The sequence below is a fragment of the Tetrao urogallus genome (genome assembly GCF_951394365.1).
Source record: "Tetrao urogallus genome assembly, chromosome: 7".
NCBI lineage: Eukaryota > Metazoa > Chordata > Aves > Galliformes > Phasianidae > Tetrao > Tetrao urogallus.
Window position 1 is genome coordinate 23,129,859 of NC_136820.1, and position 144,179 is coordinate 23,274,037.

The 144,179-nt window shown below is 37.5% G+C and overlaps 1 protein-coding gene across 1 annotated transcript; it reads right to left on the reverse strand.

Moving 5' to 3' along the window:
- Positions 1-62,694: 62,694 nt before the first annotated feature.
- On the reverse strand, positions 62,695-121,215 carry AHR (aryl hydrocarbon receptor; the record flags this gene model as incomplete). Its single annotated transcript, XM_079538523.1, has 11 exons — positions 62,695-62,850; positions 66,636-67,902; positions 68,708-68,849; positions 69,711-69,820; positions 71,453-71,655; positions 72,566-72,696; positions 76,760-76,883; positions 79,053-79,142; positions 82,970-83,082; positions 114,747-114,934; positions 121,160-121,215. 11 exons carry the CDS (start codon positions 121,213-121,215, stop codon positions 62,695-62,697), a joined length of 2,580 nt encoding a protein of 859 aa, XP_079394649.1.
- Between the last annotated feature and the right edge of the window lie 22,964 nt (positions 121,216-144,179).

Genomic DNA, 144,179 nt, shown 5'->3' on the forward strand with positions numbered 1-144,179 from the left:
GTGCAGTTGGATTGTATATTTACATCAAGTTCAGTATCACAACCCATGGAATTGGGAAACATTGCATCAACATGCCAGCTCTCCATGGATATTTCCCTGACTCTGTGAAATCACAAACAGGCACGCAGCAGCAAAGGCTGAGTGCAAAAATGGGCATGTGAAAGACAGAATGTTTCTCTTCTGGTTTTGAACAAGTGACAATTAATTACGCTTGTGAAACACTACCTTGCTAATATTTTGCTAATTGCTAATTTCTTTGTAGGACGCTATTCTCTCAAGTTCCCGTTAACTGATTTTTGGGTGGTCCTGTGTAGTCAGGAGCTAGACTCAATGATCCTTATGGGTCCCTTCCAACTTGGAATATCCTATGATTCTATGATTTGTACAATAAATATACATAGAAGAGCAGTTTACCTTTTCCTTTTTATTATTATTATTATTCTCCCCCCCCCCCCTTTTTTTTTTTTTTTTTTTTTTTAAGATCCATTCCATCTAATCATCTGAAAAGTATTAGAGATTCTACAAATATAGTTTAAGGCAAACAGACTAATTAATGGCTTTATGTTACACTCACGTTTATTGTAATTCATCTATATAGTTTATTGTCGTGACTTGTTTTCTCTGATTTAATGTTTTCCTGTTATATTTTTGTGTATATAGCACTGGTTTAACCAAGATCAACATCAATCACTCAGATTCCAAAAAAAATGTTCACACCATTCTTCAGAAATTGGACTCCTGTAGCAATGCACTGGGATGCAAAAGTATTCTTTAACAAAAGAAATGGAAACTAGTTGCTCCAACAGTATTTATGTCTGCTCTATTTTAGGAGAGACTACTAATTTGTCATAGTCTTTGTTACCAGTCTGGAGACAGGAGCATCAGCTCTAAAGAAATCTTGGCATGACTTACTTGCTAGTGTCCATAAGAGTATTTTTATATTTGCTACTGACAAACTTACATGTTAGCTACCCCCCAGTGAAGATTATTCCTGCTGAGGTTCCATAAATGATATTGAGGGACCCATACAAAATGGTAGTCCAGGATCTACTCTGCAAAGCTTACTATTGTAGGCTCACACCACATGTGCAATGGAGGTATGTTACAAAGCACTAACAGAGACAGGAAAAGATTGGATGAGAAGGTTTATGATATAATGCACATGATTAAATAGAGCTGGCGATCATCCAGCTTTGTGTGTGACAATCAGTAGCAGACTAGAAAGGCTGAGTAACAGATGGCTTATATGGATGTTAGAAAGGTTTGTGTTTAGGCACCCAGTGCTAAGCCAGCTAATCTACTTCACAGATGTCCTTCATTTTGCAGCTGTTTTGGTCTTTAGGTGTCCTTGAAAATTCAAAGTCTGATCCCAGGCTACTCCTAGATACACCTGATATGAATTACATTTCATGTATCATTCACAGAGTGATAAATTCAGCCTTCAGTATAAGAACTGTGGAGATGTAGTTGGATGTTTGTATTTGTACAAAACTTGTCACTAGTCACAGCATAAGGCCAGGTTGCTAATATGAATAATCAGAGTTATATCCAAGACTTAACATTTCCATTTTGAATTGCATTTTTTTTTGCATAACTTGAAAAGATAACCTAGAGTCAGTGTTAGAATAGCAAACTTGTCAGCTAAGACAACTGTTTTTTAAGAAAACAAGCCATTGTGTTCTCAAGATGTCTCAGAGAAACCGAAGATCATAAGAAAAGAGACTGAAGTAACAAACAGTAACACATAACTGTGCTTTAGATATTGAGAGGGGATATTCTTTCTAAGAAGGCTAGAAGGGTTACTGCTCTAGATTTAGAAAAACATTTGCATAGCACTTATGCATCTAGCAAATTGCAGAAACCCTAAGAAAAGGGTCTTTGAGTAACCCAGAACAGTTAAATATTTATGAAGAGAATTTTTGATGGACAAACGCATGAGATTCTACTTTTGTGAACCAAAACACAATACAGGCAGTTTGTAAAATTATTACTTATCTGCTGGTCAAGATGAAACCATCACTGCTACTTGCCAAAGGAACCATCTGGATAATGGGACCTTGGCTATGCCCCTTCCTTTCAAGGACTTGTATTCTGAGGATTACAGAGTTTCTGATTTTAGTGCATCTTTTCTTGTCTCCCTCCTTATGGCCCTTAAGGTTCTGGTGAAAAGTTCTTCCTCAGAAGTTGCAAGAAGCCACAAGAAGTGCCTTCTGATGACTTAGCTGCCAGTAAGCACAGCACTGCACAGCTGTAAATGGGCCAAGTGACCCAATAGCAAAATGAAAATGCAAGAAATTCCTAAAGTTAAGAGTTACTAGAATTTCATCTTAAGGTCTCCACAGAAAAAGGGCAATGTCTTCAAGCCAAACCAGATAGATACAGACTTATGGAGTTACACTAAATAGTCCTCATCTGTACTTTCTGCAGACTGGCCATTATTCTCTTCTATTTTTCCTAGGAAACAACATAGGTAAGAAATGCGTTTGGGAAAGATTTCTTCAGAAGGAGATAAGAGCTGAAGCATGAGGATAAAAAAGCTTACATCTCCTTTAAGAGTTTGGATCAAGGATCCACAACAAATTGTGTGGCAATGTAGTGGAATGAATCCAAATTCCGCAATTTCAGCCTAGGCCTCCAGCACCAAACATCTATATGTTTTCTTTTTGTTTTGAAGATACGGCCATACCAGAGACTGATTAACATATAGAATTCACAGGCATTGGTGGTATGGCTAGTCTCAAGAAGCCTACGTAAGCAGCGTGGAGACCAGGGTGGAATGGGCTTAGTTTAAAATCTGTGGAATTTTACAGATTGAACAGTTTGCATGGTGTTACTGGGGCTTATTAGCATGCGATGTTGTTAACCTGCCAGACAAAAAAAACCCCTCACTTTATTGTTGGGAGATAATAATTCCACAAAATCCCCAACAACGTTTGGTTTTAAGATCTGAAGAAGCCTTGATGTTTACAGCATACATTTGTTCATGATCTACTGGGAAATTATCTCTCGCCCCCCTGCTCCCCTTGAGATATGTTACTGGTAGTTGTGATCTTTTTGGGGAAGCTGACAGTCCGACTTTGCTTATTTCTTCTTCAAAGCTGCAAAGTAAGTAGCAGAACACAGTCTGACTTCTATGATATAGTGAAGGTTGTTTGTATTCTTTGACATTGACATTTGCAACTATCACAATGTTTGTCCTACTAGCACAGGTTTTCAGAAACCAAGCTTTTATGCAGCATCTTATTTTTCTGATTGTGAGTGTCAAAATCAGTCTCTTGATTGTTCCTACTTGCTGTAATTTGACAAACAACATTTTTAGGTCTTCTGACACTGGATAACTTCTGTATGAAGCTAAAGCCTGACCTGCTCTAGGAGTGGAGAAGAACAGGTCCAGCCACCACCAGCCTTCAGACTGCCTGAAATAAAAAGCCCCGAAACATGTAACGTGGGCATCAGCACCCACTGAGCTGGTCAGCTATTCAACAGATCTATTCCTCTTGATCTCTAGTACCGATCTCCCGATGTTGGCATAGCCAATATAAGACTGGAATGTTACCTAAACCAATGTAGAAAAAAAAGTCATGGCTTTTACAGAGATAATGACTTCCATCTTAGTGTGCTAGCAACGTACATTTAGAGTGCAGAAAGCTGAGTTTTGCTCCAGCATTTCACATACAAGAAGAACAGATCTGGGTCATGATAAGTAATAAGCACCAGAATCTGACAAAAAACTGTACGTTATAGACAGAGGCTTAACAAAAGCAAGTGTAGAGTCTTGCATGTAGGAAGGAATAATTGCATGCACCGGTACAGGTTGGGGGATGAGCTACTGGAGAGGAGTTCTGTGGAGAGAGACCTGGGTGTCCTGGTGGACAACAGGTTGGCCATGAGCCAGCAGTGTGCCCTTGTGGCCAAGAGGGCCAATGGCATCCTGGGATGCATTAAAAAGAGCGTGTCCAGCAGGTCGAGGGAGGTGATCCTCCCCCTCTACTCTGCCATGGTAAGGCCTTATCTGGAGTACTGTGTCCAGTTCTGAGCTTCCCAGTACAAAAAAGACAGGGATCTCTTGGAAAGAGTCCAGCGGAGGGCCACAAAGATGGTGAAGGGCCTGGAGTATCTTCCCTATGAGGAAAGGCTGAGTGAACTGGGTCTGTTCAGCCTTGAGAAAAGAAGACTGAGAGGGAACCTGATCCAGGTCTATAAATATCTAAGGTGTGGGGGGCAGAGTAGCGAGGCAAGACACTTTGCAGCAGTGCATGGAGACAAGGGGAAATGGCCAGAAGCTGCAGCATTGGAAGTTCCTCACAGATGTGCATAAGAACTTCTTTATAGTGAGGGTGACGGAGCACTGGAACAGGCTGCCCAGGGAGATTGTGGAGTCTCCTTCTCTGGAGATGTTCAAGACCCACCTGGACACCTACCTGTGTGACCTCGTGTAGGGAACCTGCTTTGGCAGGGGGGTTGGACTTGATGATCTCTGGAGGTCCCTTCCAACCCCTACAATTCTGTGATTCTGTGACAGCCAGACTATAGCACAGTAGACTGGAACTGGAAACACACATTAAACAAATCTGAAATGAAAATAAAACCTCTCCTTTTCCCTGTGAGCATCATTATTTTTTTTTTTTAATTTATTCTGCAGAATGATAAACTCACCAAGTCTTCTTCCTGCAATACAGAACGGCACAGCTTTTTAAGGATTTAACATACTTCAAATATAATATACTTACTTAGAGTAATACAGTGTTAGGAACAATTACTGGATACAAATTGAGGAGGTGCGATATCAGAGATTATAGATTATCCAAATTATTTTGGACAATTGCAACTTTCCCTGCATGAAGGGTCTCCAGAGGGACTAACAAAGATACTTTTGAAAACAGTATGCTTTTAATGAAAGCAAGATGGTACAAAAATCCATCGCCTTTAATTTCAATTCAAAGGTACAGCTTTCCCCACGCCCAAACCCCAAAACCAAAATAATCAGAACTGAGTGCTACTGCTCATTGAAGACATATGTAAAGAAAGTTTTGACACTTGAGAGTTATGCCTTTTTTTTTCCTAGATCAGAGTTTTCCTTTGAACAGTATGAAAGCTACCAGCACAAAAGTGAAAACTTTTACGCTGATACTTTTGGATTGACTGGGAAAACTTCAAAAAACTCCAAGAAACTGTTTCTGCAAAGTAGTAGCTGGAAAGAAAGAAATACTTTCTCTGTAGATACAGTAACAGTAATCAACTGAACATGATTTCTGTTCAACACTTGTATCTCAGGCATGTCAGTCCAATGCCCCATCAACATCTGCCTTAAATCAATACTCTCTAGACATAAGAGCTGTTTTTAATTTTCTCTAGATCCAACTCCATACTCCTAGATTTTCTAGGTTAAGCAGGGTTGTTCTGTTTGTATACAAACATGAAATTATAATATTTGAGTTATATCAGTTGTATCAGTCATGATCAATAGTTGTTTGAACAGAAATGTAATTTCATAATTACTCTTTTACACTAAGCCTCCCATTCTACCTGTACCTACTTTACACACTCCTGTGTGTGTGCCACCTGGAATAAGTCTGCTGCCTCAATATCTCATGTCACACTTGTGTGGTATTTCTTTATGTATGAAATGTATATTTGTTGAAATTTCTTCCGGAAAGCAGTGATCACAGTCAATGATCTGTTGATCTACAACCTACATTTTTGCCGGTCATTTTCAATTCAGTTGGATACTGGTCCTTGATTAGAAACGCAGAGCACAAATGCATCACTTCCTTTTTCTGGAGAGCTGATAACGTAATCACATCACAGGTAAAAGCTTTAACAGTAGGCCCTTCTTTAGGAGAAACAGTTTGCAGGAACTGCCAGAAAGGCATAGGATTTTATGCCCAGGTAGTAACCTGCCTTTCAAAGCTCTGAAGGACACTGCAACAGTGTCAGGGCTGTTGTGAGAATTTCACAGCTCCACATGTTTGTTCAAGGTGATTCTATTTTTTCTCTCTACAAGACAGCTTAAAGCTACATTTTGCAGGGTAGTATCTTCTCTTTTTATTGACATACATAGGTCATGACATTGGTGCTTATATCTAATTCAAGCCTAGCCAACAATATCTGCAGAGCAATGAGCAAGCCATTACAGCGGGGAGAACTATTATTAGCAAGAATTGACTCAGCAAACATATTCTGGTGTTTTTTTGTTGTTTTTTGTTTGTTTGTTTGTTTGTTTGTTTTGTGAGTTACCTATTGGTCCCTCTGGATAGTTCCTAAACCCACAGAAGTGTTTCTAATGACTACTGCATGCCTCTGGCAAGAGCACTTCAGTGAGCACATGATCATGACAGCTTCTCATCCCATAAATAACTTTGCAGATAAGATGAAAAATAAGTTTCATAGGAAGTGAAAGAAAAGAAACTTTCTGTGCTAATGATTCAATTGCAGCCTCTATCCCATCAAATTTCTACAACTATTTATTTATGATATTTGCCATCTACAAGATACTAAAATAATGACTCAAGAATTAGACAGAATGTATTTTCTTCTACAGGAACTGGAATGTTATGAAGTTAAACACCTATGTCTACACACAGTACTGAAAAGCACATTGGCTGATGTTCCTTCATACTGAAGTAATGCAATTAAATGTCCTTATTGTGGTTAAATCTCACAAGGCATATTTTTAAAGCACATGTTAGTGTGGTTCTTTGACTTTTGAAATAGAAAAGCTTCTGTCAGTAACACTGCTTTTATCTTACAATATGGCATTGGATACAGTGGGCAAGTCTTCAATGAAACATTAATTCTTATTATACTGAGAAACTTATTATTTCTCAGTTAAACAAAATTTCTTCCTATACTCACTTCATACTGCAAAAAGTTGTTGCTCTGTTTTCAGTATATGTACCAGGTATCAGTCAGTTCAGAGCTAAAACTGTGACACTGGGGAACCAGAATTTCTTCACAGTAATATTCTCTCTCTCTCTCTCTCTGCAGAATCTGGAAAGAAATCTTTTATGGGAGAGCAAAGACAGTAAACATAAGCTATAGTAAATGGAAACATCTAACCACAAATGTAGATGATTGGGAAATTAGAGAAAAGCGTCCTGTTCTCAGGAGACTTCTGCTCTTGGAAAACAGAGGGGAAGCAGGAGACTTCAGTATATTGTTTACCCATTGTCTCCATTTATTACATTAAAATAACTATCACGTATTTTTGCCTTAAGTCCAAGTGGATAGCAGAATACAGCAAATGAAACATCCAACATAAAATCGAATATACAAGGCTAGTCAGCCATTAATAATGCACTCTTAAATTTCTGGATCCCGAACATACAGTTAATTAATATGTTTCTTTACTCACATTCTTCCAAAGTACTTTCAACCATCAGCACTTTTCAAGAATGGTACACACGGCCAGGCTGGAGTCTGCTAACCAGTTATGCTTGTGCAAAGCCCTAAACACTGGGAAAAACAATATAATAATAATAATAATAATAATAATAATAATAATAATAATAATAATAATAAAAATACAGTAGCATTTTTCTTTCCTTGCATGAAATCCAAGAATTGTGATCTAAGGTCTCTTTAACCTTGAGATATTTGTGTCTTATATATATACACATATATATGTATATTATGTATCGCAGAAGGTGTCTAATACAAGAATGGCTTAAGGCATTTTGATAGTCCTTCAGTTTTTTGCTCCACTGACTTCACTGAAAACAAGTATTCAAAACGTTAACTTGGTTTGGAAGCAAAACTGAAGACTAATTTTTTTGTTATTCTCTTTTCTCGTGATGCTTCAGCTTTTGAATACAAATCAGAAAATGTCAGTATTTCCCACAAGAATTCCAAATTTTGACCAGAAATATTTGGGAAACATGCGGACAGACATGTTGGACATGATGGAAAGGCAGCAAAGTGTCAGCTTCGGTTCACCACAGTAGGCAAGAGCAAATATGGACATGGAGGCAAAGGAATATCAACTTGCCATTAAGCAAATCAAGGCAACCATGCTATAACATTTAGGTTACATACTCTCTGAGAGAGTCCAGAAGAGTTCTTCTTGTGAGGATGTGGTTTAACCAGGGCAGAGAAACATGATGGTTTCAATATATAGAATTAATCTGAAGCAAAGGCTAACAGGCAACTTACTTCCGTATATCTGTGAAAATCATGTTTTAGAGTTTGGGGGTCTCAGATACAGCTGATGAAAGCTTAAATGATCCCATGGATGGAAGGAGAAGCTTGAGTAATTCAGTGATAAGGTGAAGAGTTTTGTAGGCTGGTTATTTCACTGGTACAATTTAGCTGTTATTGCAACCCCAGAAATCTTTAAAAAAAGATTTGGAAGCCTTCTTGAAAAAGATTCCATACCTTCTGTGTATGTTGCAAACATGCTCAGAGATATCTGAGAACCTTTGCTATTTTGACCAGATAATCCCCAAATTTATTTCAGACTAGTCAGAGGATACTGGAGTGAAAGAATTTTTCTACTTTTTTATAGCTTGCACTATAGTTGGCAACCACAGAAATATCATGTTCTCCCCCTGCTCTCCAATTTTCTCCTCTAATGGAGGGATATACTTTTTTCTCAAAGTTGTTCATTGGTTCCCTGGCTTCCTGTGGCATTTATTATGAAATTTGGTTTTCTTTTTCAGTCCTCCCCTTCACACTTCATATTTATTGAGATATCACACATTCCATCCCATCTTCTCTTTCCTCTTCTGCTTCTCTCTTTTTTCTCTATGTTTGCCTTTCTACAACCACAAAATTTAAAACATCTTGCTGTTTATAGCCACCTTCTTCAAAGTGAAGATCATGGCTAATTCTCCTCTCATGAATTATCTCAGCCCTACACAGAGTCACGTTATTTGTTACCTACCCCAGTTTCCTGAATAAAGACATCCAGTAATGTTGCTTTTTAGGTTACAAAGGAACATCATAATGACATTTCTTCCCACAGTGAGAGAGACAGAGGGAGAGCAGTTGAATTTTCTGTTTTCCTGCTTCCAGCTTTATCTACTTTGGGATCAACTATTCAATCCAAGCTTAATGAAGTAATTAGGTCAGTGCGAGTCAGTTTCCCAAGGGCAGAGCCTTTTGAAAATTTCTACTCTTTCTTAAATGCAGAGATGTTATCCAGTATAGCACAGTTCCTACAAATTGTGTTATATAATGCAAATTAATTTCTGGATATAACACATCACTGCAGCAGGTCATGATCAGTCAAATTAAAACTGGAGATATTTCAGTGTCTCCCATTTTCCTTTTTCCTTTTCTCTTTTTCTTCTTGGGAGCTGAAAACACCCACTCTTTTAAATATTCTGTTCTTATTGCAAACAACAATTTATGGAATTTTCTCAGTGATGAGTAATTATGTAATGCAGCTCAGTTAAATACTTTTCCAATGTTTTAATTAATAAATTATGGTAGAAGATAATCATTCTAATCAACATAGCAGTGTGCACAAATTTTTATCTACACAATATATATATGAAAAAACAATCTATATGTAACTAAGTAGCCCTACTATACATCTTATTAATTACATGATCAAAATTTCCTATGACATTCTGCATATCACATTTCTGTACAACTGTGTTACTGTTTTGTTGACGATGGTAACAGTCAGCTACAGTTTCCACACAAGCTAGAAATGTTAGAGTGAAAAAGATACTCTTACGTCAGTTTAGCAATAAAGATTAATTGCTGGAAAGCCATAAAATACTTCTGTGCTAATCAGTTTAAGTACAATAATCTCTTTCTGGAACTAGAAATTCATTAATTAATCATCTCAACTGTAAATGCAGTCTAGGCAGAAAAATCAATACAAATCCAACCATTCTTTTAAGGTCAGATATTGTCAACAAAACCTCTGCTGTTTTACTTATGCAAGGCTGCAAATCTAGTTGGAGATAAGGCAACTGCTATTGAAAAAGTCTCTCTTTATATGCAGTGCTGAATTTTCATAAAGGTCTGAAAAAATATTCATTTCAGTTTCACTGAACTGGCTCATGCCCGCATTCTTCACAGATCATTTTCTTATTTTGCACTCTTTGCCTGTATAAAGAGAAGTACAATTCTCATTTAGCATGAGGGAAAATTTTAGTCATTATTGAGTTGATAGTCTTAACCAGGGAAATATTCATAAGTATGTATATAACTTCTAGGCAGGGAAAATTTTCCAAGTGTCCTGGAGAATCATGAATATTGAGCAATCAGTAATTAACTGTTAGTCATAACAAAGGATGGAATGAGCTCTTTCAAAGAAAAGAGTAAATGTAAGAACAGGCAAAGGCTGTATTTCCCACACGCCCTGTGGTGCTAACACAAGGCATGCTTGATACCTAAATTGTCACTAGGTTTACCTAAATAAAAAAGCTTTATCTAACAGAAGAAGTCTGATAGAAAATCCATCCAAATCTATTAAACCTAGTGGTCTGGCACATTAAGTGCCTCAGCCAGATTGTGTGTAGATCTGTGAGACAAATGTTCATGCAGTTTTCGTGCGTTCTTTCCCTATATATCAGCCACAGACCTTTGACAGATGCAGGACCTTTGGCCTTTAGTCTGCCTTTAACATGAACATTTCTTATCTTTTGCCCTTGGTTTTCTATAGCATGACTCACTCGTCCATGTTTCTGTCAGCAGGTGGCATTTCTCCATATGACACGTGTGCAAACAGAACAAAAGGGAGTTAATTGTTTTAGAAAATGAGGTCTTCATCAGAGTACAATAACAAAGTTGTTTGATCCACTGTTCAGTTTTGAAATTTCACACTGAACGTTAGGCAAAATGAATAAAAACATGTCTCAAATACATCCCTTGAAATATTATGTATCATGAAACATGAAACTCATTCTCTAGAAAAAAATATGAATTGCAGGCAGTGGAGCCACTGTGGTATTTGATTCAAGATCCTTTCTTAAAGTGTAAAATGCAACTCTGTCCAATTTCCATTTCTTACACCTGTAGTAAAAGATTCTGCTGTTGAAATGAATATGCATTGACAAATAAAAACATATTACTATTTAAGGTATAACATTAAAGAATTCAGCTTACCAGACTGGTGACTAGAATCAAGTTTTGCCACCCTCACTCATGTTACCAATATCTTGCTATATGAATATACCTGATGAAATGTGTGTGCCTACTTGCCTTGACAATTATGTGGGTAAAGTTGGTTCTTCAGAAGTCTATGCAACCTTAATTATAAATGGTAAATGTGCATGTGAGATGGGAAGAGAGAATCTGTTTGTGGCTTCGGTTCTCTTCAGCAGCACTGGGAGATGCTTTATGAAAATGTCAGTTCCCAAAAAGACAATCAAAGAAAAGATCAGAAAGTGCATGTCACCTGAAAGAGAGACTGCTTGAGTCAGCGTTAAAACATTTTGGCTCACCATTGCCTACATTGGATAAACTGACTTGTGAACCTGAAAAATCAAGCCCTGCTGATGTAATCTAGTCCACAGATGAAATTTCTCTGTTTATCGTTCCCTGATCATCCTGATCTCTCCAGGAAAGTCAGGATTTCTCATGAAATACACAAGTTATCCACAAATTTCCAGGCCTTCAGAGACTGCTTTTTGTTCATCAAAATATTCTCTTAATAAGCATGAATTGATTTTCAGCCTGCGTTTTAATTTTTTTTAAGTCACACATTGTGGAACATTTAGAAATAAAGAGAATTGTCCTATGAAAGAAAAACCACTTCTGGGGGAATGCTTTCAAGAGGCTTTTATTTATTTATTACAAAAAGACCTCACTGAATTTCTGCTGAAAATCTTTTTAGAATACTGACAAGATATACTGGTTATTTTTTCCAATTGTTTTTATAATTGAGGATGTTCAAAGCATGGTGTCTATAAAGATAATTTAAAAATTGTGGGATAAAACTCTATATATCAAATGATTAACATACAGTCACATGTGAAGTAGAAAAAACTCTTACAAATCATCTTTTACCTGGAGAGCAGCAGTTGAAATACATTATGCTGCTCAGAATTTAATTTACATCACTGCTAAATTTCTGTTTGCAAAAATGAATGCATTTAAGAACATAATTGGGCAGCATGATTTCATGGTTCATTTTTTTCAAACCTCAAAAATGTTGAACTCATATTGTTACTTCAGTAATTTCTCCCTGAAAATCTTTTTCCTGTAGTTCTCATCTACCAATGAGATAGAATTTTTCATATATTACTATAATGGAGTGTTGTTATAATTGTATTTTCTAAGAAAAAAAAAAAAAAAAAAAAAAAAAGCAGTTTATTAAGACAATTCTTTTATGTTAGCTTTGCTGAAATTCAAAATACGTTGAAAAGTTACTCCTACTTCTGTACAGCTTTGGGGATCTAATTTTATGGAAATTTTCCTCATCAAGAAATACCCTAGAAAATGAATTCCATTCAAACATCTGCAGCGTTTCTGTTGATTCCTAATTTGGCAGATCTTACAGGGGTGATTTTCATAATGTGCTTAGCACCACCCTCAGGAAACCCTGAAGATATCCCCCCTGAAACCTGAACAAAAGTCATATTAGTAATTTTTTAAATGTTTATTTTTTTCTTTCAGGGACAGCTGATCACAAGTGACAGATGAATGAGCATGAGAAGTCGCACGCATTCCAAGTTAAAAGAAACATATAACTTGGAGAAAATACATATGCGTATTTCTACGATGAGCAGCAGGTGAGAAAAAGATGTATAGGGAGAAGTGCAGATTATAGCTACCCATAGCTAATTGATGTTTAGATGAAACATGTGCATCTGTTTTCAGCAATTAGTGTGGAGATCAATAGAAAACATATATATTTAATTAGACATATGGTACATTTTACTGTAATTGGAACCCCATGTCACTTCTGGCTCTCCACATTCAGTATGTTCTAAATTGTTTTCTGGGACGTATTTCCATCACATGGATGGTAAACGCAGACACCAGCTGATACTCAGATCTCAGTGTCTCGTGGCACTGTTTAAAGTAGGCATGTACAATGACTTAATCTGAGCAGAAGTCAATAAAATTTTGATTTTGAGGGTCATTTAACTCCTTCCCTGATGACTGGCCACTACATGGCTTGTAACAATAACAGCTGCTAGCACTAGATCTGTTCACTAGTGTTCAAGCTTAGCACTACTTTAGGGAAAACTATTTCCTGAGCCTCTACAAATAAAAGCAGCTCTGATTTCCACCCTTCAGAGAAAAAGACATTCTTCAGAATAAAGGTGGATCATAGTGGTATTATGTTACTTTACTCATTGAATGCCTCTTAATTATTTTATTTCTGTTTAAAGATAATACAGGAGAACTGAAACCAAAAACAACTTTCAGCAAAGTCTGCATAGATAATCTTATCCCATCTGCCCACACTTACCCAATTACATGACAGAACTCTAACTTTACAGAGCAAGAAAGCTCTGCTAGAGAAGGTGAGGGAAGTGATAGAGGAAAATTAGTGTTAACAGTAGCTGATTCATTAGACTTTCATGTTTAAGGTCCTGTGCTTTATCTAAGAAAGAATGAGGACACATAGAATTACCTTTCTTCTTTTGTGGTTGGGAAGGAACACTCAGACTGCAGGCTGAAAGAAGGACACGTCTCAAAGTCTGTCTCTTGCCCAAGCACAGATGCTTCCCTCATTTGGGCTCTAGGGTCTTCTTGCTCAGGTAATTACCAACCATCTGTACTATGTTGGGCTGTGTGATGATTAATGGGTAATGGGTACCTTTGACATCCTGTTAAATGAACCAGTAGCTAATGCTTACAGACAGGAACTAAGATCTGAAGAAAATCACATTTTCTGTCTGGAAGAAATGGTTCAAAACCACGAGTCATGAGAGCAATTTGGAAGCCACAATCACAGGGCATTCTAAGTGGGGGGAAAACTTTCCACTCCTTTCATTGTATGCTCTGGTGATGTCAGGAAAGGATTGAATTTCATGAAGGGAAAACAGCAAGAGCACTAAAGTACTGAAATGTACCTTTGTATCTGTTCAATGTAGCTGCATTTACAGTTCATAAGATGACACAGTCAGTGTGCATAAACAGCCCTTGTTTCCAAGATTATATATCAGGAATCGGAATCTTTGAACTGAATACTCTGAATCCTGGACTCACAACTGAATGCGAGTCCAGAAAATGTTTTCTCTCAATTTCCTGCATTAGAATTCTTGGTCCTAGGAATGTTACTCTCCCGCCTAACATGAGTGTAAATCAACCTTGCTATCACTTATGGTAACGTAATGGCCTAAAAACTCCTGAAGTTGCTGAAAAACTCTTTGTAAAAGACAGAAAGTAAAGATTTGTCATTAGGCAAGTTGAAAAAAATTTAACCTTTCTTCCCTCTTCAGGGGGAAATGTTCTAAACTGCCAGTAGGTACCATCACTGTTACTTTTTTAATGAAGTCTGGCCCTGACAGAGAAGGATATCTGCAAGATCATTATTCTCAGAACACTTGTATGGAAAACAGCATATATATTTTAGGAGAAATTAGGCAAAACAGTCTTCAGAATAGAGCTATGTTGGACTGTAAACATTCAATGAACATTAAAGGATTTGTAATTTTAGAGGCAAGTATACCAGGAATTTTCCAGATCACAACCTTTAATATAGGCCCTAAAATTCTCTCCATTCCTTCTTGAAGCCTAAAAGTCCTTTTCTTCTTGGAATCACTACTCCGCACAGTTGTTCAAGCACCCTAGTATGTCTGTCTCTGTCCTCCCGGTCTTTGTTCACTTCATATTGATCTTAGAAACCTTTGGTCTTAAGGTAACAGCTTCCAGTAGGCAGGTCAGCTGCATTGGTTTGTTTTGTTAGCAAACTGTTTTTTGTCTTAATTACGTAAATGGACTCAGGACAGAGCAGACAGAGGGCATGTGTTAGAAATACCAGGGAATATCCCATAGTTCTTTCCTCACGCACTGCTTCAGAGGACCAGCTTGTCCTGCCTAATATATTTTTCCTTCTTGACCCTGAAGATGAAACTGCCCGTTTCAGAAGTATTTCTTTTGGGCTGATGCCTATCAATTTTATCTTTAATTCCCCCAGTTAATTGGACTTCTCTAAATATTACTGCCATTACATAAATTGCCATGGCTATCTCTGTTTTCTAAGGGGTAAATTCTTTTACTGGTATTATCTGAATTCTTTTTTTACCTCATGCTGCAGCTTTGCAGTAGATTTCCATAGAATCTACTGGAAGTGAAGTTTTGTTTTCACAGCATTGATGGAAAGAAAACAGGTTTGGCCAGGGGACAGAATAAGCTTCATTGGAATCATGGGTGATGTCCTGTCCACACAGCAGGATAATATCCCCTTAATCCCTCTCCCTTCCACAGACTGGTCATTGAGCTCAGGGAAATGGGGCACACAGGGCTCAAAAAGGAGCACCAGGGCTGCACTATGGCTGTCAAAGGACCACTATTGCCCCTGTGCTAGACCAGTCCTGTAATCCCCTTCCCTGCAGCAGGCCCTATTACTGAAAAATAATATGCATGAGAAAGAAGCCTGTTCAGATCAAGCTATGTGCTGCTCCTAGCTGTCAGTCAGGCAGTGACTAGCTCGTCTGAGTGGATAAAAGAAAGCCGTGTGAACAGTGCTGCTGGCATCTGCCTTTTTACTTGCCAGCATCCCACACTCTTGAAACAGGGCAGGGCACAGGACTGATCCCATACCTTCTGCATGTTATCACCCACATGGAGATTATGCCTCTGTTCAGGCTGAAAGGATTACTGTTAACTCAGCTTCTGTCATGGAGTAAATGCAAACATTGACTTTTTCATGTCTAAGAATCAAAGAGAAAATAAATCCAATTAAAAAGCCATCACTCTGTCTTGCACTTGTTTATATGTGATTTCAAAGTTTTATGAGATGAGCCTATCTTCTTCTTTTCTTTAAAGAGATTGTAATGTCTATTTAGCAATGGGACAGGAGGTGCAGAACAGGTAAATGTTTGTGACCAAAACTGCATTGCCCGGAGATCAGATATCTGTTCTAGGAAATTTATAACTTCTATTTCCACCAGTGTTTGTAGCTATCTCACTAACAACTCCTCTACAGACTTAGTTGCTCTGGGGAAACTGGAAAATGTCATCTCCTCCCAGCCTGCAGTTACTTAAATGCTCCAGTGTCAACCAATATTATTCGGCTTTTATGTTTTTCTCCATTAGACAGCTGCTGGCTCTGCCTTTATGGGAAAGCCACCCTTGAAGTCACTTGACCTCTTGGTGCCTTAGTCAACACAGATGGAACATTGAATAAAACCAGGATGTTGCTAGAAATCATATGACTCATTTGAACAGGGAAGGGAAGGAATTTGGGGGAATTGTTTTTCTTTCTACTTGGTTAAATAAGAGTTTGCTTATCTAATTAAAAGTGTACAGATTCTGTTACGCAAGCTTGTACTTCTTCAGTTTGGCAGCAATCTCAAAAGGTTGGTAGGTTGGCAGTTCTTTAAGAAAAAAAGTGGCATTTATTTTGATGTGAAGCATCAAGTATCCTGTGTTTCTCATATTCATATTTGAGAATTACTTTAAGGTGAGCACTGACAGGTGCAATTTGTTTCATATATCAATAATATAATTTAATTTATAATTCTAGTTGAAAGTGTAACAAAATTCTTGTAACATACAAAAATTTAATAAACTGAATATGCATTTTTATACTGAGTATTCCACAACATATAGTATTTTTTCTTCTTTTTCATGACCCAAAGGGCTGCCTGGCAATTGCCTGGAGGCCATAAACTTGTTTCCTTCCCTTTTTTCTGGCCTTCTGCCAAAAAGATTTGTTTGAACATCAAAACCAGCTCAGCTTGCTCCTTCAATATATCAGCAATAGCATATTTTCCAGCTTCATCAAATCATGGAGCGGGTCTACTGAAGAACCAGGGGAAACAAATCTAAAGATGTTGCTTTAGAAATGGGCTGAATATAAAAAAAAAAACAGAGAGACATGAAATTAAGAATCAAGTGAGAACACATGCAGAAGCAGGAAAGCTTGAAACCTCAAACTGGAAAAAGTGTTCATGTTACCTATGAATCTGTCAAAAAGATGGTGTCTGTTTTTCTCATGCTTACTTGCTTGATAACAGTAACATTCCCCATTGTACTATATTACACTCTACTGAAGAGATGAAGCACTTAAATAGTAAAATGATTCAAGGCTGTCAAATGGTGACCCTTTCGTTTATGTTTGTAACGCAGAAAGGGATGTTCTAGAGAAATATTATAGGAATCCAAGTATGATCCCATTTTTATGTATCTAGACACAGGGAATCTCTGCTCACAAGCAAAGATCAAAGTGGCTTTGATTGGAATGTAGTGTTCTACCACTGTTCATTAATGCAATTCACTGTTACCCTGTGCATGGCCTGTATAGTCAATGAATATAAAGATGCTATAATTACAAAATAAACAAGAGAGTTTGAGAAAGCAGATTACAATAACAAAAAGAGAATAGATAGGACACCTACCTGCACCCCAGGTTTGCTGCAAAACTCCCAAGGAGAGATCTCCAGAAGACATAGTTCCCCCACTAGTAGTCAGCTTTTAAATGGGTTTTGGAGAGGTGCAGCCAGGCTCCACCCCTTCCGGCAGCACAGGTCAATTGCCTTCACCTGTGCTCCCATGGCTGGCTCATTGCTCACCTCAGGTGATCAGTCAGAGGTTCAGGCTGTGATTCAGCAGTTCCCATACATTGGTCAGAAGTTCATCTTTTATATCCCACAAAACCATTGTCTTCACTTTGGTGAAAAGAGTATCCACCTCATTATATTAGTATTTAATTTTCCCATTTGATTTCAAAATTGGAAAAGTTTACATTGAAAACAGGCAATATTTACAGCTTCATATGACTTTTAAGATCATCAATAAATTGTGAAACATTTGTGATTTTTTTTTGGGGGGGGAGGGGGGAAGGTTCAGTTGACAGCCCTGGTTTGCACTATCTTCTGAACAGGAACAAACTGAATCAGAATGATCTCAGAATCCTAAAATACTTCAGATGCTATGACCCTTTAAAACTTTGACATTCATTTATCGGGACAAATAAACTCTGTAATAATGGCAGCAAAATAAATGATGAGTGCACAATATGAGAAAACTGCATATACTGGATGACTTGAAAGTCTGTAAAAACAGCACAGAAGAAACAGATGCTTTGGTGAATCAGAGAACAAAGCACAACAGTTAATTCCAGAGGAAAGGATAGAGTTTAAAGAAAGACTGATCTATCTGGAAGTCAAATTTTTAAGAGAAAGCCTTTGAAGCAGAGGTGACACTGGTTAGCATGGCTTTAAAGTAAGGATTGCCTTCAGTGTTGGGGTCTGCTCATTTCTGCTCACAGAAGGTGTTCCTACTGAATAGGGAGTGGCTCAGCAAGAGGCCAAAGCACGGCCCTGAGTTGGTGCTCGTACCGCACTCACACCGCAGGCTTAGGAGTCCTGGAAAGCACCTCCATCCCACCAAAGTGCTCCAGGGAAGGTGTGGTTCAAACTGGAACTCTGCCTGATCAGCACAATTAATCTCAGTTTGAATATGACAGATGCTCTTCAAGTTCAATGTGCTCACAAAATGGATGGTGTGGATAAAGCTATTTGTTGTTTACTGTGTACTCCACCAAATCCCAGCTTGTCTCAGTTCGTGGTGCATCCTGTTGAATACCCCGTTCTTAAGGCAAAGAAAGTTACATTGACCACAGTCACAATCGCTTCTCAACCTTTTGCCTATTGTGGAGTGCTGTTGTATCTATGCATTTAGGGACCTCCCTCTTGACCTACTTCAGTGATAACTGCTTTTTGTTCTGTCCTTTGATAAACATTATTTCACATCTGGAAGACAGTCCCACATATTTGTGTATCTGTAACAGATGCTTTGCATATAATTTAAAAATAGTTTTTAAGTGAAAGTTTAAAGAGCTGCTGCATATTACTTTTATTGCTGTTCTTATTGAAAACAAATAATTTGTAAGTATGTTTCCTCCACCATCACATCAGTAGAAAAGCACAGCGAATTCTAGTTGAACATCATAGAGGTTTCTGCCCAGAAATCATTTTGACAGCACGTCATTGAATAACGTTGTTACTAACAATTAATGCAAAATCCTGATGCAGAACTGCCCCCCACAGCTTTATACTAGAAATATTTCATTTTGAATCTTGTTGTAAGGTATGGAAAAGATACAGATTCCACCTAGGTTTTGGGTAGCCAAAGATTATTGTTTATCAGGAAGTTTCATATGTAGTGCAAACTCTGATATTAATGTTCCAGCAAGGATTATTTTCTTTGCAGACATGCACTCTTTAAACATGAAACTTTCAGTAGACTTCACCCTTAGTTCTCTTTTATGAACACTGTCTTCCACTAACTTTAAAACCTCAGTTTTCATTATTTTTCTTCAATTTCTAGTGAGGCATAACAGAAATCAAAGCAGCAAAAGTCTGGCTTCATATTTGAAATTTCCAGGACAGGATAAGCATAGCAACAAAGGGCATTATCACAGACCCAATTGGTTCTCTGCAAATCACAGCTGAATCCCACCAGTCACTGGCTCTGTTACATTTGTGCTGTGCTTTTAAAAAAGGTTTCAGTCTTCAACGTGCTCTCAGTGGTACACATTGTGAGTATGAATACTTAAGAAAATCCATTTTCACTCAATGGTATAAAAGCAAAGAAAAAAAGCCTCTCCATTCTGTGTTAAAATTCTGTCACAGAAGGAAAAAATCCTACTTACCTTGAACTCTGCCACCACTCAAAATGATGTCAGCAGAAAATATTAGTTCATAAACTCGATGCATTTTTTTACTGAATTAGCCGAAGAGATTCAGATCTTTATTGCTAATGGGCTCAAAATAGTTATTCACAATCCAAATATTCACTTCGTCAAAACATTAAGAAAAAAAGACCATCATTTTGCAACAATAACAGCATGAGTACATACTGGAAAGTTTATTGAATTATAAATCACTGTTATGAAAGAGTTTCCTTTGGAAGAGTTATAAAATAAATTGATGAGAGAAGAGAAATATAATGATTCATATGTTCATTTGAACCCTACTATGCTACTTACAATGTGAAAAAGTCAGTGGTTTATAGGGAGTCACTGCTTTCTTAGCTATGAAGTTTTGGTGTTTGATGGAAAAGTCTGATTGAAAATAATGACCTCATCTACTGATTTACAATTGACCATTCTGCTACTAGGGATATAATGAGACTCTCTGCTAATTAGAGCTTATTGAGGCTCATTATCCAGAGACTGACATTTCCCATAAAACGGGAGGGTATGTTGGAGCCACGTATGTCTCAGCAATAGTCTGGTGTTCTGGTATCATTTGAAGACTGTAATTCTGAAAAATAACTGAAGAACTCATGGGCTGTGAAAAGGAGGAAACAGACAGTAGAAAGGCTGGGCACTGTGCCACTGTAAATACAGAAGTGTTTGCTATCCATCACATCACTGGTTTGGGCAATACCCACAGCAGTGCCTCCAGGCCAAACTCAAAATCGGGTTTTGTGGCTCTCAAAAACAATTACCCAAGTCTGGTATTTGTTTAACCCTTTAATGCTTATGGAGCTTATATGAAATGCATCCAAAGAGCAACCACATACATTGGCTGATGTTCAAGTAAACCTAAGGAAAATAGAATGCAGAAACCCTTCAGATTAAAGACTATAATGCTGAAAAATGTTTCTTCCTAAATGTGGGACCACCGAGAGTTAAGAAAGCAGCATTTGACCCTCAAGCATTTCAATGAACATTTGAGAATAATTATAAAAATTAATTATTTTCTGCTTTTTGCTTTCACAGGCTCCTGATGCATCACCAAATTCTGTTCCTGCTTAATAGTATGCAAGCTCAGTGAAGTCAGTGTTGTTTCTTATGTATAACTGAGGCAAAAACACATATTTCTGAGCTTTGTCTTCCTTTTTGAGGGTAAGCCCAGATACCTGCAATTATGAAAACTTCCTGTAAAACCATTTGCATTTTCAGAAGTTTTTCTAATATTTGGAAATGTCTCTCTGAAGTTTTGGCCCTTGCCCTGTACTGACGCATGAAGGGAGGTGTATACACGGGATACAATTGTATCTCTCATGGCCTCTTTCTGAGCAAAACAATGATTAACCATACATTCCTCTTCCTAACCATATAGAATATCTTGGCAGATTTCCCATCTTCAAGTGTTCGTATGTCTCAGTGGAGGCATGTGGTCTGACAGCACCTTTTAATATTAATACAAATCTTGCCATAGCAACATAAATGTTGCCACAAAAAGGTCACTCAAGTCATTTAGCAAAATAATTTGAATTACTATGGGGAAAATTTCAGATGAAGTCCAGCTTCCCAAAATTGTTATAAGACATATAATTATGTTCTTCCCAAAACGCAGCTCAGTTTTCCATTCCCTGTACATTTGTAAGGAAACACCTCTTCATTTTTCATTAGATCTTAAAATCAAAATTAACAATACCCAAGATTTTGCCTTAAAGGCAAAAAACAGTAATTTGTAACACTAATGGGTGATTTTTTGGTGAACACAGAGAACCAAGCCCCTTAACTAAGCCTTGTAAGCCTGGATCCTTAGTGGTTCTTTTGTTTCACTGCAGTCTCAGGAGGGGGTCTCCATAATGGTGGTAATTCTCTGCCAAATTCCAGGGCTCCAGTGAGGGGATGGAGAAAGGACTCAGCCCACAGAGTTGCATCAATCTATGGGGACCACCTGCCTGCAGCAGTCAATACTTCAGGTAGATCCACAGCGGAACACTGAGATACAGATGGGGGAATTATTACGAAATGGTAACCAAAATTGAGCTGACAAATCTATCAGTGCAGAGCTGGGATCTGGATCGAGCTACAGACTGATTTCATGCAAGTATACTTGACTTTCTCCTCATATAAAAGCAGAGGTCTAACTTTCTCCTATTAGTGTCCAACCAATGTCTTCAATACAAGAGCAACAATATTCTCTCAAGCAGCATCAACAGCTGTCACAGTCAAGGTACAGAGCAGCAGAGGAGAGCCCATGTACATAACAAACAGTTCACATGATATTTTTCTTAATCCATACCTTTAGTTATTCTCTGTTTTGTGAATCACCAGTACCTGATTTTCCTCAGGAAAAATGAATAGATAAAAAACTTGACCTAAGGAAAATAACACTGATAACAATTCTGATAGCTCCTACACAACTCTGTTCCCACGTTCAGGCCAGCAGACAGCCAGAAATCCCATGAGAAGTAGTCTACGTTTAGGATGTTCTCGCCCCTTTGACAAACTATATCATAACTCCATAGGCTAAGGTAAATTGTGAAACCATATTTGCTGTGCCCTTTTCTTAGAGAAGATACCAAAAACATAGGCAGAGAAAGCATCTCCAGTTATACTCTGAGCTCAGATACCCCAATGAGACAACCTTTTTTCATGCATTTTTTCATGGTTGTCTGAGAGAACACTGAAGAAGCAGAATGTTTCTGTTGTTAAAACCAGTTTAAACTTAAATTAAAACAATTCAATTGCTCTTTTTTCAAGCTTTCTAAAAACATATGCCTCCAGAAGGATTTTTGAAGACAAACTGTGGGCTCTTCAGAGAATCTCTACTTTGGATTGATGATAATGATGCATAATCTCTTAGCCTTTTAAAGTCTACTCATCATTTGTCAAGAGAAAATCTCTAGGGTGGATCTGGTACTTTGGGCAAACATGAGAAGATTTATCAGAAACAGAATAAACCATAGAATTTACTTTCATCGTGTGTTCTAATATCACTAAAAATATTTCACAAAAATCAAATAGATGAAAATGGTGTCAGTGATGTGAAACAAAATGAAGACAAGAAAAATTCATCTGTACTTGGATCTTTAAGTGGTGTTTAATGGATATTTAGTACAATGATTAAACATATTTTTCCAAAACACTAGAGAAGGTGTTACAAGTGGCAGCTATGAAATGACAATGTATAGAACCTGTCCCCATCACTTCTGGCAGCACTGCAGAAGAGCCAGCTATGAAAGCATTATTATGAAAAGATATGAGAACCATTTCATTGCAGGGACCTTGGAGTCAAAAGTTGTCCCCAAAGGATCCTCAGATTGCTAAAAGAAGGCACCATCCTGAACTCACTACCTCTCAAAGTTTGGTCCTCAAAAAAGAGAACAAGAAATCCAGAAAAATAACAGAGCTGTAATGAAATTATTAAAGCTGCCAACTCAAAAGTGCAAAGGGGTAATCTTAACAATTCCCTTCATGTTTATATGACAATAGGGATTTTAACTAGCTAGTTTAATTGCTCCCAAGACCTGCTGACTTGTTAATTGTATAGAGTGGCATTGAAACATCTCTGCTGAAGAAGTCCAGGCCCCATCAGAAGAGCATTCAGGTTGATATTTGCAGGCACTTGCTTCACGCTCCTGGATTCCCAACCAGAAAACATACAGATGCTGTCCCACATAAGCAGGATCCAGGATCACAGGAAAAAATCAAGGAGAAAAAAAATTGATTCTGTTTTTACTAGAGATTAAACTAGTGGTAGTATAAATATGGCTGATGACCAGACATTGAACACACAGGAAAAAAAAACAACCTACTTATTAGAAACACTATCCATGCTGAGAATTGCACAAGACAAGGGTGACCTGTAGCTCTACCTTAATATATTTGCACAAAACAGCAAGACTGTGGTCACAAACACAGTCCTTAATTCTACCATTTCCTAAACTTCTGAATTATGTGGCTTTTATGAATAGCTTTTTCTTTCCAGTTAGAGTGTACATATAATTATAACATACGGCTGCCACAGAATTCAAATGAGGAGATTCAGCCTTTCTATAAGCCTGCTGAAAATATTTCTCTTCCTTGAAAACCACAAGAGTTCTTGCCAGAGTTTAAATGGATTTTTGTTTCAGGGTAAACTTACAGCATATTTACAGCAAATGACTGCAAATCAAGACATCAGAGGGCTGAAGAACCTCCCCTGTGAGGGCAGGCTGAGGGAGTTGTGGCTCTTCAGCCTGGAGAAGACTCCAGTGGGACCTTATAGCTGACTTCCAGTACCTGAAGGGGCCTACAGAAAAGCTGAGGAGAGACTTTTTATAAAGGGCTTATCGTGACAGGACAAGGAGAAATGGTTTCAAACTGAAAGAGGCGGGTTTAGATGAGATATTAGGAAGGAATTCTTTACTGTGAGGGAGATGAGACACAGGGAACCGAGAACCGGTTGCCCAGCAAGGTTGTGTTTTCCCCCTCCCTGCAAACATTGAAGGCCAGGCTGGATGTGGCTTTGAGCAATTTTCTACTGGGAGGTATCTCTACCTATAGCAGGGGGGTTCTACCTAGATTATCTAAAGGGTTCCTTCCAACCCAAACCATTCTATGATTCTGTGAATCCATGATTTTTATTCTGTTATTTGTCCTTATATCTACTGTTCAGGTACCAACTTAAAAATACTTGTGCTTCTCCTTTCCTTGTTTTCCATGATGCCAGTAAGTTAAGGCATATCTAGTTAAGGATTATAACATTTCCAGTGTCTTAATCTCATGTGAATATAATCCTTTATAATCAACTGAAACAATGCATATTTCTTCAAAATTTCACTTATCAAACAAAAAGTTGGCTCTATTTTTTTCATTTTCTTCTCCAATTATAGGTAAGTGACTGTATGAGTAGCTCGTAAGTAGAACTACATCAGCAGTACAGTGCACACTTTCAAGTGTGAAATAGATACACGTTGACTTATCAGTTATCTGTCTCTTAGCTGATATCTGAAAGTGGGTAGAAGCTGAAAAGCTCATTGCCTCCAGAGGAGACTAACTGTAGAGAAAATGTGAAAATATTTCTCCAGAATTTTCTCACATTTCTAACAATGGGAAACCCAAAGATTCGCATAGTTAGAAGTTATTTTGTTGTTGTTGTTTTTTAATGCTGCTTTTAATACCATTTAAACATCCTGTAAAGAGGAAATCCACACCTTTGCTAAGGAAATGCAGAGACATTCATTTATTTGTTCTAGCTTGCTACCCACTAACTTTACTTGATGTTCTGTATTTCTTGAATTGGAGATACATAAACTTCCCCATGTTTCTTACAAATTTACATCCTGTATCACTCCTCAGCTGAAGAGTGCCCCCTTGAAAATACTTAAAGTCATTATCTGCATGCTTCTTTTGAAGGGCACAGATGACCTTTCTCATAAATCAGGTCCCTTAGCACCCGGTTACCGTTCTCCACAAGCTGTTAAGCTTGTCCTCTAAGCAATCACTCATGACACAACTTTTAAGTAGCCAGTTCAGATGTAAAGAGGAAGATGTAACCAGCTGGACGGAAGGAAACTTCTTTGACCAAGGATTTGGCTACAGAAAGTAGCCAAATTTTATTCACAGAAATACGTTAGTATGCCTTTCCTATTAACTCCTTTCTAGACAGATGCTTTACAAGCAAAAGCCATGCCTTTCCCTTATCCTTCATCACTGAAAAGTCAGTATTGAGAGGACGCAGGTAGAATGGGAGCATTCAAATTCAGATCTTTCCTTCACCTTCTCTGCATATGGGCTTTAAAGCCAGGTCTTCTAATAATAACAAAGCTAGAGGTGGCTCAGTTCTTATATCTTCTCAGTCTCTCTTGTTCCCTTGTGAAAAAAAATACTTAAATATTCATTGAACTGGGACAGGGTGTGAAACTTTCTATATTTAGATTCCAGCCTCTGCTCACACTGCTACTAATGTGTATGAAGAGGGACAGCTTCAAAGACTTTGCTCAGTTTATTCCACAGTCTAAGTGTAAGGGAGCTCTGTGGAGAGGAAAATTTATTTCAAAGGCTCATTCTAAATCAGATGCAATGAGGACATGAGCGTAAAGATTAGATGCTTTTATATCAGCTATGGTTACAGTTTTTGGGGGTCTGTTGTTTTGATTCTTTGTTTTTAAAATACTTTTGCATCTGCCCTACTGAAGATGATTCATAGCTATGAAATGTATTTTAAGGGAATCCTCTGTCCTTCTTCTCAAAAGAGGTGATGAAACACCTCTTATATAAAAGCTCGTGCCTGGAAGTTCAGCCTTTCAGCCAGCTTAAAATGTCTCACATGTATCTGTCTTTTTTAAAGAACTGAAACTTGAGGGGCTCAAGCGCACTCTATCAGCAGCTTGACAGAAATTTTGTTGTTGAGGATTGCCTATTTGTGCAACTGTTTGGCCCATACATTTTCAGGCCAGCCAGGAGGCAAAGTGGTGGCTCTAGTGGTTCACTGGAAGGTTACAAGCATCATATTATGCCCACAAAGGGATGGAGGAGTGACCAGATTTGCAGATCTCCCCTGGATAGATTAAGGGGGAATTGATACTCAAGGCATACATACAATCATCAGTTTTATTGAGAATCTCTATACTACAATGATATCTTTCTAAACTGTAAGGTTGAACAACACAACTTTATAAGAAATCAAAACAAGCCTCGTGTTACTTACCAACTTTATGTGAGAAAAGGAAAGAAAAAAGAAACAGAGAGGGACAACAGAGAGAGAAAGAGAGAGATCATTGGCCCAGGCTCCAGCATTGGTACAGCCAATGAAGAAGGTCCTCAGTCTTTGTGAGCATTCATCCAGAAGTTCTGTGGTATCAAGGTCTCAAAGCCCCATTTTCTGTCAGATATTCCTTATGTCTGCTAGACTTACAAAACGGGAATGCTTTGGACAGAGCAAGTCCATCCCATTATTCAGTCTGGTTATTCACGGGGCTTCCTCCTTCACCAAGTCTCCAGCCTTCAATTTGTAGTCATGAAAATGCTCTTGTAAGTGTTTGAAACAATTCCAGGCATACCACAGATAAGGTGTTTTTAACTGATCTGTGTCAATAGAGACAGCACCTGAAGAGGGGCAGCCCCAGGGCACCACCAGGTACTGTGCAGCTCAGTCCTCTGTGGCAGCACCTGGAACAGAACCTAACCCCTTCACATCAGGCAATTACAAAAAAGCTAAACTGAAAACATATGGGAAGACTCAAATCGGGGAACCTTATAAAGAGACTGCATTCAGATAGACGAAAATATGGAGAAGAATCTGAGAGGCTTAGCCTGATGCAAAAGGTAAGAGTTCTGCCAGTCTTTCTCTTTGCAAGAAGAAACTCTTGGCCAAGTTTTGAAGTATGAGGTGATTGATGGCAATACAATGGCTAACCAGTATCAATACATTTGCAATGTTTCATCTGTTGCATGACCGATTTCAAGAAGTAAGGGGAAATTAAACTTCTAGAATTTCTTGTACTTGATAAGTACTAAAAAAACTGTTTGGGACTGTTACCCACATTTTTGTATCTTGTTTCCATCCCTTCACATTTGCATAAAGTAGTATGGTCTCCTAGGCCATTTACCAAGCAGAAGCATCATCTCACTCCAGCTAAACTGCATATTGACATTGTGTTCTTTCTACATTTGCTACTACTTGTTCGCTGTGTTTGGAAAGGCAAAGTGTTTCGCCCCAGTGAATCTCCTCACTATAGTACTGCTGACTATCTGCTGAACTAATGCAGCTGAACTGCTCTCTTAATACTTGCCTAACCTATAACTTAAAGCACCACACCTTGCACTCCTTATGGCAATTACAAGCAAAACTTGGACAGGCAGAGGTATGATAATGGCACTGCTACAAGCACAACCACTACAAGATTCCCTCTTTTGTTTCACATGTGAACAGTAAATATGAGTTGTATAGCCAATGAATATAAAGACACAATAATTATGAAATAAACAAGAGAGTTTGACAAAGCAGATTGTAAAAACAAAAAGAGAACAGATAGAAAGCTTACCCTTGCCCTGGGCTCGCTGCAAACTCCCAAGAAGAGATCTCCAGAAGAGATCCTTCCCCCCTGGTAGCCTGCTCTTAAATGGGTATAGGAGAGGTGCAGCCAGGCTCCACCCCTTCTGGCAGCACAGGTGAATTGCCTTCACCTCAGGTGAATGTGTTCAGTGCTCACCTCAGGTGATCAATCAGAGGTTCACACCATGATTCAGCAGTTCCCACACAGAGTGAAGAAGTTTTTGCTTGGAAAACAATTGTCAGTCATCCTTCAAAGCACAAAGATATTTTAGGTTAAAGTAAATTGCAAACATGCAATTAATTTATTTTTTCGTAACTGAAGATCTTATTGCATATATTGCACAGCCTCTTTGTTCCTGTTGCATGTTTGCTCTAAGACATATAAATATATCACAGAAAGACTACTGCCGAGAGGTTCGTTAAACTGGCATTTCATAATTAATAAATTTGGAATAGATTGTGTGTTGTACTGACTCTTTCTTATAATTCAGTTTGCAAATGTCAAAATTGATAAGTGAATCAAAAGTGAATGAAGCTGAGTCATTCCCTCATTCCCCATAAGCAAATCATATTTTGCTAACATAAGAAAAATTGATAATTTTTCTTAAATAACCAGAAAAATTCAGATATTATTTATGCAAAAAATTAGTATTTGATAAAGTATTACACAAAAATTAAACAAATTAACAGATGAAAGAATATATGTTACAAAAAAACCCAACCAATTCTATTAAAATTGAAATACCTTTTCCAGGACAAAGTAGATTTCAACCTTATTCTATAATAGCCTTGAACAAGACTGTAAAATGTCAACATTAAACTTTCAGCCAGTGCACCTGAAACGCAGTAAATATGTTTTGCTATTATCTGTGCTTGTCTGGACTTGCTGCACTGCTCCGGGGTTGCTCTCCGCAGTAATGTCTGATGTCTTTACTTTGAAACAACCCGCCTGTATTATGGGAAATACACAGGTCCATGGCACACCTACTTAATTTTTTTTGTTATGCCTGTTATCAGAGAAGGAATGCACACTCTGCAACCTCTTCTGTTTTCTGTTAATGGAGAATGACTATGGAATTCTTTCTGGATTACTCTGCAATCTGCAAGAACAAGCAATTACAGTTAGTACAAGGTATTACCTATCAAATCCAGTGTATTTATCGTGTAAGCTTACATGATAACCATGCTCTGTAACTTAGTTATCTAAAACCCTGCTAACTGTTTTAAAGACTCTTTCACAGAGTTCCTCACCAGTATAAATAAAAAAAAAAAAGGAAAAGGAAAAGAAAAAGGAAAAGAAAAAGAAAAGGAAAAAGAAAAGGAAAAAGAAAAAGAAAAAGAAAAAGAAAAAGAAAAAGAAAAAGAAAAAGAAAAAGAAAAAGAAAAAGAAAAAGAAAAAGAAAAAGAAAAAGAAAAAGAAAAAGAAAAGAAGAAAAAAGAAAAAAGAATTAAAAAAGAAAAAAAAAAAAAAGGAAAAGAACCAGCATACGATATGTAGCAGCTGTGTTCTTAGCAGGTCTGGGCATTGAAAAGCACAAAAGATAGTGGTCTATGAGAGTCAGACTAATTCTTCAAATAAAGCACCATGGACATTGTATTACTCAATGCAGCTAAATTTTTTGCTTCAATAGCATAATTGAAAACACCAGAAAAATAAACAATTTAGTCATCTAAAGAGAATACAAGCCAGCTTTGATCCTCAGTGTGACAGTTCCAGGAGTACATGTTTCATTCTGATCTAAATTACATTGGGATATCTTTTTTTTACAATGCAGTGGTCTTTTTCAGCTCACTAAAAATAGATATTCCCAAGTTGAAAGCTTTTTCTATTTCTTCATACTTTATAGCCAAGTCCTTAGCCATGATAGAACTTTATCATTTCTGCTGTTGGCCTTTTTGCTGAATTATTATTACTTCATCACCTTAATAATAAGTTTATTTCTCAAATGGCATTTTATTCTTTATAGACAGTTCTAGGATTTCTTTTAGCTACTTATTCAGCAATCGTGTTTTTGTAAATTCACTGACATAATTCTAACAAATTGAGCTTAATTTTTCATGTGCAGAAGATATTAAAGAACAATCTAACCACAATGAACAGGCACAACAGGTGTGTATGAGTATTTGGGGCTCCTCTAAAATTACTTTTCAGCTCTCCTGAGAATTACTGGGGCCTCTTCCGGTGACATTCATGGCCTTTTAGAGCCAGGACCAAAATCTTTCAATAACAGTAAGTTTCTCCATGTAGGTGAGCTTGCTCCATGCCAAGCCACTTTTCATGCATGGGGTGGGCCCTCTTTTCCCTACTAACTAGACAAGGTCTGATCTTCCCTTCCATCCTAAGCCATTTCATGGTTCTATGATCCCTATTCCAGCTCCTCAGATGCATCCTGGGACTGATGGAGAATGGGGTGCAGGGAGCTAAAAGATGTTCAGAAAGTGAAAAAAGAGAGGGGATAGTTTATTACTCATTGGCAGCCAAAGGACAGCCTGTACTCTGTTTTCCTGATAAATTACAGGCTTATTACTGAATGTAGAGAAAACACATATAGTAATTTTGCAATGGCATATGATGCTTAAAGCACTTATTCATGAGCCTTCATTGCAAAAAATCTTCAGCTCAACATCTTCCATGAGATAACATCTGTCCTTCATTATCTTCAGATTCAGCATTCTCTCTGATGTGTGTTTGAATAGCTCCTTTTTTCCTGTGATAACCCTGACATGACAGAACTCACACTTGTACTGGAAAACAAGGGTTCTTTTTGTTGAATTATAAGTACCGAGTCTTTTGGAGTTATGTTTTTAATGAAAGTTTCCATAGACGGGGGATTTTATTTGGATGGCATTGCACTTCCATAAAAAACAGTAGATCTTTATTGTTTCCATACATACATCTTACAGTAGTTTTTTGAGCTGGTCACAGGAAAAGTTGATGCCATGCAAAACTACTATAAAGGGATTTTTGAAATTATTTTGGATCATTATCAAAGAAATACAATAGAGAGGAGATGTGATTAAAAGACCAGAGAAAATTTTACTAACCTACCTTTTTCATGTTCAGGTACAAAGCTCAGATTAGTTATGCCTACGTATACTTGTCCTCCCTCTGTTAAAGAAAAAACAATGAATGTGATGCTCTTACTATTCATGCTTAATTTTAGTGCTATTTTTAATTTTCACCTGCTCCCAAGGCAGATCTCCACATACAAAATTTCTAAACAAACAGTGAGTTCTATGATAGTATATAATACTAGCAAAAAAATTTCCCTTGATTAAACTGAGGCTGAATGTCATCTATAGTTCCAGCAATGTCAAGCCAGACATATCTCAAACTCCATGTATCAGGAGAAGATATGAAGGCCTTATTGCTTTCCAAACTTTCTGAAATAAATACGCAAAATAGTTTTGATGTTACTAGGCAAGAGTAGGAATTCTCCAGGGTGACATAGTGAGTTGGTCTGGATCCATCTATTAGGAATGTAAGTAATGGGCACTGAGTATAAGCTGGTAGTCTAGGCATCTTCTACAGTCACTAAGAGAGAGAGAAAAACATCTTTGAGACAATTCGTCTCACTTGGCGTAACAGCCCTCAGCAGCCTAATGTTTTTGGATCTAGATAGATGCCACAGTTTTGAGAATAACACTGTATTAAAACCATACCTGTATCACCTCTATTGCCACAAAGCAAGTCTGTGCTTAGATATATTTGAAAATTTATCCTTCTTGCTGGCATCAGTGGATGAATAACACGTATTGCATGACTCACAACATGATGAAATAGGCGACATGAATGAGGGAAGAAATGAAAGAAATGTTAAGCTTATCTTCTCCCTGTCCGTGAAGATATGTTACATACACTTCGGCAGAAGAGCATATAGTACTCTGCATGCATGAGAGAGCTCCTTGTGAATTTACCATCTAAGCTTATTTGTCAGTGTTTTAAATGAAACTATTACACTTGGCAGGATCCATACCCTTTTCCAATATTATGGTGAATAAAATAAGCAGTCAGGGATCCCATAGACTGAGTAATGCTAAAAGAAGGTATTTTATACTATAAATCTGGCACCCTCTACTTCTGTATCTTGAAAGTTGAGATGCATCTGGTCTCAAGATGGCCTGGAGTGGAAGTGGACATCATGGTCATATATAAAATTCCTCTATCTCAGCTCTAGGAACTTGGCTGTTCCCAAGCTGCAGGTGGTCCTCTGCTGGGGACACTGCATCTTGCCAGGAGCCTTTAGCTGATATGGGAGAAAGGAAAGCTCCAGAGTTTCCTGTTTTTTGAACTGAAGTGTCAATGTCCATTATTTATTAACTGACAGAGGGGCCTTTTTTTCTTCCCTTTTAATTAGAAACTACAACTTGCTTTTCAAAGCTCAAAATACTTGAAATGATCCCAAGTAATATTCCAAAACCACTAGTCTAAAGCTGGCAGTTAGAAACCCAATGAAATCTGATCGACTGGCTGAGTCCCCTCTTTCTATGCACATATTCACATGCACACACACACACTTCCTTCACCCCAGCACCATAAAAAAAAAAGACCCCAGCAAGGCAACAGCTTTCGTTTTAAACAACTATCTATATTTGTTACACAGCGGACAACTTTGGATCTATCCACAAGAGATTACAAGTGCTGCTTTAAGAAGCAAAAAGCTTTATGAAACTTCTTAAAGCAGACAAAGAAAAGCACATTCATTGCACAGGCTATTTTTAATTTCATTCCAGGCTCATCATGGGTTTTATAATCCTCTTCTGTGTGGAATATCTTCATGGCTTGAACTCCTCCTTAGCAGGATAGATTTAGCATTTGCTGCAAGAGGGGGAAAGGCTAAATGAAGCTGCACTGAGTTGCCACAGCTGCTCCATTAGAGCTCTCTCATTCCCATTTAGGAGCACTGCTATTTTCGAAGAGGCACACACACAAAATCACAAGATGTGAAGACTTTTAATGGCAGAGTTTGACAGAAACATTGCTGCTGATGTTCGGCCAGATCCAGCTGGTCAAAGTACTGCTGTTCATTTACATCTGCCTCCCATGCACTGAATTCTGTCAGATTTTATTTGTTGTGGATGGAGTTAATTTCAGAATGCTCAATGTTGAGAGAATATGGAAGAGACAACATGAAACAAGCATCTGTTCTATAAGAAAAGTGTAAGGCTGACACAAAGCTGGCCTAAAGCTGAAGTAGTTTAAATGGCTGCATAGGGGCCATGTGTTTGAGTACCCCAGGATAAGTCTGTCCCATCCAGCCAACCTCTTAGCAAGTTCCTCTGCCACTGCTTGCCCACAGTGCAAGCTTGAATTGAGGCATCACCAGAAGTTCTTGGAGACTGTGGTGGACACAGATGTTTAAGACTATGCCACAGGGGTATAAACAGCAATAAGGTTTGAGCAGGTGTACGGCTGGAGGTGTTTTAAGAAGAGCGATATGTGGGGATGGAGAGTGGGTTGGTTGGGATGAGTTGGTCACATGGGAAGAGATGATATAGAAAAACACTTTCCAAACATGAACCAGGGACACCCTTCTTGAATTTTGCTTGAGGCATGCTCTAATCACCTCAGGTTTATGTGGTGTGGATGGCCTATGCCTATCTGGTATCGATGGCCTATGCTCCCTCTGCACAGGAATGTCCATCTGCAATGCACTTCCTTAAATGGGTTCATTTCTCTGTATGTCCTCCATTTGCTTCTCTTCAGCAATAGTTACCTGGTCAAAGAGCCTTTATAATACATCTACCAAGTGGAAAATAATTTTAGAGAACCTTTTCAGAAAATGCTATGGTGCCTAGAATTTTCCAATGGGCATTATTTAATCTCCCTGAAAGTAAGGAAAAAATTCTTCTTTTCCAATTTTCAGTCAGTGCCTACTCCTAGAAAATCATAGGAATATGTAAAACTGGCACATGGTTCTTCTCACATGGCATAAAAACCTGTTCCAAAACACAGCATTTGTTAGAAATCTTGTTTCATTTCAGTCTGCTCAAAGTTTTATTGTTATATTTATGGTTCATAAGGAGGGCTGGAATAGATGACCTTTGAAGATCTCATCCAACCTAAAACATTCACAGAATCACACAAAGGTTGGAAAAGACCTAAAAGATCATCCAGTCCAACCATCCGCTTATCACCCATAGATCTCATGAAACCATGTCCTTCAACACAATGTCCAAACGTTCCTTGAACAGCTCCAGGGTTGGTGACTCCACCACCCCCTGGGCAGCCCATTCCACCGCCTGACCACTCTTTCAGAAAAGCAGTATTTCCTAAGGTCCAGCCTGAATCACCCCTGGCACAACTTGAAGCCATTCCCTCTCGTCCTGTCACCAGTTACACAAGAGGCCGACCCCCAGCTCACTACAGCCTCCATTCAGGTAGTTATAGTGAGCAATGAGGTCTCCCTTGAGCTTCCTCTTCTCCAGACTGAACAATCGCAGCTCCTTCAGCCACTCCTCATAGGCCTGTGCTCCAGACCTCTCACCAGCTTTGTTGCCCTTCTTTGAACACGTTCCAGGGCCTCAATGTCTTTCTTGCAGTGAGGGTGCAAAACCAGACTTGAGGTGTGACCTCACCAGAGCTGAGTACAGGGGGACAATCACTTCCCTGTTCCTACTGGCAACACTGCTTCTGATGCAAGCCAGGATGCCTTTGGCTTTCTTGGCCACCTGGACACACTGCTGGCTCATGTTCAGCCGGGCATCAATAAATACCCCCCGGTATTCTGTGATTGCATTATCTGAGGGCTCTGAAAATAATGCTTCTTATTTTATTATGCTGCCCACAACATCAGAGGTGGGTGTTAGTGGTATGGCAGGAGATCTGAACCTTTCTGCCAATATTCTGTTACATTTTGTTGCCGTGCAACAGACAGCAGCAGATAGCAGTCTGACACAATGACATCTGACATGGAAGTGCATATGAAACAAAGGTGTGGAAATTAATTCCTTCACATGAAAAAAATGGTACCCATTGACATTCATCACTGCTTGCTGAATATTTATGGAGACCAAACAGTGAATGTGAGCACAGTGGGGCAGTGGGTGTGCATTTCAGCAGTGGAGATTAAGACGTGAAAGAAACATGAAAGTCAATCCACACTCCAGACAGCCATGCATGAGCATGGCATGCAGGTTTCATTCATTACTGGTAAAAGTGCAAAGCTAATTGTGGTGATTATGTTGAAAAATAGAGTTTAGTAGCTGATAATTTGCTCTATCAAATAGTATTACTGTGCTCTTTGTATCTGTTACAATTTCCATGGAAATCACATTGCATTTCTTTCAGAGTAACCAATGTATTTTCTTCAATATCAATGTTGTTGAGAAAAAATCTCCAAACAAGAACTCTCAAGAGCACCCATATTATCCATACCCAGAGTACACTTTTTATTAGCCCTTCGACAAGTAGAACCAGCAATGTTTTCAAAATAATCATAGAATTCCTCAGAATATACACTCTAAAGCATATGCTTCATTCTATTGATCCAAGTGGAACAGCGGGACTTCGTCATTCTGAGTAAATCACACACAAATCAAAACAATGTTGCAAAACAGTACCTTAAATTCTTGCCTAAAGTCTACTCTTTCACAACAAAGGATCAAAATAGTTAGGAGTTAGTGGTGTCAACACTGATCTGTGCAGCAAACTCTTTGTCTGCTGCATATCTGTTTATCTCCTCACCTCAGCTGCACTCCATGAAAGTGTGTGGGCTCTCTGAAATCCTATTAATTTTGTATGGTACAGCAGAAATGTAGTCCTGACACATCAGAGAAGTCAAACATAGACATTCTTGAGTCAGAAATATGAAATTGTACTTGATATGAAGATGAATAGAATTTACCAGCTTTTCTGTATATCAGTCTCAAACCCAAATCTACAAAAATACATAAGTGAAGAAATAAGCAATGACTGTTACCTCCCTCTAAATTTCTTCTGATCTATATAGAAATGTGGTACACCCTGATGCTTGAGCAGAATTACCTGTAATTTTAATTCTTCTGCAACAAATGTTTCATTATCTTTGAACATTTTTTTTTAACATCGAGCTTGAGAATAAATTTAGCAATAGGGGAATATATTGTTTATATTTGTATGCACTGCTTTCAAGCTTTTTATGTCTGTTTTTGTTGTATGTATATAGTGTATCGCCCAGTACCAGTAAGAGAAGATGGAAGGAGTGTCTGGGGAGTCACAGTTGTCTGTGGTATATCATTAATTTGTGCTTCAGAAATTTGGAATTTTTCCAGTTCTGCAGATCACAATCCTCCCAAATAGAAAAGGCAACACTATTCTTACCTCAGCCAATGTTTCTCCTTTGGTCTTTGATGTGCCATCACAAGGAAGCATGTACAAACAATAGATATTTTCTTAACTTCCCGATCATTTTATGTCAGCAATTCTCCATCCTTTCTGTTCACATCATTTCTCTTACATCAGCAGTTCCAGGATAAGAAAACCTGCCTAATCTACTGAAGATATGAAACTCTGCCATATCCATAGAAGAGTAACTTTTTCACATCTTGACACATGGACAGTGTGTAGACAGTGTGAAAGGAGGTTGTCAGTTATACCCAAAGCCCACCAAAACTGTTCCTATTACAATTTTTGATGCATAGCATTTATAACTCCATTCCAAATGCAATAAAGAACTAGTTTTGGACATTTTGCCAGGTGATTTCCCAAGGAACTTATTGATTTGCCTAGACGAAGAGAACTGGATTGCCAAAATGTCAATTATATCACTCCGAAACACAATGTTTGGCTGTGCTGCAAGCATGTGCTTTGCTGGTTCCATTGTAAGGTAATGGAATGCCAGGTCTCAGCTTGTCCAGCTGGCAAATAATAACAATTACAATTACTTGACTGTGCTAGAAATTCTTAACACGTTAAATTTAGAGCACATTAACATAGGTACCCAATGTTCACTATTTTCGTGAGACTATCAAGACTTTCTTTTACTTCTAAGAAATCTGAGCAATTAAAGAAACAAGTGAATTAATAGACTTGGAATTTTCACATGCTTTAAAATTGAAGAAAAAGCTTTATATGAGTAGCTGTTTCTAGGACTTTTAATACCAAGTCGGAGATCAGGCAATTTAAAAGAACACAAAATTTATTGAAACCATGTTCATCTTGTTCTTAAAAACCAACAGTTTGGCTTACAAAACCAGATCATTTTCATGGGAAACTAATGGCTCCTGCTAGTAGTTGGATTCAATGTCAAAGATACAACACTAGAAGCAACCTTCTGGTAAACAGACACAAATTTGATCAAGCTCCCTAGTATTTTATAATTTACCAGGATTAACAGGCATAGTTGTGAACATTGTGACAGACAGAGATGATACCATTATCATATGAGCAAAGCCAAGGATTTTTGAAGAACTTAAGGGAATTAAAGATGCAGTTTGTTTTGCAATGTAGACACCTGAAGCTCTCTCATCTTACTTATTATGGCTAAAAGATGTTTTGTTACAGAAACATGACAACAGTTTGTTAAGTTTTGATCAGAATCATCTATTGTCAGGAGAAAAATGAGAAGCATGTGAATCATATGTAGCACCAACTCCTGGGCTCTGCAGACATATTTCACTAATAAAAATGCCAGATGTGATGGTACAAAGCAGTAACCTGTGCCAGGGAAGGACTCCTTGTTTCACATGCTGTCATCATGCTGTCTTGATAGACTGTGAATATGAGCAGACCAGAGACAGCTGAGAAGATACATTCTCTAAGTTTGAGTTGTTAGTGAGTGCATATGACAGCTTCACCACCATATTCAAAGTATAGTGGACCCAGCTATCAGAAAGTGTTCTCAGTACCCTTTCCATTCACCAAGCACTGCCTCAACAAAACCTCAGTAAGAGGTGGAAATGAGAAAAATATATCAGTTTCAGTTTGAGCACTCTCTCATATGACTGCTTTCAATTTTCTTTTTTTATTTGACAAGTCCCACACAGGGAAATCTTTAAGTTTCCCCTGCATGAGAGACTATTCTTTTACATCATTGTCTCAAAGTTTGCTGGGGACAACAAGAGACACACTGAAACTGTTACTTTCAGGTGAAAAATGTTTTGGTGGGAGAACAAGCCTGGTGATGGAAGATGGGAGTGTGAGATGAGTCTTCTCACTGCTGTATCACACAACAGTCATTTCAGAAGTGGATGCATTACATATTTTATTATTTTTATGGGTGAGATTTGTTAAGATGTCATATGTAAACTAATGGGACTATTTGATTCACATTTTCCTATAAAAAAAGGAAACTTGTTAGCCATAAATAACAATTACAAAGAATTAACTTGAAGTTTTGATCAGGATCACAAGGAGGTGATTAAAATAATGTTCACCAGATGAGGGCAAGCTGAGTGCCTGTCTCCATTCAAAGTTGGTACTCAAAAATTCTCAGACACATTGGTGTCTTTATGTCAAAGGAGCAAATACTGAACTGGGAATAAATGTCACAATCAAGTTGACCCTTTTTATATTCTACGTGTCAGCTTAGGCAGTGTTACTTGACAAACATTACAGTGCATATTCTCTTGACTCAGATTGCTAGCAATAGCATCTTATGAGTTCTGTTCTGTTTTACGACTGAAAGGACAAATAGGCAGAACTAATGCTTTGGACACGTTTTTAGATCATACTTTGCAAAACCTAAAATGATTAACATACATACTCTCACTTCAGATTATGTTTCAAATTGAACCAATATCTTTTTTTCATTCACTTTAAACACAAGTAATAAAATATTGACTTGCTACAGATGAAGCTGGCTGGCTCCATTGTTTTTCTTGGGATGGAAAAAAAACCCCACACAACCCAATATCTAATAGCCAAAATAAATCTAGTTCAGTTGCAATGAAATAATCAAAATTTGGCTATAAATCTCATTTGTGGTGCACTGCAGTATTAGTAATTCTTTCACCCTGAGGATAAGAAAAAATGAATATGTTTGTTCTAATGCATATACACTAAAAATTAGAGAAAAAAACAACACCAATTTATGCAATTTGGATGTGTTTGTGCTTATCTAATCGTAATGGTTAAGAATATTTTGGCAAAGGAGTGCTGTATTATTAGTTTATAGGTTTTTGTTTTGGAAAATGAAAGCTGCTAAGATATTGCGGTTTGGAAGCTGTCTGCAGAGAATGTGCAGTGTTTCTTGCAGGCATATACTTCCACTGAAGTTTTGTCTTGTTAGACTTAGTCTCAGTTAGACTTTCACGTACATTTTAAAACCCCGTAAAGATTATAGCTAGATTCTCAGCTGGTTTAATTTGACTCACTCTTACGACGTTTGGAGAGTTATGCATTATACATTAATAAAAATAATGCATTATACTACTGTAAGATTTGTTGCTTTTTATGCATTACTATTGCAGTTTTTGATTCCTTACCGAATAATTATATGTGTTCCTCTCAGCTTTCTTGAAATGTTTCCTTTCCTATAAAAAAAGAAATTCTTTCAGAGATCTATTGAAAAAATGAATGAGAATAACGTCCAGTGCCAGGATGGAGCTGTAGCCTACTTCTTTGGGGGTTAGTAAGTTCTGTTGCATAGTTTTACAAGAATGGATGCAGGAACCATCAGAGTTGTATCAGAGTGCTTTGCCTGAACACCTAAAATGTGTCTTGGGAGTACCACTGAGGTAGGTGATGATGGGTCATGTGTGCTGTTCTCACCAGTACTGCAAGCACGTTCTGATTTCCTCTTTTGTACTTAAAACACTATCTATTTATACTCATCATGCTGGATAGTGATGGATTCCTTGCCTATTTTGCTTAAAACAAATTCAGTTGTGGTGAAATTCCAAGGATCACTGGGGGAATGATAAAGTTTTTCAGACCAAAGTTTACTATGGAGGTGTGAATGTTGTCAGGCATTCACGGGCCTGACCTTTTCTACCTGCATTGTCCTGGTGGGTCATCCTGACCCAATTCAGGATACATAAATTTAATCTGAGAAATGTTACAAAGATTTTTTGTGTTTCTTTCCTTCGCAAATAAAATGGTGAGCTGTCATTTAAGCCCATCTCAGTGCCTTTTCCACCCTTTTCTCTTCCCACACATTTATCGCTATTGGTGGAACAGTAGCACGAGCAAGAAATAACTGGTAGTTTTTAAAAGACATAAAAAAGTTCTTTGTTCACTTTTATCTCGGGACAGAAAGACCGGTGAAAGTACAACAAGGAAATAAATGACTAACTTATTAAAGTTCTTGTCAAAGAGAATGGGTTTCCATCCCACACACTCTGATCTGCGAATTGAAAGGAAATGGGGAAATATTTCTCCAGTGGAAAAATACTGTCTCAAAGAGAGTCATCAGCAGGAACAGTGGCCAGCGGTGGCCAAGTGCCAATCTCCTCCTGCTACATCTTGAAGGCACTCTGTATCTGGTGGTGCTCTCCTCTCAGGGCCATGGAGAAAACCTGGTCTGAGTGCCAGAGAGGCAGAAGTTCAGAGATGTCATTATTTTGAGTGTGAATGTAGAGTTGAAAGACTGAGACATGTGGAGGTTGCAGAGTGACTTCTCTATGTGGCTAAGCATATATTTAATAAGAAAGTCAAGCAGCTACCATAGTGACTGTATGCACTGGTTGTGATAACACTGTTTCTTTGTTATTACTTTCTGTTACTGTAGCAATGGATTGACATATTACAAAGATATGTGGGTGTAATAAATCTCAGGATGTTCTCATCTACAGTATGCTACCAAGGGGAGTAATATCGATAAAGGAGAGATAAAAAAAGGAAAGGAGCCTTAGTAGGTGAAGTTATCAATCAACATCGTGTGAAGGGCCAATCAGGTTTATTTGGTGCTTTTTCTGAAAAATAAATAGCAACATGAACTGCCTTGCACAGAAAATAATCACTTCTCTCTTTGCACCTCTCTCTTTGCTGCCAGGGTCTGCATCTGCATTACAAGTGCACTCTGACACTTACGGAGGGTTTTTTTTTTCTGACTTTGTTGTGGCCACCACCACCCCAGGATCTGCGTTTTGTTCCCAACATGACCAAACACAATGTGCATTGCAAATGCCTGCCAGCTCATTTCCCCTAAGTGTTGATGGCCTTGGTACCCTCGGGACACTGTGTGGTTGAGGAACAAGCCCAGCACCCAGCAGCTTGATCTTGTCAGAAAAGGCTCCATTATGGGAATGTGCTGAGATGCGATGCTCAGCATCTCTAGCATATGAGTGTCTGCAGGATTATGTGACAGCTGTGCAATGGTATTAATGTCTTAATTTTGCATTTACCACCCACATTCTTCTAGGAACCCGTAGTTTGCATGCAGGGTCTAGTTGCTGTGACCCTTTTGAAATATGTTAGCTGGTGCACAGAATCATCCATGACCTCTCTAAATAGCAGTTCTCCTCTCCATTAGCTTATATTCCAATATTTCACTTTTTATGAACTCCATCCCTTTATTCCCTAGCCTCCTCTTCCCACTCCTCCAGGCCTGCATGGAAGGACTTGTATAGAATCATAGAATGTTTTAGGTTGGAAGGGACTTTAAAGATCATTTCCAGTCCCATTCTATGGGCAGGTTGCCACCCAACGTATCAGGCTGTTCAAGGTCCCATCCAATCTGGTCTTAAACACCTTCAGAGATGGGGCATCCACAGCTTCTCTGAACAGCGTGTGCCAAGGCCTCCCTACTCTCTGAGTAAAGAATTTTTTCCTAACATATGAACTGAATTTCCCTTCTTATAGTCCTGTCCTTTCCTTTCAGCCTTGTGTGTGCACCATACCTGTTGTTGATCTGCCTCAAATTATTACCCAAATATTTCTGCTTGTTTTCCAAGGCTTCAGTCAGGACCCCTCCATCATCTTCCAGGCATGACAGCATACACTGCTTTTCCCCGAAGTCCTAGTTTCCAGAGGAGAAGATTGATTTAATGTGGGAATTGCAGGGTTTAGATAGGTTTTTCTACAGGATGTTTCCTGCCTAAAAGTCTTTTTTTGTGAAAGGATCCCAGGTAATTCATCACGGTGTATTGTGTAACCTCATGCAATTACGTGCTTGTGCTGTAAACAGTGTAGAACGTAACCATTTCCCAGATTTCATACGTTCTCCAAATGTTCTCACATGAAAGAATTCACATTTCACTTCCTCTGTTGTTGTAAAGTTTCAAAGCATTAATTCTTAGCATATGGGCTTGTTTTATTTTCTTTTTTATTTTCTCTTGTATTCCCTGAATATAGAAGCTACCATAACTATGCTGTACTGTAATTCAAATACATGTTTAACTACATAGCATAGCAATGAAAAGCAATTTTAAACAAAAAGTAAATGAACTCAACCCTAAACCACAGCATATTTCTAAATGAAACCATTACTGACCAACAGAATCATTAAATTTCCTGCTTGGTGGGATAAGATGAAAATTGCCTCCACAAACATTTTTCTGCAAAATGACAAAGGATATTATATACATATATATAATATATATTCATAGGTATATATGCATACATATGGGCTAGTGTCACTTGAACTTTGCTCTAAAATATCCTTGATTACACATCCATTACCTTTTGTCTATTTCTATACAAGTGAAAGATGAATCATACTGTACCACTTACAGGCAATAACACCATCATGCTCTCAAATGTAACCTCTGTACTGAGTATGTCTCCTATAATTTCTGTTTCTTCATGTACTGGGAGCTGAATTTTTTGTTTATCTCTATTGTGATTTTTTCCTTTGGGGGGAAAAAAAAAAAAAAAAAAAAAAGTAGAAGAAAAGGGCTTCTTTGCAGGGCAGAACGTTGGATTAATTTAAACGGCTGTTGAAAGTTTCAAAATTAGAAAAAATATTTTCTATAATTTCCTAATATAGGTTTATATTAAACAGGTCATTTTGTCCAAAATTCGTATTTCTGAGTTGTTTGGAAGTGAACTGTATATGGCACAAAAGGCAAACAAGGTCAGAATACATAGTCCTAACATAACATTCCGCCTGATAGTCAAACAAAAGGCAATTCTGTTTCTGTGAAAAAGTGAATTTATAAGTTAGGAAGATAGTACTTTTCTAGCTAAAACAGCATTAGATGTGGGATTTATTATTGCAGGCAAACTCAGTCAGTTATTACCCTTTTGAAGCAAAGTCAGTGTAGGCTTGCAGAATTCCTGCCAGTCACAAAAACAAAAAACTGTTCCAACCAAAGAAGAAAACGTTGGCAAAAACATGGAGGAGTCATCGTTAATCTCACAGAGAACAATGAGATCTTCAATAAAAAAATTTAAAAAAAGCAACAGGGAGTTTCTGAAGTGCAGCAATTTTATATCCTCCATTTAAAATGAAATGATGATCAAATAACTTGCTGTGCAAATGCGTTCTCATTGCATTAATTGCGGTGGGATGAACAAGTTCTAACAATACAGAGGTTAAAAACGATCATATTTCTATCCAGACTGGAAGGTTTCAATAGATAAGTATTGCAAGACAATCTCTTTCGTCTGTGTACAGTTGGCATAAAGAAATCCAGGTCAGTAGTAACTATGAGATTTTATTGTTCTCGATAAGGATCTCCTGAAGGCTGTTTTCGAAGTGCAGCAAAGCAGTAGTTTCAATTCCACAAACTCATAAATCTCTCTGTCAGCTGGGGCTCTGTGTACCAGGAGTCTGGCACTCAGAACTGCATTCTTACTTTGCACCCCTAGAAATATTCCCCTGCAGGGCAAGTTTAGGGAACTTGTGGGAGTGTGAAGGACAGAAGGCATAGAAGTCATCCAGACTAAAGCAAATTGTAAAATATACAATTTTTTCCAAATATTTCTCCATATATTTTTTTAAATTTAACCTTAGCTAAAGACCTGCCACAGACCTGCTGAGCATCTGTAGACTGCAGGAGTCAGTCACATGCTGCGTGATCCTTCATGAAACTGGAGAGTGCAGGAAGACTTCACTTTGCCTTCGCCTGTTGGTTGTTCTTTCATAACTGGGTCATATTAATACTCTGTGAGAAACTTACAGTGCTTGTTTCTGAGTTTGAACCAGTCAAGAGGAAGTCAGCATTAAACTGAGAAAGAAAGCTTTGCCTTTTTTCCTTATTAGTACAGATGATTTTGCAATGAGTCAGTATAAACCCCAGAACTGCAAGACTTATGGGAAATGAGAAGTAGGTCTCAGCTTTGCAGGTGGGAGAAAAGGGTGGGAGGGCACTGCAAATTTATTTGTATGTATGAGAGTATTTTCTTTATAGCATGTTGCACAGAGCTTGAGGCAGTCCTGTTGAGGAGTTTATGTTCTGGTTGGAAAACTACATCTTATAATGAATCTAAGTAGATTTACAAAAAAGGTGGGAAAGGGTGGAATGGTAGGTGGCAAGGCAGGAGCAGTGCAGAGCCCCCAGAAAACAGGATTCTTGCCTAAATAAAATGTAGCCTTCAGCACAGCTGACTGACTGTCCAAAACCATTGTATCACCTTATCATAGAATCATAGAATCACTGAGGTTGGAAAAGACCTAAGAGATCATCCAGTCCAACCATTCACCTATTCCCAATAGCTCCCACTAAACCATGTCCCTCAACACAACATCCAGTCTTTCCTTGAACACCCCCAGGCTCGGTGACTCCACCACCTCCCTTGGCAGTCCATTCCAGTGCCTGACCACCCTTTCTGAAAAGTAATACTTCCTCATGTCCAGCCTGAATCTCCCCTGCCGTAGCTTGAAGCAAAACCAAAATATTCAACAATATTTTTCCCAAATATTTTCCCAAAATATTTGGGAAAACCAAAATATTCAACAGTAGACTGTCAAGGCAATGTATTTTTTAGCAGATGGAAAAAGAATAATTCCAGATTCAAGAAATCTTGGATTTTTTAGAATGCAAGCAAAGCGCAGGAAGTTTTGTAAAACAAAGAGGTTGAAGAAAGAAAGCCAAATAAAGATGCATAAACATTTTTGACAGTTGCTGCATGTGTTACCAAGAAAGATGAGAAAATCAGTCACTTTGCACACATGACAATGTTACTTCTTAGTTTGCATCTGCCATTGTATGAAGACTTGTTACTCTGAAGATGAATCAGAATATGCTTTCCCATTATGCCTTAAACTTGGGCAAGAATTAATTTGACTGTAAGAAAGACAGCTAGAAGGCAATCAGGTAAATGAAAAGGACACCCATTAGAAGCACTCATTCTGCAAATGAACCCCATTTTGAACTTTAATGGATTCTGTTTTGGCTGTAGTGTTGTGTGCAAGCTTCATTTGCAATGTTTTATGTACATGTAATGGTAGGTTAAAGTTACATGTTTATTAAAAGAAAAGCTAAAGGGCTTAGCCAATATATGATCATCCTAGATAAAAGCTGATTCATTTTAGCCCAAAGGCAGAATCACTGAAATAAATCCTACTAAGCGCTAAAATCAGAGAGAATCAAAGCTACAAGTCTGGCATGCAAGAGCTTTAATCTAGAAGCACTATATACATTGTATTATAGTTTGGATTTTAATGTACTCATTGCTTGAGGAGAAACCATCTGCTTTATATTATGCCTGCAGTGCAGAGTACACTGATTTCATCACATCACTGTACAGAATAACAATAAATGGACTGTGAACCATTCTTCAAATAACTTATTTAAGAATACAACAACCAGCATAATATTTCAAGGTATGAAAACACAAATAGAGTGAAATAGGATAATTCTAAAAATTTACTTTATTGTATGTCTCAGAACTGCCTCAGTCATCTTCCATTTATTTTATTCTAAAATTTGACAGTTGGCAGTCTACAGGAAGCACTGAAGAGATTCACTCAAAGCATTCACTTTGTTCCTATTTTGGTGATATTTTATTACAGCGAGAAGTTATTGATCTACAATGTGAAAGCTGCAGAATAAGTCCTGCAGTGCTTATTTTTGTCACTGTCTGTTTGACTCCATTTGGTTTCTTTTTTTTTTTTTTGTTTGATTATTTGATTTGCAAGAAAGTTATTGCCTACAATACAGAAGAAAAATGTAGTAAAATTTTAGATTTTTGAGAATAAAGGCAGAAAATATTTGCTGGTTTTGCAGACAGCTGTGTTTAGAAAAAGCAGATTACACTGTTTTCTGTAACAGGACTTCTGGCTTAAAACAAAAACAAAAGCACAGTGCTTGCCAATATTATTCAAGAAAAGTAATGTTTTGACACAGAAACAAATGCAGTTACCTGGAACCTTCAGAAAAGGCAGAATTGACATGATGGTGGAAATGATGTTGCACAATTCATATACTGCTTTGTTGTATCACTTGAAGCCTACAGTGACATTCATGGTTATTACTGTCCACAACCCGTAAAATAAGGTTCAAAGGATGAGGTAGAACAGTAAAAGAAAATACAGTCAACACAATTTTCCACTGATTAGATGACAAATCAATGGTTGTTCTATGCAGTGCAAGGCAATGATATTACAGGAGACAACTCATCCACAAAAAACTGTCAAATCATAGCCTGAAACTTCTATAGCAATCAAAATGTACAGAGTTGGATGTGCATAACTCAAGAGTAGCATGGCATGAGGGCTTTCAAATCTTTCTCTGTCTCTGTACAAAGTGAATACTACTCCTTTGGAGGATAAATAATCACTGAACAACAATACTTATGCTAGAAATTACAAAATTCTACCTATGCAGAGACACTGAATGTCTCTTTATGTGTGGATTATATGGTCAGATTGCTTTATCACTGGAGAGTTAGCTTTGGTGGCTCAGAAAGCCTCCTCAGATGAAGTTGCTGAGCTGTTTTGTGTAGGCCACAGCAAACTCCAATATCAGAATTACTCTCCAGGCTTTACTAACTGCAGACTGATGACAATAATTGCAGTATTGACACCATTCTCACATGTAGATATCTAAAGTTAGGTGCCTTTCTCTAGTGCAGACTCCCCACTCTTTCACTCTGCTGCTATTTCTGTTGTATTTTTGCATATTATGAGTTAAGACAACATTAAGTTATGACCACGCAGACTAGCTGGCATGGCTTATTCTGATTCATGCATGAATCTCTAAATCAAAAGAAGTTTCAAACACTTGGTAAAATAGTCTCAGATGCTGAGTTCTGCATACAGGGAATATGGAAACGTTTTCTGACTCAATCTTAATTAAAGTAAAATGCCTCATATTTGCATGGGGAGCAAGAGAGTAGTTATATTTTATCACCGGGGCAATCTCCAGTGCTTTAGGTCAGCCCCATTAAACAGGTCAGCATTTCACAGGAGTGCAACCAGGACTGCAGGTTCCTCACTTCCATCAAGATTTAGTCATAACTGTGGAGGGTGGGAAGGTGAAATATTTACTTTGGAATGAAATCTGATGGTGTAAAGGCAATAAAAGTAAAACAAACAACCTTCTCCATGAGAGCCCCTGCTCAGATTAGAAATATCCATGTCTTGAGTTGTTCAGTGCCTGCACCACTGCAGGTTGTGAATACTGGCACTTTCTCTTGTCTCATTTCACGAGATGGCATTAGCAACGTCTTCCTATGCAGTCTTGAAAAACAGAAAGTTTAGAAACAAACTGATGTCATTTTGACTCCAGTAATGACATGCTATAACTGATCTGCTCTGATTTCTTCACAAGAGAAAACAGAGTAGCCTGGAATGAGGAGATGATACACGCGCAAACACAGATAGGGATTTTTACCTGTTTCATCCAGTCCTCTCTAAGCAAAACTGGTCATCGAGGACCTAAGCACTACTTTTCCCAGTCCTGCAGTCCTTTCCCAGTCTTCACAACCATCATCTCTGGTGTTCAGCAACTCCTGCCTCCATTTTGGAAGTTCTGCTGCTGCCTCACGTGCCCTGACCTCAGGTGCACTGGCCTACAACAGTCCAGTGACTCAGCAGCTTCCCTGTCTGAGTCTCTGCCAGGAAAGGACTGGAGTACTTTTGGGAATGTATCAAAATGAGCTGAGTTCCTCTGAATCTATTCTGACATACTTGTGAAGATAAAGCAGAAACTGGAAATACTTAGTAAAAAAAGGAAATATAGAAAATAGGATACCAAACTAATCTGGTCCTGCTTTATATTTTACTTCTAGCTAGGGACTGAAAATGAGGTTGGTATAGGGGATGTTATGCTCTCCTTTATTTTTCCATTTTCTGGACAATGCACACTTTTTCCATTGCAGTAGGCAGAGGAAGTGGCCACACATTTTTAGTTCCCTTTTTGGTATGTAAAAAAAGACTGGAACTGAATGAAACTATGCTAAAACTCTGTCTGATGTGACATGATTTTTTCTTCCACAAGGTACATCAGTGCTCACTAACTGATAGTAGAATCCAGATAAATGTGATAAAACATGATAAACATGGATTTAAATAGAAGAAGGTTCTTTTGAAATTATAATTCAAGGGATAGGGAAGGACTACTACAGTGAGTCAAGGGGATGAAAGCAAAATATTATGTTATCATTACACTAACCACAAAGAAGGAGTCTGAAGGCTGATGCTATCTAGCATCTGTTGGGATCCAGATGTTGGAATAGATCAGCTATGTTGACAGTTGGGCACACGTGACAGTGGCTGCGTGACTTCAAAGGAAGTCATTCTCGTGTGTAGAACTGCAAGGAAAATGTGTCATACAAACGCCAAAGTAAGTGATCTTTCTGGAACGGATCATGTTGGTATTTTGGGTAAATCAGATTATAATAATAAAAAAAAAGTTATAAAACCTTAATGAATGCATTGGAATTTGGCACAAAGCCAAGGAAAAATGCTGTACCACTGCTTTTTTTGGGAAAGTGAAGTTATTATTGATGGGTGTGGGATAATTAGTATGTACTTCTTTGAAGCAGAAGTATTTTCAAAGGTAATTTAAAGCTTCAGGTAAATTGCATGTATTTGAAAAATGAAATGCCTGTATTGTCAGCACACACATTTGGCCAACAAGCCATCTAGGAAGGGAGAAGGCTTGTTGGATGAAGTAACAAGAGGGCATAAATCAGGACTCCGCAATACATTACACATTTCTTTTGTGACTCTTATTTACCTCTATTCCAACAAGCACTTGCAGCCCTGAAGGCCTACAGTATCCTGGGCTTCAGCAAGGGAGGGGATTGTCCCTCTCTGCTCTGCCCTTGCAAAGCCCCACCTGGAGTATTGTGCGTGGAGTCTCCAACACAGCAAAGACGTGGAGCTTTTGGAATGGGTCCAAAGGAGGGCCACAAGGATCATCAGAGGGCTGGAGCACCTCTCCTCTGAAGAAAGCCTGAAGGAGCTGAGCTTCTTCAACCTGCAGAAGAGAGGGCTCCGAGTAGTGTCACATTTCAGTACACTTCCTGGCGCCTCTGTGAACATATTTTTATTTTATTTAGAGTAAAATGTTCTCTTGGATAGACAGCCTGCATGATTTAATCACTTACAACAACTTATGAGTCCCAGGTGACCCTTTCCACACAATCCTCTGAGACTGAGTCAGTGATCAGCCAGCTTGTAAAAAGGTGCAGAACTGTTCACAGAATTTTTGGGCCTGCTCAGAAAGTTTGTCTTTGGCCCATTACCTCAGCTGCAAACAAAGACTTTTCAGAATGATAAATAGGAGATAAGAGAGGAGCAGTTATGGCAGGAGATCTACTAGAGGAGTAGATGCATCATCTGTGAAAAACAACCAGCACTGTTCCAGCGAGTTGATCCTACCCAGATACATGCAGAGCATATGCATCAGGGATCACAGTCAGGTTTAAAACAGCCCACTTCAGGAATACATCTTCAGAAATTGTCTAATTCCCTCGTCAGACCAGAGAACTAAAGTAAGAAGAATGAACATAAAAAACGAAGTTGGGTGCCAAGAAGTATCAGCAAAACTGAGGTGCCAGATTTGCTCTTATCTAGGTGTGCCCAAGGCAGCCTGGAATGATTGCTGCAGCTCCCACCCAGTGCCATGGGAACAGCTTTCTCGTCAACGCTCTCTTTCCCCATTGCACAGGGGGGAACAAACTCCCAAGAGAGAACTTTTGGTGACAGGATGTTTACAAGCAGTATGTAACTCAGCTAACCGTGTTAGGTAATTAATCAGAATGGTTTTATGTTGAAGGCTGTTGTGTGGTGACATTCATTTATATAGTTAACTTGGGCACACTAAGGCTTAAAAAAGTTTAAGTTCATTGCAAGCTCAATGCTAATCACATATGAGGAAAAAGGGACTATGATCTGCTGATTAACTAGAAAAATAAGATATTACTAAGGTCAGTTTGCCCTTCTAATTTCCACATCCATGAGATGGAAGGTGATTCAAACTGTTGGCCTTTTTACATGATAAGCATGCAGATCATGACAGAATGTAAAAGGGATGTACGTGTTTACTATATTTTCTGCTCCTAAGTGTGCCTCAGAAATGTGAGAATGCCACAACATGGCAGTGATTCATGTGCCTGGCTTAGGCTTAGACATCTGCTTGTTCTGGTCTACCAGCTGCTGCTCTAAAATGCTGTGAAATGCTTATGTAGATGCCTTGGATAGCCCAAAGCATCTAAAATGGCACTAGATGCCTGTGATTAGGTACCTGAATATCTCCCAGAGTGTCATTCATTGATGAGGGCAGGGAGATAAAATTTTCAAGTTCAGAATTTCAAGATTTATTTGTGTAACCACTAGCTATATATATCCTGAGTAATGAAATGACTGATCTCCATCTCATGCTCTAGTCACGTTCTTAATATTCCATAACATACAGAAGAAAGCTACTTCTAGCATTACATGCAGTAACAGATCCTTTCCCTTTGCAACCCTGAATTATTTCAAATAGTCACTCTCCATTCCTCAGAGTTAAGAGAAAAATGGATGATGACATTATCGCTGAGCTAGAAGGAAAAGATGCATACCAGCAAGGCTTGACAGTAGATTGCTAATACAGCAAAAGTTTCAATTTCTCAGTGAAGGGTAGGGATTATGTTCTGTGAAACCATACAGATGTTGAGAAGTTGCTGAGTGGCTGAGAAAGAAAAAAAAAAATAAAGGAAAAGGAAAACCACACAAGCTGTTTTCTCTATCTGTAGAAAAGATAAGCCTCCAAAGGTGTTTAGAAAATAACATACGTAATTCCTCCTATTTCATCAGCCACTCTAAGTGGTATATAGCCAGTTTAGAAAAATACCTAATGGACTAAGCAGGGGGAAGCCAGAAATGAGGAAAGAACTCTATTTTGCTCTATTCTGGTTCCAATGTAATATTTTTTATCTTTTTGCTTTGGTGACATAAAGGTTGTAGAAGAAGTCAGAAAAGTCTGTCAATATAAATAAATAAAAATGTTTTCCAATCTTACTGCATATTCATTTTTAAAACAGGCATAAGAACTTTTCTCTGTTTCATATGAATGATCATCATCTCCAGATTCAAAGCAATAACCATCACTGCTGGAACAGGAGCAAAATAGGAGACCCAAAAATGAGTCAGAGCCAGCAACTGCCAGGGCTCTTTTAGGTGCTTGTGGAGAGTGGAGTTATTTTTACAAGTATGGTCTGCGTTTTTCTACATGGATAGTCACAAGCAATCTCCTTCCTGAGGCATACTGTTCCTAAGTAAGGTAGGCCACTTCTAAACCCACCTGTCACCTTCAGACAAGTTAATTTTCTTACTTTGCAGGCTAAACTAAATCCACCATGACTGGGCCTCCAGGTAAGGAGGAACAGCTGGGGAGAGGACACTGGTGGGAGCACAGAGGAAGACAGAGGACCAGTGGGTTATATATAATACACTGTGTTTTGTTTTTGTTTTTTTTTTCTTCCCATAAACAAAAGGGATTCCACAAACAATGCCAGAAATATTTTAAAGCAGCTTTACACGGAATTTCTGTAAAGAATCTGAGAAAAACTTTATGCTGTAGTTTGTCAAGTTCTGTGAGATAAAACAATGTCAGGAGAAAGGAAGATGTATGCTCAGCTGCTCTGAGAGCATGCTGATGATAGCAGTGAACACCCACTGCAGGCCCAGATATGACACACTCAGGCTGTCAGCTGGGGAGTAAACACCTCCCCCTTCCAGTATCTCTGGATTCATTTTGAAACAATTTGGTGAGTTGCTTCCAAAGGTTTTGTATGACCTTCAGAAATACTTGAAACCAAAAAGAGAAAGCAATTTGGCAAGCAACAAGGAGCTGTTTGAAACACACACACAGGCAAGCATCTCCTCCTGGGGCTGTACACACACACTTTTCCCATAGAACGAAAGGCCTCAATCATGGACTAAGCAGAGTCATGAATTAAAGATGGGAGAAATCCATTAAGTCACATAGGCTGTTCCCGGAGTACAAGCCAGCTCAGCTGAGCTCTGAGTACCCAACACATTCGCACCTCCCACTGACACCCAAGGGGCCATCACTGGATTTCCTAACATTCCCCAAACATCACTTGATATTTTGGTCTATCTTCACAGTTTTATCCAAAAACTCCCTGCTGCATCCTCTTCTATCAGAACAGTTCTCACTTTTTATCTTTATCATCTAAGAAACGCAGGCTGTCACCTCTTTTAGTGATCACTGAGCTAAGTTTGCCATAGTATGCTTTTATCGCAAAGTATGAAGAAAACAAAGAATTCTCAGTGATTGACAGTGAGACACTAGAGAGAACATTTGACATAAGTTAGCAATGCAACATTCAGTAAAACCAAACCAATGCAAACCTGGCATGCATAAGAAATTTCCTTATATAAAGAAGAAGCAAGACTTTTTCCCATGTATGTATCTAATATGGTGAACAAATGATTCAAGTAAAGTTTCTTCATCCAGCACTGATGTAATGGACTATATTCAGTTTTGGCATGGGGGAAGGAAATCCTTGATATTGTTAAAATGCTTCAGAAGCACAATGATAAAAAAAAGACTTGAGGACTTTCTCGAGGAAGATGCTTTCTTTTGATGAAAAAATAGCAGCTGTTCACCTGCCCTTTCTGCTGGATTGGTCTATTTCATTAACTTGTCTTCTCATACTGGCTGTTTTATTGCATGTCATATGGAAATGCCAGTTACTGAATATGTTCTTCTCAACTACAGAATGAAAGAGTAATAGCCAATAAATATTTTGTTGCATGCCTGCCTGGGAGACAGTACACACAGACAATGACTTAAGGAGAGAGGAAGAAGTGAAGAGCAAGAAAAGAGATGATGAATGGAGGGAAAATGTTTTTTCGTGGAGAACTTGTATTAACTGATCTTTCTCATCACTGGAGAAGGTTTACCAGAGCTGCTGTAATCAGACTGATGAAGCTCTTGCATACCAGTGAGGTATCTTCCTCTGTCAGTGAGGGAGAAGAAACAGATGATGTAAGAGGCCTTTGTATCATTCTGTGATTCGTCTGCAGTATTCATGTTTACTGATACAGTTGGTTAAAGTCAGTCAGGTGATGTACTTTCACACAAGGCTGTAACATGAAATAGCAACTTTGAAGGTTCAGGACTGATAAGGACAGCTTCAACAATCTTATGACAAGCTTAGAAAGACACAGGTCCTAGCTTGTTTTATGCAGCTCACCAGGAAACACTCCAGCAGAATGATGACAAGAATATGTACTCAGGGTAATGAGCACAGTGTAGTTGCAATTCACAGTGCTTGATTATTTTTAGTTTCCACTGTGCCTGAAAAGCAGGCTTTGAGACATTAAGAATCAGTAAAATCAGAACAGGATACAATTTATCCTGCAAGGCCAAAAATGCTGGCCTTAAGATCTCTTTAATGTGATCTTAATGGCACCGTACTGACATTCATCAGATATGAATGATTTTATTTAGGTGAACTAACTAACAACAACAACAACAAACCTTGAAAGCCACAGGGCCCGCACTGTGGTTTCAAATGAGCATGATCCCAGGAACAGATAAGTGGCTGATTGGCTCCCAAATGTTCAGGATCTCAAAATACATGCACAGCGGGTGAGACTTTTTTAATCTTTGGCCAAGAGTTAATATTTTTCCTATTTCTGCTACTAGGTAAAATCTGCCTGGACATTTTACAGTGTGTCATAAATTAAAGAACACCAAAGGGACCTTTTCCCTTTATTACATCAATCTACACCAAAACCACAGTCTGATTTTATATTGTAAATAAAACAACATATCTGGTTTCTAATTCCAGTAAGCTGAGCAGCTAGCTGTTAATATGGCTCTGGAAAAGGACTTCATGCATGATTTCAGAAGCTGAGTGTAGGTAATTGTATCTGAAATTATACTACTAAAAATACAGTATGGTGAAGGAAAGGTCAAATACTGGCTCTTGAGGGATGGAAGGGGCCCTTCATCATTTGTTGCATGCTATTTTTAGAGTAGTGTTTCTCAAATTTTAGGTTACAACTAGGAAGTTATAAAAGGCTTCAAAGAGGCAACGGGTGGAAGCAGTCTGTAGAAGCTCCACTCCTCAAAGAGAACATGAGCGGGCTGCAAGACTTCTCTGGGTGTTTGCCTTACCAGGGAATTGATGCCTACCTCTCACTGCTGGCACTGTTTTCATTCCTCCTGGGCAGAATTAACTGCACAAAAACTGAAGTTGAGAAAGAGTGCTCCAGGGGAAGGTCTGACTCAGAAGCAGATGGAGTGCTCACCTATCACAGCCCTGAGTCTGGCACCAAGGTGAGGCCTCTGCACCCACCACAAAGGGGGAAGAGGGGAGGAGTGGTGGTGGCTCAGGAGAGTTGTCCCGTGTGCCATCTCTGCTGTAAGGCTGAGCCAAGCCCTAAAACAAGCAACCTACTAAAGTGAATATAGAAACTCCCTGAATGCCACAAAGTAGGAAAAGCTGTTGAAGCTAACACACAAATGTGTATGTTAGATGCCTTTTTTTTTGTCTCTGCCACCTTGGCCTTGCTACCTCTGAGCTGCAGTAGTGACAATCACTCAACAAAGTGCTAAAGTATAGTGGTATTAAAGTGTGGCAAAACTGGAAATAGTGGGTAGCACAAACCCAGCAGCTGTGCAAACTGGTCACATCCCCCAAGGGGCTTAAAGAACTGAAAGCTGAAAGTGGGCAAGAGCTGACCCAACAGTTGCTTCACCAAAGGAAAACAGACTCTAAAATAGATTGGTATTTGCTTTAGGCATTTGGTGTTATAAATCATCCTGTTTATCCAACTCATTGGAATCTTCTCCCTCCCCCTTTAAGAAACAAAAAAAAAAAAAAAAAAAAAAACACCACAAAAACCCAACCAAAAAACAACACTGTTAACTGATCTGTGTTTGCAAGGAAGGAAGTCAGCTCATTTTGAGCATTAACATGTATAGATCAATTATCCCTATTTCCTGGCCGGGGGTTCAACTGATGTGCTGGTTGTAATGCTCTGGATTTTGAGCACAGTGTGCAACCAACCCAGCCCTGGCAGGAGGAGCTGTATCACAGCTACAAGGCTGTTGTGTAAAAGGGAGCCACCACTTTCCCATGACTGTCTCAGACAAGCCCGGTCTGCACGGAGCTCAAGGCTCCATGGCGAGACACACATCATGATAGGGATCTTCCTTGCAGGGCCTGTTAAGGGATTAAGAACTTCAACAGCACTTTTGGGTACTGCCTGCCCTTATTCTTCCACCTTGTGAGCAGCACGGTGGCAGGAGACTGATCACCTTGTTCCCTGAGAAACAAAAAACTGCCCAGCCTGTGAAGCAGCTCCTGCTGTGCAGGCCCCAAAGGGTAACAAAACTGCTTGGCCATACAGGTGCTGTTTGCCAAGGTCACCTGAACAATTCTTAAAATGCTTTGTCCTTCCTGCAGAAGCATTCATCTCTCTTAACTAGGAAGCATCACAGACTACAAACTGCATTTACAGCATCTAAATGATGGGCTTCAGTTGTTATGTTAGCATCTTTTAGAGCAGATTCTAGGCAATGTTTACATGACTGCCAAGAGTAAGCAAACAGGCGTGATCATTACTACACAAATACCCCACTTCTAAAAATAAATAAAATGTTCCTAGGGCGCATCCACTCAGATCTGGGTCTTTTGCCACGTTTCATTTTGGTCCACATTTTATTACTAGAGAGAAACTGACATGCTGACTTCAAAGCACTTTGAATTTCCACAAGTTTTGAAGTCACAGCTGAATCTGAAATTCTGCATCTTTCCCATCTTTAGCAAAAAACACTAAGTGCTGGTTTTGGATGTTTCTAAAACAGGGAGGGAATCTAACCATCTTGATGAATGCGACTTCACTCAGTTATATTTAAGTGGAAAAGCTTGACTTTAGAAGCACGTTAATGAGGTTTACTCACATTCTTTTAACTGATTATTTCCATATTTTTCCTGCTTAACAATAATATTCTTGGCCTTAAGTTCCTGCCATTGTTATTTTACCTGGCAAGATTAAAATTATAGTGTTAAGTTAGCAACATTTCTCTTTGCCTCAGAATTTTCTTATTTATTTTCTTAAGAACTATTGAGGGACTGAAAGTAGACTAGAGCCATAAAGCTACATGCATGCAAGTTTATGTGCTAATTTTAAGCACAGATCTGAAACTTGGGGCAGATACTTCTTTACAATTGCATAAAGCAGCACAGGCTCTTGTTATCTTTCAAAGGCTTGATTAGATGCCAGTGTTATTAAAATATTCTTTGGCACATGTTCATGTGCCTTCCATGATCACAGCGTGCCCTTTGTGTGTGTGCATGTTACACAGCAACAGACCTGCCACCAACCACGGATGCATCAACGCTGCACCATTTTGTCCAGTAATTTTCGGGACTTCTGGAAGCAAAGGACAATTCTGCTTTTCATAATGATTAGTGCTAATGGGAAACCATGATTAGCTGTATTTGAAGATCTACCAGTAAGTAATCCTCTACAGTTCCATTTCTAGTCTGGAACAGCAATCTACAGCTTTTCTAGGAAAAAAAAAAAAGAAATCTAATTATAATACTGTTAATGAGAACTTGGAAAATATGTGCTTTAGAAACCATATACATAAGCATGGAGAGTTAAAGGGAATTCTCTCTCTGCTAAGATCATCTCTAACATGTTTCTTTCAGCCACAGAGACCTTTCATCTACTGTAGATGCATAAGCATGAAAATTGGGCACTTCTTAACTTTTTAAAAAATATATTATTTTACTTTAAAATCTCAATTGAGAATTGATGACACTTGACCCCACAAGAAGATAAGAAAGATGATGCTGTTGATGAGCACATAAGTACCCTAATTGCTGGTCCACAAACTGTCCTGGATATTCAGCACCTCCTTCTAAAGAACCCAGCTGTCCTAAGTGGATACTGTAGGTACTAGACTAACGGATACATCTCTTGACCCCTCTTCTCTTAGTTATTTGCAAACTATTTGTTTAAAAGTGGAAGATTTTTTTTTTAAAACAAGAGAGTTTGTTTCATTTCAGGATATTTTATGAACCACTTCAGAGATCTTGATTTTATTCCTATTGCCAAACAAGCTAGAGGAGGGAGCTGATTTGTATCTCTTGCTTGTCAACTAGTTCATTTTGACAGAAGACTTTATTTCTGGCTTCTTTTAGATACATTAGTTCAGTATGTTCTGAAACCACTTAACTGGTGGGCCCCACAGAGATGCAGGAAACACCTGGTTTGCAACCTCTCAAGGACTTGATAGCCAAGGAGTTCAGTATTGCCAGGATCTGAATAGCTATAGAAGAATTGAGGTAGTTGGCAGCTAAGCAGAGACTTTGAAGTTTTAAACTTTGCTATTACAAAAAATGTCGACCTTTCCACATGATTCAGAAACTAGAAATGGATATAAATACCCTCAGATATATTTCAAGTACATTACAGATGAGGTCATCCTCTCGCTTTCTGCTTTTCCCTATTTAACCTTCACTGACCAGTGACAAAAAAAAAAAAAAGAAAAAAAAATAAATAAATAGTTTCTTCTAATTTAGCTCTTACTTTTAATAGCAAGGGCCAAGCTCCTCTGGCTCATATACCACCTACCACAGAAAAGATGCTCACTGTTCTATGTTACGAGGGAAGCCTTTACCTCCATAACTAGTGAGTGGCAGAAAAGGAGAAAAATAATTTTTTTCTTCTGCTTTGTCTTTCCATAAATACAGGAGGAATTGTTATATTTAATATTGTTTTTATGCAGCACAAAACACTTCAATCGCTTCCAATATCTGTCAATTTTCCTGTTCTTATTCTTATAAGAATATTTATCTCATTGTTTTGCTTGAATGTATCTTAGACATCCAGACAGTCATGAGCACAAAGAACCTTTACATTGGTGTACAAAATCTGGTTTAGTTAGTAATTTCTGAATATTGCTTGTTTGGAGCCAAGCTGGTTTCAAGAGAAAATAAGACTCTTTAGGCCTCCGCATACATTATAACCACTACAGTGATTTTGTGTTGAGGAACACATCTTTCTCAGAGACTGGCTGCTTTAAATTTTGTATATAATTGTGTTCAATGTCAGCCAGCTGTTATTAAAAAAAAAAAAGTTATAATAGGAAAATGCTCTTCACGATCTCATAGACCTATTGCTTTGATTGCACACTGTAGGTTGAATCTTTGAATATTTTGCACTTAAATGTTGATGCCTCACTACTTATAATGGAAATCAACTTTATGAGATTAGGGAATTTATAAAATATAGGTTCACCACTAAAGTAAAGCAGCAATGCACCAGTACTTGCTTGAGAGTAAGAATGAATACTATCTTTTTCCTGGAGACCCGGTAAGCAGTCAAAGTGAATAGTGTTCACAGGAACAACAGTAATAGCAGTAAAAAGTGGACAGTGTCCCATGCTGGAAATTATTAAATGTTCAGATAAAGTGGATTATACAACAGGTAGAATTTAATAATTGAACATCAATTCCAACACGTATCCTGGATGAATAAAGCTGTTTTGGTTTATAATCGTTTAAACAGCACTAGCTTATACAGAAGGGCCTGCTAAGTAGGAAGAGAATCTGTCCATTTAATTGACCATCAGAATAAAAATATTTAAAAAACTGGAATCAGGCTTTTCTCATAGATAGTAATTTAATCTAATAAGCCAGCTGAGAGACCTTCCACAGATGAACAAAATATCAACAAATGAAGTTTGTTAATCTTAGTTTAAATGTGTGAGCAGGAAATGCAGTTCTTCACTAGGAAAAGCATTTCATCTACATAAGAACTACTTGGGAAAGCATTTCTCCTACAGAGCCTTGGATAAGGTAACGACTTCCACCAACAAACCACCTGTGCTTATGATGCAGTGAAATACTGACGGTTCTGAACGACCGTTATCTTACATGATGAATCAGAAATAGAATTCCATAACAAAAAGGAAGTGGCTAAGTACAGAAACTGTCTTCCTCATTCAGAGAGAACTGGACAGCGAGGTTGTACATTTCTGGGAATAGGCTGACCACGTGCCTTGAAGATATCTCTTTAACAAATAAAACAGACTATAAAAAGGATGGCTTGTGTGGTTCACATTATTGATTGATTATTCCCAGATGTTACTTAATAGATTTGCAGCCTTGTTAAATAACTTTCCTATTTTAGCTTGGGGTTTTTTTTTTGTGTTGTTGTGCAAGAGGAGTAAACAAGATGACTTCTGTGCAGAGTTATTCAATAAGACGTGTGTCTTAATACTTTATAAGATAATGGCATATTCGTAACCACTTAATGTCTTGTCCATTAAGTCAAACAAAGTTTTAAGTCTGGTAACTGTAGAGAGAATTACAGTGAAACATCTGCTTTAGAATTGTAATTGATTTTAAAAGATTATCACACAAAGTCAACATACCGTACCTTAAAGAGTAATATCAGTAATTAGAAATCAAGTGAATTGTTAAAAATCAGAACTTACTAAATAAACAATGAATAGGCTACAAACTGAGCTCAAAACAGAAAATGCTTACCTTATTTTTTGCAACATCGACGTAGAGGTCTAACCCTGCCGGAACTGTAAACTTACTGTTCACTAAGCAACGAATATAGAAGCCTTTCAACTGCTAATTGTGGCTTACTTTTTACAATGTTTATTAATAAACTCATTTTCATGCAAGTTTAAAAGGAAAATACTAATTCCATGGGCAAATACACACTTGTTCATTACTCTAAATTATGTACATTGTATTTGCATCTAATATTCAGAAGTGCAAAGTCCACAGTGACATAAATAACAATAGGTTCATAAACTATTAGATGACAAGTTTCCAAAAACATTAGTAACTGCATCATAATATATCTTTTCGTATACTGCTGAAATCAAACATTTTGCAGTAAAAGAACATACATTTCCGCTACATTCAAGTGATTATTTTATTACCATATATTATGCCTTACAAACTTTATTGAAGATCAGCAACAGCGCTACAAAACCATACCTTAATGCAAAAGATGAACTGCATGGTATGTGCAGGCATAGCAGATGAAAGAGAAGACCTGGAAAGAAAAATGAGCTAGGAAAACTTGTACAAAAATTGATAGTAATACTGTCTAACACTGAGTTATATCTTACTTATAACAGACCTGAAGGACTAAGAGATCCAATTTAGAAACATCTGTGCACTGTAGGTACAGTTTGGTGCAGATCAAGAGTGCACTAATGCAGACAATGTAGTACACGTAAGATAATGCACAAAATCAGCTGATATTCATACAAACAACTAATTTGTTTACAGTAAGTAGGGCAGCACAATTGTAGTGCTGCATCCTTGGCACTTGGTGATAGGACAACATGTATTTGGTTAAACTAATGTAATAAAGAGGATTTACACTGGTTTGTAAGATGTAGAACATATCCCTTTAAACCTTCTTGTTTTACAGCATTTTCTTCTAATTTTCAAGTTCAAATTAAAACATCATACACTAACTAGATATGGAAGACATTTTAGATATTGGTTTAAAGCAAGATCTTACATAAAAAAATGACAGGGCGACCAAGTAATTCAAATGATGTTAATCAAATTTGCTAGCGATATATCGTGCTGAAAATGAAGTCTGAAACATTGTTGTTTGTTCTTAAAAAGCAATCTTGTATTAGAACTCGCAATCTCCTTATGGTCTTTTCCTGAATAATAATTTATTTTTTAATGTCCCTTTCATATATAATAATTTCACTTAAAAGACCTGAAGTCAGTCATCTGAGAAGCTGTAACCAAATTAAGTTTGGCTTAGAATATAATATCCCAAAATGAAAGATATGCTCTCCCAATAAGAAAGCATGTTTCATCTGAGAAAGCATTCCAATTCAAAAGTGATTGTCTTTGTATTAAACAATGTTAACATCCATCTGAAGGGAGCCTGTTTACTTTTGCCTGCTTTAAACTGGCTACATTGCCACTTTATATTATATATAACAAATGTAATAAAATATTAAGATGGAATGATGTAACGTTTAAAATTAACTGGTTTAAGATATTTTACAAAGACATTTTATCATATATGAACTACACAACACGCAAGAGTATGAAATATTTTGAACATATACACACTTCTGTACTTTCATGTAGCCTATTATTTCCCACCAAACATTGGAGTCTACGATTCTAAAAATCCTCTCAGGAAAAAAAAGAACAAAAACCAGAATGATGCTTTGTCGGTGGGTTTTTTGTTGTTGTTGTTGTTGTTGTTGTTGTTGTTGTTGTTGTTATTTGTTGCTTTTTTTTTAACCTCTTGAAAATCAAACCAATTAGAAGTAGAATTTCTCTAATGACTTTTTGTTTCCTTTCCCATTTTTGTATTTTGCACAAAGCTCTTGAAGTGGATCCAACATACATTAAAGGAATAGCCTCTCGGTCTGTTGCAGTGCAAGTTGCTAGGAATAAAATTTTAACCCAAATTGACCCCTTCCCCAATACAAACATTGAAACCTGCGGTCAAAGTGTCAATACCACTCGTTATTGAGACTCCTTTCCCCCCTATTTAAAATGCAAATCTTTTCAATATCCATTTTAATGAAAGTATTTGCATAGAGCAGCCTTGCATTATTTCTAAAGAACATTATGAGTGTTATAACACAAGATAAGGCACATGTTTTTCAACATTAATAATCTAAAACTAATCCTGAGGAACTGCTCTTCCCCATCGGCAAAATCTGCTTTTTTAACATACCCTGTATTACCTGAAGAAAGCAGAAAAGCAGTACAGAATAAACCAAAATTCTTTTGATGAACTAAATTCAGAACACTAATAGCTCCTGATCATAGTGTAACAAATTCATAGATAAAGAATTAAGTCATACTCTAAATAAATTGTCTTTGGGGGGGAGAAAAGGATACAGCCAGTAGCACTGTAGATGTTAGATAAAAGTTCACAGAATATGGATGACATCTATAGTGAGTTTTGCTAAGATAAGCTCCTGTCAGAAACAAGGTAGCTAAACTGTGAGGCACTTAAGGTTGACGAGAAAAGGAGGAATGCAAGGGATCTGTTTCATAGAAAACCTGAATTTGCATATCGTATCCTTGTATTAAGCCTTCTATTAAAGTGCTAGAAATGGAGACTTAAAACAAAAGGATTTACATATAAAATAAGTGATTAAAGAGCTTAGTATGCATTAAATTAAGTGCTTTTGATTCTCATTTCAGAGCTTTTTAATTTTTTAATTTTTTTTTTTCATGAAGTCTGGAAATAATCCAAGTGTGAAATTATCTTCCTTGTGCCAATGGTGCTATTTGTAAAGTGCCCAATTATTTTCTAAATAACAAAACCATTTGCCTTATCTTATGTTGTATAGCATGACATAGTCTTTAGTACATATGTAATCCATATCACAATGACACAGTCAGTCTGATGGAAAACAGCACGTGCATATTTCTAAGTCAAGAGTTTTAATTCCACCTGCCACCCTAAAAAGTTAGGGTCTTGGATTACATATCCACCAGTACATAGTGCAATCAACCTCAGTTTTTCAAAATCTAATTTAGCTGTTGAAGTCCAATGTTGAAAGACAGACTTATCAAGCTTTTCCTCAGAGCAGCCTGATACCCAGACAAAATCACAGATGGAGCTCTAGATCTGAATTACATAAATCCACTAGATGCCAAATCTGGGAAGGATCTGGGCTCTGTTGGATGATGAACAGGTTGAAGATGTGTGGCAGTTTGTGAATTACTTATCACATCTAACTGAGAGGGATATGCTTCATTTACATTTCCTCCATTGAAACCATTTTGGAACTGGTGGGAAAAAAAAAAGAAGATAATATGAATGGTTAGTATGGAAAACTGATGCATTTATCTTTTAGAATCTGCCTGAATGAACAGATTGGATAAGCCCACCTTAAAATACAATCAATAGCTTTAAAACTTTGTGTTAAAGTACGGGCTTAATCACCAGTGAAGCCTACCCTTGCTGAAGTTAGTGAGAGTCTTGCTTCAGGTGAAGGAAAGAAACATCATTTTCTAAAGCATAATATAGTTTCCATTTGTAGAAAGCAAAATCTGAGTATTTCTAAATTCCAAATCCAGCTGTTACATTTAAAAGCAACCTATTTACATAGCTTCATGTCTGCAGTGGGATATAGATTTACAGCTCTTACAGGAACGCGTATTCAGTCCTATTTGTTTGCTGAAATGTACTGCATTCAACCCACAGGCTAAGCTATCACAGGATGGGCTTTCTAACAAATGGTCTTCATATTGACAACACCAAATAATAGCAGTGAATGGGTTTCATCAATCTTGACATAATTGTTCATAGGATTATTTTAACCATATGATGTAATGCTTCCTGTCATGCTATGAAAAAATATTTTTTTTTCTACAAAATACTCCATTCCACGCAAAGAAAATTCACAGAAATATTTAAACATTTCTATTATCTCTTTGGGAGTAGCCTACATTGGAAGTATTCATTCATTCACTCAAGGTTTGTCTTTAAAACATACGTTATACATTCACTCATTCATCTATCAAAACATGCTGGTTTTGTGGAAACTTCTTTTGCTCCTGCTGGGCAAACATGGAAATTTGGTAAAACATGCAGTTGTTCTTCTAAATTCTTAATGACCAGACTACAGCTGTGTGAATTACGCTTTAAATCAAATATGCCATGCTCATAAAGATAGAATAACATAAGTTAGAATAACTTGTGGAAGCAGTAGATTACTTCAGTGTTAATATGAGAAGTGCATTTATTAAAATAAAATTTCTAACAAAGTTCTCTGCACAGAATCAAGTAGTCAGCATGTTTTCTCTTGTTTAGTAAAGGAACTGACCTTAAACAAGCCATCAGTTTATCCAATGCCTTTCTGCCCACTGAAACATTTTTGGTGATGGAGACTACACTGTCTATTTTCCTAATGCAAATGCATGAGTTCAAAGAGTTTCTGTGGGTAACACAGGTTAATCACAAGTTAGGCAGAAGGAGAAGGCAGACGATCACAACAGACTCTTTTTAATCCCACTGGTTTTTTTTTTTGTGTAGAAACCATTGGGAGGCTGAGGAAAGGACAGCAATCTGCACTGGCAGAGCTGAAGTCCACCCACTGTCCAGCCTCCAGGTGACATCAGGAGGGCAGACTTAGTCCCCCACTCTGAAGTGACACCTGCTATCCACTTACTCACAGCTTTACTGCAGTTACCAGTAACCAGTAAAGTCAAACCTAATTTACTTACTATCATATGTTGTGAAACATTCTCCCTACTAACAATAAATAAAAGTGCTTTATTTGCTTTGGTACAGATGATGCTTTACAACACTACAACTTCAAGTGCAGCAGCTGTACTTCTAACTTACTACTTCCTATGAATGTGCTTATTTTAAAGTTCCACTATCTCCTCTGATACCTCTGGAATTCAAACATATAAATAAAATAAATAAATAATACTATAAATAAAATATATAAAAATACATATATAAAAATATATGTAAATACTGGGTTGTCTTTTCCTGCACCAAGGACACTTCCAGGTAACACAAAAACAAACTTTCTTTGTATTTAAACATTTATCAACAATTTCAGAATCTTACTTTGCACTCAGACAATAAAAATGTTAATTGACAGATGAGAAAAAAGGTCAAAACTAAGTACAGTCTGATACAAAAGGATACAAAAGGTTGTAGGTTTTTGTTTTGTTTTGTTTTTCTTTTGTTGTTCTGGGAGGGTTGGATTTTTCTGATGGATTTTCATTTTGGGTTGTTGTTGTTGTTTTTTTGTTTTGTTTTGGTTCGGTTTTATTTGACCAGTATGAAGCAGTATGGGTTGCAGAAGACCATGCTATTTGTTTTAGGACAGGCAGTTTCTCCACCCATAAGTAAGTTGTGGACCTACTAAGACTTGGAGATAGCTGTCAGCTAGCTACAATCACCCTTATGTAAACAGTGTAAGGGGAATAATTCTTTTTCATCTCATCAAGAAGCGTGCCACTCTTTTAAGCCATGTGGACAAACATTCAGCAATTCTCTTCAGAGGTAAACAAGAGCTGACATGCAGAAGAGTAGCATCAATTCTTCATTAGGCATCCGCTTATGCAATGCTATCCAGATCCATAAAGCATGCATACATCATGGCAAAATGAGTGGAAATTGAACACTCTGACAAAGGCTAAATTTTCACAAAAGTAGCCTTTGTTCATGCTTTTATGACAACCAAGTTAAAAGAAATGTTATTATGGCAGCACACTGTTCCAGCAAATAAAAAGTAGTAGGAACTCATTTAGTGTATTTACTGTCATAGTCATATTTACTGTCTTAGTCTTTAGTCAAACTTGGAATTATTTAGGTACTGGCTCATCAAAACCTTTGCGTTATATCAGCATAGCTTTTAGGAAAAAAAAAACAATTTTTTAGCCCTGTTACAGGGGTGAACTTGGATGATCCTGGAAATGCTTTGCATCCCTGATATCAAGCACTATCTTGGATTAATAACACTGGCCACAGCTCTGCAAAAAACACTCAAGTGCTGTTCAAGCCCTGTGCCTGCAGCTTTGTCAAAGTACTCTCATGATATTTCAGCCCTTGGACATTTTCTGAACTGTTTTAGCTAAACTTACGTAATTCGATAATTAGATTTTTTCCACAAATTAAACAGTTTTAAGAACTGTATGTTTTGTAGTTGTATTATGCATACCAAGAACTGGGTATGTTCTACTTGCATTCCGCACCGATGGTTTGTGTAGTTATTTAACAATTACTATTTTAATTTGGTAAATGCTTATACACACGCAGAAGCATTTACAGGAGGGTCACTACTTTACCACATAAATTCATTGGAGTAAAAAAAAAAAAGAAGTGCGTCCCTGTACTCAAGCACCATTAACAGAAATAAAGGTTATAAATTAAAAGACCTCAGCAATGGCTATGCAAAAATCAGGAACTTTGTTTTCTTCTTTCAATTTTAAAATTAATTTTATCCATGAGAAACTACACTTAAAATTGTATTTTGTGCTAGAGCAAGACTCCTCTTTTCTTCTGCTTTTATTTCCACTTTCTGCAGAATAATGTAAAAATGCAAAACAAAAGTCAGTGTAATTATTTTCTCCCCTTTAGCTTTCAGCAGACTTAAATAGTAGCTTGAGAAAGCTGGCTTTTCCTTACATCCACACTACAGCAATATCTAGATACTTTTCCAGACCCTTACAACACATTCCATGAAGATAAATCTGTCAGACAGTATTGCTGATATCATCTTGTTCCCCTAAAAGCGTACACAAATTTCAAACTTTTGACCAACCTGCTTCTCCTTTGCTCCCTTTGGGAAAATTACTGGTAGGTACGACATACCAATTCACTAGTGCCAAAGAGAGCTACCAGGATGCAGATACATATATACAAAACCTTTATCAAATGCAACTCAGTTCAGTCTCATGAAAATAATCAAAGCAAGGACATTCACTCACTGATAACCCACCAGCTGCAAACTCAGCAACTCAATTATGACAAACTGCATCCCAGCAGCCATTGAAAACAACTAAAAACGTGATTCAAAACACAAGCAAAGTGACAATGCTGTTTACCATACCTTGTTTAACAATGTTTGCTGATTTGCCATCATGGGATCATACTGCATTTGATCCATGCTGTTTGGCTGTGCTTCTTGTGTGCACTGGTACATAGAAACAGCACCTGCATAACATGTTTGGGGGGTTAGCATAACCGACTCAGAGTTTATCCCACAGTCAAGATTTTCAGGGGCCTGCTGCAAACAACCAAGAAAATCCTCCAAGTTGGAAGAAGCAGAATAGGCTGATCTGTCAAGTCCTGCTACAGGGAAATCCATTTGGGAAAAGTTAGAAAGCTGTGGCATCAAGGCTGTGGGTTGCTTGTAAGGAACAAATTCTTGCCTGCATGCATAGGGTGAAGTGTTTACTTCTGATTTGTAAGAAAACTCAGCAGCAGTGGCTTGCATGTCAGGGAACGTGTATTGCTGGGGCTGCTGCTGTGAGCAAAGAGGCATGCTGGTGCCAGGGCTCCAATTTGTGAACATCCCATTGACTTGCATATGTTTCATTTTCTGACAGAGCTGATGTTGTTGTTGTTGTTGCTGCTGCTCCATGAGCTCTTTCTGATGCTGATGAATTTGATGCTGATCTAATTCTTGCTGTACCAAGCAACCAGCATTCTCGACCAGGGGCTGCTGCTGGTTACAGCCCAAATATAAGAAGTCAGACTTATTTAAGGAATCCTGCACATAAGTCAGGATTTCATCAGTGATGTCAATGTCCCCAATATCATCCATACCAGATAATTCGGTTTTAAAAAACTCCTCATCTTGCTGAATACACTTTAGATCTTCAAAGTCAATACCCAGATTTTTCATGATGCTATACAAATCATTTGTTTTGTTATCTTGAAAGAGTGCTGCACTGTCTTCAGGAAGCGGCACACTGCTGTCCTGGGAACACTCCATTAATTCCCTCTTGAGAATATTGTGACTTCCAGCAGGTAGGAGACTATCTGTCCAGTCACTGCTAACAACACCACTCAGTTCATCCCTGCTGTCTGCAAAGAAGTTCCGCTCAAAGGAAAGTTTATGTGATGCTGGAGGACAGAGATACACAGACTCATCTTGCCTTAACATGGCACCTAGAAGGGAATTTGGATCCACAGAATCCCTGTGTAATGTAGTTTTGCCTCCTTTTCCTGTGGTGGTTTTACTCCTTGGCTGAGAGGCATCTGATAAGCTGGACATGGGGAAAGACAGCTCATATAACACAGCCTCACCAGTGGCAAACATGAAGGGCAATTTCATGTTACGCTTCCGTAGATGTTCTGCTCCTTCTTCATCTCTGAAAATAAATCATGTATATAGCATAATACTGCAGCACTCAATGGTTATACAGTAATCTTTTTGTCCCTTGGAATTTATATAAAAAAATAAATTATTCTATTGGAAGACATTTTTCAAATTCCTAGCTATTCCAGCTCAACTTGACTCAATGAGCCAAGAGGGAGATTATGAAATAAGGAGCTTATGACTGTAATATGACCTTTATGTGTTACATTGGTAATTAAATCTAGATAGCATACACCATTTTCTGTGTATTAGTAGCTGAAATGAATGTAAGTGGCCTTTTACCATTTGTTGTGGTTTTCTTGACAAAGCAAGTAAATGAATACTTCAACAGTGAAGCATTAATTTTCATCATTTTACAAACTCCTCTAGAAAAATTATTTTACCTGTAATCCTAAATTCTTTATTATATCGAATTCAATTAAGCACCAAAAGACCTTAATATATATTTTTTGCTGTTTCCTCCACATAACCACTACTGGGATTTTTGATCTTTACTAACGAGAATTCTGAATTAAGTATACCTTAGATGGAAAAACTTGGTACTTGTACAACTCTTACTATTTACATGAAATAAAAATGTCAAAGATCTCATACATAAATAAGAACTATGCCATACAAGAAATACCAAAATCCTTTCCAACATTTGTTAGGAAATAAGAATTTTTTTTTTTTTTTTTTGGAGTTCCAGATTTGAAGGACACTTATTTAAAAGTGAAGAACAACTTTCTGAACGTAAACAAGATCAATGAAAAATGTTCAGTTTCTGAAGCACAGAGCTTTATACAATGATGACTCACGTAAGAGGTCTTTGTGTGGCAATGATGTAATCTGGTCTTCCATTTTTATAGACAAGGCGTGCATTTGCCTGTACCCAGGCCCACCGATTTTCTTTGGTTAGAAGCCTGAAGACAGTCATTCCACTCTCACCTGTCTTCATCACTAGAGTTAAAGAGTAAACATACTGTTTACTGTCAAGTGAAGTAAAAATAGGAAAATCTGGCTTGTCATGAAAGTTATCCCATTCTGCAGAGCAACGTACAATCTCACATCCTCAGTCACACATTTCTGTAAAGCACTAATAATGTATTCCTAGTGCAATATGACAATCAATCACTTTTTATAATGTCTATTTTAAATTATCAGTAAAATAAAAGCAATAATAGTCAAAATTACAAGTAATTGTTAGATATCCACAACATACAGGCAACAACATCCTGAATACAAGGGGACTAAAGTAGCAAAACAGCTTTCCAGGAAAAAAAGCAACAAAATCTCACAAAGACATTTTTAAGCCTTCCAAAGACAATTATATTACAACTAACAACAAAATAAAGAAGTCCACCAAATAGTTACTTATCAAACACAGTACTCTTGTCACATTTTTATCTGAAACAAATCATGCCACCCGACTCAATAACAGAAATTTATAAGACACTAGCATGCTAATTCAGAAATTAATCATAAAAATTTATCAAAAGATAATATATTATTTCCTAATAAAAAAGTAATCTCTGAAATATTCACTAAGCCCAAAGGAACCTGCTGAATAGCAGAAATCAGATTGAGCAGAGAAGGAAAAGAGCAAGATGTGACAGAAACTGAAATTTAGAACCAAAAAGGCTCTAAATAGGGATATTAAATATATATTTTCATTGAGTGTAAGTTCTTACAAAGAGTAAAAGATCATGTAAAATGAATAGTATGTTTTTTGTTAATGATGACAGAAATTTGAGTACTTCGATGTTTTTACTGTGAATACATGACTTGATTTTTCAGTCTTTCTTGAAGAATGGAGCTTACTTCGGACATGATTTTCAGCACAATAAAGCATATCAGCTGCATGAATGAACTGGTATCCTGTTCCTCTCATACACAGCTCTGCTTCAGTGTATCCCAAGACAATCTTTCCTCTGAAAGGTAAGAGCAAAAGATTGCAACATTGCTGATGAACCATCTCACTGAACAAAAGCCAGGCAAGATAATTATGGCTAGAACATTTTAGACGTAAATGTTACCTACATTTTGCAGCAATATCAGTTGTATGCAGAAACATGAGTGCTCTAATAAAAAATGCAGTTAACAAATCATAAAACTTTTACCAGTTGGCTTCAGTGACTTGAAACAGGTTTGCAAAATTGTTAGATCATTAAATAAAGATGCATATTACAGTTCAGCTACACTCCTAAATTCCAAACTTTTGAACAAATGACTACACCACTCACCATGTACTTTTACAAGAGCCAGCTCCCATTTGTTTCAATAAAATACACTTTTTACTAGGCCTCATCTCACTGCATTTACCTATTTTTACTTCTTGCATGTAGTATTAAGTGGGGGCCTAACTTTAGTTATGCAAAACTGTAGAGTTTATTATTTGCAATTTTTAAAAATTATTAAAAAATAAAGTGCATCTCTGAACTACACTCTTTTGTTACTGAATGGTTCAGGGCCTTGGGCTTTGTATTTAAGTTTTCCAAGAGATACATCACAGAAGTATAGGCAATAGCTGTCAGGGTTGACCATGAATAAAATGCAATACTTCAGTGCACATCAGGGAGATGGAGAACTTTAAAGAAGTTGTGAGTGTGCAATGAGATGCATAGAAAGATATAGAAAAAAGTAGTAATAAAGGAAATTGAATGTGTGGTGATCCAAAGGTAGAAAAGAATGTAAAAAAATAGGAAACAGGAACAATAACTGCACTGTAAAACATGACAAAAATTGAAAGCTTCTAGCAATGTATAATGAAAATAAAAAGAGAGAAAATTAAAAGCTTGAGTTAAAACTTTGATATTAACTTTCATTCGTAGCACCTCAGAGAACTCAAGAAAAATATTTTGGTTTATCAGTACAAATAATATTGAATAATTCAATTCTAAGTTATTCCCTAAGTATGATCACAGGAAATATCCCACCAGAAATGAGTCTGAAAACTCAGCGTTATGAGCCAAAAATAGGAGGAAGGGAAGAAGGAAACATATTTCTTTTACATAAGGAATCACCTTAGGGGGCTTAGTGCTATGCTGATACATAGTTGCTTTGTGTTGATCCAGCAATGCAAAAGCTTTCCCAGTTTTCAAAAAGGAAAAAAAGAAGTGTTTGGAACCAGGTAGTCATAGTACAAAAAGTTAATTTGTAGTGAATAACATTTCAACTGCATTTCACATCTATCTGAAGTGCGCAACATAGAACCAAAAAGAAACACTTATTCTATCATTTCTAAAACCAGGCTTCAACCAGATGAAACAAAATTTTTCTTCTTCTCCAATTTATTAGTATATTATATGTTACTGCAGACTAAATGAGACTGGTGTTTGTCTTTTTTTTTATTTTTTAAAAGATTGAGAGTAAGAAATCAACATGTTTTTCCAGAAAGCACACCAAGTAAACATTACTTCTCTATGTACTATCAGGGCTGAAAAGAAAAACTGTAACAAATTCTAACTCAGTACTGACTGAAATACTAACTAGCTTTACATTTTAAAGCCATACTTGAAACTCAACAGCCAATGGGAGAATGCTGTGCAGAATAATTTACTTACTTTGCATCACAGCCAATAGGTGTGAAATCCAGTTTGTGTTTTGTTCTGAAGATGAAGTTTTTGGTTCGTATCTCAAGGATAGAAGGTGGTTGTAGGGGAGTTGCTACCGCAAACAGAGCCAGCTGTGGAGACAATGCAGCACCATCCTTCCCTTTCTTGTTTTGTCCATGGAGAAACTTTAATCGTCCTTGAAAATTCATAGCCTTAGGATTATGAAAAAGTAATTGTTACAGGTTGGAGATGCTTAAGATGCAGATATTTCTGTTACTAAGTAAAATGTATAGTGGTGAGGTTTTTTTTAGACACATCAGGTTCAAGATTTATAGAATGGCATACACAAAAGTTAGATAGTAAGTACTGAGTACTCTTGTTATTCTTCTTAACATACAACTTAAAGATATATGAATTATTATACTTACTAAAAAAAAGAACTAGTGGGAAGGATGTTTTGTGAAATAAATACATAGAAAAGCAAATGCCTTTTGAGATTTTAAAATTTCTAATGAACACAGTATTATATATATTTGCAATTAATATAACTTTTCATTTATTTCAGTCATTAGCACAGTATATGCAATTATATACAACTGCAAAAATCTTTTATAAGCAGTTCTATTTGTATAAAGTTGTGACTTTAATGATTAATGATATAATGAGATTATAAACTCATATTTCTTTTAAAATCCACAGTATTGAAAAATAAAGCGTATACAGAAAAAAGAGCAACTGCAGTAAAGGAAAAACATAGTTCTGTTGATTACTGTAACTCCATAATTTCCTTCATTTCAAGACACTCAACTGAAATAATCCTTAAAATACTCTTTAAAATAATCTTACATGTTTGTAATTCACAAACTATGCAGTGTTCCACAAAAAATTACTCATACTTCATGTAGAAAACTAAGCCATGAGAAATGAGAGAATTTGCCCATAATTGCAACATGTTAAATGAGAACCTAGAAATAAAGTCTTTGACATTTAGTGTCACTAACTGAAGTATACTGGGTAAAACCCTCACATATCAGCAGTGTCAGTAATGAAACTGCAGTACATATTGTAAGCACAGTGTAGATTTAAGCACGTGTGGAAGTTTTTACATAACTGCAAACTCACCAGAAACCCAGATGAGTTATCCAGGAGACATCGTAATCTGCAGATGAAATTCCTTTCCATAAAGGAAGAATTCTCTGGAGGAAGTTGGTCTGGGTTATAATAGTTTGCTGGCTGTGAAAAGCCATTATCTCCTACAGGAAAGGATTATTTATAATGATTATTTTTAGAAGAACACCTAGTGAAGGCTATCTATAACAAATCATCTTCCGCCTCATAAACAAAGCCTTAGGTCATGACCTGAGCAGGAACAATGTAAACTGGAAACATCCTCAGAATTTATATCAATTACAGCACTAGGTTAAGTATCACTTCTTCTAACTGAATTACAATTTAAAGGTTACGGTATTTTAAAACTGCAAACAATTTAAAATTGAAAACAACCAAAAAACACCCCAGCAAACAAACAAAAAAAACACATTATTTTAGATTCTGAATCAGTTGCAGAGAGCAGATCTGCTAGAGAATATAGAACCATTGCTATAATGACAGATCTTCCACAGTGAAGTAGACATTCAGTAACAGAAACTCTTAAGAACTGATCATTCAAATGCTCAGTAAATGGTATCAAGCTGTGAAGCCATTGCTCTCCAGATGCTCGGCTGAAAGCTGTTGGGAGCAATAAATGAAGAGGCAACTTTAGAGGATCACTACAATAAACCAATCTGAGCACCTTTTGTATTCGATGCCAAAAAAATAAAATAAAATAAAATAAAAATGAGTAGTATTTCATAACTAAACAGTAAAAATACTTCTTCAAGACAATGCTGATCAACAAAATGTCATAGTTACTGCTCCAAAGCTCCAGAATCCGGAATTCTTCTGCTTAAAAATGGTAATAATAATAAAAAAATAAAACAAATGACAGTCACATGACTAACCACTAGGATTAACAACCCGATTATCTTCTGCCACTTTAGGATAAGCATGTGCTGCCAATGGCATTTAAGAAACAGACTTAAACATTTGGAATATAAAGTAAAAACATAAGGTAGATCAATAAACTGCTGATAGAATACATATGTTCTGTATGGGGCCACATAGAGACATCAGAGCAAGTCTACTCAAAGCAAATTTAGCAAAGCAATCTTGTTTACAATACATATTAAAATTAAAAAAGCTTAAAAAAGCTCATTCCTGAGTAATTCATAAACATATACAAATTAAGAAAAACAAACAGTGTAAAGCATTGCTTTAAGAGCGCTGTATCTCTATAATTTTTAAATTAGTCCAGATACTCTGAGAGAACTGTTTACCATGCATGTACAAATAGCACTACTGCAGAAAGATCCTGAATTAACCTTCTAGACTTTGCAATGGATTCAGAGACTGTATGCCACTTGCTCACCCACCAGACTATGTTTTCTGAAACACAATTCCGTCTTTTGGACAGCTGGAAAAACTTACAGACAGGCTACGTGTTTGGTGCAATGACAGATCCATTACGACTAACTGCCCGTTCAGTTTAATCTCTTGTTAACTCAAGGGACTGAATTGGAGACATACGACATCGTTGATGTGCTCGAGCAAGAGACCTTGCAAACTACAGGCTGTATAAATCTAACAGGAACGCTGAGTCACCCAGCTCACCAGACAACAGCATTAGTAGACTCCATTTTTTTCTTAAAAGAACAACTGTGCAAGCTCAATTTTTGATGAACAGACCTCCAGTCATGGAGGAAAAAAAAGAGTCTTAGTTGGTAAAGCATATGAGAGGGGAAACCGTGGAATTACAGCCATCAGCAGAACTGTACGTTAGCCAAGGCCATTATTATGAGCTGAGCTGATCCTACAGATAAGGACATTCAGATTCAAGATGGTTGCCACCTAACTTTGATACTAGAAAAAAAAAATTAAAAATTCCTGTCACATGGACAGCTCTCAGCAGGTAAAAGCAAACTTACTTCCTTACATTCTACTGCTGCAGATCTTTTCATGTTTTATTTTTTTCTTTTTGAACTGCTTCACCGCAGGTGAGAATTTTCAACACTTTTGTATCTGAGGCATTGTTTCTCCAAGAGGTGCTGAAACAAGTCAGATGCTCTCCAAAGAAACAAGCAAGGATAGTGAAGAAAGGGGCAAGAAACAGTTTGTAAATTCCAGCTCATTTTTCAAGGATACCAACTCTGACACCCCTGAAAATCTCTGCAAACACATCCGTTAAGGTTTTCTCTAAATAGTTAATGCACTGCATTTATCAGCACTGATATTTCACAAGTATCAGCATGAAGTTAGTCCTTAAAACATATTTTCGTCCAAGTATTCTTAGTATTTGTGTCCCTTTGCTGTTGCCAGAATCTTACTCCCGTGAGACCAGCCACAACTGAGAAAGGTGTCAACTAGTGTGACAGAATGACTACAGTCCGTTTGAGAAAGCTGATGCCTTAAAGCAGATATTTGGGACTGAAAAATCAGAATCTTGCAAACTTCTCTAAGCCAGGGTTGGGAAGTATGTCTAGGAGGCCCAGGAACAGCTGAGGAAACCCGTGGTCTAGCAGCATACCAGAGCACTGAGAAGCACCCAGGCTAAGCTAACTGGAGCATAATTAGTTCCCAGACTGAGACTGGAATCCGTGATTAAGCCTGAGCCCAATTATAACATATCTATAAATATCTACATAATGTTTGCTGGATGCATTTAAAAGGAAGCAGATTAAAAATAACAAAAATGGGTGGTTCCTTATGATCATAGCATTTATCCTATGTTATGAATATAAATTCAGTTTAGAAATCCTCACCATCGAAACACTTTACACTATTTGAGGCATGAAAATAATTCAGCAGCTTTTAGTAAGCTAGTAACACAAGGTACAAAACATACTATTGTTTGTAATCCTGCTCAGCATTTGCAATACTTCCATTGCTCAGTAAAATCTGATGCTAAGTCAGGCTGGTATCACAGTATTCAAACACCACATTTTCACACTGAGGTAAACAGAAATCCACCACATAAAAACATAACTTCTGAGTGGCAGTTGTTTCCTACACTAAATTACAATATTAATTAATTGCGTAGAATGTTTTCCATTGGATTTTGTGTAGATTGATCCACTAATAATGTGTTGTTCACTAAATGAGAAACTGGAATATTTTAGCTGTGTGCCATAAAAATAACATCAGCTGGTTTTTTTTTTGAGATTTCTCTGTCAAATCATGGCCTTTCTCAACTATAGAACAGTAAATAAGTAATTGTTAAGGCTTTCAAATTGCTTTAAGAATGATTAATTTATTAAAACAACAACTTTTTTTCTGGATTAAAAAAGCCTATAATTAAATAGTAACATATATTTAAACAACTATTGTGCAAAATGAAGTATTACAATTGTTTCAACAGTTTTGTCATCATTGTTAGGAAGACTAACACTTATCACATGGCACGTAAATACCTTTAAAAACATCTCTGTTTTGATCTGCATGCAACATATTTTTTCTCAATAGTTTCCCAATATTGCAGGTCAGGTAAGGATCAGTCATGATAATGTATGGCAATCTAAAACTAACATGCATAATTCTTGGTTGTAAAGGCTCATTTATATCATTTTTCTTTCCCAAGAGAAGCAGTGATTTACACAGTAGCACATGTAGCATAGTCTATAACACCATAACACTTTAACTAGTATTAGTCATGGAATATATCTACCAGCCTGAAGTGCTTTAAGAAGCTGTCATACCCTATTGTCTGCTGGACATCTTAAGCTAATAAATTTGGTGTCATAATCTGTTATCAGGAATAGCAGACTTGAAAGGGAGAACATTATTGCAGAGAAATCACGTTTCCATTCATACAGTGATTAGGTATGAGGTATAACTGAGCATGAACAAAGAGAAAAAAACCCCACAACTTTCTGCATTTATTATACCACCAAAAGAAATTCCCTATTCTCGCTGTTTGCAACACAAACTTGTACGATTAACTGCTTTGCTATTTTCCACAGTAAGTAAATCAAATGAGACATTCAGTCATTCTTGCTCCAAATTAAAGTATTTCACTGTAGAACAAAATTGGTATCCTTGTGGTGCTGTGCTATAAATAGCAGTGCTTATTTAAAATGCAAAAAGAGCATTTTTATATTGTTGGCTGAAACATCCATAAAATTCAAGTAAATTTAAAAGTCTCTATTCCTTCCTTTGCTCATACAAAAGGATCTTTTAGAAAATTAATCTGATAAGCAAACGTGAAAGTTAGCTGTTTCTCACCTTGCACACTAGGTCCAGAATCTGCAGACTGGGCAGGGTTTAGTGCCCAGTGTAGCTGACGTTGAAACTCGGGTCTGTCTTCAGTGTGAATCAATTCAAATACACTCTGGTGTATAATATCAGACTACATACAAAAAGGAAGAAGGAAGGAAATAAAGAATATAAGACTTCACTGACAATATGATGGAAGTTGTGTGCTGTCAACATTGCTACTGACACAATGGAATAATCTTTGCTCAGGAATAAAAATGCACATTTGCATGCAAATAGGAAAACTTCATGAAACGCTTTTTGGCAGCAGAGAGAAGTAATCAGTCATGCCCATGACTGCAAATATGTAAAATAATAATAAAAATATTACCTTACAACAACAAAAAAACCAACGGTTTCTATTTTTTTTTTTTTTTTTAATCTGTTTTTATCTAAGAAGCCTAGCACTGCTGTGCTTATGTTTTGTTTAAATCATTTCCTCCAACATACTGGTAAATAAAATACTTGCCAGCTGGTTCTTTGACATGGCCCATTCTAGGTGCTCCAGGAATACAAAAGTCACTGAAGACCATAAACTCTCAAAACTAAGTCAAGCAGATTTTGAACACTAGTTCAAAGTCTTATCAGTCCTTAAGAATGCATTAAAATCTGTAATTGTTAAGTTCCTGTATCACCACCATTTGTGTGGTTAGGAGTATGATCTAAATGACAAAGTTACAACATCCAGGATCAATTGTCAAAAGCAATTAAAGGAGAAAAGACAACCATAATGGGAAAAATTCCACCTACAGTATTCAATAGAAACATAAGTCAATTGAGAGGAATTAAACTGCTTGTTTTCTACATAAATAAAAAATCCAGCCATTATATAAACACAAAATATTTTAAAATAAAACATAGATCTAAGAAAATTAAGTTGAGTTGGCAAAAGTAGAAGTCAAATTTTGCCCTGATAAATTTCAAAGAAGAATCAATATTTTCCAGAAAAGATTGCCAGAAATGCAAATTTCTAAACCTTCAAGACTCCTAAATCATGTATATGACTTATTGGCACTACTATGCAAACCTTATACAAAATCTTTTTTTTCCAAGTATTTTTCTTCATTTTCCAACACTGAAACAATCTGTAACTTAAGTAATAATAATGTTTTGCTTGGAATGTTTTCTTTTATGCAAACATTCCACAAACCCTTATCAGTTAGCTAAACTTGTAGACCAAGTAGAGTTTTTCTCTATTTTTAGGCATCAATTGTATTTATCATTGTCCAGTACTCAACAGATGTGAAAATAAATATAAACTGATAACTATGTGGACATATTTCACCACAGAAGCGCAGTAAACACATATGTGTTTTGCAGAGATGTAGCTCGTGGTTGAACAAGAAGGTCATTTGTAACTCAGCACATTTTTAAAAAAATCTTATGTCACAGCAGAAAATTATTCAGTTTATGTACCAGTGTACTTAATATTGAGCTAGATTTAATTGTTGTCATCTATGCAATACTCAGTAATTCAAGTGCAGTCTCTGATATCATCCAGAAAAGGGCTACTGCCTAACAGGAATTCTGTGTGCAGGAAGAAGAAAAGGGCAGTGATTGCCAAAGCCGGCATCACTGGACCATCTTTGGATCAATCTGTTCATTGATCTACCTAACTCCCACGCAGAGATAAGAACCAGCACAGCTTAACATAAACTAATCCCAGGAGGTGCATTACGCACAGAACATGTGATCTCTGGATCTTGGCCTTTACTATTTTGGTACATGTTTTGCAAGGCCATACATGATCTTCATGATAAATTATAATTAACAAATGCTTGTTTTAAATTAATAAATGAGTGGGAAGGAATGGAGAAAAACAGTGAACTAAAAAACCTACAATTACTAAAATCGTTGAATAGATACTTAAGAAAGCCTCAGAGCATATGGACTTAATTTTTATATGAAAGGTTCCCATTAAAATAATTACCTTCCCACTGAATTATGTCTCATTCAGCATCATAAACTGGGTAACACCACAGTATAAATTTCAAACAGTTGTTCCAGTAAAGACTAATTAAGTGCGAAAATTTCCTATCTTGCCTAACTCAGCTTTGGAAATGGTATTCCTGTTTTGCTTGGCTTGAGATTCGATTTTGGCTACATGAGCTGATAGAAAAGTAACAGAATTTCAAAGTAATCAGCTCAGAATATCTGACTGTGAATTTTATCACACAATCAGACCCTAAACACTGGTACAGCCAGAAACTAACAAAAATTTCTGCAACAAAAAAAAGAAACAAACAAACAAACAAAATCTTACTTGCTGGAAACCCAGGTAGTCTTGGATGGTAGATGAGACGTAAAAAACCAGAGCGTCTGCTGTCACAACTAATACGAAGCCATTTAATGCCTGGGAAAGACATGCATCAATGTCAGCTTCAGAGACAACTTTTCAGATAATAATTGTGGCTTTAACTTTACCTATACCCTAGTGTCACAATAAATTGTGAAGAATGCAAGAACACACCATTATCTTACAGCATAAACAGAAGGATTCGTCATCACCTCTCTCTGAAGCACACATGACGCAATAAAGAAAACCGCATCTAAGGAAGAAAAACGTTCTGGAAAATTCCAGGAAATGAGTCAGGGGAGAAGCAAAAACTTGTTGATGACTTGTTTACTCCTAATTGTTGGAGCTGAGGGGCAGCAGCATGAAGAGCTATAGGCTTATCTAGTAACAACCCTAGTTCACAATGCTTGCACAGTTCAAGTCTTCAGGACATTCAAAAGCCTGCAGTACAAAAGGGAGAAACATCACAAACTGATTCCCAAAATCTCTTCTATTCATAGCACAGACAGGCCTAAGTGGACAGGAAATCAAGCGATCAAGAGTCCCTGTATAGCCCAACAAACATTTTATAGCTTACTTAAAATAGAAGACCTCTGCACAAGCTGACTGTTGCAAGCAAACAATGTTTTCGAAGAGATTTCCCCCTCCATGTAGAAGCAGACTCAGTGGCTCCTTGTTCAAAGTCACGCAAAGGACATTTATCTGAACTCCAAATCAATATGGTTCATGGCAATTGTTGTGATAGCAAACAGAACATTTGTGACTTGGCAGCTCATCTGAAAGGTGCTGATTTACTTCTATGGATTTCAGTCAAGATTTAACAAAAGGCCGTCTCGAGAGACTGAATTAAGTATGTTGTGCCACTTAATTTCCTCAGCTGTATTCAAAGTTGAATTTGGCCAGCATACCAAAAAAATATTTTAAAAACTCTTCGTTATGCAAAATTATTGTAACTATTAGAAAATGTAAAGTAAGTGAAAGATATTCTATTTGTTACTGTAACAACATAATAGTATATTATTCTTATGAAACAAAATTATTTATTCACAAATTAACCCCTTTGGCACCATACTACGGTAACCAAGATAGCTGCTTCTCTGTATTGTGCAGTGATATGGTTTTACTGTTTCTTGTTCTTCTACTCATCTAATTAAGACAAGTTAACTATCTGATTAAAATACTGGTGACTTCTGTGTAAAGTACACGCGATGCAATGAATAAAATTTCTGAGAAGTGCTCCAATTTAATTTGTAGACACTTCTTAACTTATCCTCACTCGTCATCACAAGCTTTTTAAAACCTCCTTGTTTCAGTTTAGTGAATTCTATCTCAAAACAGTATTAACTTATAAAAAAAAGTCTGAAACAGTGAAGCCAATCCAAGACATCTTGAGGTTCAAAGTGTCTCAGAACAGTTACATAAAATCCTTGAGTTCGATAAAGTTCATACCAATCCCAAAGGAGTGGGAAAACTGCAACGGCAGGTGCTTGTGTCCTCCACTGACCTACTTTGCAGTGGATTTCACCTCAAGTGGTTGATATAAAACTTCTGTGAACTGTACAGTGTCTAACCCTGTGCCACATGTTAAAATTACTTATTCTGCTCTGCTTCATTCAAAGCTTCAATTTTCAAAAAGTTCCTTTACCTGGAATTCAATCACATTTTATAGTGGCTCTGTCAGGCAGTTCATTTTGAGGCTGTTACTGCAGAAATCAGATACCTTAGGTAAGCCAAAAATCCTGTAAAACAATAGGGCTTTTTTTTTTTTCCCTCCCCCTCAGATATCTATGACAAAGGATTGCTAGTAGTTTCTTAAAATATGCAGGTATCCACCGTATGTCAATAAACCCAGTACTGATTTTTAGGGAGCTTTTAGCAAAATCTATTCCTAAATTAACTACCCCTAGAGTTATAATGACATTTTTCATTGATTTTATTATTTCAGAGCATTGGAGACTATATTTTTGCTTATACAAAAATACTCTCATTACTCTTAAACTCCTTGATACTCCTAAGTATCAAGGCAACTGCAAAATTGTTCATTAAAGTGCTTTAAAAATTCCACTCGCATATATCATAACACTACAAGACTATGCACCTAAATTAACACTTTGAAATAATTTAAAGTAATTTTAAGGGATATATGACTTAATTTTAAGGAGGGAATACTAATGTATTTGATCTCTACTTCTACCATATGTTGAAATGGTAAGAAAATGAGTTTTATATGGGAAAGTAAAGATACCTTAATTTTCTGTTTGTTATAAACGAGATAGAAAGGCAATGAGCAATGAACAACGCAGTATATATTCATACCATCTATGCAAAGAACAGAGAATAAAAAGGAAACATTCATCATCAACAGTATATGGAAATAAAAGTGATGAAAAAGCTCCTGAGCTTAGGCAGAAGACAAGGTGGTTACTACTATTTACATCTTATCAATATTCCATATCTTCTAGGTAATTCCCATCTTCGTCACTTAGCTTCTTACATTCTCTAAGAAAAGTCTACTTGTTTCTTCATTCTCACGAATGACTTTTTCAAGTGTAAAATATTTAACAAATCAAGAAATTCAGTTAGAAGTTCAGTTAATTTATTCACTCTCCAAGGGCTTAGAATTTATAGTAATAAATATAAATATCTATTTCATTTTCACTTTGGAAAGCCTTTTGTTACAGCACTTCCATCACAGAGTATCTTAGCAGTCATAAAAAGTAACAACACAACCTTAAACAATAACATGACTCCAACGTAACTGTATCTTTTTAGATAATTTACGTAAAATGATGCTTAACTTTAACACCTCCCTTTTTCATATTTTAATAAAGTTAGAAAAGTACAGTCATGTCCTACCTTCTTCAGTTAGTTGGGAAACCATTTTCCATAAGCATTAAATTTACAGTAAATATTTTGCAAGATTCTTGGGAGCTGTTTTCATTCCACTTTCTGAACAGTCAAATTTATCTTTTTCTAAGCAAATCACTGCTTCTGATCAACCTACTAATTTGACAATTCTGATATGTCAGTGGGGAAGATGCTCACACAAGATAGATTAGGAACATGTTTCAAATGGAATTGAAGGTCACAGTAAGATATATGCCATGAAACTAGAACACTGGAATGCTTATCTTAGGCATTTCTTGAGTTTCATTTGGACCTAGTATTTTATCATTGTATTCCATACGCTTTGTCATGCTAGGATATTAAAATAAACTAAATAATTTAAAAAAGACACATATCAGTTTTCATTAATGCTTTCCAGTTGTTCATATGGCTAAAAGTTACTGGAAGTATTTAAAAATAGATCCTAAACCTACACTATGAACTCCAGGTTCTCTCAAACAAGAAACCACTGAGAAATCAAGATACTTCCGCAGGTCTAAGCTCTTTTACAGAGAACATTTTCTTTCAAGATAGTGATCAAATTTGCAGTAAATAATTGATGTCTCTAATAATATTCATTAAGGTCAATAGAGATAATGAGATTAAAAAAAAAATAGGTGCAAAGAATGGAAAAATACAATGTTAAGAATTGACATATTCCAAGAGCTAAGAGATCCCTGCAGATTAAAATCTGCCCCTCAAATTTACTAGTACCTCCAGCTAAAAGTGCAAGAGTGGCTTAGAATCATAGAATTTCTCAAGTTGGGAAAGATCGTCAAGATCATGAAGTCCAACTGCAACCTGACCATATTACCCTAACAACCCAACAACCATAAATTAAACTGAAGAAAATGAGGCAATAATCTGATAACAGGAAAACATCCTTTTTCTATTTCACTAGTGAAAAAATAGTATGATAGTCTAACATTATTTTAATTTAAATGGATGCCTAATAGATGCTGTCAACAGTCTACAGGCAGATCCACTGCAAAACATACCTGCAGTAAGAGCTCTCCTTCCAGGATCTGCATCCCTTCTCCAAGTCTTGCTGTTCTGTTTTCCTGAACGCCATTTCTTTCTAGTCTTGGAGAGTTTGAAGATTTTAATGCAACTATGAAAAAAAAAAAAAAAAAAGAAAAGAAAAAAGTCTGAGTGATCTTTGGAAGGCTCACCAGAAATTCATGCAACTTTGTGTAAGAAGAAAACATATTTTAAAAATGATTATGAAGTTAATCTAATAGAAGACCTCTATCTCAATATCAAGATTTTTTCATTACTTCTAAAGATAGCCCACCTAGATTCTATGACATTTTCACAACAGAATCAGCATTAGGGAACTCAATACCTATTTTTTTCCCCCCTTTCTCCTCCATACTAAAAGGCAGACTCGCAGTTTGTCACTCTTCTTTATACAGGACATCTTTGTTTCCATACAACCACCCCAAACAGCATAACAATAATCCTGCTTTAAAATTAGATTACAAATAATTTCACTAATCTGATTTCAGAAATCTAACTATGGCACCTCACATAACAGCCTGCTCTAAATCTGAAGCTCCATTCAGGGACAGGAAGGAGACACACAGGAACCCTACATGCATATTACACGTTAAAGAAAACATTAAGTAAAGTCACCATCATGTTTTACCATTACAAAGCCAAAAATAAGGGCTTTGTCCCTTCTTTCCTATCAGATTGAAATGTTAACAGTTTAAATAATTAACCAAACTTTTCAATTTCATCTAAATTACTTCAACCACAAATAACTTTAATTTACATAACAAACAAATAAACAACAAAAAAAAAAACGTAATGTGTAAAGGACGAACAATCAGTCCAAACAGCAACAAAGGAGAACTAGATACTCAAAGCTTGTCCATGACTCAGAAGTTATGTACTTATAGTTCTAAAAAGAAAAAAAAAAATACAACAAAACACACACACACAAAAAATCACTATCAAATAAATAAATAAATAAATAAATAAATAAATAAAAACACCAAGTTCCCAAAATTGAAATTATTCTGATTGGATTTGTAATATGCAGACAGCTTAAAATTATGAGTAATTACACCTTAAGCCCTTACTTTAAAGCTAAAGAAAAAAATAGCAGAAAAATCTGTAAGCTGCAAAACATGGACAATTAATAAAAGCAACTGTACTGTTGTGTTTCCCTCAAAGGGTAGACACCCTAAATTCCAAATGATTTTTCAACCTATTTAAAAAAAGGCTTCAATTTTGGCTTCTGAGAATGCAGAACTCCTAATCACTTTTCAAATATGTTAAATGATAATTTACACTAAGCACGTTAACTGAAAGATAAATTATGCCTTTCAGGTTTGTTTTCTTTAAGCTATCACTACAACTCATAACATTCAAGGCAGACAGTTTTCATTAAAATATCCCTCAAAGGCACTGCAGAAGAAAAATGTGTTAAAAAAAAAATAATAATAAAAACTACAACTGATTAATGAGGAATTTATGTCTGAAATTAAATCCTTCATGTTCTTCTTCCGACTAGATAGACAAAAAGTCATATAAAAGGCTACACAATTGAAATTGCAAATTAATTTTTCACACAAGTAACTGAAAGATTGTGTAATATTTTTTCCTCTGCTTTATTTTAAAAATAAATACAGGACATTTAGTAAAACCCCCTGAAGTCCTCTGGCAGAAGAAAATCTATTATATTATTAATTTACATTACATGCTTATTGAGAAGCTTTGGAAGTTGCATGTAGAGATGCATAACCGCGCCTGCCATTCTGAAAAAGACTATACACAGTTACAGCAACTTTAAAAAGTGAAAATAATAAATGAGGGGGACAAATTACAGAAGGTTATCAACTGAATGACGTTCTGCTCTGAATCAGAATCAATTCACAGAGCCATAGGGCCTATATATTGTATAGTCTACACACGCTTGTGGCTAGATTCATCACTGTTGGCAAGGCATGCAGTTACATGTCAGCTTCACATGCTCTGATGAACCAGAACCCAAGCCTTTTGCAGAAATCAGAACATGGATAAAAAGCTGCACAAAATATGAGATTAAAAAAAAAAGGATGGAAAGCACAACTATACAGATCGTTAGAAGAGTACATCTTGATAAACATACTCCATTACATTTCTCTGACAGAGAAATCACAGGCACATCTGTGGGTGCTAAAAGTCACCTTATCACAGCACGGGCTCCCTGAACACCCACAGATAGGGTGAAGAGATTGCATCACAGGGAACTTCACAGTTTGAGACTTTGAAGATGCACCACTAAGTGATGCTCTAAAACACCCAAACTTTCAAAGACTTCATGAGGAAATGTCATTTATGGGAAGTTTTTAATCATCCAATCAATAGTTATCAAATTGAAGTGCATATGTTGCAGACGTTCTTCCCTGGTTTCTACAGACTTGATTCCTATATTCTGAAAGTGAAATGCCATTTACTGGGCAGAAAAATAATCTCTTAAAAAAAACTTAAAAAAAAAAAAATACTGGGAAAAAATAATCTCTGACATAACTGCTTCAGGTCTGAAGCTGAATTCAAGCAACTCTGTTCTAATTACTGCCAAAAGACATCTTTCATTTTAAAAATGCATGATTATTTGAGAGAAGCAAGTATTAAGCAGTCTTCCTTCTTTCCAGAGAATAATATCCAGTGTGAAAAACTGCTTTGGGATATATACTGCACTGCATGAGTTCTAAGCAGTATTCTGAATCAACCATTAGCACAAGACAGAAAGATAAATTTCAGGAACTAACTGTTGAGATACTCAGAAATTAATCCATTATGATGCAGACAACCAGCTCGCTTTGATCCTTCTGAAATTTTAGGAATAACAATGCATCTAGGTTCTAAATGACCTTTTAAATTGCACTTCCCTCAGCATAAGTCTTTCAAAGCTTTCACTTCTCATGGGAGAAAATTCTCAGATTCTTCATCTCCTCAGATCAGGTCCTCAAACTAAGAAGCACTGAACATCAACGGTAGCTACTCAGTGAATTAATCTGAAACCATACCTACACTGTGAGCAGCAATCAAGAAAGAAGCAGAAAATTTTATGTAACACAATAATCTTAACTCCTAGCAGAAGCATAGTAAAGAACACTAGAACAGTGATTTAACTAAATAAATGGTCTGTCATCACTACATTTCAACATGATGCTGATGACCCTTCAACAGGAGCCCCAGAAGGGGATGAAAAAGACCTTTTTCTACCTTCAAATGTTCTATTCTCTAGGGTTTCTATTTGGCACCTGGAACCTACTGATATTCTCTTCCTTCCAGGCAGTCAATTCTGTTCTCAGAGAAAACTTTTGTTATTTCCTCACTTGAGAGCTAGATGCTTTGAAGTCCAATCTCCCATATTCTACTGAGTTCAGATTACAAAAAATGAAAGACCATGCAGAAGTCAATGTTGGCACCCTTGAGCACCTTCAGCAGGAATCCTGGAAACAGAGATTTCACATTCTGTTTACAAGCAGTTACTACAGCAGAGGACTGAAGCTCTATCACAGGGCAAGCATGACACTACCTGTACCAACACTATTGTCTTACAAAATATTCTGTTATCTGGCCAGAGTACAAGAGATGAGCACTGCCAGCAGCGTGTCTCATCGTGTTGGCAATACTAAGTTCAGCCAAACTGTGTTCTTTCATCGTTTTCCTCAAAGCTTGAAAATATTTAACTTAAAAAAAAAAAAAAAAAAAAAAAAAAAAAAAAAAAAAAAAAAGTATTCTTCCAAAGCATCAGCAAGCATAATAAACCATAATAGATTTTAAAAATTATTATTACTTCTGTGTTGAGCAAATAGTTTTCCTGGCATAAATGAATAAAGTGTACCTCACTTACTGGTGCTTGGCAGTGGAGTCTGCAGAAATCATTCTCAACTGAAACCTGAGCATTTCCACACCAAACATCTCTTATTATTCTTCAACCAGTGAAGAAAAATGTATACTTTAACAGACTTTCCATTGCAAAATTCACCTGAATACACACTGATTCAACCAATGTTGGCTGAGAAGCTTCAGGAAATCTTAGAAAGCTACTCAGTATTTAGGATCTTTTATCTTTGCTACCCTTTCTCTCTCAAAGAAAAGGCTTGGCCTTTTTTGAGGAGTCAGACTAGTTTAACGCAGTGCTGTGCAAAGAAAGGAATGTGGAGACAACATCTTAACTGGGTCTTTTAAAATCACATTGAGACGCACTCAAATCTGCATGGAGATCATTTTACTGTTTAGGCGAATGATCTGCTCAAGTCTATAACTGTATTGAAGTAACGCTTGCCTAATATCACAAGCATATCATTAGCACATCAGTCATGCAGTTCTGGAATTTAATCTTAAAGAGCTTCCCAGAACTGCTTTGTATCAAATTTTGGCATAGTTCCCACAATTAGGCCAAACAGGTCAAAGTTTGTGGTCAGAGCCCATTTAGACTGTTTCACAACCTTTCCAGTAGAATTATAAATTCAGCTAGCCTGCTCCAGATTACTTTAACAAACAACAGCTCTCATGAGGGGGGTGGTCTTATTCACTTCAGTAACAAATACTAACCTCCCGCACAAAGTTCACCAACCAAAACAAGACATTTCCAAAGGCCAGAAGAGCACTACTGAGAAAACAGTTTAATATTAAACTTCTGCCTAAATCATTAACATATGCTAAACTGCTTACTAAAGATCTATTTTAAGAGACAAAATACTGTCTAACCATCTACCTATGTGCAACCTTTGCAACCTCATCTCCATTACTTAAAATTATATGAAATATTTTGCATCCATTGTGTCTAAGACCAAAAAAGGAAAATGTTCCAAGCTATCAAGTAATAAAAAGAAAAAACTATGCAATTAAAGATTTTCTTTTTTAGAAAGGTGCACTGTTTATGTATTTTGTACAGAACTACATTTGTACTAGAGAAGATAAACTGTAGAGTTTATTAATAAAACCAACATGCTAAGGACTGCTCTGTACTTATAAAGTCAAGATAAACACAATTCAGAATTATCATACATTTGTGTCTGAAGTTTTAGTTACATTAAAAAAGAAAGAAGATCATCTTTGTAGGCTGAAGATACAAGTAAAACGTGTTATTTCAGAAGAAAAAGTTTTCAGTATTTTGCACACTTAAATGCCACGTACTTAAAATTTGCATTTCCTATTCCATCATTTACAAATTCTAAAGATAAATTTCGAGCTTGCTTTATATTGTTTATTTATATTCTGCTAACAGCTAATCAACTATTTACTCCACAGAACAGGGGAGGATAAAATACAAAGCAATGTATGGTAGACAATTTATCCTGTTTTGTTCACAGAAATTCCAGTAACTAAAAGTCACTTAAATTTATAATTATACTATAAATACAATAACATTTTGTCATTTATTTGTTTGGATGGCTCTTCCTTTCTGCCACGTGAGTTCTTACACAATCAGGTTTTTGAAGCAGCATCATTTAGAATATTCAAAGATGTTGAATCTTGCAGAAATCCTGCCTGATTTCTGATATCTTGACCTCCATTTATTCTTTCATCTACTAGCAATTAAATCTGAAAGTTTTGATACACATCAGCATTTTCATTTCTTAGCAAGTCTAAAGACAAAATTCATGTCTTCCTGGTAAACTGCATTATACAGTATGGCTTATTAATTACAGAAAACCTGATGGATAATAATGTGTATTTTCCATTAGTATCAAAACAATAAAACAAATACACTACTAAAAAAAAAAAATAATAGTTTCGACACAAACAAGACCAGTATATGCAAACAACAAATTACAAAAGTAGCCATGAAAGCTAAATGACTACATTTTATAAACATAAGCAAAATGAGGTTGACATTGCACATCTGGGAGTGACTGGTGTCAGAGCATCTTTTTCCTCTTATGCATGTGAATCTTGGAGATCTTTTCCAACCTTGGTGATTCCGCAATTCTATGATTAAGACAATAATGGGCTCAATTTTCAAAGGACACATCTTAAAACAGGAAAACTAATAAAACATATTCAGGAGCTGTATATGTTTTGATATTTCCATAACAAAGTTCAAATTCAAGTTTAAAAAAAAAATTAAAATGGTGACAAAATCCTCAAACTCAGAGGACATTGTGATTCGATTCCTGAACTTATCTTAAGCTAATTTTAAAGACATATAAAGATGTCCACAAATTTAGAATAAGCGACTGAAAGAACCTATGAGCCATGGGAGACATATCTTCATCTGGCCTCCAGGAAATCCTGGAACTCCTGGCTCAAGACAGAGCCAATACCATGAGGCAACTGTCACAAGAGGATAAACCGTGTCATTGTGAACACATTCAAATAAGCATTATTAGGTTATGGCTGGTGAAGGGGACTGAGGGGAAAAAGCACGTGTACTAAAGTTTTAACAAGAGAGATGAAGGGGGGGGAGGAGGGGAAAGGAAAAAAAAAAAGAAACAAACAGAAAAGGGTAAAAATTAAGAGGACAAAGAGTCTAGAGTCTGGGAATTTCCCAGTGTTTACACCAACTGAGGTACAGATACAGACTGCCTACTGATGTGTACAAATCCCTAGAAATCACACATTGCTAGACAGCAATTCAGATTTTGTGCCAGCATTACAAAAAGGATTTACTTGGTACCACAAATCAACTGTTTAAATGATGACAGTCCTACACATGCGCACTTCTGAATTTTCAGTCATCCAGAACTTTCCAGTTTAGCCACAGCTCAACCCAAGTAAAATGCATACTCATCAGTTGTACAGTCAGATACAGCAGACAGAGCACAAGTCTAGCCATCTGTGAGGATATCTCTGAGCAACAATTAATTTTCTTTAAGGGAGGAAGAAATGTAGTGTTTACTCCAAACCCCTTATGCTAGGAAGGTTAATATATATCTCTCTCTGAAAGTAGCACTAAAAGGGCCTGCACACAAGAGGAACATTTAGGGGTTGCAATCAAAGCAACTATTCAAATAAAGCTGTATTTGTTTGCTACACTAAACAGAATCATTTATACTTTCAGTACTATCAGAATAAAGATTCCAATACTAAGGTTATACTAAGAATTGCCCTTGAATGTTCTGTAAAACATCGATGAAACCAAACATAAGAAACAACAACAACAAAAAAAACCAGTAAATATTTTGCCAGTGTTGCACTGAAATTACTAAAGGTACAGCTACAGAAATTCCCAAGGGGTCCCTGTAGTTACCCTTCAGACAAGTCTTCATACATATTTTACACCCAACAACAGAAAAGCGAAAAAGCAACACACATTACTTGAATCGCTGCAGGAGTCCAAAATACTGTCTTCACTGTAATCAATATCTAATCAATACACGTGAGGAATAAAGAGAGCAGATTTCTTCAACATAAAGTGCAATGGTTTTCAAGTATGTGATATTTCAGATTAAACTAACAAAACTAATGCAATTTTAAAATGGTTTTCCTCATTAGAGGAAAAAAAAAAAAAAAAAAAAAAAAGAGTCCAGCGAGCAAAATACTATTTTCCAGTTATCTATGATCAAACACTAGGCTTAAATTATTTATCACAAAAGCTATTTTTAACATAAGGAATTCTGTTGCTTGCTCTTTCAAAACTGACACCTCTGTGAGTTCAGACCAGTGCTACTTGATTTCCAGATCTATGACAAGGATACATTTCTCAATGTTTAGAGTTATAAATCATGAGAGACAAAAAGTTGGCAAGACTGTCAGCTTTTTTTCTTGTCTAAACTTATATCAAATTTCACCGGCCAAACTCAAAGGGAGTTGTAAATTTCCCAGAAATTACAGTTTGGGATCACAAGATTATTCATGAGACAGTGAGCATACCGTTTTATAAATAGAAATATATTGATGCTTGATAAAATTTACCAATAACAAACAGAAGCAGAAAAACCTTTCACAAGGTTTCAAAACCCTTCTGTATACCCTCTGCTTGTAAATCTTCTTATCCAGGAATATTGTTACATTAATATTTTAATTTCTGTTTTTAGTCTAGTTTTCATATGCTGTATTTGAATACATATTAATGTGCATACTGTATCTCTAAAGCAAGATTTTCCCCCAATTGTTATATCATTTAAATAATTTAATTGAATGGCATATCTGCAAGAGTTCATACAAATGCAGAATAACATTTTTGAAAGATCTTAAAGTTGCATTAGGCGAACCAAGTTTGTAACTTATTTGCTGTTTTACTATAAGCAGTTACATGTTTACTGAGCTACTATAAAACTCATTTAAAATAATAGATATATTTGAATAGTTATTTGAATAGCCATTTAAAATAATAGATATATTTGATATATTTAAATAGCCATTGTTCTGTCAAATGCATAACTACACAGGTAAATACCAAACAGCAGAAGAATAAAGCTCCTCCTTTCTAACCTGAAATATGGGAAAGCCTCTATTTAAAAGCTTCTACTCTCCCTCATGTTCTTTTGTAACCTGCAAGAAGCCTATTAGGAGTGAACCTTAAGCTCCTTCCCCGATATAAAGCTGAACAAGTACTGGCAGGTAGCTGGGCAGGAGCACACCTTACCTTCCCAGTGTATTTGAAAAGATTTCCACATACAGCAGGTTCCTAAACTAAAATGCTGATAAGATGCTGGATTTCCATTATTGTGCTGGAGAAACATATAGTTTCTAATATTACATATAGACTAAATAGTTAAATATCCTTACATGGTGATGTTTTATCTGCAACAGACAGGTGTGGCATCCAAAGCTCACCTTTTCCAACATTAAGACAGCATTTTAAGGCAGTTTACGTAAGTTTCAAAAGTGAGAAAGTTAACGAAGAGTAGAAAATCTTCTGGTTTGTACAGGTTTTCAGTGTATTTATCTTGAGTGCATTTTTCACATGATTACAGATGCTGTTGCACTGCTGTTAATGTCAATAAGTTTATATATATATATATATATAAGTTAAACCATATCATATACTCTGGACAAGCATGTGTGCACTCACGCATAAATGAGAAAAAGACATATTAATGAAAAAGAGGAATTTATCAAAAACGTGATAAGAAGTTAAGAGGCTGGATGGGTTTGTGGCTCTCACAGAGCCTTCCTGTGAGATATGGTGGAAGTTATAAGGCACCACATGCTTCATTCCCTAGAAAATAAGAGCACAAGCCCCTAGAAAACAAGAATCAGAGCACTGACTACAGCAGTGCTGCAAGGATAAATGCAGGAAAGATTCAGAAGGTCAGGCAGATTCTAAAATTGGGAACCTTGGAGAGAGATTATAGAGCCTCGTATGAAAGCTATATGAGATAACACCATGTGGTTGAATAGTATTTCTGTATTCATAGGACAGAAAGCTGTGGGGTTTTTTTTACCAAGTTTTAGAAAGCGGAATTATCATCAGCAAGTGCTATATAGCCTGTTGTTAAAGGTTAGGCTGACACACCAGCAGAAAACCATGTCCTATTAATCATGGTCCAAAGGAAGAGGGAAGGATAAGGAGGTGAGGAGCCCTGAGCAAAGGAGACCTGCAACAGAGCAGCTGAATTCCATGAGGAGAAAGTGAGACAAACAGCCCCTTTGCCTCATGTCACCTGCTCTTCCCAACAGGAATGTGAAGCCTGTCAAGGCTGTCTTAGAGCAGATCTGGAAAGACCTCCCTTCCCAGATGGAAGTGGACTGATAAAAATAAAAACACAGACAAATCACAGTTCTAAGTTTTGTAAAGTTTCTTCATATATGCTAACATTAGAAGGATAACATTAATTAATTAAATATATATAATAAAAATTATACTTTGAGTTTTAACACACACTTTGCTTTCAAACAACTTATATACTGGCCTTTCAAAAAAGCAACATTTTGAACAGGAACTGCATGCAGAATTGAGCAGGAAGCACGTGAAGACAGCCATAGCAAAGATAACACAAAAGTTCAGTTTGTTTTACTGGACCTTTCACCAGTTCCAATACACAGAACTCTTTTTTGCCTTAAAAATACTTCACAACCATTTATACTTTTAAGATTTAAAACTTAACTTAGAGTTTTACTTTGGATTTAAATAATCAGTCCATTTAAGATGCTCTTCCCACCAATTCCACGCCGTTTCATAGCATACGTTATCATCTTTGTCAAAACATCAAATTATAATCAATAAAAAGGCCTGATGAATCTAGGTAAAGATTATTGTTAATACACCACCTGTGAAGTCAAGACAGATACTTGAACAGTATTCATTAAGCATCATATTTAATTGCCCCAATGATTCACATAAACAAAGAAAGCTCCTGCCTTGAGTAGATTGCCCTGAAGGCCAACCACACAAGAACAAAGGATGAGATCCTATCTCAGATTCTAGCTCAAGATTTCAGTTTCTTGTCTAAGTTTCATTCTTTGTAAGAACTGTACAACCTGCATGGACTTGTATGGGGATTTATTTATTTAAAACTATTTAGAAATATAACTCACTGTGAGAATTTGTTAGCACAGTGGATCTTTCTAGAACTGCACCTTGCTATGGAGCTGAGAAGGTACCCACATACTGTTGCATTACATTGAACTCTCAGCTCCAAATACACAATGTCTCAACTTAGAAGGGATTTCCATCCTTTTCTATAGAACATTAATCCACAGATTTACAGAAGATACGAGCATTTGTTAGGTGAACAAATATACAATTTCACTGTCTGTTCATTTCACACGTTCCATTCTTGTTTGGGAACTCCACATATTTGTATTTCTGAGAAAACTAATAGACAAATAGATTTTTGAAAAACTGTAAGTAATTACCATTTCCTCTAGGGGGGGAAAAAAATAAATGTCCTGGACACATATTCAGCCTTCACTGCGGCTTAAATAACATTAGAAAGTTAAGCTGAAATGCAGAATGCCTTAATGGAGACAGCAACAATTTCAGCCACTGCTAAAGAAATTTAAAACTGCAAGGGAACTTCTACTAACCATAAAATTTCAACTGACATCAAGCAGGACCTTAAGAACAGCTAGCGCCTCTTCTTTTTTTCTGAAATTACAGTAACACTCATTTTGCTTTTAGGAACTTCCAAAACACCAGCACAAATTTTATCCCATCCAACATATTCCTACATCTTACTATGAAAATCGTTTCCACTAACTTAAATATTTTTTCTCACTTCTAAGCATTATCCTACCTGGTACTTTCACAGACAGCTATCATAGCTTTTACCCTTCATTTTACCAAGCTAAATATGACACAGGGGCTGCTCTGACAGTAATGCTTCCTATTTTATTATGTTGGCCCACAACATCTGAGGCAGGTGCTGGTCATATAGCAGTAGATGTTGAACCTTCCCATCTATATTCAGTGATATTTTTTACCACGCAACAGATGGCAGCAGTGGGGCAGCCTGACAGAATGTCCTGACATGGCAGTTTGTACGAAGCAAAGGGGTGAAAAGGGGAGAAATTTAATTTCTCCATGAAGAAAAAATTGCACCCATTGACATTCATTGACACTTTTTATGGAGATCAAATAGTGGATGCCAGCAAAGTGATCCTTCTGAGTTTTCTGGAACCCAGACAAACCATCAAGTCTGATCACTACATTACAATGCTGACTGAACTGAAGGTTCAAACTTCCAGAGTCAGGCCAGAGAAGACAACCTTTCTCCCGCAACATGATTACACCACTCCTCGTTCCAGATTGAAGACCACAGATTACACTGCCAATTTTGGCTGAACTATTCTCCCATATCCATTGTATAGTCTGCCTTTGGTAACTTCTGACCTCCATCTTTTAGGAAAATGAAAAATGGACTGTGTGGGCAACATTTTCCTATCAACAATGTCATAATAGCAGCTGTGAAACTGGGTCACCTCCACTGGTGCAGTTTTGGTGGGTTTGGGTTTGTTTTCCTTTTATTTTTTAGTTTTTAATAAGAGCAGCATGCAGGCTGTTGTTAATTGCTGGTGAAAATGCATAGCTAATGGTGGCGACCGCACTGAAAAAATGTTCTGTACCTGAGAATTTGTACCATCAAATAATTATGCTCTTTGTATCTGTTTTATTTTTCATGACATAAATAAGCGTCATCAATTTCAGAGCAACACGCATATATATATATATATATATATGTATGTATGTATATATATGTGTATATATATATATATGTATGTGTATATATATATATATATATATATATGTATGTATATATACATACACACAGATACACTCCACATCTGTGGAGAAAATTATCTATCCCATTTTTTGGTATCTGCATATAATACACCGAATTTTCATACCTGCCACTTTACTGATGAATCCCAATCCCTTCTTTCACTTCAGTGGAAATAAGTCCAAGTTGAAGTAATACCTACCATCCTTCCTGTTGAAAATTTTGGATCTACACAAAAGAATGAAAAAAGGTTTCCTAAATTTGAAAGTTAAAATTAGAAGGCAGGTTCCCAGCTGGGGCACTAATCACAGAAGACAAGACTAGACCCAGATCCAGTTCCAGCTTCAAGAGCCATTCAGCTATGTTATAGCTGTTTTGAAATATGCATAAGCTAAATCAGAAAACTCAGTTTTGAAAAGACTTTAATTTAATTAACAGAAATCAACAGTCATTTAACCAGGAGCATACTGAATTAAATATGACAGCATATTTCTTACGCAGTAAAAGCTGTTCTCTACAGATAAGGCAATAACATCTGTAAGGACAGTTACCCACATAATGCAAACTGTAATGGAGGATTAGCATTCACTGTATTGGGCCGCCACAAAGAAAAGAAAAACAGAAACAACCTAAGAGCCAAAATTTCATTTTAGCTTTAAGTGCTATAATGTGCATCTAATGTGATAATACATGTGATAATACCTGCATGATATTAGATTTGTTTTTACATAGATTGTTCAGGGCCTTACTAAGATAAATGTATTTTGGTTTCTTTGGTGCAAATTTTCAATTAAAAGTTTGTGCCATGTCTTATCAAGAATACTTGGATTCTTATTAAAGTAACCTCAAATCAATTCATATTTTAATAGTGCCATCTGTTTTTTTTCTTTTTTTTTTTTTTTTTTTTTAAATCTCCTGCCAATACAACAGAAGATGAAATGAAATAAAATCTAAACATGCGGTTTCACTTACCCTGCCACAAGTAGTAATGTTCAAGGTGGCAAAGACATATTTGTTCGACAATTACGTATTTCTTGCTAAATTGTTCCACATGCTTGGAAGATTTGGCATTTAGCCAGGATGAAAAGCAAAAACACTTCTAGTAGTTGAACAGTTCCTCCCCAAAACTCTTGTCAAGTTATCTCAATGCAACTGCTGTTTAGGTAAAAAGATTTATATTAACTATTTCTGTCCACTACATTGGACAGGAAAACATGCAATTCCAGAAATGTATGCACTTTGCTTAAACAATTCAAAATACAATGAGGAAAAAAATGTGCAAAAATACATTTAAATATTCTGTTCATAATTGTGTGTTTCTGGCTTCACCTGCTTTACAGAGGCTTTTGAATTACTAATATTTCTAAATATATTCATTTGAAAGTTGTCATTAATGGGAAAATATATTTGGTGCAAACATTGAAAGTATTCACCATCTTTGTTAGCTCCAACAATAGGAACCAACCCACGAGTAAAAACCCACGAGTCTATAACTGAAGACACTTGTTTGTATGCTCTACCTGATTAAAGATTAGTTTTGATAAAACAGTGACAACCTATCATTAGTCTTAACATGGTAGTGAGGAAAATGCTCAGGCAACAGAGTACAAGAAGATACTAAGCTCTAGAGGGCACAGAGAGCAAGCACTAATGACAGCAGCACTACTTCCTTTCTGCATTCCTGGCCTTTGATCAGGAAGATTCCAAGCTCATCAAGATTTCTAATTTGTGCTTGTAAATTACACCACATTATGATATTACACTTTTTCCCGCCCAAACATACTGCTGCGGTGAGGTGTTTTGTAGAAATTAGTACCAGTTGATTCTGAGCACAGCAAATACTGCAGCTTTATCACCCTGACCTTACAGTACAGTTCACAGGACCAGCAATTTGGGAATTTTCACTGAGAGCTGTATGCCTCTCCCTTGCTGTCTCTGACACAATGGTACTGTAAAATAAATAATTTAAAACTGCCAATCAAAACTTTACAAGACAGTTCATTACATAAATTTATAAAAGGAAATAGAAGAATGCCTCTACTTCTCCAATAGAGATGAAAAGTTCTTAGAAGAGCTTGGTAGCATTTACATACAAATACATTTCAGACTGAGTTTTATAAATCTGCAACAATGTTCTATTTATGTACAACAGCTTCAAAATCACAAAGTATACAACCTTTTTTCTTCATATGCACATGTGACATGGCATCCCTGTATAACAGTCTGCCATTAAGGACAGCATTAGGAAACAGATCTTGTATTCCATTACCTTTACCCAGCTTACTCTAAAATTTGTTACAAATCATTTTCATATGTTTGAATTCATTTGTTCTGTTTGCATTAAATTATATTTGCTAAAATGGGAAAAAATGTATAATGTAAAAGGAATGGAATGTTTCATAATGCCAGCTTCTACTGCTAACATAGAATACAACATTAGAAAGCAAGAATAAGCCTTTGTAATACAGCCTAATTGAACACTAAAAATTACTGTAGTTCAGTGTGATATATCTGCATTCCAAATCTATATAAAGTTGAGGGAATCTCATTCTCATAGTATAACAATACAAGAAATAATAGAGAAATAAATTCAGTGTTTCTAGGACTAAAGAAGTTGACTTGTGAAGATAAGAAAGTATCCAACACCACCCTCAGCTTTCTGTCCACCTGGAAATGTGTATTACTCGTTCTACAATCTTGAGAGATTTAGTGAGGGACGTATTTGCCTTTAAGCTATGGTAGTTGACAGCATATGGTGTTCATGTAAAGAAAAAACAATAGCTCTTCCTTAATATTGTCAGCAGTGGAATGCTGCAACTCAACATTCAAAGCCACCCAAGCTTCAGCCATTTCTCCAAAGCTCAAAAGCTAATGCAAGCCAGAAGCTGGAATCAAGTTTAGTAGAACATACTTAGAAACATCAACTGCAGCATCCTGGTTTTGCAAGCATCCCTCCATGGATGTTGGATGATATCTGCAAAGCTGATGGCTAAAAATTAGAAGTCTCTGAACTCATCATCCATCAAAGAGAGAAGATTGGTACTATTTTTTCCCCATAAATGTTAACATTCCCTAAACAGCTCAAATTTTCACTCTTTATGAAACAAACACATTCAATTAAAAAAAACCAACCCCACAAATACGGCAAGGTGGTGAGAAAGGTTAGTGATTCATATTATTTACCAATTTAGGAAGACCGAAACTGAGTACTTGTCTCCTGTTAAGTGGTACATACATGTGCAAATTACACAGTCAGTTGAAATCATGACTTCTGACTGCTCTCTCAGGTATGTTCCACAAGTGCAAAAGGACATTAAAATACATATTGCTGATGATGATTATGCCAGTATGCAGGGAAAAAAAAAAAGTACTGACCTTTACAAAGCTAAAACAACCAGTGGAAAAGTCATGTCCTATTTGCACAAAGCATATCCAGAACATCTGAAATAGAATATTGTTCAGTCTCATAAAAGAAAGACACTGAACTGTCAGGAATTCCTTCTCCACGAAAGCTTGGTGCTCTAGGTGATGTTTTTTAAAAAAAAGTTATTACATTGCTACAAACTTTTTTAGACTACTTCTAGCTTTAGCAACAAAAAAAGTTATTGAAAGTATTGTCTGCAGTACCAGACTTGTTTTCCTGCATGAAAGGCTGTGAAGCTACAAATATTTTCTTCTCAAACATAACACTATTTAACTTAATTTGCCAATTTAACTTGGCTTAATTCAAGGGTGAATTACAAATAAACGTAGATAGAGTTCAATAACGCATTTCTTAATAATCATAAGAGGAACTATGGGTGTTTAGTCTAGTTAGTACTGTAGTAACTGAACTTTTCGCTTTTATGTGGCAAACAGCATTTCCATCCTTAGATTGCAGTGCCAAGAAAATCTACTATTTCATTCCAAACATTCAACAGTAATACACCAACTATACATATATAAATATAAAGCTGCCAATTTTGCAGAACAAATTCAAATGACAAAATACTTGACATTCGACCTGTTTCCTGGAAGCAACTTACCCTGCAAACAGTACAGTAAAATATTTCAACTATTATAAGCAGCTCATCTTGTTCATAAAACTGAAAATCAAATTTGGGTATAGCATCCAATTAGAATTCTTACTGTTGCAAGACATAAATATAATAACAATATTCTTGTACAAAACTTTTTTTTTTTTTTTTTTTTTTTTTTTTTTTTTGCAACTTCTAGCTCCATTTTTCTTAAATAGGTAATACACTTCTACAAAGTGTTAAACTGGGATGACAGTTAAAACCAATTTTAAATTTAAATCCAAAGTTCATGGCTTGTTATCACATTTTCAGAGAGGAGACAAACATTTAATTTCATAGAAATATATGTAAAAAGAGATGCGGCAGCAATGTTACACAAGCTTACTGCATTGGCTGCAAATTTACCAGATTTTGAGATTAGTTTTTGAATTACTAGAAAACAAGCAAATATAATTTAAGTGTAAATCCACAATGGTTATTATAAATGTCTTGAGAGGAAAAGAGTTTGTGGCCTTAATATGCATCTTAATGTAATAAATATACCATCTTAAGGAATTTTAATTCTCTTGGTTGATTGTTTATTAAAAAAGTAGCACTCAGTGAAATGCCATTAGTTTTAGTAATTTAGTTCTACTGATTACAATGATGAAATTGCAAAGAAAAACATAAAGCTATCAGAATACGGAACAAGCAATTCCCTAGACATCTTGCAGATGCTGCCAAATAACCTACAGCCTCTGTTAGGCATTAAGTTTCTAATTAAGGGAGATGTAATTCTCCTGGATCATTTCACAGTGGTGACATTGAAAGTGATAAGCTTGACTACTTATCTTTCCAGAGAACCTTCTACATATCGATAGGCCTGTAGCTTGCCCACAAGCACCCTGTGGTACAGTCTCCATTTTAAGTCTCAAACTTGGAGTACAAATTCTTGATGAATCTTCAGAGAGGTCCTCATGCCATCTACAGACTTCTTTCTCTGATGGAACTAAACAGAAAGGAGAAACTCTGGCCATGACATAAGAAGACAGTAAACAGCACTGTAGAGACTGGAATTCCCTCTAGGAAAAGATGAAGACCTGTCTGCTGGGCAGGTCATAAAGCACACTGGTAGAAGGCATAGTTTGGGGAAAAGAAAAATTATTGAGGCAATTCCTCTGAAATTCTCTTGAACTGTTTAGATCAATATGGCTCTAATATGAAGTTTAATAATATATAATAGTATAATATATATTATAATTATAATATATATATATTATATTATAATATATAAAATATTATAATAGTAGAATAATATGAAGGCTGTGGACATGGAGTTGGCTAATGCAGCCAAAGAATCTTCTGAATACTTGAGACATTCTTCAAGTATGGAAATATTTATATGGAGCGTAAATTCTCATGTTTTATTTTCATCCTGAAAGAAACATGACCTACTTTATGAAAGACAGCAATTGTAGGCTTGGGGGCCATTACCAAATTAAAGGGAGACAGATCTTTCTCCAAAATGATCTCACATAGAGAAGACCTCAGTGCAGTTTTCAGTAGCACATGATTTTGAACAGCACTGAAAGACTGCAAAGGCCTTGTTGTTCTGAGATGAGTTTAAAGTAGTAATGATTACTGAACAATTCAACCTAACTATACTTTTATTGAAAATATCAACTAGTATATCATTTGAATTTGCCCTCTTCCACCTTATTTCCCTCCCCATTCATTTCCACTGCTGACACTTAAACATATCTATACGCTCACTGGGAGAGAAGAGGCAAAAATAAACTGTGGCTACATTCCTGCCTAGGACACTTACAAGTTTAAACTGGGAAAGTAAGGTAAATAAGATAAAAGGTTAAAAGAGACACAGGGTCTCAGTCCTTTCTCACCAGACTGGTTGCTAACTGTCAGGTACCAAAATTCAGACAGAAAGCAGCAAAAAATAGGCAAGCAGCAGACATTGGATAATCTGTTCCCATTCTTGCACTCCAGATAGTTTTCATGCTGTCTTAATTTTTAAAAACCCTATATCTAAAAGGTAATGGTCTTTCAGATGTCTTTGTCAGCACTGAAGATTCTAGCTAGTAACAATGATAATGAATTAAAGTGCTTTGTACATTAATTTGATGAAACAATGCCATTGAACCCAATTTTCCGAATTATACCTAAGTCATCTGCCAGCACAAAGAAAAATCTGAAACAGGGTTTGGGCTACTAGGGACAGAAGTGAGGAGTAAATGACCAAAAGAGATGAGTAGGTTATAGATAATTGTAGCACAGGCACAATATCCCAGGATACAGTCAAAACTCAGAGTGGTGTTAGAAATTTGACCACACCTTCATATATAAACAAGGCAGAGTCATTTGAGCCCACCTGCTCCAGAAAAGAAACACATTTCATCATGCAAGGGACTCTTCAGCCCTGCTACCTGCCGCATCACACGCTCAGTACTTCTTGAAACAGTGCCCCAACTTTTGATTCTGAACACATACCTGGTCACGTTTTATGAACAGGCAGCACAAATCTATTTGGTGAAGGATAATCTATTTGCACACACATAAATACACTTGTGTTCTCCCAAGTATTTTTTAATCTTTTGAAAATTAGAAAAAAAAAAAAAAACAACACTTTTTATTATTTAGGAAAGTTAACCGTTAGTTGGCCTGTACAGCAAAACAAAAGGTTTGTTGTTTTTTCCTTTAGCATGCTCCCACTACTGTGGGAAGCAGAAATGTCTGAGAAGGAAACCACCTTGCATAACATTGTACTGAAAAGTCTGAGTAGTCAGCCACAGCTTTCTTTTTCCAGTTCTCAATCAACATTTCTTCTTGTATCACTAGTACCAAAGGTTAAAATAGTAACAGAATCACCTTATTGACTGAAACTGACTAATGACCTTTTTCTTCCTTCTGCTATGGTTTGAGAGAAGCAAATACCTATTTTACTCTTCAGATTTGAAGCAAGTTCAATGTTTAAGTGTTGTCTTTAAAATATCTTCAAAGTATGCATGCCAGACTAAATGCAACTGGAAAGTTATAAGCAACAGTGATGACTTTTTCCCCTTATTTTTATAACTAATTTATTTTCAACACCCTACATTATATCCTATTCCTCTAATTAAAATATCAAAAGAAGGACAGTGAATCAAGAGAGTCTTTCTTATATTATAGAGCATATGATGTTAATCAATCCAGCTGACTTATACAAAAATGCCTGCTGTGTCCACAGAGCAAAATGCTTTCCAAAATGTAACTGGTAGAGTAATTGGATTATTCTCCCTACAATAATACACTCACAGTAAGTGGTTTTTTTTTTTAAAAGCTACAATAGTAGCTTTGCATTCTTAAACATGGCTCGAGTTTTAGAGATGAGGAGATAAGTTTTAAAAGCCCTTTACATAATGAAGACACTAGAATCTAGAATATTTTCCTAATGCTATAAAGATATAAAAAACTGTTTTAAAAACTTAAAACCTAAGAACTCGAAATTTAACCTGTCTATAATTTTCCTCAACTTTTATAGTACATTTTTTTCTCCATCATTCCCAAAATGCAGCTTAACAAGCCCTGAACTGTTTTTCTTAAGATTGTTATGAAATGAAAAATAAAATTTAAAACCACCGTATGTCAAAGATCTGAAAAGCTATTATATGCAACCAAATTGCTCACAACTTGATCAGACTACAACCATCTCAAGCTCTGCTACATGGGATGGCTAAAATTCATTATTTAAAAAAAAAAAAACAAAACTTTATTGCTTTATTTATATTGCTTTTTATAAGAACGAGTAACAATATTACTCAGCGTGGAAAGTTAAGTGTTTATGCAGTCCCTTACAAAAGGAGGACATATCTTCAGATGCCACAAAGTAGTACTTAGCACACTGCTATGTTTTCTTAGCTAGAAGGAAAATCAACAACTAAGTTGAATATATTTTTTCTTAAGTGACTGAGTGATGCTGAACTTAGTTCACAGCATGCTAATTAATCACTCCAGAAACATCATGCTAAGTCAATAAGCATCTACCTCCAAAAATGAGAATTCAGTGATTGCTTTTGGAACAGTTAGTCTTTGTTCACACAAACACTTGCAGTAACTAGAGCAGATGTTTCCACATTGGTATGTGAGATGCTTCAAAGTTATTTCATCTGTGGAGTTGGCATCGGTAGCCATAGATCCTGACTTGAGGAAAAAAAAGTAATAAAATCTGAAGCCATCACAACACTATGTAGTACAATCTCATCCCTTTAAAAGCCTACAAACACATGCTTGCTTCTTGTTTAGAATACTTTCACTGTACTCCCAAACTGGGAGACAGAATGAGATTTACTGGGAGTGAATAGGCAAGCAGCCATCTTTGAGGAGCAGCAAGAAGGCAGATAAATATTTCTTATCCTATAGCATAGCCTAAGTTGTTACGGTCCTTGTCCAAGGTGGTCATTGATAAATCCTGTCAAGCAATTTCTAAGCCACTAATGCATCAGCGCTCGTTTTCCTCCACTTAAATTAGAGCCTGAGCAAATGAAATAGCTGAGAAAAAACAACTCTCAAAATGGCTACAAATAACGTTCTTATGAAGTAGCAGAACAGCAATTAGCACACAGTGCTTTTATGGCTAGCCAACTGCAACTGGTCACCTGATGTCAGAAATTTGGTTCAGAGTTTCTATTTATTTATTAAAAAACATCTATGTGGAATAAAACTACTTTCTTTTGCTTTTATCAATTAGTTTAAAACAGAAAAGTAAATTGCGGGAAATAAGCAGTTATTCAAATACATCAACTCTCACTTGGGCTTTGAAGTTTAACAACCACACACCAAACCATGCGCTGCTTGTGGTTTTCAACACTTGGAGGCAGTGAACTCTTGTTCCGTTCCTATCACAAAGAGGAGTCAAGGAGTCACCTGCTGAATCATCCAAACCATAACCAGACTGACACATTTCCTCTGATGTACTTCCCATTCAATTACTTGTCTGGGTATATCTTCCTTGGTCATACAGGAAAAATAAAAACAACACACACAACAAATGGAGATGTATGCTTGCAAATTGCAGTGTACCATTAGGCTTATTCACATGACGCTACTTTAGGCACAGAAAGGGAAAAGAAAGGAAAAAAAGCTTGCTAAATTATCAGATGTGAGAGATGTAGAATCAAAGACAAAGCAATGATTTACTTCCTTCAGGAATTAGATCAAAGGAAAAATGAGCAAGAATGCACAAAAGTACCTGTCCATCACATCTTTGTATTTTTTCACCTCTAAATTTTAAAACAGTTTATTTCCCCTCTCACTCTTCCCCCCCATGCTTTGGAAAAAAGCTTGTATCCCTAAAGCTAATCAGATATTTTCCTTTGTTTAAAAATAATGATTCATTATACTTTTCATTTATCACTTAAGTAGAAAATGACAATTAGCAAAACAGATTTATGTATTTTTAATTAAATTCCAAATTCTGAAACAAATGACTGAACTCAGCTAAGTAAGTCTTTTTGAAGTATCTGCTTTCTTAGTTTTGTGCACTAATAATCCCTTTTTTGGAGCTTGGATCTAGCACACAGCGTTTAACTTATTTAAAATAATAATAATAATAATAATAATGATCTAAGTAGTGAATATGGAAGCCTTTGTTTTGGCTTCATCCAATTGATGGCTCAATCGAAATCTCATAGAACTTTGCCTGGGGAATTCCTGTATGCTTTCAACTGAATAAAAAGATATGGTCAATTACATTTCATATCATACTATGTAATCAAATAGCTCAATTATTCTACAAGAAAATATGATGTTAAGTTTTGCAATGACTGTATTAAAAGGGTGTGGAGTTGAGTTTGGAACGTTGCTTTACTACACTATTCAAGATCAGCCCTTGCTTTATATGGGCAGTAACAATTAAGCAATTTCTAACAGAAATACCTCTTTATTTATATTGAGGCAAAAACATACATTCAACCAAATGAGATGACATCCTTTAACACCAACTCAAAATCTAACAAAATCTAACACAAGTCCTTCTGGAATGCCTGAAGCATGACAGAGAAATCAAGTGAACTTCTGGAAGTTTGCTTCCCTTCCAGCTCAAAACAATCTTCTGCTTGTGATACAAGCATTCTCAGCTTACTTCACCATCAAAGTCAGTGGACCTGTTAAAGATGAAATTTTCATGTCTCCAAGGGCAATTAATTCCCATGTCCAATTACCTTCATGTTGAACATTATTTCCCTAATATCTCTAGCTACAGCTTCCCATATGTGAACTTCTCATGTTGTAACCTGTAACTGTTACCTTTTGTCCTGTTACTGTACATTTCTGATAAGAATCTGCTTCCGCTATACACACCCATTAAGTAGTTAGCTTACAATGACAATAAGATCTCCAACTAGCTTTCTCTTCCAAAGACTGAGCAAACCTAGATCTTTCAGCCTTTCCACACACAAGGTATTTCAGCTCCTTAACTATATAGATTGTAATCCATTGGGCTTGCTCCAATCAATGCACCTTATTCTAGGAAGTTCAAGACTGTACCCAGTACATCACATGATGTCTAAAGTTGCAAAAAAAGGGCACAAAACATTTTGCTGGATCTGCTGGCCACTCTCTTGCTAACATAGCTCAGTATACAGTTGACCTTCTTCACTACAAGGTAACATATACATTGCCAACACCTGTTCAAACTGCTGCCCACCAGAACTCGTATTCTGCAAAGCTTCTTTCTAGCTGGACAGTCCTAAACCCATACTGTTGCACGAGGTTAATCTCAAGATGCAGGACTGAGCACACCTTTGTTGAAGCTCAGATTCCTGTCAGCCTGCCTCTCTGATTTGCTAAGGGCTGCAAAGAGCAACTCTGCTCTCTAACCCATGGCCCACTGCCTCCTGTTTGGCATCACGTGAGCTGTATAGCGTCTGTTCCATCCCACAGTGAAATAGTGAACCCTGAGAAGCACCACAAATGGACACCATGCTGCTGCATGCACACAACCCTTGAAGTCCATTTATCCTAACCATAACGCATCAGCTGGGTAATAAGAAAACAATGAGAGACAACACTAAAGATCTTAGGGATCAAGGGCTTCCCACAGAAGGGCACAATCATTGCATTCTACCTGCAAACTCTGGTGTGTTGCACAATGGAGCAATTTTTTTCCTTTCACATCACTAGGCATAACACTTTAATGTTTATGCCACCTGTTTAGAATACTGACCACAAATTAATATTTGCATTGTTCACCTTTTTAAGCATCAGCAGCTATATATACATACACACACACACAGGTTCCATCTGTCTACAAAGTTTCCCAACTAAATAGGTCAAGAATTAAAAAAAACTTCAGTCTCAGTGGTCTGGATACATTTCTTATCACTGTCTGATAAAAGTGCACGAACAACAGATGGAACAGCAAGAAGAAGATAGGGAGATACCATTATCTTTTCCTTCAAGTATAAACAAATATTTACACTGTACATTCACGATCAATAAAAGACAACATCCTTCAATTGCAACTCAAATGCAGACATCAAGAATCAAAATGAACACACTAAGACTTGATGCTTCAGTAGAAAAGCTAGTACCTTGTGCTGGTCCACAGAAATTGTGTGCTGAACACAAAACAATGGAGTCTGATGCCAGAGTCAAAATATTTGACTAGGCAGACTATGGACTTGCTCCAGTAAATTCCTACTTTATGCAATCAACTACAATTTGTCTTGAGGGCCCATGTATGTACATCTTTTAGCTTATTAGACATTATATGCTGCCACGCATAAAGTGTGCAATACAGAATAACTCAAATGTCACATGGGTTGAATTTTAAGATGCAATTATTCAGAGGAAAAAAATGTGCATCTCATTGTACAATTAAAAGCAGAGTTCAGCATGCATCACCAAAGGCAACTAATTCCTATATGTGTGTACCCTACTTTAACATTCACAGCTGGCAAACAGCAAAACTACAAGCTCTTAAAGTACTTTCAGATAAATGTTCTTGGTCTTACAATTTACTTCATTTAAGTTTCTAGAGTAACTACAGTCAGTTTAATCGTTAATGATTATGTCTTGTTAAAAGATACACTTTAACAAGTTATCATCACACTGTAGTATAGGAAGTACCCGAGGTTTTCCCCAGAAAACTTTTGTCAACACATTATCTGAAGCTCTGAAGAGCACTTGAAATTGGCTATTTTGCTTGCTTCGTATTCTCTTAAAAAGAATTTATAAATGAATCAATTACAACAACAGAGCTATGGTAACTAGAACCAACCTCTAGTTATGTAGTTAGATTTCTGAAACAATTCACAAAGCAATCATTCATTAACTATTAACTTCTCTATCAAAGCACTCATTGAGCACAAACTTTGTATACTTAAGAAAAATTAGCAAAAAAATTCTTAGTTACATTAACAATCTCATAACTAGCTAGAACAGTTAACATCTACAGAGCTCACTCAAACAAGCAAGTCTTACTTCCTTATTAGAACACATATAAAAGTCAAACATTAAAAGCTACAGCATTTCTCCTATCAACGAGTACATGCAGGAGGAAGAGTTATAAAGGCACATATCCCATTAAAGCTGTTTCACAGATTATTGGTACACTTTAAGGAGCATTGATACTAAAGTTAAAATTACCAAAATATGTCGGGTTTATTATTATTATTTTTTTAAGTCACATTCAAGCAAATTGTACTTGCACAAATTCTAATGAAGCCCATGGAACACAGATGTTGTAAGCCTGATTCTATCTCTAATTATGCTTCTCTGATCAACTGTATTTGGAGGAGGGTTCATCCGTTACCATAGTTTGCTTAAAATCAAAAGCTCCAAATTTCATCATCTTCAGATTTACAGTTTAACAATAAAGATAGCAGCAAAAAAAAATAAAAAAAATCATAGGATTTGGAATATATGGTGTCAGAAAAGTTGCAATACTTCCTGAGGACATACATTTTACCTTGTTACTTGTTCTGGTTTTGAATATTATTCTAACCATAATAATGTCAATCTCAAGAACATCTATCTGTTTCGCACTGAATAATTTGCAAGATCAGAGCCTTAAATATAAACAAGGCAGAATATTCACTGCAACATTCACAGCAAAGCATACATAATTATATTTAAAACTGACCTCTCTACTAACAAGGGCTACAAAGGCAGCCTAAATACTATTCATCCTGGGACTGGGTTTTCAAGAAATGTAACAACAGTTTCGTGGAACATAAGAGGCTCCTAAACTGATTTCCCATATGGTTTTGATTAAGAAATATATATAGAATAGAGATGAAGAGATAACCTTGTACTTTCCTTCCCTTCAATGGCAGTTCTAACAATGATTAACAGTAGCCACTCAAATAATTCAGTCCCAACAGTTGCAGAAAATAAAAAAACACAGCTGAAGAATAAGTTTACTATCACTGTTAGCAACCAATTTCCCTTTTTTTTCCACAGATATGCTCACATGGCAAGATCTTACTGTCTGATAAGAAAAGAATTTGTCATTTTATATATTCTTTATGGGACGTACTGAATGTCAGCTGTATGCACTGCAGAACAGGGCTGCCCAGCTGCGTTCCCTGCCCAGCGACACAGCACTCCTAGAACATTTCTGATCAAGGTAAGAACCAGCACGTAACAATGAAAACATACACATAGTGAGATTGAAGGTGATGTCACAGCTACATGGCTTTAATCATTGTTTGTGAGGATCAGAATTTAGGACTTCAAAGCCTAAATCCCTACTTATGTTCTGTTATGTAAAATACAGGCTAAAATAGCTAGTAGCAGACAAGCCATAAATGCTTAGTACAACTGGATTGGGGTAGGGCAAGGAACAGGAATACAAAAGACAAGCACAGCAGCTGGGTAGAGAAAATAACTTGAATAATATGGTAGTCTCACCCTGAAATACCCACACAGTCTCAAAGTACACATTATGTAATAATTTTGGATGGGGGCAGGGTAGGAGAACTGTACAAGAAAAAAAAAAAAAAACACATTCTTCTCCCCCTTTTTCTTTGTTCCTCCAACTTACAAATAAGATGTAAAACATGGAAGGGAAGCTGCCCTTTCATAAATACATGAAGAAAGCTGCATTACACAAACGAGTAAATATAATTGTCTGAAATGAAAGCAAGTCTGGATAAACCTGATGCAGTATCCTGGCCTTGGGAGGTTGAGTTTTAATCTGTAGTTTTGTAATTTGAGGTTTCTGTTTGAGAGAATAATACGGCACTTGGTGAATAGGTCATCTATACCTGCGAGGTTGTAGATATACCACAACTATTCTCAATGAGAAAGAATAAGTTGTCTTCCATATTATCTGCCTTTATCATCTGTACATTTTAACTATACATTTTAAGCCATACTCTTCAAAGCGGGAACCTCATGTAGTCTGTTCTCTCGAATGTGCAGTGTGATAGACCAGCAGGCATTACAGGAAAAATACATTATATCAAACAATATATTTTATGTGATGACAATGGGTGCATTGCAAATTTAAGCTATGTTAAACCAAAGAATATGTGTTAATTATATCACAAAGGAAAATTAGGCAATGCAAACTTACTGGAAAAAGTTCTTAAGTATTTTGTTATTGCTGTGTTTGCCAGAATCACTTGCATACAACATAAGAAACCAATCCTGAACTAATTTTGAACAGAAACTTTCTTCTGTAATTGCAGAATACTATCCAGTAAGCAAGAGAAAAAAGCCACATACTTTAAACCACAGGAATTCTTACTGAAATGGATGAAAGAATAATTAATAAGCAACATGTTAAATTTTGTTTCTAATGTATCGATACACATACATAGCACAGCTTCTTCACTTCAGTTTCTCTCCTTGATTCTCGGTATACCTTAAAAAAAATCATTCCCCAAAATATAAATAAAAGAGAGCAAATGCTAACTCTAGTTTCATTCTTAATTATTCCTTATCTCTTTGACTAAAGACTCATTTTAAGTGCTCTTTCTTGCTGCAGTAAGATACTATATGACAAATTGACAACATTATAGGGACCAAAGCTAAAGGTAAAAGGTTTTTTTTTCATTTTAGCAGGCACAAAGAACACAGGTTAAATGATTGTCCAGTTGTGCCCCAGATGCTGAACTTGCACTTCTCCCATTTTTCACTTCTATACATTTTTCACTGCTGAATGCACAAACGTACTGGCACTTAGCATCAAAACAGACTGAAGTAATACAAGGACAAATACAAAGTCATTCTTTACTGACAGTCAGCAAACACCTGCCTGATTTATCCCAGTCTCTTAAAAATAACAAGCTTGCCTTAAGCCACTTTCAGAAAGTATCTTACACACAAAATAAATACTCCAGCAGTGATTTAAGCTAACCTGCTTGACTTTCAGGACTGCTAATCTATCTACTATATGCAGGTAGCATCACACAGCTGAAAAGCAACACTGTCCCAAATAACTTCTTAGCTTTGACTGACCAGATGAGACCTTCAGATTTCACGACGAAGCAGACTTGAGAGTCATTATTTTGTATATGTTCAGTCTGGAAAAAGAACTCATTGAAAGTTCTGGTGAAAGCTCTGCAGAGAAGGATTTGGATGTCCTTGTGAATTAGAAGGTGGACGTGAGCCAGCAGTGTGCTCTTGCAGCCCAGAAGGCCAACAGTATCCTGGGCTGCATCAAAAGAACAATGGCCACCATGGAGAGGGAGGTGATCGTTCCCCTCTTCTCTGCACTTATGAGGTCCCACCTGGAGTACTGTGTACAGGTCTGGGACTCACAGCCCAAGAAAGATATCCAGAGCTGTTGGAGAGGGTCCAGAGGAAGGCTGCAAAGATGATCAGAGGGCTGAAGCATCTCTCCTATGAAGAAAGGATGAGGGAGCTAGGCTTGTTCAGCCTGAAGGTTCTGGGGAGACCTCATTATGGCATTCAAGTATTTGAAGAGAGCTTGTAAGAAGGAGGGGACTGACTTTTTACACTGTCTGATTGCAACAGGACAAGGGGAAAAGTAGAAGGGAGAAGAGTTTAGCTAGATGTTAGGAGACAATTCAGTGCTCAGAGAGAGTGGCGAGGCCCTGGCACAGGTTGCCCAGAGAAGGTGTGGATGCCCCATCCCTGGAGGTGTTCTAGGCCAGATTGGATTGTGCCCTGGGCAGTTTGATCTTGTGGTTGGCAGTCCCGCCCATGGCAGGGTGCTTGGGACTACGTTGCCTTCCAACCCAAGTCATTCTACAGTTACTTTCAGCACCTACCAAAATCTCTTTCTTGACTACATAACGTAATGTTCAAATTCCAGCATACAGTCAGAGTGCCTGACATGGGCAGGGGGAGTCATCTACCACTACGTTAACTTGAGAGTGACCCGACCACACAAACAGCTTCTGCATCACTGAGCTGCTGTTGCTGACGGGCAGCATATATAAGGATGGCTTAACAGCAGCCATTGAATAACTGAACGACAAACTACAACAACCAAATGCAACTGCTTAGCAGAATATCATCAGTTACTAACAGAAGATGTTTAAAGGTTATGGAAAAAAAAAAATGTACATCAGTGTTCTAGAATCTGGAATATGTTAAGCGCGCTGAAGCTTACTACATTTCAATCTTGACAACACAGAAAAACTCATCTGGCTTTAACTTCGGAGACTATTTTGAACTGTCTTAAAGACCTGGGAAGGAAAGATTTTTTGTCTTTTACACTTAGCTTTTAAAGTAAGAACTAAGGATTTCATAGACATCTAAGTGAAGCACATTTATTCAAATTGACACAACTTCTTGAGATGTCTTTCGTAAAACAATTCCTTTTTTCATCTCCTCCCAAACTTCTACCTTATCAAGACAGACATCCACTCTGGATTATTTAAACTTGGAAAAATGCAAGTGTTTTCTTTGAAAAAAATATCCATTGTTACAGCAAAAACCTGGGTTTCCTTTCAAGCAAGATCATATGATTATGCATTTATATTTTACTTTCCGCAGGAATTTACACACCCCCCTTTGCATCCTGTTATTCATTTAGCGTTTCCCCTCACTTCAGCATGCTATGTTAATAACGGAGACCTGCTGGCTCAGAACGGGCACTCAAGGTGACAATCAACGCTCACTCATGCACTCATCAGTTATTCTATAGGGCTCTCCTCACTTATTTTTTAAGCAGCACAAAATAATCCTTCAAAAATCAGTTCTGTGAGAAGCACTGGACAGGTAGATCATTAAAACAATTATCTTAGGGAAGTGGATGGATTTGTTATTGTTGTTCTTAATTACATACTTTAAAATGCTTCTTTCTCTTCTGGAAGGTCAATTTCAACTGAAATAGATTTTGTGCTACTTGAGTACTCTAAAATAGGAAAAAAGATTTTCCTCCTATTCGCAATAGTGAATTAGTCATTGTTTCAGATTGCTTCCTGATGTTTATCTTTAATCAATGTTAGCCTTTAAACGCTTTCAGATTGATACTGATTAATGATCTAATTTGTAATCTTATCTGTAAAGAAATAGCAAGAAGTCTTTTTCCAAGAAAAAAAAAAAAGACAAGATAACATCACAGAAGCTATTATATCTGACCATATAAATAAATTTGCTTCATGCATCAGACATTTTGAACTACATAACAAGATAATCAACATAAAACTTATTTTTCTTTTCAGACTCAGCTTTTTTTTTTTATTTTATTTTATACTAAGTGCTAGAATGCATCTAGTATACACACTCATTCCACGCTTACTATAAGGAAAGTAAAAATTCTGCTGTTTGATTCATTATGACATGAATAACCTGCACAACACAGCTATGGTCCAGCATATTCTTAGCAGTTGCATGTGTCCATATGAAGTGGTCTCCATCTGAACAGAGCCGCAACACAGTTTAATTTGCTTCAACTTTGCATCCATAGTAGTTAAAACTGCAACTTGAGATGCATATACGATTTATCTCCTGCTATCACACATCTAATTTATCACTGTTTTAAGCATCTGAAAGCTGATTTAAGATTCAAATTAGAAACAAACAATGGATATAAAGTTTGGTGTGATGAGATTATAGGTTTTTGAATGTTTTTTAACAGCACAAAACTAGTAATGCAATTATTATTTTCCTAAACAGAAATTATAGTATTAGCCCCTTTATTCCAGGACCTCCAAGTGCAAATTAACAGAATACGACAAAACAAAAATCAAACATTTCCACTGCATGAGAAAGTGAGATTATCAATCCAGCCCAAGTGAGGCAAAAAGTCTACAATCTTCTATTCATTTCAGAATATGTAACTTTTCTTCAAGAAAAATTCAAGTGCATTATTAGAATTGAAACTTCCTTTTCAATTCAGAAAAAGAACACCAAACAAGATGAATAATTTGTTCTACTGCAATCAACATGAAATTACATCTCACCAAGACTTTGATGAAACTGACATGCCAACAGAAAACTTATTTCCAGCAATATTTTTTTTTAAATAAGGATATTTGCTATCATAAAATATTTCATAAACTCAAACCTTGAGGAGATCCCATAGTAAGAACCATCCTGAATGTGCCCAGGAATCAAGACACTTGCACGTATTCATCAAGCAATAAAATACTGGATAACAGTTTACAAGCACTACCAAACTGAAGCCTTTAGTCAAAATAAATGAGAAAAAGAATTTTGTAGTCCTGCAGTAAAAAGTGAAACTATTGTAGGCAAGCTAGCTTTCTTCAGTCCTCTTATGCATGGTATGGAATCACTACCAAGACACTGAAATACCAAATCCTCAACCAATAAGGACAGAGGTTATTTTTTACAAAAAAAAGGTCCTTCGTATTTGCAGGTATCAGTGTAGATCCATCTTCAATATAGTATCATAAAATTTCTGATTACAAAAAGGAAATTTTTTTTTAAATACCAGCTCCCTGTTTTACTCCAGCAAAGACAAGGACTAAATCCTGCCTTTGAAGAAACCAGCAAGCACCCAATGCAGCCAACCATCCCTTTTCACCCTACAGAAGAACTCAGATAATGATAGAGGGGGGTAGCACTCATCTACTGCCTCTGAGGCAGAACAGGAGAACATGCACATGGCCTGATTACTGCCCTGAGCACTGCTGCACTACGCAATCCTGGGCTATGGTCAGTAGACACTGCCCACACAACTGGAGAACCTTAGGTGTCGTCTTAATGCCTCGTGCTCTGCTTTAATCACAGCTTGAACACAGGAAAGACTTTGCCACTTTCTTTAGAAGTCACCTTCAGAATAACTATGGGAAGAGGCATTAGTTGTTATTGCATATAATATGAAATCTTTTTGATGCACCATTAAGCAAAACATGCAGCAGATTGGAACTCATGATATTTACTCAATTTTAATGGCTTTATAAGGGCTATTTTCGGAGGGGTAAATGATAAATCCCAGCTTCTAATTTTTCAAAGTTTAAGAAAAGGACTGAAAGACTTATTAAGGGCTACACTGCCTCCAAATGCAAACTTTTGAAAGACTGATGAAATGCAAGTATTTACGTTTGGTTTTCAAGAAAGCGGAAAGCCTACTTTGTACAGTCATACTGTACATATCCATACAATTGTATGCTCCACTAAAATAGAAAAAAAATTAATGATTTTAAGTACTTCAATAGCGAACACAACCTGCAGTACAAGCAGCATTGTGCAGGCATTCCTAAACCAAATGAATTCCCAACTGTTACCTTCAAAAAAACTCTTGGCTCGCAAGTAACTGACGCTGAGCCTAAGCACAGACAACTTATCCAATTTGGCGATAACATCTTGAGGGAAAGGCAGAAGGCTTGCCAAGCGATCCAACTCCGCATTCAAACGGTCCCTGTGCCTCTTGGAGGGATTGGATTTGACTCCTTCGGCTGGAGATGGCTTTACTCTGTGGCAAAAATAAAAATAAAAATAAACAAAAGTTCTTTCCCAAAATGAAGGCAAATATTTGTCTAACATTACAACCTTTTAAACTTTAACATGCAAAATGTTTTTCCTAAGTGACTTCTGTTCCTCATGGAAAAAAGTAGAATTCTATCTAAGATCATTTCACTTTCCTCCCCAACACATTCACTGTTAAACAAAGCAGTAAGATCTGCCATAGCTATCTGAACACGTAATGGATGTTTGCAAACTCAGATATAGCACTTGTAAAAACCTTCCTACACGCACATTCAAATGCCTTGATTTCTTTCAAATTATGAATAATTCAACTTATTAGTGTACAAATTATTTGACAGTACACTCAGGTTGTTGTTGTTTTGGTTTTTTTCTACTTGAATTACATTTTTTCACAAATATCTTTAATTCTTCATCAAGGTTTGAAACAGGTTATTGTAAATTAGAAATAATAAATGGTTAAGTAACTTGCTAGACAACAAGGCACTCAGAACTGCACAAGAAAAGATACAACTCAGTCAGCATGTAAAATCTTCCTTGCTAATATCACTGAACTCATTCTATATACCAACTCTTAGCTAATGATGTTTCACTTGAGTATGATATGACAAAGGTGGCTCTGCAAGGTGCATCATTTCTCAAGTATTATCCAGGCAAGACACTCACTTGTATATGATTAACACAATTTAAATATAACTCTAACAAAATAAATAAAGCTCAAGATCACCAAATGTCATCAGTAACATTTAAATTTGCCTCAAATACTTGTCTATAGAACAGCCTTCAATGAAGGCAAAAAAAAAAAAAAAAACCAATAAATTTCAAACTTTAAGCAAGTAAAAGCTGTATACCTGTCACTGAACAGCTCACTATTACCAAATCAAAGCATGTTCCAAAAAGCAGAGGTCCCCTTGAAAACAGCTCATGACACACCAATTAGAGCAGCATTGAATACCAGACTTCTCTATTTTCACAACTGCCCTCCCCTTTGCTTAAAATTTCTATTAGCAATTTGACAAGTTATGTTGAAACAATACGGAACTGGGCAATTACCTTGACAAATTACTCATTAGATGTGATTGTTATTGCATTACTTTCATGTAAGTTTTTACTTCCAAGTAGCCAATGCATAAGGATTCCCCAAATGCAGCATAGAACATTACTAAACATCAAGTTGGCGGTATTTTCAGCATACCATGATTTTATCTAATTTTATCTACTATGACCCAACAAAAATCCGTGATTTAAATGGAACTGTCAGGGACAAAAGAAATAAGGATGGAAATGAAGGGGAAATAAGTAGTAACTTGAACCATTTTCCATTCTCTTACATAAACTGTTGATGCTCAGGGCTGCCTTAGCTGCATTGCAGAAAATTACCTTCAAGTACAATTAAATGCTATGTCAAGATTATTTTTATTATTAAAAAAGGGAAAAAGGAAAAAAAAAAAAAAAACCCAACAAAGAAAAACACTACAGAAGAAAACAGGTTTTCAGCTGACCTCCTGGGCACCACCTTTTACCTTACTTACAGGAAATTCAAACTCTCTAATCAATCAAAAGCCAGAGATTGCCACACACTCAGTATCTCTCAAGTAAAGTACAATCCTTATCATCCAACAGCTGCAAAACAAGCAAGGACTGCTAATTCTAGTTTTGCCATTGTAAAAGAGGTACTACCACAACATTAACTGACTACTGTTTTCAGAAGCCTGCTACAGACAACAGAAATTTCAATTGCACATGCTTACCATGCATGCCTTCATTGATATTAATAACACTACAAGTGCATGAGTATCTGGATCTTATTATTAAAAGGCCAAAATAAGTTTCAGTATTTATAGGCTAATTTGTATTTTAAAGGAAAATTGAAGCAGTTCCTTGAGAAAATGAAATATAGCACAGATATGTTTTGCTCATAACATACAAGAAAACCTTTAGGAGTTCATCAGAATGACTTTACTGATTAGAAAAAAAAAAAAAAAAGGGCACAAGGAAGAACATGAGAACAGAGAGGAAGAACCTCTCTGACAGATTTAATCTTTTCAGCTGTGTGTACTTTTCATTTCATCTTCAATACAGCATGTGTTAACATGTTATTCTTATGTCAATTCAATTAAACATAGGTCAGGTATATGAAACTCATCAGTTACTACTGAACAAGTGCTATATAGGTGACACCCTCCAAAATTCTCTATTTTAACAACTGAAAAAGACTCCTATGAATAGTCTTATCTGCCACAGTGAATTTCACCATTTAGGAACGTTCAGCTGCTGATTCCTTTGGAAGAAACAGATACAATGCAGACTAACAATCTCTCTGCTCAAAAGCTTTTGTCAACCTATCTTGAAGGGCAAGAGGCACTCTCCAGTGGTTCCTTCAGCAAACAATGAAACCAACAAAGTTTTTGGCAGCAAAGGGATAAAGATGTTCTCACTAAAAATCTCATGTGCTGCTCATCTGATGCTGTGCAACCGTTTGTCCTCCAGAAGCAGTCTGTCACTCAGTTGCTCAGGTTGGCTTAGTGTCCAAGTGACTAGGACAGAGCGATGGGGACAGCCAGAACATGAGGCAAGAGCAAAATCTTTACACTCAGTTTTAACACCCTTCAATGCTATCTAAGACCACAAGCCAGACTATCCAGAATAATAAAAAAGCATGTTCCTAGCTGCCAACCATAGTATCTACATTTAATTATCTTCAGTTGCTGCAGCTATTCCTTGCAAACTGAATACTTTTGCAAGTACTACCAAAAAAAACCTTAAAAAAAAAAAAAAAAAAAAAAAAACACAGGAAAAAAAAGCCATCAACCACACAAAATGAAACATTAAATGCAATGAATCTTAAGTAGCAGTTTACAGTTTACACGTAGCATACAGGTACACCAACAAGTGTACCAGTTATCACCTAATCTAATAAGTTTATTCTAACTATGCCAAAAGTTTTGTAGTGCTTCCATTTCTCACACAAGGTGCAAGCTGCTCTATGTGTGAAGAGCGCTTTAAACAAAGCAAGCTTTTAATGTTTTGTTTTTTTTTTCTTTACTGATGAACTTCCACTTCTTGGCACTTATTTGTTTGTCTTGAAAGAATAAATAGTTGTGAGGTTTATTGTTGCTGCTGCTGTTTTTTTTGTTTTTTGGGTTTTTATTATTATTATTATTATTATTATTATTATTTAAGTTAAACATATATTTGCACTGCTTTCTGAAATCACTATGCCTTAATATGTACCTTTAATTAAGGATCAACCAGCCAAACGTTTTTCTCTGGAATATTTAGTATCATGAATACATTCATGGTAACATGGAACAAAAGTGTATCATTTCTTATTTAGTCTGCTTTTTCAAGAAACATGCTGTTACGCTTTGTGTGTCTGCACAGTATGAAACATTTAAATCCCTCCACCCCATTCCTTGTCTATTACATTCATTCCGTTATGCAAAACAATTTCTACCCAAACACTGAAAAAGAGAGCAACAAAGCAAATCACAGCAGGACTGAGCTAGCAGGCAGAAAAGCATAGGAATCTAAAGACAGCAAGGTGAAACAACACTTATATAAAATCCTTTACTTAATGTTAGGATCCACCTCCAGTAAACTTCACTTCAATAAAACAATGCATTTTATCTTACTAGCATGCAAAATCAGCAGTTCAGTTAATAATCAGTAGAGAAAAGGCATACAAAACCTTAAAAACAAAACAGAAATAGAACAGTCAAAGAAAAATTCAGAGCAGGGGCCATGCAGAGCGGCCACCAGGGGGACCCGCACAGCTCCACCACCCGTGGGAAGAAATCTGCGGAAGGCTCCGAGGTTCTAAGAAAGCTACATTTCACTGGAATGCACATTGTGTATTAGGCTGTTGTTTTATTTCCCCTCCAGATGACAAGATAACAAGATGAAATGCAGGAACAGTTGCTGCTTAAGTTTTCCCATTATTGCGTTTTCTTTTCAGCTGTGATATGGTGACTCCCTACCGGATCAAAACAACACGTTTCTGTCAGGCGATTCCCTGTTGAGTCCAGTCCTTTACATGGCCCATAAAGATAGGGTGGCTGCAGGGGGGAGCTTCCTATATTGCCTCTGTTACTGCCATGACTTAAAGTTATTTGCACCTGAAGCAGGAAGTAGTTCTTCATTTGTTTTAACCCATGAGCACTGCTGCATGCTAGCTGCCCACTGCTACAGACTAACAACGACCAGGCTCCCTTCACAGCTACATCTATGACAAATGAAACATCAAAAAGAAGCAACCGCTTCACAAAAGGCGCTACTCCCAGCAATGCACCACTTCTTTCATTTCAAAATTCTCTTTGAAGAGCTCTGAATTCTACTTGGAGGACAAAATACCAACTTCAAACAGACTCAAATCACTGCAGTGCCAAACCGTGGGGCAAGGAGCAGTGCTGGAACCATTCTCCCCACCTTCCCCCCAGTCACTTACAGGAACTTATGACCTCTCTCCCTACTTTTTAGCCAGTGAATGCTCTGTAATTAGCTATGTGAGAAATCAGAGCCTTCCCACCACCCACAATGCTCTGCGAGGTTGGTCTAACAGCATGAGCAACCAAAAGTCACAACTAGTAGGAGAAGAAAAAGCAATACGTGCAAGATAAATTCTGAATAATTTCTGGTAACTCCAACAAGACTGGCTAATAGTAATGTCTTTTCTGATAGGTGAGCAAGCAAATGCAAAGGAGGAGACATCTATCTGTCCCTTTGGTATCAAAGGGCAGAATCCCAAATAGATATAGTTTCCATTAGCAACAAAAATAGGCTTCAAGTTCAACTAATATGACAAGCATGGCCACCAAATATAAGAAAATAGATTACGGAAAGAGATTAGTAACGTAGATACAACAGTAACACAAAAAGGAAAGTTTCACATCCTCTAATCAAGACCAAGAATGTAATAGCCAGCCAGACATTAAGCGATGCGACCAAAAAGGCAGAACAGCTCACCCTTATGCAATTACAAGAATTACTTGCCCTCAGCAACCAACAGTTGACAAATACTACCAATGCATTTCTACTTCACAAAAAGACAACACTAATTTCTTCGTTAAAATCCAGACCTGTAGAGAAGACTGATTCACTGCTTCTACATTATAGATTGGAAATGAGTAATCGAAAAAAGCAAACACTGCTCTTCTCATAATGACTCTATCTTCTAGCCAGAACTTTTTTTAAAAAAGGGTATGTTTAGAATTTTGTGTTAATTTGTAGACTGGCTGTGTGCATGCACTCATTCTCATAGCTCCAACTGTACAGAAGTGAGCACCCAGGCTGACTTCACTCCCCCCAGCACAGTTGTCTGCTGTCAATCTGAGAACATACACTTACATTGGGATTTTATTAAATATTCATCATTCTTTTTAATGCTTTTGGAGTTCAGGTGATTATGGTACTATTACAAGAGTATTCGGTAATACACTGGGATTTTTTGAGCTTTGCATCACAGCTAGTTTTGCTAGCAGCTCCGAAGCTCAGCTCCTCTACTGCTTGCAACTGACACTGACTTCTAGTTGAAAGTGTGGGTTAAGCTGCCGTCCTGAAAATCACTCGAGTGAGATGAGCAGCCCGCAAAGCCCAGGGCTCAAACCTACCGCCAAGTGCAAAACGCGAAAGCACTCAGGCACTAAGCTGCAGCCCAAGTTTGAAAATACCACGACAGACACTTGTTTTTTGGCCTCTTGGAGCGATCCCCAGCACCCGCAGTGGAACAACCGCCACCACCTGATGTAGCAGTGGGGGCTGCAGCCGGCCCAGCGGACCGAGGACAGCCCCGGGCTGAGGACCGGACCGATCCCCCCCACCCCCGACCTGAGCGGGGCCGCGCCGCCCGCGCCGGGAGCTGTCACCTCAGGTGCCTCCCGATCTAGGTCAGCCGCCTCGAGCCGCCGCTCCCTGCTCCCACCTCCGCGCTCCGCCCGCCAGCCGCGAGGGGACCTCGATGTAGCTTTATTTTCACAAGAAATCCAAGAAAAATAAAATAAATCCCGTGGAACCCCCGGGGCGCCGGAGAAAGGCGGGCCTGCAGCCCACCCCGCACCGCCGTGCCCCGCAGCCGGGAGCCGCACAGGCACTCCGCGGCCGAGCCGGCGCCGGGAAGGGCGGGGGGAACCCGCGCCGGGGCAGCCCCACGCCGCGGTGCCCGGGCGGGACGGACGGAGCAAGGAAGCCACCCCCATCCCCGCCAAGAGCCGCTTACATTTTCTGCACAGGTTTCCGCCGCTTGCGACTGGCGTAGGTGACATTGGGGTTCATCCTGCCGCGGCTCCAGCGCCCCGCACCGCCGCCGGCCGGGGGCCGCCTCTCCGCCCGCCTCGCCCCGGCTGCCGGGAGAAGGCGAGTCCCAGCGGCGCCGCAGCTCCTGCCTCGCCCGCGGGCCCCGGCCCTGCCGCCCGCCCGCCCGCAGCAGCACGCTCGCAGCGGCGGCGCCTCCCCTGGCCCGGCGAGGACGGAGGGAGGCGGAGGTGGCGCGGGGCGGGGATCCCAGGTGATCGGCGGCGGCGATACCCACTCGCCGCGCGGTGCCTCCGCACGGCACAGGTGTGAGGGCGGCCGGCTCTTTGCGGCGCCGGTCAGCCCCGCGTCTCCTCCCCGATCCGACGCAGACTCCCGGCCGACCGCGCCGTCTCCTCGCCCGTCTGCTAGCCGAGCGCCCGTCAGTGTGCGCGGCGCCCGGCCGGGCCGGGCCTCCCCTCCCCGCCTAGCTCAACCCAGCCCCGCTCCTCCCGCGGCCGCCGCCGCGCTGCCGGGCTGGGCCCGCCCCGCAGCCTGACAGTGCCGCCGCCCCGCGCCGAGGAGGCCCCTTGCGGCGGCCGCGCGGAGGGAGGAGGGGGCGGCCGCGCCGCCATGTTGGGAAGGTCAGGCGAGGGGACGGCGGCGGAGCGCCGCAGGCAGCGTGGGTTTGAGCCGGGCCGGATAGCGCTGCGGCGTGGACGGAATACGGGGCACTCCGCCTTCTGCCGCCCTGAGGCTGAAAAGACGCAAAGCGGGCCGCCTCCTGAAGTGGGCTGGGAGCCGACCCCGGGCAGCGGCCGGCTTGGGGAAGAGGTGGGAGCGCGGCTGCACCGAGCGCAGGGACCGCGGGGCGCTCAGCGCAACGCTGCGGCTCTAAGGGAGCGGAAGGGTCGCTGGCCCGGGATGCCGTCAGTGCCTCGTGAGGGGATAAGGCCGCGAGTTATGGCGCTGACGCGTGAAACTAAACGGTGATGTTGAAGAAAAGGAGCAACATCGCAAAAAGCACAAGGTGCTGCCACGCTGTCGACAAACAGAACCGCTGAAGGAGCCCCTTCAATGCCTCTGTGACCCGCCGCTGCTTCGCCCTCCTGTTTTCTTCCTCCGTTTCCTCTCCCAAGAGCGGAACTCTTCCCCCGGAATAACGGCAATAAATTTTGCCTCCGCGCTCAGCCTGGGAGACGGGGAGTCGCCCTGTAAATACTGCCGTGCGCGGCGGTGCCTGCGGGAGAGCCTGGCTGAGAGCATCCCGGAGCTGGAAGCGCTCTCCCCGGCTCCCCGAAGCCCGCAGCATCGGCCCACGTGCCGCCTGGCAACCGGGCTGCGAGCTTTAGCCTTCCCTCGCTCTCCCTGCCTGGCTGCGAGGAGGCTGAGGCAGTGTCCTTGGTGCTGGCTTGCTCCTGCCTGCCGACGCTGGCCGGGCTGCGGGAGTTCAAGCGGCAGCTACGAGCACTCGCGCGTTCCCTCGCTGGCTGTTGAAACCAGCGCTGTGGTTATGCAAGCTTTCCGGCTCCGCTTTGCTGATGGAGTTTGTCAGCTGTGGCGCAGGTATTGCCATACGGCAGCCGGTAAGAAACAGCGCCGGGATTGTGCAAGGCCTGGCTGACCGGCTCCAACATCCCATGCGTCCCGCAGTGGCGTGGGCCTCGTCCTCAGAAGTGCACAGCGTGAATTAGACAGCATAACGCACGCTTGTTTACCAGCTTAATTGCTCGAGTTTAATTGCCTGGGAAGCTATCCCAGATGCAGAGTGTGCTGAAGCCAGAGTGTTCAGATAAAATTAATTTAAATAAATCTTAAAAATGCTAGCGTGCTTGCTGGAAAGCAAGGAGTTGATCAAATGATGTTTTGAAAAACAGATCTTCAGCAAATAAAATATGCAAAAATCCGTGGAGGAAAAAAAGTACTGAAAGAATGGTATGCCTTAAAAGTTGCAGTCACATTCCTGCCACATTCCAGGCCAAGCACCTTTGCAGAGGATGTCAGCTCCTCACTGCTATCCCTTTCCTCATCATGGTCTCTCCTCACCAGACCTTGCAAGCACACTGGGAAAACAAAGGGCAATTACATGCCACACCCTCCTGTCTTCTCTTCTCCCTCTCCTTTCTTCTGATTTTAGAGCTGGAATAAAAAATTGATGCCTTCTATACTCTCCAAACCAATCCAAACTCCCAGTTTCTTCCAACTTAAAGTGCCCAATCCCTTTCACTACTCGTCTCACCCCTAACCTCTTTCTGCTCACTGGCTCCTTTGTCAGCATAAGTGTGCTGTGATCACGCGCAACACAAATTGCTGCTCTGCTTTCATTCTTCTCTTCATCTACATTACCTTTGCGTTGAAAGCTTTCAGCCATTGTTTAAAGCTCTTCTTCCAATTTTTGATTGTTTCCAGTCTGTCTTTTATTTCTTTACTACGACTGCACAAAATCTCCAGCAACTTGTTATACTTCACTGAACTTCAAGATCTTAGCTGTTTCTTGACATTTTGTGCTGCTTAAATACTGTCAGACACCCAAACATCACTTCATAGGATGGTTGAGCTTGGCAGGGACCTCTGGAAATCACTTTGTCCCAGCCCCCTGTTCCTTCAGGGCCACTCAGAGCAGGCTGTCCAGCCTCACATTTAAGTGGCTTTTGGAAATCCCCACAGAGACTACACAGCCTTGCTGGGCAGCTTATGCAGTATGTAAGTTGTCTAGGAGGTTGTACAGGAGGTTTCACGAAGAAGGAGATTGATTTTAGCCTCCCATGATAAACATCATCTCCCCACTCCGTTCTGAGGCCATGGAAACCTGCATGGTGCCAGCAGAGTTCTCTGGTTGCTCTTCAGCTCAAGGATTTCGAAACAAACAAAAACTGTCACTACTAGGCAGAAATCTTATCTTCTGTACACCTGTACAGTGTAATCCTTTTCACTGCAGGCTATTGGAAACCAACTCCTATGGGTCAAACACCTTTTTAACAACAGATAGAAGATGTAAGATGTTCAGAAATTACCTAAAGAACCTTCACACCATGTTAGCTACAGCTTTTACAAATCCACCTTCTCCTGGTGTTCTCGCTGTTTCTTGTATTAATCCGCCATTTTGGTAATTTCTTTTCCACTTATCTGGGTGCAGTAGAGATCTTGCAAAAACTCTATAACCATGATTCAGCAGTCTTACAGCCTCCTTTGCAGCACAATGTGGTTTTGTCTGTGTGTTTCTATTACTATTCTTTGTGTGTGTGTGTGTGTGTGTGTGTTAATATTTGGGCAGGTTTAACAACATTTGGTCTTACAAATAATGGATGTGGCTGATCTCCTATGAATTGTTCAAAGGATTTAATTCCTACACAGATCATTTTTATGTATATTGTCCAACCCTAACCAATCTCTTCTTATTTTATCTCTAGCCTACTCCCCAGGAGGCTTATTAGGTGTAAGCTAAAAATCACACTGTCTCTTAACAACTTCTCTAGAACCATCAACAATCACTTTTTTCCTCATTGCTCAAATCCAGCATTTCTGTTTTCAGTCATGAATTGTGAGTCTATCCAACAGTGAGATTTCTAAGAGAAGTGTCTGCGTCTCCTGTGAATCGTGCCTTTCCCCAGCACATGTGAGGTGCTACATTAACTAGCAGGCTCCTCCCTATCTAGCACACTGTGTTACTATGATCCCCTGAATCTTCCAGAGCTCTTGCTTGTCAGCAGTCACATCTGCTGCACTGTCTTCAAAATGAACAATTAACTTCTGTTCCAAACGTCATTTAGGCTCTGTTTCTGCTTCTCCTGCCATGCACAGACTTCTCTCTCATTTCAAGAGGTGGGCAGCTGCTTGGAAAGGGAACTTGTATTAAACAGACAAATTCCTGAGTGAGCTGAAGTTTCACAGGAACACCACAAGACCAAGAAAAATCTTGCTATTTGTGAGGAATTTATAAGAATTATAAACAGTGCTTGATATCTCAGGGTCATCTCTGACTCATTTCTATCCTTTATCCTACTCTTTCTATTCATGGCCAAATCTTTACTTCCCTCAGATTAATTCTGTGTGCTGACTTTTTCTGGCTGTCTTCAGTGCAAATAACACAGAAGAAGTATGCTTTGATTATTTGTGATTCCTTTTCTGCATTCTTGGAGACAAGATAACTGTGATTTAAAATTATAATTTTTGCAGTTCAAATTTTGGGGATAATTTTGGGGATATGTACAACTGCCACTGGTTTAGGCGTTATTTTCCACTGTAACTTTGTTCTGCTAAGAAAGAGAGCTTGTGGTAACTCGGATGACTTTCTTTGTACTCAATTCAGGGAACATCAAGGAAAACTGACAATGTCAGTGAGTGGACTTTAGAAATTCCCTGACCTAGCAGCCTTCTATGGTGGCATAACTGCATCAGTAGATGAGGGGAAAGCCACTGATCTATCTGGACTTCACTAAGGCCTTTAACACAGTACCCCACAACATCCTTTTCTCCAAATTGGAAAGATATGGATTTGATGTGTGGATTGTTAAATGAACAACAAAGTGGCTGCAAAATCATGCCCAGAATGGTGGTCAATGGCTCAATGTCCAGATGGAGGTCGGCGATGAGTGGTGTCCCTCAGGGGTCAGCGCTGGAACTGATGCTCCACAGTGGGATCAAGTGCACCCTCAGCAAGTTTGCAGAAGACACCAAGCTGGGTGGTGCAGTTGACATGACCAAGGGACAGGATGCTGTCCAGGGGGACCTAGACAGGTTTGAGCAGTTGGCTCAGGAGAACCTCATGAGGTTCAACAATCCAAGTGCAAGGTCTTGTACCTGGATTGAGGTAATTCCCACAACCAATACAAGCTGTGGGATGAAAGGATAGAGCACAGTCCTGCTGAAAAGGACTTGGGAGTACTGGTGGGTGGCATCTAGAAATAAGCCAGCAATGTTCTGGCCCGGAGAGCTGACTGTATCCTGGACTGCATCAAAAGAAGCATGGCCAGCAGACCAAGGGAAAGGATCCTGTCCCTCTGCTCTGTACTGGTGAGACCTCACCTTCACTGTGTCCAGATGTGGAGTCCTCAGTACAGGAGAGACATTGACCTGTTGAAGCATGTCCAGAGTAAGGCCACAAAAATGATCTAAGAGATTGAACAATCTCTCCTATGAAAACAGGCTGAGAGAACTGGGGCTGTTAAGTCTGGAAAAGAGAGAGCTCCAGGGAGAGCTGAGAGCTGCCTTTCAGTATCTGAAGGGGGGCTATGAGAAGGGGACAGACTCTTTTACAAGGTGTGTTGTGATAGGACAAGGGGAAATGGTTTCAATCTAAAAGAGGGAATATTTAGATTGTACTGAAAAAGTTTTTTAAAATAAGGGTAGCGAGTCACTGGAACAGGTTGCCCAGAGAGCTGTGGAATACTCATACCTGGAGATGTTCAAGGTCAGACTGGACCAGGCTTCAAGCAGCCTGATCTAGCTGTAGGTGCCCCTGTTCATTACAGGGGATTTGGTCTAGATGAGCCCTAAAAGTCTTTTCCAACTCAAATGATTCTATGATTTTATGAGTATGAATATTAAATGAAATTCTTCCTCACTTGTTTAGAACTTAAATGGAAACAATTATATCTTGGAAAAAAAAAAAAAAAAAAAAAAAAAAAAAAAAAAAAAAAAAAAAGCTCTGTGACTAATAGTACACTGCTTTATGAGACTTTTTTTTTTTTTTTTTTTTTTTTTTTTAAGGAAGCCTTATTTTCATGCCCTACTTATACTGTAGAAAGTTTTAATGAGAATTAGATTGACAAGAAACGTGGGGGTTTTTTCCTACTATTTGAATTTTTTTCAATTCAGGACATAACAAGCACATTCTTCTTCTCTTTCTCCATACCCCTCTTTCCTGGCTCCCTCCATTTCCCTTGTGTGAGCTTCTGAGATGCCAGTGTTTATAATTACACTCAGTATTCTATTGAGTATTTAAGTTGGGGAGCATTTCTAGAAGTTGAAGAGTCAATAAAGCATAAAATATATGAAACATAATTAATATTTGGGCAAGTAGCCTATGAGCATTACAACACAATTAATAATATTTTAATTTAAAAACATGGTATTGCAGTAATCTGATGAAATCTAGTCTTAGTAGTTAAAACAGATGCCACAAAAAATCCTAAGTAAATAAAAAACACAACTAGAGACAGTGCTCAAGACTATTCTAGTTCCAGAAAATGTGAGAAATTAATAAGCAACATCAGTGAGAGAGTATCATGATCCTCCTCAGATCCTATACTGTGTAGAGCAAGAACTATGTTCACCTGCAAATGCAGAAAAATAAAGGAGAAAAGGAAAAATACTGTTATGTACTAAGTGTAAAAATCTGTTCTTTGCTTACTCTTCTCAGGTTTTCTCTCATGTGCAGGAATGAGCAAACTAGAACAAATTTGTACAGAAACTGCCTCCCCATTCAAGAGAGCTTTTTTTTTTTTTTTTTTTAACTTAATATATCCTGAAGAACCATCAGATATAGCAAGCAACTTAATTTACCTTGGCTGCCTAAAGCAGTAATCAACCCTTTTCCCCACAAGCATAATGAGTAGATTTTATTGTATGGCTAAAATAGTCTTTACGTAGTCGTTCCCAATGAACTTTTTGGTTTTGTGCTGGAAAGTGAAGAGCCACCCATTATTTTAGTCCAATCTAATGCACTCCCAGTCAGGTAACTGAGAGCCATACAGAAGTCTCCAATAAGAGCTGATCCCTTCCCACAGGCAAACCAGAAGGAGCTAAGAGAGCCTACTCCCTCAACCAAAACACCTGCAGCTGGATGTCTGCGTGCCCTGGACTTTTTCCTTCTCCCCTGTATTTGTTAGGCCATATATAAAAGTTGCCTGTAACCACAAACTCATTTAAAGAAAAACACCATTTCTGCATATGTTGCACAAATTTCATTGTTCTGGCAATCATGTAATTGGGATCAGTAAATACCTTCTCTTCATAGGATCCTTCAAGGCCACTGGGAATCACTACTGTGATTCTTAGTTTCCATAGTATGGTGACTGCATACAATGTGCAAATTGGAAATGGTCACAAGTTTGTGCTAATCCCTCAGCTGTACCTGTGAATTTTGTGGTAACACGCCAAAGCCACGTAAAGGACCATGTTAACAATTTACAACTACCAGTGATTGAGTATAGGTCCCATGGTGCTGGCAGGTTCTCTAGTACATGGGACTATATTTCCAATACTTCTGACCATACACTTAAATGAATAGCTTACACTTATTAGTATGCAGAAGCAGGAAAGCATGGGTCACCATGTAAATCACCATGACAATCAGCAAATGTGGACAACACATGATCCAGCTGCACCAGCATATGATCTCGCTGCACCAAGATGTTCTCTGCAGAAAAAAATACATGAAGAACTGTTTTTTTTTTTATTATTATTTATTTATTTTTTACTTCTGCTTTAAAAAACTGCTGAGCTATATTTATTAACAGGGCTTCGCCACTAAATTGGCTTATAATATTAACAAAACCTGTGGTTTGAGAGGCCCTGAAACAAGCTTACAATTATGGTGTCTAACTCAGTAGGCTGCAAATTTTCTTTCTGCTCTCATTAAGAGGAAAGGGTATACACGAAGTCAGACTAATGAGTAAAAAAAATGATCTAAATTAGAAGCGACAATACAGTTGCCATACCAGAGCTAAATTTCTGTACGAGTAAACTTGAGCTAATTTTAATTAATATAGCTAGATGTCATACATTTTAATTTAGCTTTACAAAACTTCTCTGTGATTACAACAAACTGTAGGTATTACATTAATGGTTATTGTATTCTATCTTTTTGGGGTACTTTCTATCAATTCTAGAAGATGTACATGGAGAAGAACATGAAAAAACAGCAAACAGGGACACTGATATCTGAATGCCAAAGGTCAAGGCAAAAATCAATTTGTAATCTTTACAATCTCACAGAGAGATTTCCATGAACATACTGCATAAGTAAAAACAAAAAGAACAAACAAACCAGAAAGCCCAAGCACAGTGCTTTTAGTACCTCCTCAGGAAATAGCCTCCCTGAGGAAAAAAAAAAAAATGTGTTGTCTGCAGTCTTATTTGAACTGTTTTCATGATGGATAGAAAGTGCAGTCATCCACTGAGTTCATAATTCTTGAGAGTGAACTGTGCCTGTCTCCCACCTGATGGCCGTGCTCACAGAGGCTGCAGCCTGTCTGGGACCTGGCTGAGATTACTGATTGACACCATGTCTCAGTGAATGTAATTTTTTGTGTTTTCAACCTGCAGCATCTTTTTCTATCCAGCATGACTACCACAACTTCAGGTCGCTCCAGCAGTGTTTTCATTCATTTCAGCTGCGACTGAGGCACCCGAGGAAGTCGAGAGAGGACAGGGGGCAGCGATTCTTGTCAGACAGGGATGTGGGGAAATAACAGTCTGTGGAGAATGAAGACAGTATATATCCAGAGAGTGACTGCATTGCATAAAGCAAACAAAAACACTGGAGAAAGGGCATCAGGAGCAGGTATGTGTGCTAGGGAAACACTTGAACCTTTATTCTCCTGTCCTGGCATGTTTTTTTCTTCTCAACCCTATAGAAGAACATGCATGTACTGAAAACTGCCCACAAGCCAGTTGATATATTGTTTGTTTTATCCCTTCTTTTTTCCACATTTATCCTGTTAAGTGTCCTAACCAGACTGTGTTTACTTGTGTCCCTAAGCAAGCCACAACTGTTGCTAGCTACATATCATCTTTATAGTCCCATTATCTCCAGCTCTCTGAATCCAGTCTGGCCCACAGAGTGACTCCTAGTATTTAACACTTGCTAGTAATGAGTGTTCTGAAAACTTTCCAATCAATGTTCTTGCTCTGCTTGCAAGAGAGATGTTTAGCTCCTCAGTTACAGCTACTTACCTGTTAATTTTCACTACCAAGAATCGGCTTCAACATTGAGCCCCAGGTACTATCTCACAAAGTAAAGTTTTAAGAGTCTTAGCTACGCAGAAGTTGTCTCTTAAAAGTTAGTATGTTATGGACACATCCAAAACAAACAAAGAAATAGACCAGTGTCTAGAGTGCTCTTCTACAGTTCAGAATGTTCATTAAATATTTTTCCTTTTACACTAAAATAATTGAAAATGTCTAATTAGAAAACTCCTCTTGTAAGAACATATGCACATCTCTTTTTTTTTTCCTAAAGAAAACAGGCTTTTTATCATTTCTATTCTAAATTGCGTATTCTATATTGAGTAAGTAACTTTGAAATGCCCCAATGAATAAAATATTAAAGCACACGAAACAATCACAGGCATATGAAATGTAAAAGATCTTTCCAAAAGAAGTTCTTAGTTTTAGCGAGTTATTCTAGAAATCTTCTAAATCTTCTAGAAAACATGAGGAAAACAGCTTCAAAACCTACACTGTGCCAGTTTTTAGCAGTTCTGGTGATCTCAGTACAGTACTGTTCAGAAATGCTTCCCCAGTGTTTCACACAAATATTCTTACTGTGTCCCTACAGCTACAAAAAATTCCATCACCAAGATACCACAAATGCTTTAGCAGTTTATCATTTCGCCTAAATAGTCAAGAGAGCTGCTAGCTAGTCTATCTACCACAGATGAAAAGTTGTTCATTTTATAGGTATAAAATATTGCTAGTTTATTTCTGAGGGGATATATCTGGAGCCAGTTTGCAACTTCCTTCATAAGAGAGGCTTACTGAAACAGATATCCTAGGGGCAGCAAGACTCCAGCTAGCATGAATTTTTGATCCAGGATTTCTCCTGTAAGAATTCCCTGACTCAACACTTGGCAAGTTTGGATCTAGGCTCTTTCAGGTTATAAAATTCAGTGTGACATTTCTATAGTAATGAGCAGTATGAAAGACAGTTGTTCAAAGGTAGATGAACATTCCTTTCAAGGAACACAGGACAACAGTTTGAAATAGACCAGGATTTGAAAAGAAAGTGAACAACAATAACCACAGGCATTGAGTGAGGTGGACTCACCCACGATAAGCAGGATGCAAGCAGCCATACATTTGTCTATCTGAACCATTCATTTGACCTCCTGGTTTGGTAGAGGTGGTCTGTGGTCTACATAATGGCAGAAGATCACCACCATGATTTTTTGAAGTGTTTTTCTTAAGTGGGAAGAAATAGTTTCTTGTTGCTACATCAACCACAAAAAAATCAAGTGTTACAGTATCCATACATCTGAGCTACAGTATCCAGATCCTTGCCAGCTTATAGGGCCTATTTAATTTCTTCTATCTATCTAAGATATCTATATCTTAGATATAGATATCTAAGATATCTATATCTTAGATAAGATATATCCTATACACCCATGTTCTAACATGAACCAATCTGCAAAAATAAATGGACAAAGAAAGGGACAAAAGAGCAGTCTTCAGCTTATTTCCATAAACATTTCTGGTGGCCTTTTGAGTATTCAGAGCATCTTGTAATCTTAAAATAATTCTTCCTGTTTGAAGCCCTCAAGGAAAAGCACACACAAGGAAAATTCCGCTTCCCCCACCACACAGACCTTCTGCAGTAAAGTGGAGGCCTGAAAACAATCTGAATTTGGGTTATGAACCTTCCTGTAGGAACCTCTCGCCGGCCGCAATTGTTTGAGGAGTCCCTGTTCCAGAATGTTATGGCTAGGTAATGTTTGTTCAAGACGTATTGCTACCCTTGTATAAAATATTTAGGTAATTCCCATAACATTCGCAATATGAAGCAAGTATGTATTTCATGGTCTCTATTGTTTAAGGCCAAAGCTTGAACTAAAGTCATGACAATATTTGCAACAGACACAATGAGGCAGTTATCTTGCTCAGGGCACAACCTGCTAGTTACCTCGTGTGTGTTTTTCCCTTGTTTTCCTTCCCTTTGTAGTTACACAGATGGAAGAAACAGAGCTTGGTGTTTTTCTGCCCTTCATCTTAAACTTTTCTATTACAGGCAGAACAGAATAAAGAGCATCGCCAGGAAGTTACTTTTGTTTTAAAACCTTACAGTTCCTGACAGAGATAAATACGGTTACCTGTGGGTCGTAGGAACCACTTTTTTTTCCAATGAAAATGCCATAAACTACAATGATTTTGGATGTGTCTGCGTCATTCTTCTCTGAGATGGATACCAATGCTCTGTATTTGCTGAGTTTACTCCTTCAGCATCTACGCACTGTCTATCCTTAATCAACTGAATAGTTGCTACAGTATCATAATTTCACACAGACGTGACTAATGTCATTAAGCTTGATGATGCTGATGATTGCTTAGGCTTCAAAAAAAAAAAAAAAAAAAAAAAACCTACTGTAATCCTCTCCAAGTTTATTACAACTGCTGCCCATAAACAACACAAACTGCATGACAGACACATCAAACTAGCCTCTAAACATTTATACATGCCTAACATTCAGTTGGAAAAAAAAATAAAATCAAATAAACTACATTCACACCTAAAGTAGAATCTTCTACAAATGGAAAAGTGCTTCTGATATATGCCACAGTCTTACAGGGGATGGGTAAGAAAAGATTATGTTGTACCTATTGCTGTCAAATTACTATCTTTAACGGCAGACATTTAATCAGTTTTCTTAGCACTCGTGGTAAAAGAATACACAATATTAGTAATATTTGATACATTGTGCTTATTTAATTGAGCTTCTTTCACAACAAAAATATATTTGCATGCTTCTAAACATCAGAGATACTCCATATTTTCAGAAATAACTGGTAAAAAGTAATTTGTAGAATAAGCTTTGAACAGTACTGCTAATTTTAATTCATCTGTGTCTTCTTTATGAAAGTAAACATTATTTCTGAGTAGCTGGGTCATTTCTATCTATAAAAAGCATAGAAATCACAGTTTAGTCTGGCCATATTTCCCAATCCCTTCAATCTATTTAGCTTAACAGATGTACAGATGCACACAGATGAAAACAAATCAGTCCTTTTCCAGCTTGCTGTTTAAGAAAATAATCAGGACAGCAAGCTTGTGGCACTATTCCCATCTTCTCTTGTAACTGAAACTAGTGAAAAGCATATATGAGGGTAAAAAGTGCATTAATTTATAAGAATCATAGAATGGCTTGGATTTCAAAGGACCTCGAGGGTCATCACATTCCAACCCCCCTGCCACAGGCAGGGTTGCCAGCTGCTAGATCAGACTGCCCAAGGCCCCATCCAACCTGGCCTTAAACACCTCCATAGACAGAGCATCCACAGCCTCTCTGGGCAACTTGTTCCAGCACCTCATCACTCTCAGTAAAATACTTCTCCTGATGGCTTGCCTAATTTCCAGCTTATCTTATCCCCCCCCCCTCAAGCACTCTTATGTAAAAGAAGTGATTCTTCTCATCAACTCAGAGCATTATACTGCTTTGCAATGGCTTCTGTTAAAATTAATGGTTCACCCAAACTGCAGGTCTGTTAGCTGCCAAGTTTGGGAGCACGTGCTGGCAGCATCCTTCAGTGGGATAAGATGAGATTCACTTGAGCATAGTTTTCTTTCTTCCTTTTCCCTCATTTACTACACTCCTGCCTCTGCTGGAAAAGAACCAAAAGGAAGGAAAGGCAGTGTGCTCTGTGCATCAGGGTAGCTGAACTGCGGGGTTAATTGCAGACTACTTCATCGCTGTAGTCTAAATGCAATCAAGAGGAGATATTTCTAAACATCAGGTTAGCAGAAGCTAACTAATTATAAGCATTTCTGCAATTTTATCATATTTTCTAAGTCCTGATGATAGGATTCTAAAAAAGAAAATAAACAAAACAAAAAAACCACACAGTGGTGCTCATTGGCTTGACAAGAAGACACCTGTACTTCCAGATGTACTGATCCTCAGGCTTTTATGCCTTTCAAGTCAGTATTCTGCAAGCCAGTCACTCAGACCAGCAATCAGGTAACAGTCTTAAACAGTAAGCATGGTTCACTCAGGAATTTCAGCTGGGATTTGGACCCTACAGGACTTTCCTTGTAGGAACTTGTCACGGCACGTTTGCTCTGACACACGGCTTCAAAATCAGAGTAATATATGTAACTTCATGCAAGGCATGAAGGATAAGATTTTAAAAAAAGAAAAAATATATATATATTCTTTACATAGGAGTTCAACTACATCTTTGAAGTTTCCCCTTTATGAGTAAATCCTGCTACTGAAAAGAAAACAACAATCATGTTATTTTAAACAGACATATTTGTCACGTTTGGTGGCTTCTCCTTACAAATCTGATCCTGTCTGAAAGATTCTTGAGACTGTCAGTTTCTTTTGAGCCTAGACTTACCAACTTTTTTATGTTGCATTCCTCCCAAGCATTGCTATCCCAGTACACGCAGTATTCAAGCGTTTTCCCTATAGCTTTGAAGAAGCACATGCATGTTACACCACTACCATTAGTTTACCTTTAAATTTTTTCTTTTTCTTAAAAACAAAACAAAACCAAAAATACACAACACACAACCCTCTTTCTTTATTATTTTCTTTCATCTAATACTTAGCTTTTGAATGGGCAGGCAACGATACAAAGCAAAGCTCGTTAGTCATTGACAGTACCTACTTCATCCTTCATCAGAATGTTTTGTTTCTTCTGCAGCTGTATTCTGCACAAAGACACATTCATGAAGCATTACACAAATATAGATGTTTTGCTCTTATTTCTTGTTTTGACTCATGTCTTCAAAACAACAAAAATGCTGGAGTAAAAATATCATCTTTAACTGCTTTCTTACAAAAAATAAACTGCATTTTGAACGAAAATGTAAGGTATCTGAAGTTAACACAAGGAAAGCACTATTAGAATGCTATTAAAATGAATATTTTCCTCTTTGGACAGTTCCTATGACATTGCTTACTTGCTTTTTCTTATTGTGACTCTCACTGTGTTTGTATACAAACAGACTGAAACTGGAAGACACCAGCAATAATAAATTGAAAACGCAATGGTATGCAAGTTGAAGGCTGTTCTTACAATACAGACTTAAATGTTCATATTTCTACAGTGAAAAATTAGAAGTACCTAAAGCTGTGGGGGAACACAGGGGAAACTGGAAAAATAATTGATTTGAGCAGAAACAGCAATGATCCAGCCTTGAAATAAATAAATAAATAAATAAACACTTCCTTATTTCAAATTTCTTATCCATAAGATAAATCCTTAATGCAGGCTAAGGTTTCTAACCTCTGGAGCAACCACTTAAAAAACAAAACAAAACAAAAGAAAACAAAAAAACCCACAATTTGAAATAAGGTTGGGATTACTGCTTAGAGGATATACTGAAATAAGTGAAGCTCATGTGCATCAAAAATTAACTACATATATCCAGCTGTTCAAAATAGACACAGATCTGCCTTTTGCTATTGGATTGTATAGTGTCTTGCATAATGAATCCTACACAATACAGGCTCCGATTTTGCATACATGCTCAGGCACTTTCCACATATGACCTATTTCATTTGAAGCTATCAAGCTGAAGTAAACATGCATCAGTTTACATTCTGTATACTAAGTAATAAATAAATATGAATTATTGTGAGAAGACATGTTGAAGAGTCAGAACTAAACTGAACACCCAGCTTGAAATCTGGAAAGCATCGACTGCGTTAAGTATATTAAAATACCACATTACAAATACAAATAGCACAATTAACACATAATTCAGGTGGTAGAAATCCAGCAAAACTCAGTAGCAGCTTACTGATGCCTGGGTGCCAAACAGCTCCTGAAGAGCTGTTATTACTTGGAGGATAACAATGGAAACCAGGAGAAGAGCTCTCAGGGAAATGTTTCTTTCAAAACATTATTGCTCTTATGTGGTTTTGCTGCAAGCAAGCTTGTAGATAATGATAATAATACTAATTTAAGTAACTAATAAATTGTTTCTAAAGAGTAAACAACCCATACACACCCTTCCTAGGCAAAATCACACCATCACAGAGGCTTTGGAAATCACCTAGTCCAACCCCCTGCTGAAGTCTTTTCCCTACACTATGTTGCACAGGAAAGTATCCAGACAAGTTCTGAATACCTCCAGAAAAGGAGACTCCACAACCGCTGTGGGCAGCTTATTGCAGTGCTCTATCACTCTGAAAGAAAAATGTTTTATCCTCACGTTCTTATGAAACTTTCTGTATTCCAGTCTGTGCCCCTTATCGTGTTGCTGGGCACTGCTGAAAAGAGGTTGGGCCCAAACAATTGGCTCCCGCCCTGCAGTTATTTGTAGGCACTGATAAGATCTACTCTCATTCTTCTCCAGGCTGAAGAGTGCCAGGTCTCTCAGCCTTGCCTCACAGGGGAGATGCTACAGGTCCCTAATAATCTTTGTGGCCCTCCAGTGGGCTCTCTCAAAGTCCCCTGTCTGCCTTGATGTGAGGAGCCCAGAACCGGACACAGTACTCCAGATGTGGCCTCACCAAGGCAGAGCAGACAGGGAGGAGAACCTCTCCTGACTTGCTGTTCACTCCTTTTTAATGCACCCCAGGATACCAGATCCTTCTCCGCAGAGCTCCTTCACAGCAGATCAGCTCCTAACCTGCACAGCTTCATGCGGTTACTCCTCCGCGGGTGAATAACTCTACTCTTGCCCTTGTTGACATCCTAAGGTCCCTCACTGCCCACCTCTCCACCGGTCCAGGTCTTGCTGAACAGCAGCACAGCCTTCGGGAGTGTCAGCCATTTCTCTCAGCTTTGTATCAACAGCAAAATGCCTAGTAAGTCACACCTGTTTGCTTTTGCTACATATCTTAACTTTGTTTCACTCTAAAGTCAGTCTCCTATCTCAGTTAAAGTTTTGTTGACAAAGACTGTGAGAACGCATGGGATTTTAGGAATTCTCATGAAGAACTTCACATGGCAGTGGGAAATCCACATCCTTCTCATCACTGATTTTGGCAAATATTTTCCAAGTTTTATAGAAGTGAGCTGAGCTTCATAAATCAGTACATCCACAGGCTTTAGGTGAACTTCAAGGTGGATCTTTTAGTATTTTAGTGTAGTGATTTTAGCATACATACAGCAAACAGTCTCATCATTAACAGGTAGTTGGTTATTTCAATTTGTGAAGAAGGGATTACTATTGAGTTATTACTGTTATTAAGTTATTACTATAGTGTAAACCCATGTTATATGCACTATAAGCTAGGGAGTTGCAGGAAAAAAAATTACTAAAAGAAAAATAGGAAAAAGTCCTAAAATCTAGTAGAGATACCTAATCTTCATAGAATCAGTCTAATACAGATGAACCAATTTATAATACATAGGTTGCTCCAAAAGTAATGCCTCCTATTTATTTCCTTGGAAAATACAACATATACAACAACCACAGTAGCACTAGATAGAGCAATTCTCAGCTACAGAACACTCTTTTTCAACTGTGCTTTTTTTTTTTTTTTTTTCTTTTTGCCAGTAATAAGCAAGAGCCTGCATGCCACACTCATAACAAATCTGCACCAGTAGAGACGACCCACTGTCACTCTCTCTGCAATACACCACCCACTACCTCACTGTGTTCACATCCACTGTTTAGTCTCCATAACCACTCAGCAGGCATCTATGAATGTCAATGGCTGCCATTTTCTGCATGGAGGAATTAATTCCACACCTTTGCTTTGCTTTGCTTCTTCAGATGCCATTCGGTCAGACTGCCCCTCCGCTGTAATCTGTCACATGGCAACAAAATATAATGGAATGTAGGAAGATTCAGCCTCTACTAGCATACCAGCAACACCTGCACTTGATGTTGAAGGCCAACACAATAAAACAGGAGGCACTACTTCTGGAGCAAGCCTTGTAATATAAATAAAGCAATGCACAATAAGAGAGAGGGAGTATGATGACAATTAAATGGAAAGCATAGCCAGGAAACAGAACAGAAACTGACCTAAGGATTGGAGGCAATAAAACAGAAGTTAATCTGATCATGCAACAGGCCTTATGACCTCTTTATACTGATAGGATCATTCCCCTTAAGAGGAATTAAAACTTACAAAGGAGTAAATACACCAAATTGTGCTAGGATGAAAATGCTCATCAGATACTATTCAGCACGCTGAAATATCCATACCTGTCTGCCTGTGAGACCTGACCATGTCTGTCTCTGATGGTAATTCTGTTCCTGTTCCCTAACTGCTTCAGTTGTCCTCTCTCTTCTCGTTTTTAACAGACCACCAGGAGGCACTTAGGTTTTCCATCTGCTTCAAGTAAAACATAATGCTTGTGAAATATAAACCAGCTTCCATTCACAACTCTGTCAAAAACCTTGAGATTAATATAATTTAAGATTATGAAAGCAAAGCAATAAATCCAGAATTTCTGATACAGACTATGAACATAAAATCATATAATATATATTGAAATAAGATTAAAAAGCTCAATAAATTTATGTGCCTTGAATTATCTGGAAGCCAAACAACATTATACAACAATAGCAAATAGACCAAAAGGGAAAACAGATTTATTGAAAACAGTTAAACCAGTATTTTCTTTAATTATGATGTATTACCGTTAACAATAATCACTTCCCATGTTTAGCTATTATAATTGTGTCTTCGTTTGGACACATCTAATCAAATTGCCTCAGCATAATTTAATAAGCTTAATGCTTTATATAGCAGTGCTAAACCTAACAGCTGTATAGTCCTGTGCACGTGCAGAGAAAAGCATCATCACAGAAAGCACGATGTGAAATACCCCAAAGTACACGAAGCTATAAACTACTTTAAGTGGATTTCAAAGATGTCAGCATATGGCACGTCACAAAGCTATTTGTCCAAGAGGCACTAAACTATATTCTAGGCACTAAAAATATATATGTAAAGTGTAGATACAATTTTTCCATTTGCAAGAGTTCACAGCATTGCATTCCATGTATTATATTCCACACATTAATGCTCGGATGCATTTTCATATAAATTATTTGCAAATAATAATAAAATTAAGGAAATAAACAAAAACCGGAAATCATTATTCCTTTCTCCATTTGCCAAAAACCTCAATATTAGCAATAATGTACCCTGGAGGTAGGGAAAGACAGCTCACGTTAAAGTATCAGTAGGCACTATCTTTTTTAAACTCAAGGCAACTTCTGAACGTACTGAAAAATCTCATGTGAAAAAGCAGACAGCCTTTAGTTAGAAAAAGATTTTATATGCCTGATTTTATATGTCTGAATATATTTTAAAACATTGTAGAAACGTAGGGATCAATATTTCCATTAATATCAATAGTTAAATTACCTGTGTATCTGCTTTTATTTTGAAGTATTAACTGGGTTCAAATACATTCACAATACCTTTTGAATCTCTATTTCTTTTCCTAAAAGTTACTTTAAATGTATTATGTTAGAGTCTCATGTCCTTTCCAATTGTCATTTCCATCAGGACAGTAACAAAAGCTGCTGCCTACACTAGCCATAGTACTTTGGGTGTTTAGAAATGAAGGCATATTTTTTCATTCCAGCACACCTTCTGTATTTGCTGTATTTCCTTCCTTTCTTCTTTTTCCTTTTTCTTCCTCTTTTCTTTCTTTCTTTCTTTAAACAACAGAAACACAACACACAATCAAACAGCTTCCTTAATCATGTGCAATAACAACACTAGAGTTTTAGACAGACATGAACATTTCACTATTGTGTCATAATGTAATTGTGCAGGGTTTTTTGTGTGTGAATTCTGAAGAAAAGTGAAACCTATGTGCGTGGTTTTACAGTCATACAGCTTGATGAACTGATATTTGCAAAATACATCTGACTCATAGTGCCTCCAGATTTGGGAAAACTTCTGGAGCCTCACAGTTCACAAGAAAAGAAACTTGCACAGACCTTTTGAGTTGAATAGATGGTGAGATCAAGTTCAACCACTTCTTATCTTCAAATTAGGCACCACTTGTCCCTCCTTTCTCTGCCTTTGCAGCAACTGACCACAAAGTCTAACACACAGGTGAAAAAGCTTCAGAGTTATTCCAGACAGAAGCAGAGAGATTTTCAACAATTGAGAAGATATTAAAAGAAAGCATGAAACAATATTCTTAAGGCTGACGTAAGGTTGTAAGGGTAAACACATGGGTGTTTCTTGAGGGTTAAAACAAAAGAAGCAGAGGCTTCCACCAACACCAGGGAATTATCTCTTCTTCAAAATGAAAACTGCCTGCCCCATTTTAGCATCTATTGTAGTTCTGTATTTCGTCCAAAGATATGATAGTGTCAGACTTATGCCAAGTGCTGCTAATTGTTTTCAGCTCTCTTAATTGCTTGACTTTGCAATGGAGAGTGGAAAAAATAAGAGGGTGACTATAAATAGTCACCCCATTATTCAGCATGGTACATTTGTTCACTTTATTATTTGCACAGAAACAAGGGAAGCCAAGCAAAGATTAAAGAAAGAGGAAGAATAGTGAGGTAAAGTGTTTCCTGGACCTTGCCAGACTTCTTTATTCTCAGAACTTCCTTGTCTTTTTTCACATAGAACGCATACAGAAACATACTGGCTACACTGGCAAGACTCAGTTCAGGTTTACTTCCCTTTTTGGTTTACCATAAGAATAAAGATGACAGTAATTAAGATATTCCAATCAGGTGGTTTCACAAGAAATTCAACAAATATCTAAAATATCTATGGCTGGTGTACAAAATAAGTAGCCTTCGCATTTTACACTGAGGTTAAAAAGCCTTATGCTTAGAGACAGTGATATACTTTTAAATTTTAGTTACAGTCTTTCCATAACTTTGAAAATATTCTCATCCTAGCTTAAGTGTTAACTGGTTCACAGAAAAGGCCTTCATTTTGGTGCAGCAAAAGGAAATCACATTCAGAAAGACAGGAGAAGAAGAAAAACTAAGATCCAATGCTGTTCAGAAACTCAGCACCTACTCTCATTCAAAACCAGGTGTGAATATCTCTGTAAGCCCACTGACCATGACCTGAACACTGTCTCAAAAGAAGCTGATATATAAAACAAACAACAACAACAAAAAAATGATGGCTAAGGACTTTTTATTTTTAATGTTATTCTAGTTTTGAGAATCTAAACATTACAGTTGGTTTACAGCTGGAAAGATTATCATAGCGAAAATGAGAAAAGAAACAAACAGGGAAGGAATGCTCACCTGTATCCAAAGATCTAGGTTGACAGGAAAGATTCCACAGAGGAGGGATCTCCAGAAAAAGAACGTTTCCCAGTTGCAGTCAGCCCTTGAATGGGGTCTAGGAGGGGTTGAGCCAGGCTCCTGTCACGCAGCTGAATTGCTTTTACCTGTGCTCCCATGGCTGACTCAGTCCTTGCTTCAAGTGATCAATCAGTGGTTCAGGCCGTGACCCAACAGTTCCCATACACTAAAACAATAACATTTTTGCCTTTCTGGAGTCCCTTCAGTCGGGAAATCTGATTGTATGCTAATTTGCCCCTGGAAAAAATAACTAAGTAAGAAATTAAATAAGCCCACATACATTTAGACCTATACTTTTCTAAACAAGGACTGATTTCATGAGATTCTTAGGCATTTCTCAAGAGGATGTGTTATCTTGATTAGTTGGTCATTTAGCTCATCTGTCATGCCAGTGAATGTACAAAACAGACATTATTTCCTTAACCACCACCCAAATTTTCTCTCTTTTGATAAGAAACAATACAAAGAGGAAGCTGAGTTCTCTTCCTCCTCATCTATGTCCAGCAAGATTGGATGCAGTTAATCTCAGGGCCTGCAGCAAAAGAGCTGCAGCCTTTTCCATTAGCATCTAGGAAGCCAGGCTCTGAAGCAGAATAGCCTAACCTAAAGAAGCTATTTGCTCATAGGAATTAGAAAAAAGAAGTGTTAATAGATTAGAGAATCAATCCTACTCTAGGATATAGTATAGATAATAGAGAGGTTTTAGTGGATAAAAACAAAGGTGTCTGAGATAGTCTGCATTATATTTAATACAGAAATAATACTGGAGAGTAACAGAATTTAAAATGCAAAAAGGAAAATGAGTAATGTTAGTATTTGGTACTGTGCTTTGATTCCAATTTTAGCGATTTTCCAATTATTTGCCCAACTCAGGTGTGCATATAAATTGCCATGGGACTCCTAAGGTGTGTGAATTTGTCAAAGAACGGCATTCTGGCCTTTGTCTGGTGCTTCTGTATGGTTCTTGGTTGGAACAGCAAGAAATACAGCAGGCTGCCTAGCACCATGCTGTGACCAGCACCTCTGCAGAGAAGGCTGCTTCCAGCACAGAGGTATGCTGTCCATTCAGGTGCTTTCCCATGAAATCCCTCAGATGGGAGGCTTAAAGTAATAAGCCCTTAAAGGGATCAGATTGTGCTCTGGTGGGGGGAGTTGCTTTTATGTTCTCTTCTTTCTCTGAGAAAAGGATCAGCAAAACATCTGCTGTAGGATACGAGGCAGTTAGAACACGAGGTTTCTGATGGGCCTTGGGAATGGGAGAGAAGATGAATCCTAGAAAAATGTGCAATTGGTATGAGCATGCTGCTTGAAAGTATTTCTGTAAACTACCAAAGATACTTCTGCTATCATCATTATTACGTACAAAAATATAACAAGATTTAGCTTACTCTAAACTAAGGAACTCAAACTTCCAGGACATAACAGTAGCCTGAGAAACCATAAGTCTTCTTCCTTATGTAGTTATGAACAGCTAGGAGTAACAATAGTGTGAAATAAGACAGCATGTGATCATATCATCAAAGGCAGTACTGTAATATGTACATACAAACATGGGATAACAGTACTGGTATCTCTTTCTGCACTATGCAGCTTATCTTATAGGTTGGATTTAGTGTAGCGTTTTACATTAAGCAATTCCATCTTTACACACTGCAGTCCTTTAACTCACAAAACTTGTTATAGCCCTCACGCTGTCAGCTGTGGACACCTCAGCTATGCAACTGTAATGTAGTTTTACACATTTTTCCCTCCAACAAAACATGCTAAGAAGCCTAATAGAGTAGGCAAGCAAATGAATCCCCAAGGAATATTCCCACACAATTACATACACTTAACTAATGACTGGAAAGAAAATGGTGAAAGAACGGTATTTTAGATACACAGTCAAGATGTAACTGTAATAGATTACAAAAGCAATGCTTCAGCTCTGCAGCAAGTCCTGGGTCTCGCAGTTACCTACTTGCACTGATGTATGACTGCTCACCCTTAAAAGTTCCAGGAAATGTAGATGAGAAAGAATACATCAAGCCTTTATTGAAAGTTTTGTGACAGTACTCACTGACATCTGGGATTATTTCCAGTAACAACTGCCCTGAGGAAACAGCACAATCAGCAGCTATGAAGTCCAAAAATTAGAAATTAGTTTGGCATAGAAATTAGTAATCCTGAGGAAAGAAGCCAACTGAAGAGCATTTTATACATCTGGCATCTGGTGAATAGCTGTTCTGTATGGCATGGAATGATACTGTGGGCAAAGATTTCAAACACTCTGGAAACAAGTGGCTTAAATTCAAGCCTTCTGAGGACTGTGTTGATAACAATATGGAAAAAACTGAATTATGAGGCTCCTGGGAAAATTGTGAACCACAAAAGAGGCATCACTAGAAAAAAAAGAACTGATAGAACTAAGTACTGTTTTCCAAAACTCTCGTGTGGAAATAAACTGAGAATGTGTCCATCTTAGAGAGACAAGAACTGAGATTGTTAATACAGTGTTAGCTTGTGATAAGTAGGAAAAAAGATATTTTTAATTTGCTAGAAATATGAAAACCTGTCAGTTCAAAACACTATTATTTTCAGTGCAAGTGAAAAACATGAAATTGAGATCCACAATATTAAAGGGACTCTGAATACTGCCTTAATGTAGGGCTTTGTCTTGTGTGAGATGGCAGAAGGCTGTGAATAAACTCATGTTCTTTAAATCCTAATGAGATTAAGGCAGCAACATGATACAATTTGATTAATCTTTTCAATAAGAACTAGAATGCATTTGGTTTTCACTGCTGTAAAAGAATCACTCTTTTCTAAGTGTGTTTTGTTTTTTTTTAATTTTGATGGAGCATCCAATATAACA